At 45.4% G+C, this 144,179-nt stretch overlaps 3 protein-coding genes across 10 annotated transcripts; 1 reads left to right on the top strand and 2 right to left on the bottom strand.

Annotated features, from left to right (window-relative positions):
* Window positions 1-2,820: 2,820 nt before the first annotated feature.
* Window positions 2,821-42,115, bottom strand: LOC137425188 (ras-related protein Rab-6B). Its single transcript, XM_068113350.2, has 8 exons — window positions 41,794-42,115; window positions 40,244-40,302; window positions 39,889-39,942; window positions 39,584-39,689; window positions 39,337-39,448; window positions 39,119-39,212; window positions 11,600-11,666; window positions 2,821-3,501 (listed from the first exon to the last, which is right to left on the bottom strand). The coding sequence occupies exons 1-8, from the start codon at window positions 41,861-41,863 to the stop codon at window positions 3,437-3,439; spliced, it is 627 nt and encodes a 208-aa protein (XP_067969451.1). The 5' UTR covers window positions 41,864-42,115; the 3' UTR covers window positions 2,821-3,436.
* A 225-nt stretch (window positions 42,116-42,340) lies between these two features.
* On the top strand, window positions 42,341-79,741 carry MRPL48 (mitochondrial ribosomal protein L48). 2 transcript variants are annotated; one of them, XM_068113349.2, is made up of 6 exons: window positions 42,341-43,113; window positions 43,220-43,333; window positions 63,192-63,373; window positions 64,742-64,841; window positions 69,851-69,940; window positions 78,523-79,741. In XM_068113349.2, the coding sequence occupies exons 1-6, from the start codon at window positions 43,093-43,095 to the stop codon at window positions 78,598-78,600; spliced, it is 585 nt and encodes a 194-aa protein (XP_067969450.2). In that variant the 5' UTR covers window positions 42,341-43,092; the 3' UTR covers window positions 78,601-79,741. The 2 variants fall into 2 exon arrangements, with proteins under 2 accessions (XP_067969450.2, XP_067969449.2); XM_068113348.2 differs by lacking the exon at window positions 78,523-79,741 and adding an exon at window positions 74,282-74,640 and having other exon boundaries at window positions 42,831-43,113.
* A 4,432-nt stretch (window positions 79,742-84,173) lies between these two features.
* On the bottom strand, window positions 84,174-115,556 carry LOC137425189 (beta-arrestin-1). 7 transcript variants are annotated; one of them, XM_068113353.2, is made up of 18 exons: window positions 115,243-115,556; window positions 114,987-115,151; window positions 113,062-113,252; window positions 112,841-112,871; window positions 107,955-108,015; window positions 107,632-107,676; window positions 107,140-107,396; window positions 106,758-106,817; window positions 106,575-106,642; window positions 105,572-105,707; window positions 104,814-104,898; window positions 104,612-104,684; window positions 100,595-100,732; window positions 98,337-98,420; window positions 91,005-91,028; window positions 88,792-88,868; window positions 88,445-88,499; window positions 84,174-84,905 (listed from the first exon to the last, which is right to left on the bottom strand). In XM_068113353.2, the coding sequence occupies exons 3-18, from the start codon at window positions 113,088-113,090 to the stop codon at window positions 84,806-84,808; spliced, it is 1,323 nt and encodes a 440-aa protein (XP_067969454.1). In that variant the 5' UTR covers window positions 113,091-113,252; window positions 114,987-115,151; window positions 115,243-115,556; the 3' UTR covers window positions 84,174-84,805. The 7 variants fall into 7 exon arrangements, with proteins under 7 accessions (XP_067969454.1, XP_078632518.1, XP_067969453.1 ...); XM_078776392.1 differs by having other exon boundaries at window positions 115,005-115,151; window positions 115,243-115,372; XM_068113352.2 differs by having other exon boundaries at window positions 88,780-88,868; window positions 115,005-115,151; window positions 115,243-115,372.
* Between the last annotated feature and the right edge of the window lie 28,623 nt (window positions 115,557-144,179).

Raw genomic sequence — 144,179 nt, forward strand, 5'->3', positions numbered from 1 at the left:
TATATTAAAAATTCGTCCATTTGATGACAATCGTCACGATGAAATATTTAATTTATACGTCGTCACAATAATGTGGAGAGAGGAGCATAGCTTCGTTCACGTGTCGCCACATACGGGAAATTGCCGAGATATATTTTTTTTAAATCGTGGCATGGTCAGTCATACACCGCCTGAAATAACAGACGGGAAAATGCCGAGATATATTAAAAATTCGTCGCCACACACGGGAAATTGCCGAGATATATTTTCACTTTGCACAAAAATAACACCAAGTAATCGAATCAATAGGAATGTCCTGTGCCTATAACATCGACGTTATAGGCACAGCTGCATCTAGGCATTGTGTAACATCGACGCGGCTTTTGTTTTAATTAAAACTTTTTGTACTTGTTATATAAATAATGGATTTTAATAATTAATCACCTTGTATAATGAATGAGATATAGTCCCCAATCAGCTCACCAGTCTGTTGTTGGCTTAACTGTTAAGCTGCCTGGCTTAAGATCTTAGGCTCTTGAGTTTGAGTCCCTGTCGTGCTGTTGATGTAACATCAGGTGGGTTCATTTTCTACAATTAATTGGCAGCACCCTGTATATTTAATCACGTTAGTCCAGGGACTCAGTCTGTCATCCTTTTGAGGTTGGAAAAATGAGTACCAGCTTATGGGTAGCAGGGGGCACTGCATTGCTTCCAGAAATGATGCCACCAGCAGCCACAGGCTGCATACAAAGCAACAATAGGAAGCCCACCACGTGCTTTCATTTCTGGGTCTTCTGTGGATTTGACATTTACAAACGTTTAATTAACCTGTTTTACTCTTTTTACCCCCACAGAAGGTGGACTCGGGTTATATGTTTTCACCCACGTCTGTTTGTCTGTGAACAGGATATCTCAAAGTTGTGAATGGATTTGGACAAAATTTGGTGCACAGGTAGGTTGGATGTGTGACAAGGACAAATTGATTCAATTTTGGTGAAGATCCGGATACGATTAAAAAAAATTTTTTAAAGTGATATTTCACCATTGAGTGATCGGCTCAAATACGATACACTGTACTGTATGGCATGACATTTCAAAATTTGTGGATGAATTATGAGAAAACTAAGTGGAGGAGTTGGTTGGGTGACAGCCAATTAGATTTTGGTTCAGGTCCGAATCCAGATCCGGCCTATCAATGGGATACAAAACGTAAACTATTCAGCCTGGTGTAGGTATACTCTCTACCGAATGCCAGTCTGGTGCAAAGATTATAATGGTTTCCCTTTGTTGTCAAAGATGGCCGTTCACATGTGACACATGAAAAACCTGGGAATTTGTATTTGTTTACAGCATAGGAGCTGCTGCCCAGAATACAAGGACCCTGAGATAACAAGCAGCGTAACCTGGTATCAAGGGATATCCAAGAAGACCAGACTACTTGCTGACAGTTTAGGCAGGAATAAGGAATTTGGCCAGTGTGCCGGTGTCTCTTCTTCACGAAAAATACGACGGGATCTTTCATGTACACCAACTACTGGTGCTGGCAGACAGGTCCTCCAGCTTAATGTCCTACCGATGGAGGGCACACACATATTGATGCATCGCCCGACAACTGAATCACTGGAGTGACGGTTTATAGCTCGGTCGAGGCTTGAATCTTGGCAAGACAGCTCACAGGTGAGTGCGCAGTCTTCAAAGATGTTCTGCCAGCCCACAAGAATCATAGAAAAGTCCAGAACACATCAAACCAACATCAGTTTGAAATCCAGTCATGATGCATGTGTGTATATATGCATGCGTGTATGAGTTTAAGTGTGTTTGTGTGTGTATATATATGTGTGTGTGTGTGTGTGTGTGTGTGTGTGTGTGTGTGTGTGTATATGCATGCGTGTATGTGTATGTTTGTGTGTGTATATATGCATGTGTGTGTGTATGTATGCATGTGTGTGTGTGTGTGTGTATGTATGTTTGTTGCCAAATTTATGCGGTCGGTCCTCACAGTCTCCTCTGGCTTTTCCATGTATACTCAAGGCTTTCCTCCAGGGCTTTCCTCCAGGGCTTTCCTCGTACGCATGTGAGCAAGCTCCTCCATGAATTGGCCTCTTTGGCATTCTCATCTGAACCAGGGGCACATGATGTGGTGAAATCAAGTATTAATCGGATAATCCCATATACTATACATGTTTGTCCATTGCCTACCAAGGCCCTTCCAATTCGGATTAAAGTACACTGATGTATTACAAAGACATCATTATAGATAAATCAACACTGTATGAGTTTTGAATCTGGAATTGATGTTTGATTATAGGGTGAGCATTAGTCCGTGGAGAGTGGCCTGTTCAAGTGAAATACTTTCTTGGTTTTGTCCAAATGTCTCAAATTTGACTCAACCTAACTCCATCAGATGAAACAGTCGTTTCACATCGACAGAAGTGTCACGGTGAAATATCAATATTTACAGCAGTACAACCAATAATGTACAGCAGAACTGTGCAGCCTCAAGCAACCCATGGTGGACCAAATAAAGCTACAGATTACTGACATTCAGTCATTTCCACCAAATTAATTAAATAATACATCACTTAATTTCACGTCTCACATCTTCAGTTATTTTTCCCCCTGAGCGTGTATCAAGAAAGAGGAAGCTCAAATCACTCGCTACTTTTGCACACCGTACTTTCCCTACTCTGTTCCCCATCGCATTGCTCCAAGTTCTTGGTTCACAGTTTTCGCTGAAAAGTCGGCACGAAAAAACTACCGAGCTGAGAGAATCTCTTCGTGAAGTAAATCGATGCAAGAAGAGTAGATTTTGAACTTGACACAAAAATTTAAGAAACTGCATTTGGCTGACCTGTAAAGTTTATTCTTGAACGAAATGCGTTTCGTACGAAACTGCCACATGCACAAGTAAGAACAAGAAACAAATAAATTAAGTAATAAATTAATTATAAAAAATTTCAAACAAACAAACAGTACAGCCAAAACACACATGGTCTGATGGTGCGACATACTAGAATCACCTAGTAAATAAGTTATGTACATCAGCATAAAATCATAATGCCAAGAGAAACGAGCCACGATGTCTCAACACCGATTAATGTGCAAAATACGGATATGAAAAAGGTGATTTTCAATCCAAAGGTAAGCGCGGACAGTGGGAATTCGAGCAAGAGTTGTGACGGGTCTGATCTGGGTGGTCTTGGTGCACCAAGCACGTAATTCAAAGAGTTAGACGTCAAACAAAACGCAAAAGCATCTCAGGCCACGGTCTGTCTGCGATATATACGACACCTTGAATTGTGTTCATTTTTTGCTCCCGGCTCCTATATAACGGAAAAAAATTACCGGCGGAGCGACAAGCACCAACACTAAATGTGGGGTTCCATGGGAAAAGGGAGAGGGATGGGGATACAGAGGTGTGGGGTTTGAAACCCAGGGTGCACAGAGAGATAGGGTATCAGCAGGAGCAGGATGCCTCGTTCACTGGCGGTTCCTTTGGCTTTTCCAAATTGATGTCAATCACTGAGATTTAGAAGTCAAGGAAAACGGAGCAAAAATGGATTTCGACAAAGGACCATGACACAATAATGATTTGTTTTTAATTTGACCACAAACACATCCATAAACAAAAAGGCCTATAAGTATTAGAAGGTAAAAGGTTTATCGTCTGCACAATGTGTTGGCTCTTAAAAGAGCTATTTATATCTATCTTCTTATCTTATTATTATTAAATATATTTTATGTATATAAAAGAAAGTTTTTGTTTGTTTGTTTGTTTGCACGCGCTAATCTCCTGAACGGTGATAGATAGGAGGAAACCTCTGAAACAAAAAATGTCGGGACGGGCCTCGGGAAGGCTATAGGCTAGGTGGCGAGGCCGGTCGAGGCCCAACTCGGCCGGGCTGGGCCCATTTCGCAATTAAAAGCTCAGCTGCATTATAGTAGTCAATCTTCTACGGCCGCGGGTAAAAGCTGAATTATAGTAGTAAATTCATTCAAAAAGAACTAAAAATGTCAGGACGGGCCCCGGGAAGGTTATAGGCTAGGTGGCGAGGCCGGTCGAGGCTGCCTCGGCCGGGCTGGGGCCATTTCGCAATTAAAAGCTCAGCTGCATTACAGTAGTCAATCTTCTACGGCCGCGAGCAAAAGCTGAATTATCGTAGTAAATTCATTCAAAAAGAAACCGGGCAACGCCGGGTGCATTCTGCTAGTTCTTTATAATTAGAACTAGAATGGCACTCTTCGACGTCACGATGTCGACTGATATGCCTCCGCCCACATTATTACGTCATTATAATTATTGTATCAAGTTTGATTTAAATCCATTCAGCTGTGCCCAAGTGAACACATTTTTACCTGACATGACCTCTGACCTATTGACCCCAAAATGTAATCAGTTAATCTTTACATTATACATACCTTTTTTTGGGGGGGGGATACTGAATCGAGGCTCGTGAAAAAGCTAAACATACCTGTACCAAGTTTTAATTTAAACCCTTTCAGCTGTTCTCAAGTTATAGACCGATTACAGACTTTGACCTTTGATCTCTTGACCCCAAAATCTAACCATTTCATCTTTACATCATTCTACATAAGTGGACCAAATTTGGTCAGAATCCCATCACTGGTTCACAAGTTATGGCGGTAACAGTATTTTTTTACCTAACATGACCTCTGACCTTTGGCCTTTGACCACGTGATCCCAAAATCTAATCAGTTACCTCATGAATCAATCTTTGCCTCATGAAACATACCTGCACCAAGTTTTACTAAGATCCCTTTAGCCTTTCTCAAGTTATCGCGGTAACGAGAACCTATAACAGACGGACGGATGGACAACCTGCAAACATAAGGCCTCCGCCGACGAATAAAAAATGGGCCTCAACGTTTCGGGCAGCATGATCCACCCATCGACAGGAGGAAGTAACTGGAACGAATGGGATGCATTGTTTATAAGAACTGGACACTCCCATTGGCTGGTTGTTGTGGGGTGCTGATTGGTTGTTCATTGTGTGTTGCTGATTGGCTGGTGTAGTTTTGCTCATCATGATCCAATGTCCTCAATGTTTTAATACTTATGTTGGTAGGTGTCTGCTTGTTAATGAGGGAGAGCCAGATATCGCTAATGGGTAGCCCGCTTTCTTGGGGGGCCGTGTGATGTAGATGTATCTGGGAATCTAGCAAAGCACATACCTAAGATCCTTCAACCACTTGTCAGAAAGACAAGTTATCAACAAGACAACACCACGTTATCAACTCAGAACATTTCATTCAGCACATCGAGCACTTTGACATTCTCCCCTCCGACACCCTCATCAATTTCGACGTAGAATCACTTTTTACCAGCATCTCTGTTCCAGAGACCTGCTCCATCATCAAACATCGTTTACAAGAAGACTCCACCCTTCAGCATCATACCGGTCTATCAGCAGATCAAATTTATGACCTCCTTACGTGTCTCAATTCTACATCTTTCAAATGGCGCGACTCGTTCTGCCAACAAAAGAAAGGTGTGGCTATGGGTTCTTAACTCTCATACATAGTAACAAACTTCTTAATGGAAAACTTTGAGTGCTCAGCCCTCCTCTCGGCGCCATTTCAACTCAAGCTCTGGCTACGTTATCTCGATGACATCTTGTTATATGGCAACAAGACAAGAGTGATCTCAAGACGTTCAGCACCTTAACAATCAGCACTGAGACATTAACTTCACCATGGAAGTCGAGCAACAACAGTCAATTTCTTTTCTTGACGTCCTCATTACCAAGTCTCCCTTATGACAAGCCCTCTCACAACATTATACAGGAAGCCAACTCACATGGGCCGCTACCTCAACTACCGCTCTTCTCATCATCCTTAAACTATCCAGTCCATGAGCAGGACTCTCATTCGTCGCGCTTACACTATCAGCGACAAGTATAACCTGCATTGACAACTACGCCGCATCACTACTACCCTTGAATTCAACGGTTATCCTGCCCACAAGATCATCACCAACACCGGAAACGAGAGCATGTGTTATTCTCCCCTTCATTAGACGTACATCACACCACATTCAGCACATTCTTGAGACTGCCAACATAGCAGCACGCCATCGCTCGATACACAAGCTCAAATCTATTCTTCACACACATAAGGACAGAAGATCTCCTAACCACCATCCAGGTATTTACTGCATCACTTGCGAGGGAAACTGGCAGGACTTTCTGAGAGACCATCAAACACATAATAGACGAGGTGAAAGGGGAAACTGGCAGGACTTTCTGAGAGACCATCAAACACATAATAGACGAGGTGAAAGGGGAAAAATCAGCTACAAGAAAACGGGCTACCCATTAGCGATATCTGGCTATCCTTCATTAACAAGCAGACACCTACCAACACATAGACGACAATGGACCATGATGAGCAAAACCACACTGGCCAATCAGCAACACACATTCAACAACCAATCAGCATCCCACAACACCCAGTTCTTATAAGCTCTGCATCCCATTCAGTCCGGTTACTTCCTCCTGTTGATGAGCAGGGTGTACTGCCAGAAACATTGAGGCCTACCTTTATTTTATTTTTTTTAAGAAGATAAATAGTTCTAAAAAGCTAAATAGAAGATTATAGCTCTTTTAAGAGCCGACACATGGTGCAAACCGTAAACCTTTTACTTTATTGTTATTCCACCATGGAAACTTTTAACAGTACCTACGAGTATTATTATTACAGCCTGGTGTGGGCTTAGCAGTTAGGGTGCCGGCTTGGGATCCCAGGATCCTGGGTTCGAATCCCGGTCGATCGCTGAATTAACGCCAGGTGGGTTGACTCAGCCTGCCATCCTTAGAAGGTCGGCAAATTGAGTACCAGATACTGGTAATTCCCAGTGTGTCGCAAGAGGGGACCAACATGGTTGGCGGCAGGAAGGGCATCTGGCTGTAAAACATTGCTTCAAAAAGGGGGCCACTGTGCCCAAAAAAGGCCAACCACTGCTCTTCAGGGAAAAATGGCCTCTAAAGGTGGTTCGTTTCGTTCTATAAGTATTATTCTTGATTGTAATAAAAAATTTGAACCCAAGTTTCTGCGATGTTGTTCCCAGAGGGAGGGGGCTAAAGGCTCATGACTGGTTGTGAACATTTCCATAACTGAAAATTTACCCTGGACAGGTTGCTGCTCAATTAGAGCAGGAATTTAATACTTACCCAGCGTATTGACACACGCTGGGTCTCTAAAGGATCCTGGGTCGCGCGACCCTCTGGCTCCGCCCTTGATGACGACGGGCGGGCACGCCTTTCTTCCCCAACCCAAGCACATGTTCAATGGCGGCAATTGTAGTTGGCAATGCGAATGGCAATTGACGAAAGGGGAAATGGAGGTTTTGGGATTGGGAATGAAGGATGAAGGGAATCTATCTTTTTCACTTGGTGCAATGGAGTGTCATTCTAATGGAAGACAAGGCCTTACCCTAAAACACATAATAAGGATATAAACTACTGAACTCCTCTTTAAAAGGGTAATGTAGCATAGTAAACACTCCGAAGCTTAGCAACATTCCCATCTAAACCCTTTGCTCACAAATAATCCCATGTGGAATTCAGTCTCAAATTCCACATGTTTTACCATTGTCTACTAATGACCTCGTAGTTTTTGCAAAAAGTATACGAATGACTCTTCATGCCTTTGTTCTGCACTGCACAACAGCATGGACATGACACGACACAGACACCGCCCAGGCACACTCGGGCACTGCCGACCAATGGGCGACGAATGCTTTGTCCCATCTTTACAAGCTGACCCGGTGTCCTGTATGTTATAGGTACGTCCAGTTTCATACTTTCCCGGGACGCCATCTGTGTCTGTGGTCGTGACGTGTTGTGTCCGTGTGCGTTGTGCTGTTACCATGTTGTGTCATGCTGTGTTGGTGTTGATGCCCTGCCCCAGTGGAGAGGGATTGTGGAGGGATGGTGGAGGGTAGGTGTGGGGTGGTCATGGGTATTGTTAGTTAGGGTGACGGTTGATGGGGGATTGCGGAGGGGGGTGTTGGATGGTGTTATAGCTTCGGGTGACGGCTGTTTCTTCCGCTTAATCATGAGGGTGGCATCCTCTCTCAATCGTGGTGGATAACCACAACATCTAGTCTTCTCTGTTGTTTCATACAAGCGCTCTGTAAAATGTTCCAAGCACAAAAGCAAACATCTTGTAGACCCAATCCATACTCGGGTATTTCGGACAAACCTCGTACCATTTCTGGCAACGCTCGAATCTTTCCAGCCATTGTAGTGGGGCAGCTTAGCACCGAATTTCAAAGGGATGGGGACATGCCGGATAAAAGCACCAAAATTTTATCAGGCAATCTTCAGGGTCCCAGCTATGATTATATAACCGGCGCCAAGCGATACGACCACTCTTATTTGAATTTTTTTTTTTTTTGTGAAAATATTTTTTGAAAATTTTGGAAACATTTTTTTTTTGGTTTTTGGAAAAGAAATGTTTTTATTGCAGAAATGAATCTTTTCCGAACATTTTGGTGTAATTGTTTTTAAAATCGAACTTCTAGAAGTATTTTAAAACAATATTTGAAAATTAGGTGTCTCGGGTGCATTTCCTCAATTTGGAAAATTTCTTGGAAATTTCTTTGAAATTTTTTTTTGTTTGTTTTTGGAAAAGAAATGTTTTTATTGCAGAAATGAGAATCTTTTCCGAACATTTTGGTGTAATTGTTTTTAAAATCAAACATCTAGAAGTATTTTAAAACAATATTTGAAAATTAGGTGTCTTGGGTGCATTTCCTCAATTTGGAAATGGTTCTTGCAGAGTTTTGTGGTTCTTGCACAAGGATACCAATGAGGTCTGACTTCTTTCCTTGGCGCAGTTTTCCTCTTTCAGATAGAGAAGGGGGGTGCGGATGATTTTCATGCTGGAAGAAGGTTCCCATATCTGTATCCCTGTTCTGAGCAACTATGTACAGACGAGAGAAGAGGGACACATCATCTTTCAACAGGGAAACATCCTCTGACTGCTTCCTCTTCCCCTTGGATGGTGACCTGAAGAGAGGCAATGAGTTCCTCTTCACAGGCTCATGGATGAACTGCCTTCGTTCAGTGATGATAGCCTTGTTGTAGCTGTCGTACTGAGCCTTTCCCACTTCTTCTATGGTATGCACAGTGTTGGCCACAGATTCTTCAATCACATGCCGCGTGTCGAGTGCAATCAGCTCGCTTCCTTCATCTAGGAACGGGTTGCTCATCTCGTTGATAACTTGAATAAGGCCCAGTGTTTGCTCGTGAAATGTCTTCTGCGCAGACAGACCTTCTTCGTGGTGCTGGCGTTCATCTTCTGAGATGGCAGTGTACTCCCGCTCAAACTCAGTGAGAATGCGTGCCTGCTCAGGTCCGGCGATCATCCACTTCTTGAAGGCTGGTGGGTTTTCAGTCAGGCCGACTGCTCCTCCAGGGCCCTTCACAAGCTCATTATTTTGTTCATGGGATTGGTTGATCGGAATGCTGGAGAACCTTCTGGCTGTCTTCTGAACAACCCAGTTGCCTCTGACAATAAACTCCTCTTCGATTGTTGGAGGGAGGCTCTCCATGTCGCGGATGTGGATCGGGACCCATCTGGCATAATTATGGTGGTCAAGTGCGAAGAACCATGGTGCCAGGGCTTTCAGAGACTCGACATACAGGGGAAAGTCTCTTTCTCTGTGAGCGCGAACGAAGGTGAGTCCCAGGAGCTCAATCCTCAGGATGGTGTCCCAGTACTGAAAGGTTGGACTCTTCGTGATCATGCTTTGTTTCCAGTCCTCTTCTGTCCTATCTTCAGTTGCTGCACCAGCAGCTCCCTTCAGGTAGGCATCATTTTGCAGCTTGGAGAGTGCCAGAGCGCTGACTTGGTGGGCATGCCTGGTTCTCGTCAGGTGTGATGCCTTCAGGAAGGATTCAGCTGTGCCAGCAGAGGCTATGCCTGCCTGGTTTATTGCTGTCGCCCATCCAGATCCGTCTAGGTAGTCTCCAAGTGTCTTCCACACCGCCATCTCCAGGTGGAGTCTGCCGAACATGACAACATACTGGTCTTCACCGTGTGTGGTAGGCCAGTGCCACTGAATGAACTTGGCAAGCGCATACAGCGGAGCATCCATTGCTATTATTGGAATCTGTCCAGGGTTCAGGAACTGTGTAGATTCACGGATGACATCCATTCCATGCTTGATCATTGCAAGTGTGGCTGCCTTCTCATTGAAGAGAGGCAGAAGTTGAGTGATGGCAGCTTCTACTTCTTGAGCAGGACTGTTTTGAAATGAGGCATGGTAGGCGGACCAGGCTATACAATCTCCCTTGACCACCTCTTTTGCCATGCAACATATAGCAACATATAGCAGATATAATTTCAACATATAGCAGATTTAATATAATATGCATGTAATTAAATAAAATATATATAAATGTCTATTGTGCATGCATCTTGCTGTTCGGATCGTTTGGCGCCGGTTCTAGAATTGAAGCTTAGATGCTGAGGAAATGCACCCGAGACATCTAATTTTCAAATATTGTTTTAAAATACTTCTAGATGTTCGATTTTAAAAACAATTACACCAAAATGTTCGGAAAAGATTCTCATTTCTGCAATAAAAACATTTCTTTTCCAAAAACCAAAAAAAAAAAAATTCCCACCAAATTTCCAAGAAATTTTCCAAATTGAGGAAATGCACCCGAGACACCTAATTTTCAAATATTGTTTTAAAATACTTCTAGATGTTCGATTTTAAAAACAATTACACCAAAATGTTCGGAAAAGATTCTCATTTCTGCAATAAAAACATTTCTTTTCCAAAAAAAAAAAAAAAATATTTCCACAGTTTTCAAAAAAGAATTTCACAAATAGAAAATAAAAATTCAAATAAGAGTGGTCGTATCGCTTGGCGCCGGTTATAGAATCATAGCTGGGACCCTGAAGATTGCCTGATAAAATTTTGGTGCTTTTATCCGGCATGTCCCCATCCACTACCTAAGCTGCCTAGCTATTGGTGTAGCATTAAACCATCTCGGTTTGTATTACTACAACCACCAAGGATACATCGACCTGAAATTCGAAAATTAATCACTGTTTCGGTTAAATTGTACCGTAATATAACCTGTAGACAATACGGAAGTGGCGGTCGACTTCATGGTGTGACGTCACAGCTAATCATGAAGAAGATTTCGACTTTTAATTGCGAAATTACTGACTTCATAAATTGGAAAAAGACATCCTATATTTTGTAGTTTATCAAGGGAGAGATTAGCGTCAAGGTGGTCTGAGCAATTGGGTTTCCCTTTTAACGTCCCCTCTAAAGGATGGCATACCAATTGGTTAATTCCTTTATAAATTTCCTCCTCCAATTTCCTAACAATCCTCCTCCATTTCTCATCCTGCCTGAAAAAGCACGATGGTGACAGGTCTAAGTTAGGTCTGGAATTGAACCCAGATTAGATAGCTCAAAGGTGAGTGCGCTACCTCTGAGCTACCCTGTGGGCTCAGCTTCTGAAATGACAAACACAAAGGACCAAGTCATCACCTGAGGAAGCATCATTTTATGATTCCAAATACATTTTAGAATGAACTTCATGCCATGAAAATAAACTCTCTGGAAGGATACTGTCTTCCTTGCTTTTCTCCTCGGCATTTTCCATCCCTGGCAAGGTGGCTGCAACACGCCTGAAGAGCTACGACAGGTGGGTGAGTTTACAATTTTGGATTTGTCATACCATTTTAAAAACCACATCACATAAATGTACTGTCAAATATGTCAATATTCCTTCAGTAAAAAGTGTAAAAGAGAAGGAAAGAAAAAAATAAGCTTATGAAACAAATCACAACATGAGTCAAACATTAACAATCACGATGCTTGTTCACACCCCTCCTGCACCCCTCGCACCTCCTCCCCAAAGAATCCCCCCCCCCCCCTCTCCTCCCACCTGCCCCTCACCATCCAATCCTCCTCCCTTTCTCATCCTCAGATGAAGTTAGTATCAGTGGATATTAGTATAGACAAGGGATGTGGAATTCTTTTTTTAAAGCTGTATTAAATACCATCATCGATGATGAGCTGAGACATCAACTGAATAGCCTTCATTGTGAGAGGAGGAATATGGGGACATCAGGGGGGGATCGGAGCAGCACCAATTTGTTACATGTATATATATATATGGAGGGTACCGGGGGTGGGGGTACGTGTTTTGGTTAGCCAGACTCATTCTGCCTGGAAGAGCACCATGGTGACAGTTTAGGGTCCGGTCTGGAATTGAACGTGCTATTCTAATTAAACTCGCTGAACCCAGATTCAAATATCTTTGAATATCTCGGAACCGCAAACTGCTCGGTTCTCTGAGCTGCGTTTTCTGGTTGTATCTCATCTTCTCTTCAACAAACACATTACAATATATTCAGACCATTACACCCAAGACTGCTATCAGGATAGCATTATTGTTCTACTTGGATGCAAGTTGAAGAAAATGTTGAAACCAAGGTTGGCGGTAAGTAGTACGAAAATGGGCATTCTATGGCACATCAAATTAACATTGAGGTCAATGTGAAAAAGGAGAATTAGCTCATTTTTTTCAATCTGTAAAAAGACTTGAAAATTCTACCCCTGCCTAAGGCTGACACAATTTCAGGTAGCAGGGACTAGAGACTATATATAAAGAGAGTTGCGCCATGCGCTGACCCGAGATTTCCGGTCACGTGATTTCGTGGCGCCATTTTGTGTCTAACTTCACCGTGCGTGAACGTCAGCTTGGTACGGGAATGTTGTTTATTGCCAAACAAAATGACTGGTTGTTCTGCTTTTGGTTGTTCAAACCAATCTGGGAAATATAAGATGTATAGATTTCCAAGTGATAAAGTCAGAAGACAAATTTGGGAAGCGAAAGTCAGACGAAAGAGCTGGAAAGCGATCGACTCCTCCAGACTCTGCCAGGTAGGCCCACGCCGCTTGATGATCGATGTTCAAAAGCAATTCTATCTGCTCGGTTTTTTTTTGGTTGTCTGTCCGTTGAAAACCCTTTTAAAGGGAAGCGATTTGTGTTTGTTTATAATCTTCAAGGAGCTGACCAAAAATGCATTTCCGTGGGAAGAACCCTGCTCAATTTTTTTCGGGTAGTCCTAGCGGACCGCATATTGTCATTGATTGATGAAATGTCCCGGTACAGTGACATTGCCTGGTCTGCGGTTGGGTAGTCTGCGGGCAATGTCACTGTACTTTTTCAGAGGGAATTAATTTTGATTTTATAGGGGTGGGAAACCCATGGTCCGTTTTGTTTTCAGTTGTCTGTCCGTCCATTCAAAACTTATTCCGAGGCAAGTTATTTTTTTGGTTTAAAATCTTTAGCCTAATCGGCAATCATAAAAGCAATTTTAGGGGGGGACCTGCTCAATTTTTTTGCGGGTTGTGCAGCCATCCATACGTCCAAAATTTGACGAGTTATTGTTTGCTTTGTACAGTACTCATGCGTCTTGTGGCATATTTGCTCAAATATTTCCCACCCCGGGATTTATGGCCAAATTGTAGTGATGGAAGATTTTGCACATTGGACAATCCCTATATATTGTTGCGGATATGAGATTGGCCTCCATCCATATCCGCTTGTAAATATTCCCCTATTTCCCCAATACTTCCCAACTATCCCCAATCCCCCATTCCCTAGTCCCATTTTCTGTAAACAACACTCTGTAGCCCCGACCTTCCCCTATTTCCCCCATTAAATGTCGCACCCAGGTTCACCGCATCTCACGTAGACAACTATAGGACATCTTGCTAGTTATTCTTAGTCTATGTCAGTTAAGGACTCGTTTCCATTAATTCTGACTCTTCGTTGCACCAGAATGTGATTGTATGGCACCGTTAGAAAGTTTAGGACCTCCCAATACCTCCCCGCAGCTCTTCCTCATGGTACAACAACAACAACAACAACAGCGGCGGCGGCGCGGGGAGTGTGCGTCCTCACTCCGGCTTGGTTAGCCGCCATTGAACATGTGCTCCGACGGGGTTACCACGCAGGGGCTTGCTGTCAGCTCCTCGTCAAGGGCGGAGCCCGGTAACCCCCGCACCCAATAGAAGCGGCGGACCGATTCCATCTGGGGCGGAGCTAACGAGCCGAGGGCGTGTCACTCCCCGCTGGACATGCGCAGGAAGAGGGAGGTGACGTGAGATGCGCCCACACCACGGAGAGAGAAGACGCCACCTCCAAGCGCTGAAAACCTCCCCGCATCTCTGGACTGGACCGAGCTGTATCCTGTCCCTGAGCCAAGGTGCACCTTGAGCTATCGACTGCCTGCCCTTCCTTGCCATCAATCCCTGTGTAAGTCAGTCTTGTCCCGTTTGTCTGTGGTCTGTCGGGGATAAGATAAGACTGTGTCTAAGTGCCCATCTTTTCTGTGCTTTACCTCTTACCGTGTAATCTACCCGTTTCTGCATCACCAATATTATATCCTCCTCCGGAGGTCTTGAGAACTGTACCCCTTGTGTCGTTGCATTTATCCCAGCCGTTGTGTCCTTTCCTTCATTGATTTAGCATAGCGCGACTTGGTCAACGTCGAGTGGAATCGGGCGGGATAGGGTTCTAATCGGGGAGTAACTGTGCGGACGCGGTAATATCAAACCGCTCGGTAAACTAACATCTAAAACCGCGTCTGTAACAATTGGTTGTCAGGAGTTGGATTCGGACCTGGGACTAAATTTGTTAGGCCCAAATTTTGGAACACCAATTGTACTATTAGAGTAACAATTGGTGTCGAGGAGTGAGATCGGACCCGAAGCGCGCTTCACGCGCTCGAAATTGTTAACGGCGAAATTTGATTGTGTTTTACAAAAATAAAAACCCGAATTTTGAAAGTCGCGCTATGGCGGATCAAGACGGCTGGGTTCCGGTAGAGGAGAGTGAGGCAGGGTCGATCCAGGACCAAATTGAGGGACATGAGGAGAGCGAAGCAGTGAGGGTGGCAGGTTCGCAAAATAGCGTCGTCGCGCACGAGGTTACGGGCGCGCAAAATGGCGCCTCGCACATGGCCACGGCGACCGCGCCCGCGACCGTAGTAGCGCCACCGGTGGATTTGAACCTTTTTTTAATGCAAATGAAGGCCCTTATGGACAAGAATAATGAAGAAATGGAAAACAGAATGATGGGGGCCCTTATGGGACAAATGGGAGACCAAATTGGAGGTTTGAAAAACAGTATGGGGGCAATGAGGGAGGACATGGGGGCCAATAGCCAATGGTTAGAACAAAGGATGGGGTCCAATAGCGAGAAATTGAGGGAGGACATGGGGTCCAATAGCGAGAAATTGAGGGAGGACATGGGGTCCAATAGCGAGAAATTGAGGGAGGACATGGGGGCCCAGATCGGAGGGTTAGGGAGTAGAATAGAGGGATTAGACAATAGATTAGGGGAAATACAGGAGGGGTTAATGGGGGTAGAAAACAGAATGGCCGCTCAAGAGAATCAAATGGAAGGGATGCAAAAGGGGTTGGAGGGGTTAGAAAACAGTATGGAAGGCAAATTGAGGGACATGAGGGACCAAGCGGAAAGGGAAGTTAAAAAAATGGGGCAGCAGATAGAGGGGGTCAGAATGGGGGTAGAAACTAAATTGGATGCTCACAGGGAGGAAATGGAGCAGATGAGGGTGGCATCTGGGCAGGAGATGCAAGTGATGGGAGAAGAGATCAGAAGAGGTGTGAGTGAGGAGGTCGGAGGAGTGCGCGAGGAGGTGAGGCACTGTAAGGAGCGCATGGAGAAGGAGGTGAGAAAGGGGACTGTAAAATTGCAAGGTGGTATAGAGGAGTTGACGCTGGGAGTAGAACAACTGACAGTGGGACAAAAGGAGTTGGGGGACCAGGTAAAGAAGAACACAGCGGTAATAGAGGGTTTAAAATCGACACAGAAGGAGATGAAAAAGGACGTAGGGGTAATTTAAAAAGTGTCAGACGGTACATGAGGACCTGACGAGGAAAATGGACAAGGTGGTAGAGGTGATGGAGGTTAAAGAGCGGGAGGTGCGGGAGCACATAGAAAAAAATAAAGTGGAGTTAGAGGAAGAACTTCAAGGGGCGCACGAGGAGATGAAGGAGGTGAAGCAGAAATTAGAATAAGTGGAAGAAGGGGTGAGCGAAATTAAGAAGCGACGGAGAGAGGATAAGAAAGAGATAAAGGAGGAAGTAAAAGAATTGGTCCAAAGTCTGTGTTCGGATCGTGATGATGTGCTCATTAACCGGATGAGGGATTCGCAGGTGATGGAGGAGAAGCGAAGAGAAAGAGGACCCGGTGTAAGTGGTGACCAATATGGTCGTGCGTATGATGCGCCAGGTGATTTAATAAGCTTGGGGGTCGAGATAGACCCGGATGTTCGTGAGAGGCCAAGAGTGAGGTGTATGGCTGGTCCGGAGGGTATGGAACGAGAGGTGCGAGGTGTGGGTGAGCAAGGTTGTGGTGGTATGGAATGGGTAGCGGGTTGAGGAAGTGTGACCCATGCATCGACACCAACAGGGGTAGTTGTTAGAGGGACAGGGGAGGCACGAGAGCCCCTTGGGGGTAATGTACTGTGGGGGCCCGGCCGGTTCGGCCCCGCGCTGACCCCGCAAGGGGCGACGCACGGGGTCCGGCAGGCGGGCAACGACTCGCATACGAGGTGGTCCCACAAGGTCCCACTCGCGCCGTATGACGGCAAGAGTGATCTACGCGTGTACCTGGCGCAGTTTGACTGTGTGTGTAAGGTCAACGGTTGGGGTGAGGACGAAGGTGGAGTACACCTGGTGGCCGCATTGCGCGGCACGGCGGCGGAGGTGCTGACGGCATTACCAGCGGGTGCTCTCACCCTGCCAGCCCTCCGCGACACCCTAATTAATCGATTCGGCGTTGAACAGCAGAGCGAGCTTGTTAAAGCTCAGCTCGCGCTGCGAAAACGCAAGCCCCAGGAAGCCATCGGGGAACTTGCCCACGACATTCGCCGCGCAGTGGGGATCGCACATGCTAGCATGGCAGCGGATTCCCGGGAAAGCCTGGCGCTGGACCATTTTATCCAGGCCCTCCCGGATATTGAGCTCCGGCAACAGCTCGCCATGTGGCGCCCGCAGACTCTGAGCCAGGCGGCTGACGCTGCGGCCCGTTGGGAAGCAGCGAGGCCCCTGGCCCGGGGGAGCGAGCGTCCCGCAATGGCGGTCCGCCAGGTGGGACCCCCGATGGAGGGCGGACCCCTTAGGGGGCCCGCCCCCGACGTGAGTCCTGACCTGGCGGGCATGGTCCGGTGGCTGGTGGACCAGCGCCTGGCGGGACCTGGACCATGGCAGGCGGCCCCGGAGGTGGCCCGCGGTGGACCACGAGCGGGTAATCCAATTCGGACCTTCAGGGGGGAAAATTTGGAATTCCGGAGACAAGCACCTTATCAGGTGAGGTGCTATACCTGCAACCGTCTGGGTCACCTGGCGCGGCACTGTCGAGCCACGCGCCGGGATAATCCCCGGCGGTTGAGGTCCTTAACTCCGCCCAGGGGGGAGCGGGTTAGCCGACCCCAGACACCCCCCCGCCAGACCCCGGGAAACTAGAAGGCCTTACACCGGCGAGCAGGCGCCCCCGTGGATTGCCTCGGCTTTAGATGCCGAGGCGGGACCCAGTACCTCTGAATAAGGGGGGCTTATTAGTGCCAGAGGACTGGGGGATTGATGAGCGATGGGCCCGGTGGGTAAGGGTGGCATCCCTGCCACCCTTCCCATGGTGGGGCAAATGCGCTATAGATTATGGGGTGTATGGCAGTGAAAACTATCCCGGGTGGGTTAGGTTATATTGATAGGGACTAGAGATGACATTAGGTAACGTTAAGATTAGTTAGTGACTGATACCTGTAGTGGGGACGCAGGTAGATTAGAGTGGATGATAATGACGAGGGAGCGCAATAGTTTAAAGGGATGACTGGGAAGCGCAAGTTTCAGAGGGGAGTAGTTAGATGAGATGATGCTGTGTGAGAACTGGACAGGTGTGTGGAGCAGTGAGGGAGTAGTGAGTGTTGTGGATCAGCGCGAATGCGCTTGGGGAGAGAAGGGTGCAGGTGGCACCAGGTGTGAGAGCACAGGTGTGCAAGTACAGGTGTGTGGAATATATGGAGCAGAGAATGAGTGGTGTGGAGAGAGTTGGAGTAAGTGGTACGGAGTGGTGTGCATGGTGCGAAGGTGTGAATGGGGGAAGAGTGGACCCCCATCACGGATACCCGGGGCGGGTAGTGTAAGTGTTAGGTAGAGGGTATAGGTAAATTGTGGTTGGATATTGGCATTTGTGGTGCGGATGCAGAATGGTATTGTGGATGGGTGCATTAGTGTTGTGGAAATGGCTGGGCGTGTAGCCTGTTAGTGTGTGTAGTTGGTTTGGGCACTCCACCACTGTGAGGATGTCGGCCAGGTGAGGCCGCAGGTGGGCTCTGGGAGCCGTTAGTGTCAGTGGGTGCCTGAGGATCCCGGGTGTGGATCGGGCAGCCCGTGCCAGAGAGGGCACTGAGGGGGTGAGAGTGCGAGGGCCTTCCCCAGTTAGTTAGGTTAGGGTGAGGAGCAGGTAAGCTCGGGTGGCAACTACAGTGGTGGAGGTGTGCAGGTGGGTAGACCTGCTGGGAGAGCTACACGTCACAGCCCAGAAATTGTGCGAGAGCACCGAGTGTTGAATCGGGGGAGTGAGACCCCAAATTGAGAAGCACCACAAGTTGGTCAATGGGAATTGGTTTTTAGAACCCATAGTGTAAGTTGGCCAATGGATTGGCAGGGAAAGACCCCGGGTAAAAGCGCACTCTCACTCTTCGTCCCAGCGCACCTGGTCACAGCAACCCACACGATCGCACCTCTTGCCTACGAACCCTGGCTAAATCACCTGAATTCATCCCTGCTGTTCAAAACAACATCAAGCTCACCCTGTTCAACACCCGGTCCCTCAACAATAAATGCCTCATCCTGAACGAATACATCCTGGATAACAAACTGGACTTTCTCTGTCTCACCGAAACCTGGCAACAACCTCTGGACTACTACACACTCAACCTCACCACACCCAATGGATATTCCTACGTCAATAAACCACGCTCGGAGGGCCGAGGTGGTGGAATTGCCGTTATCCACCGTCAAGACATCAAGACCAACCTCATCTCCATCTCATCTGCTCCATCATTTGAACACCTGGCTTTAAAACTCTCTGGTCACACGCAGTCAGTCATGGCTGTCGTCTACCGCCCTCCCAAACCCCACCCATCATTCCTGTCTGACTTCTCCTACTTTCTGACCCAGCTATGTTCCCTCTCCCCCTCAATCCTCCTCCTTGGTGATTTCAATATCCACATGGACTCCACTGACTCCACAATAACCACTGACTTCACTGATTTACTCACCTGCTTTAACCTCACTCAACATGTCGACTTTCCTACCCATATCCGTGGTCACATTTTGGACCTTGTCTGCTCCACTGGATTAAATTTGCACCATCTCTATGGCTCCGACCTCACCCTCTCTGACCACTTAGCCATCACTCTGACCATCAACATCCCCGCCCCAACACCAAGGCATTATCGCACAATCAACTTCCGTAAGCTAAACGCTCTTTCACCTACCTCATTCTCATCCACCCTCTCTGAAAAAATGTCCACTTCTCCCTTCATTGACCTCCACACCCCTTCCGACCTCACTGACTACTACAACCACACTCTCTCCTCCTGCCTTGACCAGCTTGCGCCTGTAAAAACCAAAACAGTTTCTTTCACCCATTCTGCTCCCTGGTTTACCCCTGAACTCCACCTGATGAAAACTCGTGCTCGCCAACTTGAAAGACTCCGCAATAAAACGGGTCTCACAGTTCACTCCCAAGCCTACAAGGACCACATACAACACTACAAAGATGCCCTCTCCCACGCCCGCTCTGCCTACTACTCTCAAATTATCCACTCTGGCTCCGGAAACCCAAAAGCACTCTTCTCGACAATAAACAAACTCCTCCGCCCCCTGAACACCACCACCCAGTCATTCACAGTAGACAACTGCATCTCCTTCCTCTCTTTCTTCCAACGCAAAATTGACAACATCTACAACAGCTTGACCACCGCCGCACCCGCTCCCCCTCCAACCACCTGCCCCCCCTTGTCCTGCCATCCCCTGTCTCGGTTCTCCCCAATCTCTCCTACTGACCTCTCTGAACTCCTCATAGGAATGAAAACTGCCACCTGCACTCTTGACCCCATCCCCTCCAGCTTTGTCAAAGCCTCCCTCCCTGCTCTCTCTCCACTTATCATTGCAACAATAAACTCCTCCCTGTCTACAGGCATCGTCCCACCTTCCCTCAAAATTGCTGCTGTTACCCCCATTCTAAAAAAACCTGGTCTAAACCCTGACACTCTAAACAACTTCAGACCCATCTCCAACCTACCCTTTCTGTCAAAAGTTTTGGAACGCGCTGTAGCCACTCAACTCAAACATCATCTCTCTGCCAATAACTTGTATGAAACATTCCAATCCGGATTCCGCTCCAACCACAGTACTGAAACTGCTCTCCTCAAAATCACCAACGACCTTCTCCTCTCCTCTGACGCTGGCAACCTCAACATTCTCGTCCTCCTCGACCTCAGCGCTGCCTTTGACACCATCGATCACACTATCCTCCTCACCCGACTTGAATCCACCTTTAACGTCACCGGCACTGCCCTCTCTTGGATTAAATCATACCTCTCTGACAGATGCCAGTTCATCTCCATCAATAACTGCAAATCCCCCACTGCTCCCCTCCCCCAAGGTGTCCCCCAAGGTTCAGTTCTTGGCCCCCTCCTCTTCATCCTTTACCTGTCCCCGCTCGGTCACTTAATCCGCCGTCATGGTCTCCAATTCCACTGCTTCGCCGATGACATCCAGCTTTTCATCTCCACCAAGTCCGTCTCCACCGACACCCACTCTATCCTGACAAACTGCATCACTGAAATAAAATCCTGGCTTCAAATCAGCTTCCTCAAGCTTAACTGTGATAAATCTGAAATAATCATCATTGGCCCAAAAACGCTCACAAAATCCACCCATAACTTTGCCCTCAACATCGACGGTATCCCAGTATCCACCTCCCCTCACATCCGGAATCTTGGCGTCATCTTTGACCAAACCCTTTCCTTCGACAAATACACTAAACAGATCACAAAGTCAGCCTTCTTTCACCTGAAAAACATTGCCCGTCTCCGCTCATCCCTCTCCTCCACGGCTGCAGAAACCCTCATCCACGCCTTCATCACCTCCCGTCTGGACTACTGCAATAGCCTCCTCTATGGTTCACCCTCAAAAATCACCAATAAACTCCAATACATTCAGAACTCCGCTGCCCGTCTACTCACTCATTCCCGGACCCGTGACCACATCACCCCCGTCCTTTACAAGCTTCACTGGCTCCCCATCCCCCAGAGAATCCAGTACAAAATCCTCCTCTTGACATACAAAGCCCTCCATAACCTGGCCCCATCCTACCTGGCTGACCTCCTCTCCAGACACACTCCCACCCGCAACCTCCGCTCTGCTGGTACCAACCTCCTGACCCCCTCCATCCGGACCAAATTCAGATCCTGGGGGGACAGGGCCTTCTCCATCGCTGCTCCCACCCTCTGGAACTCACTACCTCACACCATCAGAGACTCCTCCTCACTCACCACATTCAAAACATCACTAAAGACCCACCTGTTCAACGCTGCATTCAACATTCAACCCACAGCATTTAACCCCTGACTATCTCTTCTCCTTCTCCCTCCTTTTGCTTTAAATATTTCCCTATTGATTCTTGTCTTGTCTTTTTGATTCTTGTCTTATATATATGCCGTATATCGCTGCTGTTTGTTTTCTTGATTCTTGTCTTTTTGCAATTGTTGTTTTCATGTATTGTTATGCATTATGTTTTCCACTCTGTCAAAGCGCCTTTGGGCTTCTGGAAAAGCGCTATACAAAATAAATGAATTATTATTATTATTATTAAAGTTGTTAAAGTCATTTAGGAAATAGTTAGGATTGATGAACCTGTCGCACCATACGCAGCCACTTACCTGAGGTGATGATGATGACTCCACACCTGTGTTTTCTTTGTTCTGTGTTGCAGGAAATGAGAATTGCTGTGAGGATTTGTGAGACGCATCACGACGTGGATGAGACATTGGGGTGATTCCATCTCTCCCTCCCTAGGAGGGACTGATGATGAATTGGTGATGGCAAATTTTGATGTTGAGTTGGAGATGGCAAATTTTGATGAGAGTTGGAAATGGCAAATTTGATTGGTTAGGAGGGAGAGAAGACGAATTTGGTTTATGGGAGGAACGGGGAAGACAGTAGGGACGTTTGTTGATTTGTAAAGTAGATGTTTATGGGTAGTGTTGTGTTTTGTGGATACAGTAAGGGGTAAGGGAGGGGCAATGTAGGTTACCTGGTGGGGGGGGGGGGGGCGTACGGTAGGAACGTACCTGTCTCACCTGGTTCCCATGTGCCCCCAGTGTGCATCATCTTGTATTGCGTGCACTTTTGCGCCCTTACCACCTTAATCACTTGTCTTCTTTTTTTGTCTCCCACCTCCGAGGATCTGGCTTTGGGGCAGAGAGAGAGGAGAGAGAGGTGCTGGCTCCGCAGTTGTGGGCCTGTACTTTCGCTGCTTGCTGCCTGGATCGATACACCATATGGACCGCAATTTTTGTGGCCGCCCACCATGGACCGCAGTTCTTTTGCGGTCAAGCACCACCCGTGGATGGACCCTATGGGTCAACGTGGCACCTATGCCATACAGGTGAACCACTTATAGTTGGCCCCCCTGACGGCCACAATTTAGAAATGGACGCGGTTGGCGCCTTTCTTTATTTTTGAAAGAAGCCAGAAGGCCAAGTACACCACATGAAGGCAAGAACAGCGGCAGAACATCGGCCGGCTGCGACACCACCGGTGACTATGAACACTTTATTGGTGCACCGGATGGTGCTGACTGTACATGATGGGGTGGTGCTTTTGGTGCTTGGATGGGGTGCTCTGCACATTATTAAAGGCCGTAGGGCCACAGGGCACTCGTGGGTTGGTGTATCGATGCTGGCATGCGTGCTCTCTCTATGCATAACATCTGCATGTGTTCCTCCAAAAACAGGTCCTGGATCGTAGTGTAAATATCAGTGCAGTCTTGTGTAAATAATGCTCCCTACCGGCTGTATGTTTAGTTTGAGGATTCTTTCCGCGATTCGGTTATCCTGTGGGTGTGTTTCTGTGAGGAGAAGGGTGCAACGTCGCAGGGGGACATATTTACTCATTTGTGAACATCTGTAAAACTGTCGCACTCAGGGTTGAGTTAATAGTAGAGGGAACTACATCTGAGTGCCACACTAAAGTAAGTAAAAATTTATCGGGTCGGGACGCCCCGAGGTAGAGAAGGGTGCAATGTTGCGGATATGAGATTGGCCTCCATCCATATCCGCTTGTAACTATTCCCCTATTTCCCCAATACTTCCCAACTATCCCCAATCCCCCATTCCCTAGTCCCATTTTCTGTAAACAACACTCTGTAGCCCCGACCTTCCCCTATTTCCCCCATTAAATGTTGCACCCAGGTTCACCGCATCTCACGTAGACAACTTTCGGACATCTTGCTAGTTATTCTTAGTCTATGTCAGTTAAGGACTCGTTTCCATTAATTCTGACTCTTCGTTGCACCAGAATGTGATTATATGGCACCGTTAGAAAGTTTAGGACCTCCCAATACCTCCCCGCAGCTCTTCCTCATGGTACAACAACAACAACAACAACAGCGGCGGCGGCGGCGCGGGGAGTGTGCGTCCTCACTCCGGCTTGGTTAGCCGCCATTGAACATGTGCTCCGACGGGGTTACCACGCAGGGGCTCGCTGTCAGCTCCTCGTCAAGGGCGGAGCCCGGTAACCCCCGCACCCAATAGAAGCGGCGGACCGATTCCATCTGGGGCGGAGCTAACGAGCCAAGGGCGTGTCACTCCCCGCTGGACATGCGCAGGAAGAGGGAGGTGACGTGAGATGCGCCCACACCACGGAGAGAGAAGACGCCACCTCCAAGCGCTGAAAACCTCCCCGCATCTCTGGACTGGACCGAGCTGTATCCTGTCCCTGAGCCAAGGTGCACCTTGAGCTATCGACTGCCTGCCCTTCCTTGCCATCAATCCCTGTGTAAGTCAGTCTTGTCCCGTTTGTCTGTGGTCTGTCGGGGATAAGATAAGACTGTGTCTAAGTGCCCATCTTTTCTGTGCTTTACCTCTTACCGTGTAATCTACCCGTTTCTGCATCACCAATATTATATCCTCCTCCGGAGGTCTTGAGAACTGTACCCCTTGTGTCGTTGCATTTATCCCAGCCGTTGTGTCCTTTCCTTCATTGATTTAGCATAGCGCGACTTGGTCAACGTCGAGTGGAATCGGGCGGGATAGGGTTCTAATCGGGGAGTAACTGTGCGGACGCGGTAATACCAAACCGCTCGGTAAACTAACATCTAAAACCGCGTCTGTAACAATATTTAACCTGGTGACAGCTGTCGTTCCCAAAACATACAATATTTCTAGGTGATTAATGCAGTAAAACAGGTGTATTTGTGTACCCACATTTAAAACTGGCTCAACTTTCAAAAGCTGTTATCCCTGTTTGATATCAATATACATGTGGTCGATAGAGCTAGCGATTTGTCTGGCCATCTTCCGGAAGATTGTCCATGTGATTTTCTGTTGTGGAAGTACTAGTACATGACAGCTCATTAAAATTAAACTGTGTTGTGTTAGAATAAAAATTTCAATAAATAAATACATCAAGGACACTCATTGTATGATTGCAGGAACATTTCGATGTGAATCAGTTTGAGAGGGGGCGAGCTGATGACAAAAAGAGGTTGAAGTGCTCTGCAGTTCTAACAATATTTAGCTACCGGAAACCGCGCAGTCGAAAATTAAGTGTTAATTAAGTCGCCAGCTATGAAACATATTAATCGATCAGGCAATATCCATCAGAGTTCTGGGCAAGGGTGTAGTAATAAATGAACGTTTCAATCTTACTAGATGCCGATGACGTTTTCCTTATGTCAGAGACAGAAGCCGACTTGCAGCTTGTTAAATCATTACAATGGAAATTGAATATAACTGTCGATAAAACTAAAGTTGTACACTATAGAAATATGGCAATACCACGTACAGAATTTGTTTTAAGTGTGTTAGACTATATGTCGGCTGGAAGTCCTACACCGGAATTGCTCTCGGCACCCTTTAAAAAATATTGGATATGCCCACACTCCTTTCTAAAAGTTATTAAAATTCAGAGAACGACAGCATTGGTTTGTCTTACTTATAATGTTAGCTCTTATATGCAGTGTTGGCTTGTAATATGCATTGCCATACCACTTTTAATATCACCACACAGCTCTTTTTCACGGCAATAGCTGAGTTTTTGACAAAACAAATATCACCTGTATGTAATAATAAGACTAAATATGTGTAGTAAAATTTTTTTTAGCAGGTTTAGAATATATCACCCCATATCGCGAATGTACATGTATATCTAATCCGACACACTTAGACACAAAATGGCGTCCAAATTTGAGTTGACACAACTCTCTATATACAGGGACTCTAGCAGGGACTGAATCTCATGCTGTCATGCATGTGCGCCTGGGCCGTACCCATATCTGCAAGTAGGACAACAAGGTGAACAACTTCTGGTGCGATGGAACAATGTGGGTCAGGGAAGATGGCAAACTCTAACGACTCACCATCAAATTGATATTTAAAAAGACAAGTCAGGAGACGACGATGGTTCACGAGCGAGCGGTATTCAATGACAAAGGACGGACTATAACCGAAACAGGCCCGGACAGGCCAGGCCTGGAAATGTCAAAACGAAGGTTACTGACCTTGAAATGATAGAAAATAATGTATAATCAGTTATGAGGTTAGTTATCTACACAATTCCGAAAATTCGGTGAAAAATGAAATGAAAAGAAAATAAATAAATAAATAAATAACTTTTTAAAATGAAAAAAATAAAAATGAAAAATCGAGCTCCGTGGGGCTAGACACGACATTGGCCGAACCAAATATCGAAACCCCTGTCAGATTCCACCAAACCCCTCGGAGAAGATGTAGCTTGAACTCGATTACCCCCTAAAAAGACATCTTTTTCGGGTGTGGCTCCGCCCACAATGGGCGCAATACGCCCACTCTACGCAGGACAACTAGATCATGATATCAACCTCCCACCCAAATTTCATCAAGATCGGATGATATCATCGGGTAGTTATGCTGCAGACACACACACACACACACACACACACACACACACACACACACACACACACACACACACACACACACACACACACACACACACACACACACACACACACACACACACACACACACACACACACACACACACACACACACACACACGACGAATATAGTGGTCACTTGATAACTCGTGAACCAACAGTCATTATTTGCCTGGATGGATATATGGATGGAAGAATATGAGTAATCAGCATCTTGATCATTTTTACCAAAAATCATTTTAAACAATCTTTCTCTATATAAATAAAGCAAATCTTTCAATATATCAACTATTAAGTGCTGCGGGACCTTTGATGGGTGGTATTTCAGCAATGGTAAAACCCGGCATTCAAAGGAAAGCTCAAATACCCCGTTAATCCTCCCCAAATCCACCTCCTTCAAATTCCGTTTTCTTTCCTGAAAGTCCTTGTAGTGTCCATCTTGGTTATCCCGTGTACACCGCCACAACCTTCTCCCTTCCACAAATCTCCTGATGTCCCTCTGTTCCCCACTGCTGTTGTGTTTCCATCTCCCCTGCTCCCTTTATTATTTGCTCAAAAGCTCGAAGTTTGCCAGATGAAGCAAGATTCGTAGTTGGAGATATGCTTTTTCTATTGCTCAGGCATCTATCTATAATTCCAGTAATCTCTGTACGTTTGTACGTTTGTACGTCTGTACGTCTGTACGTTTGTCTGTGACCGCTGTTTCTCGACAACTACCGGTCCGATATACTTGAAACTTGCCAGGTATATTGCTGGGGACCCGAGGATGTGCCTTTTCAAGGTTTGAAATTAATCGGACAAGTACTTACCGAGCTATGGCGATTTAGCCGTTCGCCGTTCGCTTTGCCGTTGCGAATGGACCAAACCATTCATGTAAATAGAGGGGGGGGGGGGTTCTGTGGTCGTTCGCTTTGGCTTTGCGAATGGACCAAACCATTCATGTAAATAGAGGGGGGGGGGGGGTTCTGTGGTCGTTCGCTTTGGCTTTGCGAATGGACCAAACCATTCATGTAAATAGAGGGGGGGGGTTCTGTGGTCGTTGCGAATGGACCAAACCATTGTTTTTTTTTTGCAGTTTTTTTTTTTTTTGCAGTTTTTTTTTTTTTGCAAGGAACGGGCACCCACGTACGGGCACGTCCTAGCTTATATATAGTACGGGCATGCCCTAGTTTGTTAAATTAACAAGAAAAGGCAATGGATTATATCTTTCTCCTAAATAAATGAGGTATATTAATCAATGACTGAAATCATTTGGAAAGAATACAAAATCGAGCAAAGACCTTAAAATATTGTGAGAAAATAGAATATTGAAAATGTAGTTATATGTATGAGAGATTATCGAACTAAGTTGTCTACAAATACTAAAAGTATTATTATGAATTTAGAAGATAATAATGTGAATGGTTCTCATTGTGTCTGTGTTTATATTAATGAATATATAAATGTTATAGATGTTATAGACAGACATAAATATTACATAACTTTGTACTGATAATATATATATATATATATATATATATATATATAAATATTATAGATATTATATTATCGACCAGATAACCTCTACGTTATCTTCCATATTGTTACAGACGCGGCTTAGATGTTATTTACCGAGCGGTTTGGTATGACCACGTCTGCACAAGTTACCCGATTATACCCGAACGTTGACTAATCGCGCTACGCTAGATCAATGAAGGAAAAGACACACGGCTGGGATTAAAATGACACGACACCAGGGATACGGTTCTCAAGACCTCCGGAGGAGATTATATTAAGGCGGAAGGTTAGATTACAACAACAAGAGGGACATCATAGAAAGACAGGCACTTAGACACACTTATATTAACCCCAACAGATGACAGATAAACGGGACAAAAGGCTGACTCACACGGGGATTGATGGCAAGGAAAGCGGGTATTCGATGGCCAGCACAAGGTGCACCTTGTGCTCAGGGACAGGATAGCGCGGCCCAAAAGATGCAGGAGGTCTCTCAGCGCTCGGAGGTGGCTCTCTTGTCTTCTCAAGGCTCAAGCTCGGGGCGCATCTGACCTCACATCCGGTAAGTCGCTGCGTATATCCGGCGGGGAGTGACACGCCCTCGGCTCGTTGCTTCTCATTGGGTGCATGCGGGGGGGTTACCGGCTCCGCCCGTGACGAGGGGCTGACAGGGAGCCCCTTCGTGGTAACCCCGTGGAGCGCATGGTCATGGCGGCTAACCGAGCTGGTGGGAGGACGCACACTCCCCCCGCGTGCCGTGGTTGTAGTTGTTGTTGTAGCTGTAGTTGTTGTTGTTGTTGTTGTTTGGGGAAGAAGATGGAAGGAGGTATGGGAAGGTCCTAAACTCACTACTGGTGCCATATAATCACATTCTGGTGCAACGAAGAGTCAGAATTAATGGAAAGGAGTCCTTAACTGACATAGACTAAGAATAACTAGCAAGATGTCCGAAAGTTGTCTACGTGAGATGCGGTGGACCTGGGCACGACATTTAATGGGGGAAAAAGGGGAAGGTCGGTTCTACAGAGTGTTGTTTACAGACAATGGGACTAGGGAATGGGGGATTGGGGATAGTTGGGGAGTATTGGGGAAATAGGGGAATATTTACAAGCGGATATGGAGGCCAAATTCCATATTCGCAACAATATTTACAAGACCAGAACTTTGCAAAGAAGTATTGCATTCTGGGTAACTGTTAAATCTCGTACTGAGGCCCATATGGAAGATTCATAGAAGTGTCTGTGTTAAAAAAGGCTGTACTTTATTTCTTTCCCTAGAAAAAAATGTTGCATGGCAGCTTATGGGCAATGGATTATATCTCCAGGATTATATCTCCAGGATTATTATTCTGATCCTCATGTACAGTGCTGCTGTTGCAGACACATGCCTGTCTCGTGGTTGTCGAACTGCCCCCATTAAATTGGCATGACTATCTGGGTGGTGCTTTGTAGCTACATTGCAGCACATTATACAAGCTTATTTGGAAGTTTAAAAGGCAAGAACACATCTCTCATATGTGCTTAAACCCAAGAGTTAAAACAACTCACAAAGGAGATGAAATTATTGTTAAAATCAGTTCAATATTATTATTTTTGAATCCTTTAAATCATGTAAGTTCTTTTTTATGTTGAAGGCTCCAGTCACAGCTTATATATTCCTCATTGAGGCCAGGCCTTAAATAAAAGAACTGCATAAAGACAAATAAAAGAGAGAGAATGTTATGGTGAGGAGTGAAAATGAGTAAGAAAAAGTGTATGATGTTTGTTTGTGAGAAAGAGATTAAAGCCAGCCCAGACATCAATGGCTATAGTTTGAGTGAGCCACAAAGTAAGACCAGCAATCCTGTCACGGAGAGTGTTCCGGGCACCACTTTAATGCTCCTAAGTCCGAACGGCAGTAATACCCTGGACGGTTGCTGTCTACAACCGACTACCCAAAAGTTAGTTACATCATAAGTTGGTTTTATCTGATTTTAAAAAGGTTATATATATATATATATATATAATTATATATACATTCACGTGAAAAAGTAAGTACACCCCATGTAAAGTTTTGACTTTTTCAACATATTTCAACATACAGCTATTTGATCTTCATTTCAACAATATTGTTAGATAAAGGTGATATAATATAACAAATATCATGAAACATTTACATTTTGTAGTCCATTGTATAATTTAAATAAACATAAATGCAAATTTCGCATGTGGAAAAAGTAAGTACTGGTGTTGGCTTAGCGGTTAGGGTGCTGGCTTGGGATCCTAGGATCCTGGGTTCAAATCCCGGTCGATCGCTGAATTAACGCCAGGGGGGTTGACTCAGCCTGTCATCCTTCCGAGGTTGGCAAATTGAGTACCAGCTTGCTGGGATGAATGATCACGGTGTGTACCCGGATTTAGAATAGGTACACCATATCCCTGCGCATCGTAAGTGCGTGACCAAGGGTTGGCGTCAGGAAGGGCATCCGGCCATAAAAACATTGCCTCAAACAGGGAACCATGATTGTCATGGGGCCCGCAAGGCTAACCCCCGCTCTAGCGGGGAAAATGGCCTTAAAACGATCATTCATTCATTTCATATAGTCCATTGTATAATTTAAATAAACATAAATGCAAATTTCGCATGTGGAAAAAGTATGTACTTTTTAATGTACTTACCAGTCATTAAACGAATAAATATTAGTAATTAAAATATATGGATTTTGTACATTTTTCATTCATCACCAAGGCCTTTCAGTTAGATTTCCAGATGACAGGCAGATGATCTTTCGTATAACCATTCATAGCCCAGAGCATCTCATTATGGTACATGAGAAGGGGCTTTAACTTCAAGTTTCATGTAGCATTGCCAGTATGGAGGCATATCAGGCAGTCTTTTGCTGCCTTGAAGCCAGAGGCAAGTCACTCTTCCTTGGAATTGAACGTACGAGAGGGACGGCATACTCTTCCAAAAAAGCCCCATTCCATCCACCTTAAAAACTAATTGTGGAGGGTAAAACTTCCACAAGGGCCTAAAACTTAGACGGAAATTCAACTGTCGTCGACGATCGCAGCTTCACCAGTTATGCAAATGTTATGCAAATTGCTGCAGCACTTAAATCCACCTTCGACTGGCCATAAACATCCCCTTGGTAGATCCCTTGCCTTCCTGCTCTATTACTTCATCATATAAACTCAGAGCCTCAGCCATAATGCCTGGCTTAAAAGCATAGCATGCTCATTCATATCCTCAATCCACGAGGATAAATGTGTTTCCATCTTCTGCATTAAACTGCGCCTAAACCTCATTCATTTTGCAGCACCTACAGGAGTCATGAAATGACTAGATGCTTAATTTTTTTTTCTTTGTCCTTTACAATTGTCCTTACAGACGTCTCCCTTAAACCAACTTCACATCCAACAGCAGTGACACCAACAAAGGCACCATCCACCTTAACACTTTCAATTTCAGCTCCAGACTGACAATTTTTCTTGACATTCGGCATAGCTCCCAAAGGCTTTCGGCTAAATTACCAATACGGTGGTTCACAGAGCTGGAAGACAATAACGTGCATGCTGATTGGTTGAGAGGATACGTACTCAGATACACGCTCTGATTGGCTGCCAGAGATGTCAACGCTTGTGGTCGACACGGTGCGTTTAAATTTTGACTTGTGGCGGACACAAGCAAGAGGACACGAATTCAACGCACCAGCAGGTGGCGCGAACGTCCAGGCGGGGAACTGGAAGGCATGCCCCGCCTATCGACCGATCGGCCACGCCAGGGGACTAGTCGTGGCCCCGGCACATATATGCGGGCTCCAAGCTAGAGCCCGCCCAGTGCTGCAGTTTGAGCTTTCTTAATAAAGACTCTTTTGGTTATCAAATGCGTTGTGGCCTACCTCTTTGGCAAGCAAGTTGTGTGCGTAGCACCACACTTCACTGGTGACCCCCGATTGGTTCAGCCGTCGCTGACCACCGAACGCGCCATGGCCAACAACGCTGTCGCGGTAAAACTCCCAGAGTTTTGGGAAGCACAGGCCGATGTGTGGTTCGTGCAGGCCGAAGCGCAATTCCAGCTTCGAGGCATAACGGCGGACGAGACCCGTTACTACCACGTGGTTGCCTCCCTCCGGCCCGGCACTGCCGCCCGAGTCGTGCCCATCCTGCGGCACCCGCCGGCCGACCACAAGTACGGGGCGATCAAACGTCTCCTCATCGCCACGTTCGGCCTCACTGAGATCGAACGGGCCGACCGCCTCCTGGACCTTCCCGAACTCGGCGACACACGACCATCCGTGCGGATGGATTATATGCTGTCGTTGCTGGGTGACCAAGCCCCGGATTTTTTATTCCGGGCGCTTTTCCTACGCCAGCTACCCGCACAGGTACGCCTCGCGCTGGCTGGTTCCAAAATAAAGGAACCCCGCGCCCTGGCCGTAGAGGCCGACAAGTTCTTCGCGGCTTGCGACACGCGGTCAGGTTACGGTGCGGCCGTCGTGGATCCCGAGGCTGATGCTGCTGCGTCCCTCGTGGCCGCTGCTGCGCCCCGCCCACCACCACCGCCGCCGAGAAAACCGCAGCCGCCGAAGCCCCCGCCGCCGCCAGCCTGGTGCTCTTACCACGCCAGGTTCGGCCACAAGGCTAGGAAGTGTTGCCCGCCGTGCTCGTTTGACAAGTCGGGAAACGACCTGGCCGGCGCTCGGTAGCGGCCCTGAGCGTCGGCCATTCCGGCAGCCTCCTATTCATCACGGACACGTTGTCCGGGCACCGTTTCCTTTGCGACACAGGAGCGCAGGTAAGCGTCATCCCAGCCTACACGTCTGACAAGCGAACCGCAGGCCGGGGCCGCGTTGCTTGCCGCCAACGGTACACCCATCCGCACGTTCGGGAAGCGCTGCCTCTCCCTGCGGTTCGGCGGGCAATGCTTTCAATGGTCGTTCGTGACCACCAGCGTGCCGATGGCATTGCTCGGTGCAGACTTCCTGTGTGCGAATGGGTTGTTGGTCGACGTAAAGCACAAACGGCTCGTCCAGGCCGAAACCTTTAGCTCGCTCGCTTGTTCGCTGAGCAGCTCGTTGAGCGGCTCACTGAGCGGCTTGCCAAGCGGCTTGCTGGAGGGTTCCGTCGCGGCGAGTTTAGTTTGCACGCTTCTGGCAGCGGACGACTTTACCCGCCTCCTCGCTAGTTTCCCGGCCCTCACGCGGCCCACCTTTTCAGCGGTGGCCGTTAAACACGGGGTGGAGCATCACATCCCCACGGTCGGGCCGCCGGTCTATGTCCGGGCACGCCGACTCGAGCCCACGGAGCTCGCCGTGGCGAAAGCGGAGTTCGCCATACTGGAGCGGCTGGGGATCGTACGGCGCTCCAACAGCGCTTGGGCTTCCCCGCTGCACATCGTGCCGAAGCCCGGTGGGGGATGGCGGCCGTGCGGGGACTACCGCTGGCTCAACGATGCCACCACCCCCGACCGCTACCCGGTCCCGCACATTCAGGACTTTTCCGCCCGGTTGGCCAACACGACCGTGTTTTCGAAGGTGGACCTCATCCGGGGCTACCATCAGGTCCCCGTCCAACCGGTCGACGTCCCGAAGACGGCCGTCATCACCCCTTTCGGCCTCTTCGAATTTCTGAGGATGCCCTTCGGGTTGAAGAATGCGGCTCAGGCGTTCCAGCGGCTTATGGATAGCGTCTTGCGCGACTTACCTTTCCTGTTCGTCTACCTGGACGACATCCTAGTAGTGAGCGCATCCCAGGAAGACCACCTGCTCCACCTCCGCACGCTGTTCGAACGCCTGGGCCAGCATGGCCTAATCATCAACTCTGCCAAGTGCCGTTTCGGTGTCACCACCATCGACTTCTTGGGGCACCGCATCGCCGAGCACGGGGCCGTCCCATTACCGGCCAAGGTGGAGGCGGTCAGGGATTTCCCGCGGCCCCGCACGGTCAAGGGGCTCCAGGAGTTCCTGGGAATGGTGAACTTTTACCACCGCTTCGTGCCCCATGTCGCCCAGCTCCTCCGCCCCTTGCACGAGGCCCTCCGGGGCAAGCCGGGCAAAGGTGACATCGCATGGTCGGAGCCGATGGCTGCGGCGTTCGCGGGCGCAAAGCTGGCTCTGGCCGACGCCACCATGCTGGCGCACCTGGCGCCCGATGCACCGATCGCCCTCACCACCGACGCGTCGGATTACGCGGTGGGCGCGGTGCACGAGCAATGGGTGCGTGGTGCTTGGCAACCGCTGGCGTTTTTCAGCCGGCAGCTTCGCCCGCACGAACACCGGAACAGCACCTTCGACCGTGAGTTGCTCGGACTCCACCTGGCGGTCCGACACTTCCGCCATCTGCTGGAGGGATGCCCGTTCACGGCCTTCGTTGACCACAAGCCCCTTGTGTTCGCGATGGCCAAGGTCGCCGAGCCATGGTCGGCACGGCAGCAGCGCCACCTCTCTGCCGTGTCCGAGTACACGACGGACATCCGTCACGTGGCGGGTAAGGACAACCCGGTGACTCGTGCATGCGGTCCACCTCGGGGTCGACTATGCCCGGATGGCGGAGGCCCAGACCGCCGACCCCGGCGTCCAGGCCTTGTGGACCGCCGTCACGGGCCTCCGTGTCACCGAGGTGCCGTTCGACGTCGCGGGCACGGCCCTCCTATGCGACGTCGCCCTCGGCCGGCCTCGCCCCATCATGCCCGCTGGCTGGCAGCACCCGGTGTTCGACGCCATCCACGGCCTGTCCCACCCTGGCGCGAGGGCATCCCAGAAACTCGTCGGGGCAAAGTTCGTCTGGCATGGCCTCCAGAAGGACGTCCGCGACTGGGCCAGGACGTGCCTCGCGTGCCAGCGCGCAAAGGTCCACCGCCACACTCGGGCACCGTTGGCCCCGTTCACGGTGCCCGAGCGGCGGTTCGACCACGTGCACGTCGACTTGGTGGGACCTCTGCCCCCCTCGCGAGGGTTCACCCACCTCCTCACCATGGTCGACCGCACCACACGGTGGCCGGAGGCCGTCCCATTGGTGGCGACGTCTGCGGCTGAGGTGGCGCAAGCCTTTATCGCCACTTGGGTTGCCCGGTTCGGTGCCCCCTCGGACATCTCGTCCGACCGCGGCCCCCAGTTCACCTCGGAGCTCTGGGCCGCGGTGGCGCAAGGGCTCGGGGTGAAACTACACCGCACCACGGCCTACCACCCCCAGGTCAATGGCCTGTGCGAGCGCTTTCATCGCTCCATGAAGGCCGCGCTCCGGGCCAGCCTCTGCGACGGCGGCTGGGTCGACAGACTCCCCTGGGTCCTGCTGGGCCTCAGGACGGCACCCAAGGACGACCTGCGCGCGTCCTCGGCGGAGCTGGTCTTCGGGCAACCACTGCGGGTACCGGGTGAATTTATCCCCGACTCCACGGCTCCTTGGTCCGCGGCACAACAGCGCTCCGCCCTTCAGGAGACCGCCCAGAGGTTCGCCCCGGTGCCAACGGCACACCACGGTTGCCCGCCTTCCCACTTTGCCCCGGAGCTTCGCACGGCAAAGTACGTGTTCATCCGGCACGACGCCCACCGGGCACCGCTATGGCCCCCGTATGACGGGCTCTTCCGCGTGTTGGAGACCGGGGACAAATTTTTCACGGTCGACATCGGCCCAGACCCAGATCGCATTTCCGTGGACCGCCTCAAGCCGGCCCACCTCAATCCGGACCACCCCCCGCCAGCGGCTCTGCCTCCGCGTCGAGGACGCCCCCCGGCGGTCGGACCCCCGGCACCCCCGCCAGCAGCTCTTCCTCCGCGTCGAGGCCGCCCCCTGGCGGTCGGACCCCCGGCACCCCCCAGCCCCGCCACCCCCCAGACCGGCACCCAACGCCAGGGGGCGTTTCGGCCGGGTCATCCGGCTTCCCCGCAAACTCACCCTTCAGGTGCGCGGGAATTCTGGGTGGGCGCGTGTGGCGGACACAAGCAAGAGGACACGAATTCAACGCACCAGCAGGTGGCGCGAACGTCCAGGCGGGGAACTGGAAGGCATGCCCCGCCTCTCGACCGATCGGCCACGCCCAGGGACTAGGCGTGGCCCCGGCACATATATGCGGGCTCCAAGCTCGAGCCCGCCCAGTGCTGCAGTTTGAGCTTTCTTAATAAAGACTCTTTTGGTTATCAAACGTGTTGTGGCCTACCTCTTTGGCAAGCAAGTTGTGTGCGTAGCACCACACTTCAGACTCACGATGTATTTTTATTGTTTAGGTAATTAAAAATTGAATAATTAATTCGCAATAAAGCAAATCCATACAAAGTGGTGCAAGGTATAACCATAATGTGGATACAAAATATGTGGGATTTACATATTTTGACCTTGACCTCATGATTAAGGTCATGACCAAATTATAGACGTTTTAACATTTTTCACCATAACTCGACTAAGGCTTGTCTGAACGGAAAGAAATTGCCCTCTAGATAGCCCAAAGCAAGTCACCCCTCCAGGTTAAAGGAAAAGGTCAAATGGTGTTCTGATCAATTTTGCCACTGCGGAATCTCAAAGACTGCTTGACCTGCCAAGATGGTCTTGCATCATAATAGTGGACCTCCATTGATGTTGTGCACCCGATAGTTGTTTCGTGTCCTTGACCTACTTTTTGAGGATTCTGACCAAATTAACAAAAAAACACCTTTTTGATCACAACTTGAATAACTTTCCTCCGATTTTCATGATGTTGAGTTTGATGGATATATTGTAGATGGGGACATATTTTCTTAATGTACACTCTATCCTTAAATATTGGAGTTCAAGGTCATATGGTTTCTAAATAAAATATGAATATGACCCTCATTGGATTGCAGGCACCGATTGAGGCTTACTCTTCATGATTGCTTTGTGATTGTAGACATCTAGTTTTTCACCGGTTTTGCTCTCCAAAGTATGTCATTTTCCTCCATTAATTTTTGTAGCTTGCATCGTGCCACTGAACTCATCATGAACTACATCAGCCTATACCATTTGCCAAATTAATCTTTCCATTTGCTACCAAGATTGGCATTTATGGAAGAGCAAGAAGATGGAGGATATGACCTGACAGTGGGGATGTTCAGCAACAGTTGGACACAATAAGCAAGGGAATTAACCAACAGGAAAAGAGAGAGGAGAGAGAAGTGGGGAGAAAACAATTAAAAGTGCAAGTCACAGGATTGTATGATGAAAGGTTAATGGGGTTCGTGGTAAGAAAGACTGTGGGGGATGACATTAGATGGCAGCACACCACCTGCTTGAAGCCTTGGAGGTAAGAGAGTAACAGAATCTCGAAGGCGGTTCTACAGATGGGAAAAACGAGAAAGAAAAATATTGAGGTGTGCAGTCAGCAGGATTTTAGAGGTTTCAGCAGGAGGGGTTACTGGAAGAACACATGTATTGCTAAGCTGTTGTTGGAGAGGGTCAGAAGACAGAGGGCAGAGGCAGTATACCTGCCTGTGATGTGACAGCAATGTGACTCGGCGTGGAATATTCCAATAATGTTGAGAGCTTTAGACTCGACAGAGTCCAGGAGAGACAGATACGATGCTGGTGTGCCAGCCCATACTAGAGAGCAGTACTCCATTGAGCTCCGGACATACGCTTTGGAGACTGTGAGTAGCTTTGATTTTTCAAGAAAATAATTAGGATGGAGGATGCCATTCTGAAGAGATCAGCTTTGCGCTATGGTCAGGAGAGGTCATGGCTGATGGTGAGGCTTTGGTGTTCAAGAAGGCTGCCGAGATGTTTCAGTGGCTGACCATGGAAATAGATAGGTCAGTTATTTTGATGATCCTTCTAGAGCAACAGGATGAGACTGATATTTTCCAGGGATGAAGGAAGTTCCTTTACCCTGAATGCAATCATTTCCAGATTAGCAGAAAGTGACACAGCTGCTTTCTATCTACCAGTGGGTTATGGTACCATGCAACACAATCTGGAGATGTCTGCACGAAGGAAGAGAGACTTTTCCAGAGCATTAAAATCTTGCATGAATGAATGAATGAATAATATGAATGATCGTTTTAAGGCCATTTTCCCTGCTAGAGCGGGGGTTAGCCTTGCGGGCCCCATGACAATCATGGTTCCCTGTTTGAGGCAATGTTTTTATGGCCGGTAGTGTATATTAAAAAATGTATTCCCTGTGGACCATTAATCATCCTTAATGATACCATCTTTATACCCTGCATTTGCTAAACGTAGCTATGTTATTACTCCACCTCCTTAGGAGGATACATCACACCTGACACAGGATGCATGTACAGTCCTGGATGAAGACTATTAGGTGGTCAGAATGTTGGACCCGAGCCTTGCCTACCAATAAGCTACATTATTTGGTAGTGCCTTCAGTTTGGATTATGGATCTTTGCAACTACAACAAGTTTTTAGCTATAGTAATGCAATTGCTTCAGTTAAACCATATCTTATAAAGAAAACTTTTTTTGAAGAACTGAAAACAAATATACTAGATATAAAGGGTAGCAAATTATTTAAATAATGAGCAGGGGAAGTGGAAAGAACTGGGAAGTGGCCGTGTGCTGTGTGCAGGAAGGGTGTCGGAGTGAATTCCATTCAATGTACAATGTGAGCTGAGTGGGTTCATCAAAAATGTAGTGGTCTGAGAGGGTCATTAACCAGTGTGGCAGCTACATTCAAGTGTAAGGTGTGCACAGAGGGAGCTGCAGATGCAGGAAATGTTGAGTTGGATCTTGGAGATGGCGTGAAGCTGGAAGGTGTGAAAACATTTTGTTACCTTGGAGACATGCTGAATGGAGAAGGTGGATCAGACTCGGCAACGGTTGCTCGAGTGAGATGTGCATGGAAGAAGTTTCGGGAACTGAGTGGCGTGCTGACGAGGAGGGGAGTGTTGTTGAAGCTGAAGGGAAAGGTGTATGCTGCATGTGTGAGAAGTGTTATGATTTATGGGAGCGAGACATGGGTAATGAACGTAGAGCAGCAACGAAGGCTGGAAAGGGTGGAAATGCGAATGGTTCGGTGGATGTGTGGAGTGTCGTTGAGAGAGAGGAAGACAAATGATAAATTGCGAAAGATGATGGGAATAGAGCCTGTGATGGATGCTGTGAAGAGAAACAGGTTGAGATGGTTTGGTCATGTGTTGAGGAAGGATGAAAGTGACTGGTTGAAAAGAGTGATGGAAATGAATGTAGAAGGAAGTAGAGGACGGGGAAGACCGAGAAAGACTTGGCTAAAGATGGTCGAAGAAGAAATGCGGGCAAGGGGGTTAACAAGGGGAGATGCAGAAAAATAGGGCAGAATGGAGAACATTGTCATGGGGACTGCAAGGCTAACCCCCGCTCTTGCAGGGAAAATGGCCTTAAAATGCCTGTTGTTGTTGTTTGAGCAGGGGGAGAATACCTGCTTGACATTGTATCCGGTCTTAGCACTTGTCTCAATAAACATGACGCTCAGCTCACGTGCACGCTGCTCACCCTCCTCCGTAGCAATCTGCCTGCAAAGAAGGTCAAGAATCAACATTTACCAAAACCAGCAGGTTAAGGAAAACGTGTAGCTGAAAGTTTTACTTACACTTGAAAATGAGGCAATATATCTAATCCTTAGACAACAAAAGATACCTCTTGTCAGCAAGATCCGTCTTATTCCCAACAAGCATGATTATGACATCGCTGCCACGCTCGGTCCGCACATCGTCAATCCACTTGGCAGTTTGCTGGAATGAGTTCACATCTGCAAATGACAGTTTATGTAGCACAGGTAGAATGAATGATTGGTACCTTCCGTACATGAATGAGAAAATATGGATGTTCAATTCAAGTAAGAGTTCACGGGAAGCATAAGAGGTCAAAACGCTTATGGTCTCACTGGTGATGTCATAGACGACCACAGCAACGGTGGAGTCACGAATATAGCTGGGAATGAGCGAGCGGAAGCGCTCCTGCCCCGCCGTGTCCCAAAGTTGCAACCGAACCTGCGTGGGTCCGGAAGATTCATACATGGAGATTGATGATCGAAGAGGAAAATAAGAGAAATGGTGCACAAACGATATAGACCGGTTTTGTTTCGTTTCTCAAGAAGCAGAAGAAGAAGGTGGTCAAATTCACTCTTCAGGTATATTGTTAGCACAAACTACTGATTATCTGCCAAACCATAATCAATACGATACTCACAGTCCGGTCCTCCAGGTACATGGTTTTGGAGAGGAAGTCAATGCCAATAGTGGCCTGTGTGGAAGAGTATGAAGAAAACCAGTGATGAAAAATGTTAAGATCAAAAAAGTCCACCCAAAATAAATATGGACAACCTGATCAAGAATGAATGACATCCATTTTGGCAGAAAGAGTGTCAGTATGTGTCAAATCAATAGTCATATTACATTTACTATACTTTCCCTTAAAATGATAAAGAGGAGAAGTTTTTTTGCAACATTGCTCATCACAACTGAGATGTCAAGCAAATGATTATTGATATTTACCAACAACACAAGCTACCCCATTAAAAACATACAACTCCAGACTTGCATACCTGATATGTATTGTCAAAGCTGTCATACATGAATCTGGTGATGAGGGAGGTTTTACCAACTGAGAGAGAGAGAGAGAAGAGAATTGTTAGGAGATCTGAATTGGCAAAAGAGGACAGAGGAATCTTTTCAGTGAATATTATGAACATGAAGTTGATCGAACAGATATTTCTGATAATATTGGTTGCAAAACAATCAATTATCCACGCTTTGATTAAAGTGAAAAAACATTATATCGTATATATAGTAAAACAAATAATGACGTCAAATGATAAACCTGGTTTTGGCTTGACGGTTAAGGTGGCTGGCTTGAGACCACACGGTCCTAAGCTCGCGGCCCTGTCGTGCCATTGAATTGACACCAGGTGGGTTCACTCGACCTGTCATCCTTCCGAGGTCGGTGAAATGAGTACCAGCTGACTGGTAATGGGAGGCACTGCATCAGCGGCTCAGCTGCACCACCAGAAAATGATGCAACCAGCAGCTACGGGCTGCATACCAACCACCACCACATCAAATGCCACATTGTCAATAATGAGAGAAATTTTATTTAAGCTTGAAAACTTGCTTGATCCTTTACAGAAAGTTGTTGCCTACAAGTTTTGTTGAAATGTGGGAAAACACCTTGGTCGTCCAAATTGTGGTTTACGTCGATTTTAAAGATTTCACTGCCAATGACATCATCATCCACTCAATGCAATCTTTACAGTGACATCTGTTCTCGTTTATTTGGGATAAAAATTTTTTTGTTGTATCTACACAGTAGATGACAGCTTGAAAACATTGTCATACACAGTACAATTTTAGGTATATGATGAACAAATACATCAAAAGAAGGAGGAGGGGTGGGGCGGGGTAGGAGGGGGGAGAGGGGGTGGGAGGGGGGGCAGAATGCATAAGTTGGAGACTGCAAATAAAATAGAGGGAACGTCGTGGGTGGACAGGAGCATTTAAATTCCACCTTGTGCTCTCGTCTACCTGCCAGTGCCAGGTTTAATGGGGAATTTTTCCATCGCATAAATTATAGGGATTCATTCTGTGTCGTCATCCACTACCTGCTTGCTGTTTTGGGCTGTGCTACGAGCTCAGGCAAGTATCCTTATAAAGCCACCGTCGTTCCTACCTGATATACCAGAGACTTTACCTTGAGTCCTGAAATGGTGTACCAGGTACAGGTACCGAATAACCATGCTTTAAAAAGGCCTTTAAATTAATCATGGTGCGGAGAAGGTAGATATTAACGAAGGTACAGTGCCACTTTGTCCAGCATGCATCTTTAATAGGGATGGATGCAGAGGAGCCATGAGCAACCGGGAGACGCCCTTAGCTGCAGGCATCCACCCCCCACCCCCCCAACTCGAGATGGCGAGACCACTGAAATCACCAACCAAGACCTACTGACCTCGTACATATATATTATATACATACACACACATATACATCATGATCACTATATGACGTCAGGAAAATCGTCCGCTATGTGCACATTATAATGATTATGTACGTACACACGATTACAATGTACGTGTACGTGTACGTGTCGCGGACTCACCGCTCTGCTCGCCGAGAAACACCAATTTGAATTTCCGAAGCGGATTCCCAAAGTCGTTGTTTGCAGTCATCCTTGCAACCTGGTGCACGATCCTTGCAGTTGCACCTCCGGGCGATCAGGGACAAGTTGCCGGTACCGAGTACAGCAGGAATAGCGGGGGTTATGTCGAAAAAGGGGTTATGAATTGTATTATTTTATTATTATATTATTATATCGCTCGCCGCTCCCTTGCTCTGCCGCAGAAGCACAGACTGTGACGTCAGAGCCTCGCTCCCTGGTCTTGCCGGGCCACGTGACCATTCGTCGAATCAATCGTTCCCTCCTTCTTTCTACGTTCCGCAGCTTCAATCTTTATTCTCATTTAATCATTCTCGTTCTTCTGTCCTCATGTTGGCTTCCTGTTTTTCGTCTTGATTTTGTATTCAGTCCTTTTCGTTCACCGTTTAATCCAAATCGCAACCTCAATAATTTAAAAGGTCATTTTCGAGACTCGTCCATTGCACCTATTATAGTACTAACCACGTATTTGCATAATTCACTCCCCCTGGATCTGGATACAGAGCATGAACGGACCAGCGCCCGATCGTGGCCATACCAAATATGGGCATTTTATGGGCGTGTCCTATCCACCATTTGGATGCCAATGACGTTTAACCGACGTCACCCCAAACTAATACCCGGGGTAACGTATGAAACCTTGCTTCTAATTCCTGCAGAAAAGCCGATGCCAAAAAGCATTTCTAGCATACTAACCAGTAAATCCAGCACTTTATGGGTTGACTTAGTAACCACAACCATGTTCCGTGTTGACCTGCATTAATAGTGTGACATCTCTTGCCGATTCTACACGTGAAACTGTCATGTCTGAGGAAACAAATCCCAATAGATTCGTGCATTCCAACATTTCTTTACCGCGTTATTTGTTGCGATGAATACGTGCACGATGTATCTTCAGCCGTACACTTAATACGTACACACGTGGAATCTCTTGATCCGAGTAGCGAAAGTGCAGAGCCGAAGTAGGAAATACATATGTCGTTGGGATTCTTCTTCATCCGTTAATGGCGCTAAGCAGTTTAAGTGGAATCGACTGATTAATGACACGATACGAGTAGCGAAAGTACAGCGCCGAAGTAGGAGATACATAATTTGTTGGGATTCTTCTTCCTCATACGTTTATGCGTTAATGTAATATCAATACTCATCGATTATATTCACTAGTTCTGCCGTTTTGTTTACCAATCGAGGTTTTCTGCTGCTCTGAGTGACATATCGTGTTCTCGAAGCGCTCGGGGCGCAATGGCGGCTCTTTTCGGCACGGTGAGCTGTCTATTATTATTATGCTTGTGTTTCCCTAGATTAGTGGATGTGTGTTGTGGTGGAGTAAAATTACGGTAGTCGATGATACGTGTTACCTGCGCTGCAGGTGTCTGCTCTGGTACTCCGTGGAGCTCAACCTTTGACGACCCCAGCCCGTTTACACCGTTCACGGCCTACGCACGGCATTGGACGGTACGACCACCTCATTGCTAAAGACCCGGTGAGTATCATACTCATAGTCATACGATAGATAGTGTGTGTGGTATGAAGTGTTCTTAAAACGAGCTCCCGTAGGATTTTGGTGCTAATTTTATTTTATTTTATTTTTTATTTTTTATTTTTTTGCTTTTCTGTATTGAATTGGGGTCAAACTATAGGGAAATGATGGGGTTGTGGCGGACACAAAAGCCCACTGGCGTGGTGACATCATTCCACGCACCAAGTGGGCGGTGGCCACGCCCGAGGGGTAGGCGTGGCCTCATGATATACACCGGGCGCCCAGCCCGGAGCAGTTCAGTGTTACAGTGTGCTCTTACAATAAAGACGTTTATATGTTACCGCTTGTCCGCTTCCTCCTTGCTCACAAGCAGCGCGCGTAACGCCGCGCTTTACTGGTGACCCTCGACGTTGGATCTGCCGGAGCGATCCTTCCACACGCGACGCCATCGCCATGGCCGACTTCGTCAAACTTCCGGAATTTTGGGAGGCTCAGGCCGAAGTCTGGTTCGTCCAGGCCGAAGCCCAATTTCAGCTTCGGCGCCTCACCGGCGATGACACGCGCTATTGCCACGTCGTCGCCTCCCTCGGGCCCGGCACGGCCGCTCGAGTTGTGTCTGTCCTTCGCCACCCACCGAAAGGCCACAAGTACGAGGCACTCAAGCGGCTACTCCTAGCCACGTTCGGCCTCACGGACGACGCACGGGCCGACCGCCTCCTGGATCTCCCCGAGCTCGGTGAGACGTGCCCGTTGGTCCGAATGGACCATATGCTGTCACTGTTGGGCGACGAAGCCCCCGGTTCGCTATTCCAGGCGCTTTTCCGTCGCCAACTTCCAGCGCAGGTTCGCCTCGCGTTGGCCGGGACCGGGCTAACGGAACCCCGAGCATTGGCGGCCGAGGCGGACAAGTACTTCGCCGCTTCGGACACGCGGGCGAGCGTCGGCGTGGCCGTCACGGCCCTCGACGCTGATGTTCAGCAGCATGTTCCACAGCATCAGCTTCTACAGCATACACAGCATGCTGATACGCACCTCGTGAACGCCGCCACGCCCCGCCCACCGCCGCGGCGAAAACCGCCACCGCGGGGAAACCCGCCAACTCCACCGGCCTGGCGGAGCCAGCCGCGCTCCTCCAGCTCCACCACCTGGTGCTGGTTCCACGCCAAGTTCGGCCACGAAGCTCGGCGGTGTCATCCGCCGTGCTCCTTCAACGGGTCGGGAAACGCCCGGGCCGGCGCTCAATAGTGGCGATGAGCGCCGGCCGTTCGAGCAGCCTGCTGTTCATAACGGACACCTTCTCCGGGCGCCGTTACCTGTGCGACACGGGAGCGCAGGTGAGTGTCATTCCCGCCGGCACGTCAGACAAGCACGCCGCGGGTGGGGGCCCCGCGCTGCTTGCCGCGAACGGGACGCCCATCCGTACGTACGGAAAACGCTGCCTCTCTCTGCGGTTTGGAGGGCAGGTTTTCCGATGGACGTTCGTCACCGCCGACGTGCCCATGGCACTGCTTGGCGCGGACTTCCTGTGCGCTAATGGGCTCCTGGTCGACGTCAAGCGCAGACGTCTTGTCCAGGCCGAGACGTTCAGCTCGCTCGCCTGTGCGTTGCCTAGCTCAACGAGCGGCTTGCCAAGTGGCTTGCCGAACGATTCGGTTCCGGCCACGTTGGTCTGTACGCTTCCGGCAGCGGACGCATTCACCCGCCTCCTCGCCGGCTTCCCGGCCCTCACGCGGCCCACCTTCTCGGCGGGGGCCGTCAAGCACGGGGTGGCCCATCACATCCCCACCGTCGGGCCACCGGTCTACGCCCGGGCACGCCGCCTCGAGCCGACGAAGCTGGCGGTGGCAAGAGCGGAGTTCGCTACCCTGGAGCGACTCGGCATCGTTCGGCGCTCAGAGAGCGCTTGGGCGTCGCCGCTGCACATCGTGCCGAAGCCCGGCGGGGGATGGCGACCGTGCGGGGACTATCGCCGTCTCAATGACGCCACGACTCCCGACCGCTACCCCGTCCCCCACATTCAGGACTTTTCCGCCCGTTTGGCGGGCAGGTCCTTCTTCTCGAAGGTGGACCTCATACGCGGCTACCATCAGGTCCCCGTCAGGCCGGAGGACGTCCCGAAGACGGCGGTCATCACGCCATTCGGACTCTTCGAGTTCCTGCGCATGCCCTTCGGTCTGAAGAATGCGGCTCAGGCGTTCCAGCGACTGATGGACAGCTTCCTGCGCGACTTGGATTTTGTCTACGTCTACCTGGACGATATCCTCGTCGCCAGCGCGTCCCGCGAAGAGCACCTACGCCACCTCCGCACGCTTTTCGAACGCCTGGGCCAGCATGGACTGATTGTGAACCCCGCAAAGTGCCGGTTCGGCGCCGCCACAATCGATTTTCTGGGGCACCGTGTCACCAGGCACGGAGCCGTCCCCCTGCCGGCCAAGGTGGAGGCGGTGAAGGGGTTTCCGCGCCCCCGCACGATCAGAGGGCTGCAGGAGTTCCTGGGCATGGTGAACTTTTACCATCGGTTCCTGCCCCGTATCGCCCAGCTCCTGCGCCCCCTGCACGAAGCTCTCCGAGGTAAGCCGGGCAAAGGCGACGTTACCTGGACCGAGCAGATGGACACGGCGTTCACGGGCGCGAAGCTCGCCTTGGCTAACGCCACCATGCTCGCGCACCCGGCGCCCGATGCACCGATCGCCCTCACCACCGATGCCTCGGACTACGCGGTGGGCGCGGTGCACGAGCAATGGGTGCGTGGAGCTTGGCAACCGCTGGCGTTCTTTAGCCGGCAGCTTCGCCCGCCCGAACGCCGTTACAGTACCTTCGACCGCGAGTTGCTCGGACTTCACTTGGCGGTCAGGCACTTCCGCCATCTGCTCGAGGGCCGTGCGTTCACTGCCTTCGTCGACCACAAGCCGCTGATCTTCGCGATGGGCAAGGTCACCGAGCCGTGGTCGGCCCGGCAGCAGCGTCACCTCTCGGCCGTGTCCGAGTACACGACGGACATCCAGCACGTCGCGGGGAAGGACAACCCGGTGGCGGATTGCCTTTCCCGGGCCGTCGCCCACGCAGTCCACCTCAGCATCGACTATGCCCGGATGGCAGCGGACCAGGCCGCTGACCCCGACGTCCAGGCCTTGCGGACCGCCGTCACGGGCCTCCGCGTCACCGAGGTGCCGTTCGACGGCGCGGGCGCGGCCCTCTTGTGCGACGTCTCCCTCGGGCGTCCTCGCCCCATCGTGCCCGCGGGCTGGCAGCGCCAGGTGTTTGACGCCATCCACGGCCTGTCCCACCCGGGCGCGAGGGCCTCCCAAAGGCTGATCGCCGACAAGTTCGTCTGGCATGGCCTCCGGAAGGCCGTCCGCGGCTGGGCCAGGACGTGCCTCGCGTGCCAGCGCGCCAAGGTGCACCGGCACACCCAGGCCCCGTTGGCCCCGTTCACGGTGCCGGAACGCCGGTTTGACCACGTCCACGTGGACCTGGTGGGACCTCTGCCCCCCTCGCGGGGTTTCACCTACGTCCTCACCATGGTGGACCGCACCACCCGGTGGCCGGAGGCCGTGCCCTTGGCGTCGACAACGGCGGCCAATGTCGCGCAGGCTTTCATCGCCACCTGGGTCGCCCGGTTCGGCGCCCCCTCAGACATCTCATCCGACCGCGGCCCCCAGTTCACCTCGGAGCTCTGGGGGGCGGTTGCGCAGGGGCTCGGGGTCCGGCTGCACCGAACCACGGCCTACCACCCCCAGGCTAACGGCCTGTGTGAGCGATTTCACCGCTCATTGAAGGCCGCGCTCCGGGCCACCCTCCGCGACGGCGGCTGGGTCGACAGGCTCCCCTGGGTCCTGCTGGGCCTCCGGACGGCGCCCAAGGAGGACCTGCGCGCATCCGTGGCGGAGTTGGTCTTCGGGCAACCGCTGCGGGTGCCGGGCGAGTTCCTCCCCGACTCCACGGCACCATGGTCCGCGGCACAGCAGCGCTCCGCTCTGCAAGAGACCGCCCAGAGGTTCGCCCCGGTGCCAACGGCATGCCACGGGCACCCACCGACGCACGTCGCCCCGGAGCTTCGCACGGCGGAGTACGTCTTCGTCCGCCACGATGCCCATCGGACACCACTGCGGCCCCCGTACGACGGGCCTTTCCGCGTGCTGGAGACCGGGGCGAAGCACTTCACCCTGGACATCGGCGGTACTCCTGACCGCGTTTCGGTAGACCGCCTCAAGCCGGCCCACCTCGATGTGGACCATCCACCGCCAGTGGTCCGACCCCCACGTCGGGGCCGCCCTCCTGCGGGCGGACCCCCGGCACCGCCCAGCCCCGCCGCCACGCCGCCCCCCGTTCCTGCACCCATCCCAGGGGCAGCCAGGGGCATCCCACCTGGCATCCCTGCACCCCGGACGCCGCCGATCGCCAGGGGGCGCTTCGGCCGGGTCATTCGTCTGCCCCGCAAACTGGCCCTCCAGGTGCGCGGGAATTCTGGGGGGGCGCGTGTGGCGGACACAAAAGCCCACTGGCGTGGTGACATCATTCCACGCACCAAGTGGGCGGTGGCCACACCCGAGGGGTAGGCGTGGCCTCATGATATACACCGGGCGCCCAGCCCGGAGCAGTTCAGTGTTACAGTGTGCTCTTACAATAAAGACGTTTATATGTTACCGCTTGTCCGCTTCCTCCTTGCTCACAAGCAGCGCGCGTAACGCCGCGCTTTAGGGTTCAATTTTCCATTTGATGGGGTTTTTTATGAAGATGAGTCGATAAATGACACATCCTGAGCGATCTAAAACATTGTATCATCAAGGGACCCGACTTGAACTGAACCGTCTGATGAGATGATCCAGCGATTTTTGCACAAGACTAAATATGAAATAAAAACTGAAAATACCAATCACGATGTACACCTTTATTGGACAACGCGCCATCGCATAAGCTCCCCTGAACTTCGTTCCAGGTGAGCTAAAAATGAGGCGGTAGAATACGGAGACGTCATCAACCTATCTGCGATGTGGGAGTTACAGTCCGAGAAACTCAGCTTCGTCATGGGAGATCCCAATTATTTTATGGCCTTGTTTTCCACGGCAACAATAAGGGCCAGGTGTGAGTGATTGCCGTCAGCCCAAAAAGGAAAACACTCCAAGCGAACTTAAAAATTTTCTTGATATTGCAGCTAAAAATGAAAATCCATCTAGCAACATTTAAATAAGGAATGTAACCGTTTTTAAAATTATAATTAAAGCTGTGGCAAGTACGTGATTAAAACAAATTATAAAAATAAAATATATATATATATATTGTGGCGGACACAAGGGACAAGAATTCAGCGCACCAGCAGGTGGCGCGAACGTCCAGGCGGGGAACTGTAATGCATGCCCCGCCTATCGGCCACGCCCGGGGGCAAGGCGTGGCCTCAGGACATATATGCGGGCTCCAAGCTCGAGCCTGCCCAGTGCTGAAGTGCGAGCTTTGAATAAACTCTTTGTTGTACCAACGCGTTGTGGCCTACGTCTCTGGCAATCAAGTCGTGTGTGCGCAGCACCACACTGGTGACCCCGATTGGTCCAGCCGTTGCTGACCACTGAACGCGCCATGGCTACCAACGCCATCGCAGTCAAACTCCCGGAGTTTTGGGAAGCGCAAGCCAACGTTTGGTTTTTGCAAGCCGAAGCTCAATTCCAACTCCGAGGCATAACGGCGGACGAGACCCGGTACTACCACGTGGTCGCCGCCCTCGGGCCCAGCACTGCCGCCCGAGTCGTGTCCATCCTTCGGCACCCGCCGGGCGACAACAAGTACGAGGCGCTCAAACGTCTCCTCATCACCACGTTCGGGCTCACGGAGATCGAACGGGCCGACCGCCTCCTGGACCTTCCCGCCCTCGGCGACACACGACCATCCGTCCGGATGGATTCCATGCTGTCCCTGCTTGGAGACCAGCCCCCGGATTTCTTATTCCGGGTGCTTTTCCTACGCCAGCTACCTGCACAGGTACGCCTCGCGCTGGCCGGTTCCAAAATAAAGGAACCCCGCGCCCTGGCTGGAGAGGCCGACAAGTATTTTGCGGCCTGCGACACGCGGTCGGTGTACGGTGCTGCCGTAGTGGATCCCGGCGCGGAGGCTCCAGCGCTCCCGACTTCCCTCGTGGCCGCTGATACGCCCCGTCCACTACCGCCGGCGCCACCACCACCGCCGCCGGCACGGCCGCCGCGGCCGTTACCGCCGCAAACCTGGTGCTACTACCATGCCAGGTTCGGCCGCCAGGCTAAAACGTGTCGCCCGCCGTGCTCTTTTGACGGGTCGGGAAGCGACCGGCGCTCACTTGCGGCCATGAGCGTCGGCCATTCCGGCAGCCTCCTTTTCATCACGGACACTTTGTCCGGGTGCCGTTTCCTTTGCGACACAGGAGCGCAGGTAAACTTCCTCCCCGCCTCCGCGTCCGACAAGCAAACCGCGGGCCGGGTCCCGCTTTGCTTGCCGCCAACGGTACACCCAGCCGCACATTCGGGAAGCGTTGCCTCTCACTGCGGTTCGGAGGGCAGCGCTTTCAATGGTCGTTCGTCACCGCCAGCGTGCCAATGGCACTGCTCGGTGCGGACTTCCTCTGTGCGAATGGGCTGTTGGTCGACGTGAAGCGCAGACGGCTCGTCCAGGCCGAAACCTTCAGCTCGCTCGCTTCTTCGCTGAGCGGCTCACTGAGCGGCTCACCGAGCGGCTTGCCAAGCGGCTTGCTGGAAGGTTCCGTCCCGGCGAGTTTAGTTTGCACGCTTCCGGCAGCGGACGACTTTACCCGCCTCCTAGCCAGTTTCCCGGCCCTCACGCGGCCCACCTTCTCAGCGGTGGCCGTTAAACAGGGGGTGGAGCACCATATACCCACAGTCGGGCCGCCGGTCTACGCCCGGGCACGCCGACTCAAACCCACGAAGCTCGCGGTGGCGAAAGCGGAGTTCGCCATGCTGCAGCGGCTGGGGATCGTACGGCGCTCCAACAGCGCTTGGGCCTCCCCTCTGCACATTGTGCCGAAGCCCGGCGGGGGATGGCGGCCGTGCGGGGACTACCGCCGGCTCAATGATGCCACCAGCCCCGACCTCTAACCGGTCCCGCATATCCAGGACCTTTCCGCCCGGTTGGCAAACACGACCGTGTTTTCCAAGGTGGACCTCATCCGGGGCTACCACCAGGTCCCCGTACAACCGGGCGATGTCCCGAAGACGGCCGTCATCACCCCTTTCGGCCTCTTCGAGTTCCTGAGAATGCCTTTCGGGTTGAAGAATGCGGCCCAGGCGTTCCAACGGCTTATGGACAGCGTCTTGCGCGACTTACCTTTCCTCATCGTCGACCTGGATGACATCCTAGTCGCGAGCGCGTCCCGGGAGGAGCACTTGCTCCACCTCCGCACGCTTTTCGAACGCCTGGGCCAGCATGGCCTAATCATCAACCCTGCAAAGTGCCGTTTTGGCGTCGCCATCATCGACTTCGTGGGGCACCGCATCACCAGGCACGGGGCCGTCCCTTTACCGGCCAAGGTGGAGGCGGTCAGGGATTTCCCTCGCCCCCGCACGATCAAGGGGCTCCAGGAATTCCTGGGCATGGTAAATTTTTACCACCGCTTCGTGCCCCACGTCGCCCAGCTCCTCCGCCCCCTGCACGAGGCCCTCCGGGGCAAGCCGGGCAAAGGTGACGTCGCCTGGTCGGAGCCGATGGCCGTGGCGTTTGCGGGCGCAAAGCTGGCCCTGGCCAATGCCACCATGCTGGCGCACCCGGCGCCCGATGCACCGATCGCCCTCACCACGGGCGCAGTGCACGAGCAGTTGGTGCGTCGTGCTTGGCAGCCGCTGGCGCTTTTTAGCTGGCAGCTTCGCCCGCACGAACGCCGCTATAGTACCTTCGACTGCGAGCTGCTAGGGCTCCACCTGGCGGTCCGACACTTCCGCCATCTGCTCGAGGGCCGCCTGTTCACGGCTTTCGTCGACCACAAGCCCCTTGTGTTTGCGATGGCCAAGGTCGCCGAGCCATGGTCGGCACGGCAGCAGCGTCACCTCTCTGCCGTGTCCGAGTACACGACGGACATCCGTCACGTGGCGGGTAAAGACAGCCCGGTGGCGGATTGCCTTTCCCGGTCCGTCGTGCACGCGATCCACCTCGGGTCGACTATACCCGGATGGCGGAGGACCAGCCCGCCGACCCTGGCATCCAGGCCTTGCGGACCGCTGTCACGGGCCTCCGCGTCACCGAGGTGCCGTTCGACGCCACGAGCGCGGCCCTCCTATGCGACATCTCCCTCGGCCGGCCTCGCCCCATCGTGCCCGCTGGCTGGCGGCGCCCAGTTTTCGACGCCATCCACGGCCTGTCCCACCCGGGCACGAAGGCATCCCAGAAGCTCGTCGCGGCGAAGTTCATCTGGCATGGCCTCAGGAAGGACGTCCGCGACTGGGCCAGGACGTGCCTCGCGTGCCAGCGCGCAAAGGTCCACCACCACACCCAGGCCCCGTTGGCCCCGTTTACGGTGCCCGAGCGTCAGTTTGACCACGTTCACGTCGACTTAGTGGGACCTCTGCCCCCCTCGCGAGGGTTCACACACCTCCTCACCATGGTGTACCGCACCACACGGTGGCCGGAGGCCGTGCCATTGGCGGCGACATCTGCGGCTGATGTGGTGCACGCCTTCATCACCACTTGGGTTGTCCGGTTCGGTGCCTTCTCGGACATCTCGTCCGACCGCGGCCCCCAGTTCACATCGGAGCTCTGGGGCGCGGTGGCGCAAGGGCTCGGTGTCAAACTACACCGCACCACGGCCTACCACCCCCAGGCCAATGGCCTGTGCGAGCGCTTTCATCGCTCAATGAAGGCCGCGTTCCGGGCCAGCCTCCGCGAAGGCAGCTGGGCCGACAGGCTCCCCTGGGTCCTGCTGAGCCTCAGGACGGCGCCTAAGGACGACCTGCGCGCGTCCTCGGCGGAGCTGGTCTTCGGGCAACCACTGCGGGTACCGGGCGAATTTATCCCCGACTCCACGGCTGCTTGGTCCACGGCACAACAGCGCTCCACCCTGCAGGAGACCGCCCAGAGGTTCGCCCCGGTGCCAACGGCACACCACGGTTGCCCGTCTTCCCACGTCTCCCTGGAGCTTCGCACGGCGGAGTACGTCTTCGTCCGGCACGACGCCCACCGGGCACCGCTATGGCCCCCGTACGACGGGCCCTTCCGCGTGCTGGAGACCGGGGACAAACATTTCACCGTGGACATCGGCGGTACTCCAGATCGTATCTCCGTGGACCGCCTCAAGCCGGCTGACGGGCATGGCCTAGTATCTATAATTCCAGTAATCTCTGTGTGTATGTTTGTATGTTTGTATGTCTGTGACCGCTGTTTCTCGACAACCACGGGTCCGATATACTTTAAACTTGCCAGGTATATTGCTGGGGACCCGAGGATGTGCCTTTTCAAGGTTTCATATTAATCGGACAAGTAGTTACCGAGCTATGTCCAAAAAACGATTCAACCAATCAGAGAGCAGCGAGCTATCACGTGTGCCGAACGTGCCGAACAGACTCTGCCTCGGACGGCACATTTGAGAGCGTATTCATTTATTTCACGTTGGCAAACTATGTTGGCGTTAAACTATGTTTTAAAACTAATTAAAACTAATTTGCGATTCTTTCGCTTTCCTGCGCGTTTGTGCACGCTATGGCGATTTCTTTACCAAACTCCGCAAGCCGTTCGCTTTGCACCAAACCATTCCATGTAAATAGAGGGGGGGGATTGTCACCGTACTCGCAAGCCGTTCGCTTTGGACCAAACCATTTCATGTAAATAGAGGGGGGGGATATAATTTTAGATATATATATAGTACGGGCATGCCCTAGTATATATAATAATGATAATAATAATAATTCATTTATTTTGTATAGCGCTTTTCCAGAAGCCCAAAGGCGCTTTGACAGAGTGGAAAACATAATGCATAACAATACATGAAAACAACAATTGCAAAAAGACAAGAATCAATAGGGGAAATATTTAAAGCAAAAGGAGGGAGAAGGAGAAGAGATAGTCAGGGGTTAAATGCTGTGGGTTGAATGTTGAATGCAGTGTTGAACAGGTGGGTCTTTAGTGATGTTTTGAATGTGGTGAGTGAGGAGGAGTCTCTGATGGTGTGAGGTAGTGAGTTCCAGAGGGTGGGAGCAGCGATGGAGAAGGCCCTGTCCCCCCAGGATCTGAATTTGGTCCGGATGGAGGGGGTCAGGAGGTTGGTACCAGCAGAGCGGAGGTTGCGGGTGGGAGTGTGTCTGGAGAGGAGGTCAGCCAGGTAGGATGGGGCCAGGTTATGGAGGGCTTTGTATGTCAAGAGGAGGATTTTGTACTGGATTCTCTGGGGGATAGGGAGCCAGTGAAGCTTGTAAAGGACGGGGGTGATGTGGTCACGGGTCCGGGAATGGGTGAGTAGACGGGCAGCGGAGTTCTGAATGTATTGGAGTTTATTGGTGATTTTTGAGGGTGAACCATAGAGGAGGCTATTGCAGTAGTCCAGATGGGAGGTGATGAAGGCGTGGATGAGGGTTTCTGCAGCCGTGGAGGAGAGGGATGAGCGGAGACAGGCAATGTTTTTCAGGTGAAAGAAGGCTGACTTTGTGATCTGTTTAGTGTATTTGTCGAAGGAAAGGGTTTGGTCAAAGATGACGCCAAGATTCCGGATGTGAGGGGAGGTGGATACTGGGATACCGTCGATGTTGAGGGCAAAGTTATGGGTGGATTTTGTGAGCGTTTTTGGGCCAATGATGATTATTTCAGATTTATCACAGTTAAGCTTGAGGAAGTTGATTTGAAGCCAGGATTTTATTTCAGTGATGCAGTTTGTCAGGATAGAGTGGGTGTCGGTGGAGACGGACTTGGTGGAGATGAAAAGCTGGATGTCATCGGCGAAGCAGTGGAATTGGAAACCATGACGGCGGATTAAGTGACCGAGGGGGACAGGTAAAGGATGAAGAGGAGGGGGCCAAGAACTGAACCTTGGGGGAGGGGAGCAGTGGGGGATTTGCAGTTATTGATGGAGATGAACTGGCGTCTGTCAGAGAGGTATGATTTAATCCAAGAGAGGGCAGTGCCGGTAACGTTAAAGGTGGATTCAAGTCGGGTGAGGAGGATGGTGTGATCGATGGTGTCAAAGGCAGCGCTGAGGTCGAGGAGGACGAGAATGTTGAGGTTGCCAGCGTCAGAGGAGAGGAGAAGGTCGTTGGTGATTTTGAGGAGAGCAGTTTCAGTACTGTGTTTGGAGCGGAATCCGGATTGGAATGTTTCATACAGGTTATTGGCAGAGAGATGATGTTTGAGTTGAGTGGCTACAGCGCGTTCCAAAACTTTTGACAGAAAGGGTAGGTTGGAGATGGGTCTGAAGTTGTTTAGGGTGTCAGGGTTTAGACCAGGTTTTTTTAGAATGGGGGTAACAGCAGCAATTTTGAGGGAAGGTGGGACGATGCCTGTAGACAGGGAGGAGTTTATTGTTGCAATGATAAGTGGAGAGAGAGCAGGGAGGGAGGCCTTGACGACAAAGCTGGAGGGGATGGGGTCAAGAGTGCAGGTGGCCGTTTTCATTCCTATGAGGAGTTCAGAGAGGTCAGTAGGGGAGATTGGGGAGAACCGAGACAGGGGATGGCAGGACAAGGGGGGGCAGGTGGTTGGAGGGGGAGCGGGTGCGGCGGTGGTCAAGCTGTTGTAGATGTTGTCAATTTTGCGTTGGAAGAAAGAGAGGAAGGAGATGCAGTTGTCTACTGTGAATGACTGGGTGGTGGTGTTCAGGGGGCGGAGGAGTTTGTTTATTGTCGAGAAGAGTGCTTTTGGGTTTCCGTAGCCAGAGTGGATAATTTGAGAGTAGTAGGCGGAGCGGGCGCGGGAGAGGGCATCTTTGTAGTGTTGTAGGTGGTCCTTGTAGGCTTGGGAGTGAACTGTGAGACCCGTTTTATTGCGGAGTCTTTCAAGTTGGCGAGCACGAGTTTTCATCAGGCGGAGTTCAGGGGTAAACCAGGGAGCAGAATGGGTGAAAGAAACTGTTTTGGTTTTTACAGGCGCAAGCTGGTCAAGGCAGGAGGAGAGAGTGTGATTGTAGTAGTCAGTGAGGTCGGAAGGGGTGTGGAGGTCAATGAAGGGAGAAGTGGACATTTTTTCAGAGAGGGTGGATGAGAATGAGGTAGGTGAAAGAGCGTTTAGCTTACGGAAGTTAATAGTGCGATAATGCCTTGGTGTTGGGGTGGGGATGTTGATGGTCAGAGTGATGGCTAAGTGGTCAGAGAGGGTGAGGTCGGAGCCAGTACAGAGAGATGGTGCAAATTTAATCCAGTGGAGCAGACAAGGTCCAAAATGTGACCACGGATATGGGTAGGAAAGTCGACATGTTGAGTGAGGTTAAAGCAGGTGAGTAAATCGGTGAAGTCAGTGGTTATTGTGGAGTCGGTGGAGTCCATGTGGATATTGAAATCACCAAGGAGGAGGATTGAGGGGGAGAGGGAACATAGCTGGGTCAGAAAGTAGGAGAAGTCAGACAGGAATGATGGGTGGGGTTTGGGAGGGCGGTAGACGACAGCCATGACTGACTGCGTGCGACCAGAGAGTTTAAAAGCCAGGTGTTCAAATGATGGAGCAGATGAGATGGAGATGAGGTTGGTCTTGATGTCTTGACGGTGGATAACGGCAATTCCACCACCTCGGCCCTCCGAGCGTGGTTTATTGACGTAGGAATATCCATTGGGTGTGGTGAGGTTGAGTGTGTAGTAGTCCAGAGGTTGTTGCCAGGTTTCGGTGAGACAGAGAAAGTCCAGTTTGTTATCCAGGATGTATTCGTTTAGGATGAGGCATTTGTTGTTGAGGGACCGGGTGTTGAACAGGGTGAGCTTGATGTTGTTTTGAACAGCAGGGATGAATTCAGGTGATTTAGCCAGGGTTCGTAGGCAGGAGGTGCGATCGTGTGCGTTGCTGTGACCAGGTGCGCTGGGACGAAGAGTGAGAGTGCGCTGAGCCGACCAGAGGACGGGGATGGAGTGACCTGATTGCAAATAAACAAACTTACGACCGGAGCCACGGTGAATGTACCTGGGTCGTCGGAGGAGTCCATTTGATTTGATGGCAGAGATGCATGATGGGGTGGAGCGGGTATTGAGCAGAAGGAGCCTTGCGGCGGAGTACCGCAGAGCCATGCCAGGCAGGGGCAGAGATACGAGACGAGGCCAAGGTTGAGGAGGTGAAACAATGGTCCCAACCCATGAGTGCGGGCCCGAGGAAACGAAGGAGCCAGGTAGGTGAAGCCAGGAGCAGAGCCGGGACCAAGCAGAGGGCAGGCAGGAGCAAAGAGACGATCACGAGGCCAAGGTTGATCACGGCAAAGCGGCAAATGCAGCGGAAATCGACGGCCGCCGCTACAAATCCAGATCACGGCGGGAAACCGCCACCAAACCGCTGCGATGGTCACAACCCACGAGAGCGCGCCCGAGGAAACAGCGAGCAGGCGAAGGAGCCGGGCAGGCGAAGCAGGGAGCAGAGCCGGGACTATGCAGAGGGCAGACTCAATGGCCAAAAAATCCGCACGACCACCAAAAAAGAAAGCAACTGACAGTGGCCCGGTCGAAGAAGCGGCGAGCATGTGACGCCTGCCTCCTCTTCATACCGGACCGGAAGCGGAACCGATATATATATATATATATATATATATATATATATATATATATATATATATATATATATATATATATATATATATATATATATATATATATATATATATATTGTTGCGAATATGGCATTTGGCCTCCATATCCGCTTGTAAATATTCCCCTATTTCCCCAATACTCCCCAACTATCCCCAATCCCCCATTCCCTAGTCCCATTGCCTGTAAATAACACTCTGTAGAACCGACCTTCCCCTTTTTCCCCCATTAAATGTCGTGCCCAGGTCCACCGCATCTCACGTAGACAACTTTCGGACATCTTGCTAGTTATTCTTAGTCTATGTCAGTTAAGGACTCGTTTCCATTAATTCTGACTCTTCGTTGCACCAGAATGTGATTATATGGCACCAGTAGTGAGTTTAGGACCTTCCCATGCCTCCTCCCGTCTTCTTCCCCAAACAACAACAACAACAACAACAACTACAACTACAACAACAATTACAACAACAACTACAACAACAGAGGGGCGCGGCGTGCGGGGAGTGTGCGTCCTCACTCCGGCTCGGTTAGCCGCCATGACCATGCGCTCCGACGGGGTTACCACGAAGGGGCTCCCTGTCAGCCCCTCGTCAAGGGCGGAGCCGGTAACCCCCCCGCACGCACCCAATGAGTAGCTAATGAGCCGAGGGCGTGTCACTCCCCGCCGGATATACGCGGCGACTTACCGGATGTGAGGTGAGATGCGCCTGAACTACGGAGAGCAGAGGAAGCCACCGCCACCCCCAGCGCGACGATACCTTCCCGCATCTTTGGACCGGACCGAACCGGGTCGATTCTGCCCTGAGCCCAGGTGCACCTGGAGCCATCGACTGCCTGCCTTTCCTTGCCATCAATCCCCGTGTGAGTCAGCCTTTTGTCCCGTTTATCTGTCGTCTGTTGGGGTTAATATAAGAGTGTGTCTAAGTGCTTGTCTTTCTATGCTGTCCCTCTCATTTCTGTAGTCTAACCTTCCGCCATAATATAACCTCCTCCGGAGGTCTTGAGAACTGAACCCTTGGTGTCGTGTCATTTGAATCCAGCAGTTGTGTCCTTTTCCTTCATTGATCTAGCGTAGCGCGACTAGTCAACGTTCGAGCATAATCGGGTAAACTGTGCAGACGTGGTCATACCAAACCGCTCGGTAAACTAACATCCACCACCGCGTCTGTAACAATATATATATATATATATATATATATATATATATATATATATATATATATATATATTGTTGCGGATATGAGGATTGCATTTTTTTGATTGTGTGTATTGTATTGTGGTAAATTGATGAACATTGTTTGGATATGGCCCCTCCTGCCTCCGGAGTTGTGTAAAGATAAAAAGGGCGTCTCGGTAGTTAATTCCATAAACACCACATTGCAGGACCCGATAAAACCCTTGTTCAGTAGCTTATATCTTATTATGTGTTTTAGAGTAAGGTCTTGTCTTCCATTAGAATAATACTCCATTGCACCGAATCAATTAAGAATAGCTCCCCTTCAATAATTCCATTTCCCAGCCAAACTTTTCATCTGTGGGTAAAGCAGTTCACAAGCGTGGGGTGCACGCCCTCTCAATTCGCTGCTATAGTGAATATGTGCTCCGTGCTCTGTTTGAACAGGAGGGGTGGGGTCGCCAGGGAGAGGCAAGTCCAGGGCGCGCCATGAAGGGCGGGGCTGTGCAGCCCCATGCCCAAATAAGGAAACAAGCCCGTGGCTCGCCACGAGGGGCGTGCCGTCGGCGCGATGCCCAAATAAGGAGACAAGCCCGTGGGATTACCATACAAGGTCACGAAACAGAGCACGGGGGAGAGGGCGGTACCGAAACCGAGGGGGCGTGTCAGTCCCGCGCTGGAGAGAAGTGAGCGGAAGGGAATACGAGCTGAGCTGCGTGGAGAGGTACACGACAAAGAAAGGGTCCAAGAGAAAGCAGAGGAACTTTTACGAACGAGTTGCAAAGAGATACGGCAGATGAGTCCAGCCCTGTTTCAACCAGCCGCGTGAAGCCCTGAAGCGGCGAGTGACCCTGCCGGCGTGCGCTGTAAAGCCGAATACCAGAAGCTGCCGGCGTGCGCTGTAAAGCGGAATACAAGGAGCTGCCGGCTCCCCGCTTCCCGCCCGGAGTGGACCTGCTCGCTGTGCCCTATGATCCCACCTGCTCATCCTTTCCAGCCATTCCTGCCTGCAAGTTCCCCATTTGCGTACGTGAGTTTGTTTTGTTCGTTCTGTCCTGGGTAGTAACTAAGTCTGTATAAGCTAGTAATTTTCACTGTGTCACCTGCGTTTTCATGTCCGCTGTAAATACCCGTGACTGCTCTTTTTGCTTATGTGTGTGTAAATAATAAACCCCGTTACTCTTCTGTACGTCTTCTTCTTCTTCCTCTTTGCATTCGTCGTCTTAGTCTTTTCCCCATTGAATATCTGTGGCGCGATACGGCCAACGTTTGGGTGAATCGGGTTTAGTCGGGGAACAACTGTTCGGTCGCGGAGCCTCCGCTCGGCAAATATAACATCCTTAACCGCGTACCGTAACAATATATATATATTGTATATATATATATATATTGTAGATATATATGTTGTGTATATATATATATATATTGTATATATATATATTGTATATACTAGGGCATGCCCGTACTATATCTATATCTAAAATTATATCCCCCCCCTCTATTTACATGAAATGGTTTGGTCCAAAGCGAACGGCTTGCGAGTGGTGACAATCCCCCCCCTCTATTTACATGCAATGGTTTGGTCCAAAGCGAACGGCTTCCGGAGTTTGGTAAAGAAATCGCCATCGCGTGCACAAACGCGCAGGAAAGCGAATGAATCGCAAATTCGTTTTTATTAGTTGTAAAACATAGTTTAACGCCAACATAGTTTGCAAACGTGAAATAAATGAATACGCTCTCAAATGTGCCATCCGAGGCAGAGTGTGCCCGCCACGTTCGGCACACGCGATCGTTCGCTGCTCTCTGATTGGTTGAATCGTTTTTTGGACATAGCTCGGTAAGTAATTGTCCGATTAATATGAAACCTTGAAAAGGCACATCCTCGGGTCCCCAGCAATATACCTGGCAAGTTAAAAGTATATCGGACCCGTGGTTGTCGAGAAACAGCGGTCACAGACAAACGTACAGACAGAGATTACTGGAATTATAGATAGATATATATATTGTATATATATATATATTGTATATATATATATATTGTATATACTAGGGCATTGCCCGTACTATATCTATATCTAAAATTATATCCCCCCATGAAATGGTTTGGTCCAAAGCGAACGGCTTGCGAGTACGGTGACAATCCCCCCCCCCTCTATTTACATGCAATGGTTTGGTCCAAAGCGAACGGCTTCCGGAGTTTGGTAAAGAAATCGCCATCGCGTGCACAAACGCGCAGGAAAGCGAATGAATCGCAAATTCGGTTTTATTAGTTTTAAAACATAGTTTAACGCCAACATAGTTTGCAAACGTGAAATAAATGAATACGCTCTCAAATGTGCCATCCGAGGCAGAGTGTGTCCTCCACGTTCGGCACACGCGATCGTTCGCTGCTCTCTGATTGGTTGAATCGTTTTTTGGACATAGCTCGGTAAGTAATTGTCCGATTAATATGAAACCTTGAAAAGGCACATCCTCGGGTCCCCAGCAATATACCTGGCAAGTTAAAAGTATATCGGACCCGTGGTTGTCGAGAAACAGCGGTCACAGACAAACAGACGTACAAACGTACAGACGTACAGAGATTACTGGAATTATAGATAGACTAGGGCATGCCCGTACTATATCTATATCTAAAATTATATCCCCCCCCCTCTATTTACATGAAATGGTTTGGTCCAAAGCGAACGGCTTGCGAGTGGTGACAATCCCCCCCCTCTATTTACATGCAATGGTTTGGTCCAAAGCGAACGGCTTCCGGAGTTTGGTAAAGAAATCGCCATCGCGTGCACAAACGCGCAGGAAAGCGAATGAATCGCAAATTCGTTTTTATTAGTTGTAAAACATAGTTTAACGCCAACATAGTTTGCAAACGTGAAATAAATGAATACGCTCTCAAATGTGCCATCCGAGGCAGAGTGTGCCCGCCACGTTCGGCACACGCGATCGTTCGCTGCTCTCTGATTGGTTGAATCGTTTTTTGGACATAGCTCGGTAAGTAATTGTCCGATTAATATGAAACCTTGAAAAGGCACATCCTCGGGTCCCCAGCAATATACCTGGCAAGTTAAAAGTATATCGGACCCGTGGTTGTCGAGAAACAGCGGTCACAGACAAACGTACAAACGTACAAACGTACAGACAGAGATTACTGGAATTATAGATAGATATATATATATATATATATATATATATATATATATATATATATATATATATATATATACAGTATATATATATATATATATATATATATATATATATATATATATATATATATATATATATATATATATATATATATATATAGTATCTGTAATCTGGTTCTCCAACCTAATGAGCGGGACAGCATGACGTCATCGCCATGCATGTCCGCATTGCCTGCAAAGCTCCAGAGGAACCATCTAGCAGTGCGTCATTACGGATTATAAATTCAGATACTGTCACAAGTGCATGCAAAACTCACAGTTACCGACCTGGTTTCGCCCTTGTTGGGGCTTCATCAGGGCAACGCAGTGAGGCTTTCCATACACTTGTAACTGAACCTTTCGGTTTTTATATCAGTCACTATGCGACCCCCATATCATCAGTGGAGAACCGCCAGCAAGGTGTCCCATACAGCTGCTGCTGCACCTTGCTGGGAGCGATAAGCACCGCCTGCCACACGGTAACGTTATCTCTGGTATCCACTCATCATGTGGAGTCGACCTGGTTGCGGTTGGGAGTTACTAATAATGGTATCTGTAATCTGGTTCTCCAACCTAATGAGCGGACAGCATGACGTCATCGCCATGCATGTCCGCATTGCCTGCAAAGCTCCAGAGGAACCATCTAGCAGTGCGTCATTACGGATTATAAATGCAGATACTGTCACAAGTGCATGCAAAACTCACACTTACCGACCTGGTTTCGCCCTTGTTGGGGCTTCATCAGTATGGAGTATGCAGCTGTATCAGTATGCAGCAGCAGCTGTATGGGACACCTTGCTGGCGGTTCTCCACTGATGATATGGGGGTCGCATAGTGACTGATATAAAAACCGAAAGGTTCACAGAGTTACAAGTGTATGGAAAGCCTCTGCGTTGCCCTGATGAAGCCCCAACAAGGGCGAAACCAGGTCGGTAACTGAGTTTTGCATGCACTTGTGACAGTATCTGAATTTATAATCCGTAATGACGCACTGCTAGATGGTTCCTCTGGAGCTTTGCAGGCAATGCGGACATGCATGGCGATGACGTCATGCTGTCCGCTCATTAGGTTGGAGAACCAGATTACAGATACCATTATTAGTAACTCCCAACCCCAACCAGGTCGACTCCATATGATGAGTGGATACCAGAGATAACGTTACCGTGTGGCAGGCCGTGCTTATCGCTCCCAGCAAGGTGCAGCATCAGCTGTATGGGACACCTTGCTGGTGGTTCTCCACTGATGATATGGGGGTCGCATAGTGACTGATATATATATATATATATATATATATATATATATATATATATATATATATATATATATATATATATATATATATATATATATATATATATATATATATATATATATATATATATATATATATATATATATATATATATATATATATATATATTACAATTTATAATTTATCTTTGGTTGTTACTTGCCATGAGAAATTAAATCGGACTTTGGTAGTATGATTGTTTGGAATGTCTGCTTTGAGTCTGAGAGGTTACCGATTTCAATCTCACCCCGGCCAAGTCATACCAAAGGCTTAAAAAAAGTACATGCTGTGTCCTTGCTAGATGGTCAGCACCTAGACTCTAGAGGAAGATAGGGGCTCTGATAAAACCTGTGAGTCGGCATTTCCTGGTGGGGGGCGGAGGGGAGGGAAGAAAAATTCTCAATGGAAAGAGGGGGGAATGCACACCAATCAAACCAACTTGTCAATATTTGTAATGAGTAGTAAATTTCAGGTTTAAGTTGAAAGTTTACATTGAAAAGCAAACGTTAATTGTTGTGGTCTTCTTTACCTGTCCTGTTAGCAAGAAAATGTCGGTAAGAGAAAGCGGCGGATCTTGGACACTGGTCTGCTCGCTCCGGTGGGAGACACAGAATACGGTACATTGAACATATTGACAAGAGGTCATGATGTCACCCTGGTGGAACATTTTTCCTCGTATGTACACTACCTCTGCAAACGTCTGGGAACCATCGTCTGCAGCACGTAAGTTTTACACCGACATTCCTAAATGATTTGTCTATGCACGTCGATGTACAAGTATATATAAATAATAAAGCCTGTTTCAACAAAGTACAGTTAAATATCACTGTTTTTGTTAGTTTGGTTCAAATGTAAGTTATATCCTTCATTTCTTTCTCCATTTCATCTGTTTGCTGAATTAACTGCCCCATGCTTGTTGGCAAAACGTAGAATGTTAACTTTCATACAAAATACATTCCAGCATCGTCTATTCCACGTGAGAGAATACTGTTACGGTTTTGGAATAAAGGATAATTCCCCCTCGTAGGTAGTCGCACCACAACATGAAGCCTCGCGATAGTTCAGTTATTTTTTAGTGAATGTAAGCGTAGTCCTTTCCTGTGTTAGTTTTGCGTTGAGCAGGTCCGTGAGTAGGGCGGTCTTTTGGCACTGAAATGCCACGTGGCAGGCCTGAACAAGTCTGGCGAGGCCGAAGGGAGGAACTGCAGGGGGAGTGGCCGGTAGGCAACGAGCCACCAATCAGGGCTCGAGAGGAGTGGCTAACGACGGCGATGAGAGGTGTGGCTTGGAACATTCGAGTAAGGCCGGTGCGGAGCCATAAAACCCTGCTCTGAGCCCCCCCCCGCCCCCCCACCTCAGTTGGGAGTTGGGAGTTCGCCTGAGTCAGAGTTGGAGTTGAGTTCGGGGAAGGCATCGATTGAGAGAGTCGTGTGCACAGGCAGTTGAGTTGAGTTGAGGGTCGCGCAGCCCATGAGTTGGAGTTCCGTTCAGAGTCGGAGTGTTGGACTTGATCACTGAAATAGACGCGCGGTACACGAACTTGCCCTGCGCCCTGCGCTGTATTGAAAAACCATTGGATTTTAGGCACAAAAAACATCTTTCCGCCAACAGCTTTTAAATGGGCCAATCAGATCACTCTTTATTATGGGGCAGTTGCACCCAACATGACAATGGCCCACCAAGACTCGTTCATGCTACACTGGTGTTAACGTTTAGTTGATAATGCTCATTGTTTATCTTGTCTGCTTTCAGAAACTAGTATTCCATTTTATTTGTCAGCATGAGTTTATAACCAAGCTCAAGTCAACGTTCCCAAAATGTACAAATCAAATACAGTACCTCTTGCAACACTTCACTGGGGAAGGGGGGTGGCTGTCTCTACTAAAGCCAGGTGTAGAATGAGCTGCTTTGCATTTGCTGTTTAATGATGCTGTTTTTCAATTGAGGTTATGAAGTTTAAAATTTGATTTAATAATAAAATTTTGGGGTTTTTTTAGATTTTTATCTTGACAATGATATTTTCCTGCTGTAGAGGATCACATAATTTGGTGAGTGGTGTTTGTTGAGCTTATCGAATTCCCTGAACCACAGTTATGCACTACCGACACAGCATGTGGAGGTTTACCTGGACCAGCTGAGTGGGAAGCAGCTGTACGATGCTACCATCAACACACATGGACGTGTTGTTCAGGTTAGCTGAGAGATTTTAAAATTGCATTATTCCTACCCAGTTTGCACCGAGATGAGCTTCCTGCCAGACACCAAGGTACGCTGTTTTATCCTACCACTACTAACCCAAGCCACATCTTGTTAGGATCTGGGTCACAGGAATTCCAGCTCTCCTAGGCACAGACACGGCCATGTGGATGTTTCGGAGCATTCCTCTCAAATGTCATCATGTGCTACCTGATAATGTGCTACCTCACAGGATGAAATGACAGACTTGAAGATAACAGCTTGGAAGGGCAAATCGGTTGAAGAATTTCTGGCATTTTATGTATTTTATTTTGTATACAAATCAAGAAATTAAAATCGTTTGGGCTGACAGGTGGAGCTGTAGACATTCTTTTTATAGACAGAGTTAATGCTCATGGAGGAGCTTAGAACACAGAATGAACAAGAAAGAGCAATCAGAGATTGCAAACCCTCCCCAGGATGTATTTTCAGTGGTTTTTAAGGCTTTTGTGTTAAAACAAATATGGCGGCCGAACCACGTGACCGATGGCGTTATCATTTTTTTTTTTTCTCCACTAATTTATTCCTAGATTATGATCAAGAAATTTCATCTTGATCGGATGAAGTTTTGTATTTGTCGAATTACGACGTCATAATTGAGGCACCTATGACATCATTAACATATTTTATTCCCCATGGAGAGCTCTTTACAATGAGCCATGTCTCAATTTTTTTCTTTGCAGCACTTTCAGAGATGTAGAGTTGCAAAGTTTTTCGGTTTTTCCAAGATGGAGGCCGAACCACGTGACCGATGACGTAATCGTCATTATTAGCATTTTTTTCTCCACCAATTTATCCCTAGATGACACTCAATAAATTTCATCTTGATCGGATGAAGTTTTGTACTTGTCGAATTATGACGTCATAATGGAGGCACCTATGACATCATCATTAACATTTTATTCCCCATGGGGAGTTCTTTACAATGAGCCATGTCTCAATTTTTTTTCTATTCAGCGCTTTCGAAGATAGAGGTGCAAAGTTTTTCGGCCTTTCCAAGATGGCGGCCGAACCACGTGACCTATGACGTCATAATTATCATTACAATATTATACAGGTGAAGTTGCACCTATGGTGAAAATTACCTGTCAATCGGACCAACGGTTGCAGAGAAAATCATATTTATTCTGTGCGGACAAACGCAGACAGACAGACAGACAAACAAACGGACTCAAATGCAATACGCTCTCCTCAGGCTAGACTACAACGGCCTGCGGCAAAGCGCATACCTCCGCCAGGCCGAACAGTTTGTTTTGTATCCCACTGATAGGCTGGATCTGGATTCGGACCTGAAACAAAATCGAATCGACTTGTTCTTGTCACCTAACCAACTTGTCCACCAAGTTTAGTCATAACTCGTCCGCAACTTTTAAAAATATCATTTTGTATATCGCTTTTCGCCCGATCTCTCAATGTTAAAGAATCGCTTAAAAATTAAATAAATCTCGTATCCGAATCCATATTCAGATCTTCACCAAAATTTAACCAATTCTTCCTTGTCGCACACACAACCACTCCACCAAGTTTTGTCCGCATCCGTCCACAACTTTTTGAGATATCCTGTTATATGCCGTTTTTGGCCCTATCTCCCAATGGTGAAGAATCACTTTTAAAACATTGTACTAGCTGGATCCGGATCTTCACCTAAATCTGATAATTTATTCCATGTCACATACACTACCTCTCTACCAAAATTCGTCTGAATCTGTCCATAACTTTTTGAGATATTTTGTTCACAGACATACAGACATAAACAAACAGACAGGGGTGAAAACATAACCTCCATCCACCTTTGGTGGCGGAGGTAATCAGGACATTAAATTAAAACAAGAAGATCTAGAATGACACTCGGTAGAGTGCATACCTCCGCCAGGCTAAACAGTTTACGGTGTGCATCCCAATTATAGGCCGGATCTGGATTCGGACCATAAAATAAAATTGGACTTATCGGATAATTCGGATAATGTTCGGATTTTAATATTCGGATTTTTATTTTTGTTTTATTTTTGGGATTTAATAATCGGATAATTCGGACATAAAATGTGAAAGCCCCAATGGTTTTAGTAATTTTGCTGTGGGGAATTAGAGGCCATCAGTCAGCTTTTGTCGGATTACAAAACAAAATCGTCTGCATATGTATACTCATGTATTGTCTTTGTGCCAAGTTTGAGCAAAATCTGTCCATGCATGTCGAGAAATGGGTGGGGACATGTTTAAGTAACAAAATGGCCTCCAGTCAGCCATCTTGGATCTGATCTCAAAACAAATTGACGTGCTTATGTAACCCATCATTCATTATACATGTGCCAAGTTTTAACACGATCAGTAAATACATGTCTGAGAAATGGTTGAGGACGTGTTCAACATCAGGTGTTTTTTTTTTACAACTAAAATGGCCACAGTCTGCCATCTTTGATCGCATCGCAAAATAAAAATATGTGCATATGTATACCATCACGAGTTGTATTTGTGCCAAGTATGAACAAAATTGGTCTATACATCTCCGATAATATGGTTGTGAATGCACGGACAGATGGCCGAGACCCAATCCATAAGCCCCCGTTTCGGGCCAAGTCCAAAGGGCTCTAATAACAGCAGAAAGAGAGGTGAACACAACAGCAGGGTTTAGGGACATCGTAGATGACAACTTGTATATGTAATGGACATGGTGAAGAATGAGGGCTAGGGGAGGATCCAGGTGGTGAACAATATGGATATAGCTGCAAACGCAAGAAGGAACCAGAACGGCACTCTTCGACGTCACGTCGTCGACTGATATGCCTCTGCCCACATTATTACATCATTATAATACTTGTATCATGTTTAATTTAAATCCATTCAGCTGTGCCCAAGTTAGCACATTTTTACTGAACATGACCTCTGACCTTTGACCTCGTGACCCCAAAATCTAATCAGTTCATCTTTACCTCATTATACATACCTGCACCAAGTTTTACTAAGATTCCTTTAGCCTTTCTCAATAACGCAGTAACGAAAACCAATCGCGGACGGACGGACAGCCGGACGGATAACCTGAAAACTTAATTCCTCCGGGACTTCGTCGGCGGAGGCATAAAAACTGGAAACTCAGAAAGAGGTGGGGTTGGGGAGGATTGACAGGGTTACAAAGATCATGGTTGTGATTGGGTTGGAGGGAGGGGAGACCTGAGTTGGTGGTGAACAGTTTGAAGCCCTGGAGTGAAGAATTCGATTGAAGAGAATCAGGAAGTTGGTTCCACAGGTGGGGGAAAAAGAGGAACTAATGAGTGGACGTGAGCAGTGATTTTAGATTTTGAGAGCTTTATCGGGGGAGGAGTAGGGGTTCTGCTGGACTACATACACCCTGCAGAAACTGAGGGTGGGGCAAAATATGGAAAGGGCAGAGTGTGCAAGACCAAAATGAAAACGGTACGGGAGTTTACTTTTCTCAAAGCATTCACCATCCTGGATCACGGCATTCCGGTGGCCAGTCACGGGATTGTTGTTTTTCTATGGCCTTCTCGTCCGATCAAGTGCCGTACCATCCCATCATTACTTCTGCCACTGCAGGTGGATGGAGGTTATGTTTTTGCCCATCTGTTTGTCTGTTTGTCTGTCTGTCTGTATGTGAACAAGATATCTCAAAAAGTTGTGGATGGATTCGGACGAAATTTGGCAGAGAGGTAGTGTGTGTGACAAGGACGAGATGATTAGATTTTGGTGAAGATCCACATTCGGATCCGGCTACTAGAATTTATAAGTGATTCTTCACCATTGAGTGATAGGGCCAAAAACGATATATAGCAGGATATCTCAAAAAGTTGTGGACGGATTTGGACGAAACTTGGTGGAGAGGTTGGGTGTGTGACAAGAACGAAACTATTCAATTTTGGTTCAGGTCCAAATCCAGATCCGGTCTGTCAGTGGGATAAAAAACAACATAAACTGTTCAGCTTGGCGGAGGTGTTCTGGAACTCTACCAAGTGCCGTTCTAGTTGATTTGGTCACACTGGGTATCCTCTGCCTGAACTCAATGATGGCCAACGTGACATTGTTCACCATCACAACAAGGCATTCTGAGTTGCTTCGGTCTACATTATTGAGCTTAGGTTACTGCCTCTTCATTCTCCTGCTTGAAGCTGTCACCATTTTCAATGTTCTTGTTAACTCAACTGGACTATGTCCAGCTGAGTTTTTGTCGACACCCAGTGTCCGTCGTCCGTCGTCTGTCTGTCTGTCTGTCGTCTGTAAATAATTCGACGTCTCCGCTCTAAAAGTCACAAATATTGATTGAATTTGATGAAACTTGTTATGCAGCATCTCTAAGACATAAACTAGTTTGGGATTGCATTTGGGCATTGCACGCCCAAAAATGGGCGCGGCAGGGCGGCCATATTGAAAAATCGATTTTTGTTGACATAGACCAGTTGAGTTCAGGTTCCCTGGAACCTCTAGTGTTCCCTTTCTTTGGATGTGGAATGGGAAGTTCAATAGCCACTAGGAATCGATTTAGGCTGGATGTCCTTGACTTGCAAGTCCGATTATCCTTGTTTTTCCTGACACTGTCAGCCGTTTCCGTCGCCTCCGAGGAACTGTCTCTCAGGATGCAACCACAGAGTCGATGTCAATAGACAATCGTTGTCGGATGGTCACTGGGTTTGTCACTTGGTCATTGTTAGCTGTAACCCGAAAAAATGAGCAAATCGATGGTAAAACTACTTTCACGAAAAATGAGAAAATGTTCGGTGAAAATGCAGAAGTTCTGAGGAGGAAGCATTGATGTGAGAAATCTGATTTGCCCATGAGTTCTTACCCATCATTTCTCCCCATTATGTATTTCCATTGTTTTCACTGGCCTACACTTTGGTGTTTGCATCATTCTATCAATTATTTCTTCTTGATTATGTTCTTTGCACAGTTCTTCTTTCCTCCTCTGCAACCGCCCCGATTTTTATCAATGTAACTACCTGTCTTCCATCCTCACAGATTGGACGTATGCCCTCCTCCCTGGCACCTGTGCTACTGCAACAGCTGTTGGTTAACCTTCCTGAGGGTGTTGATCTCATGATAAAACCGGTACTGTCACAGCACATCGCACTTCAACAATGTACTTTACCACAATGCATTGTGCAACATCACTGTGCTGTACAAAAACCCACAATTTTTATGCCACCGCCCCTGAAGGTGGCTGGAGGCATGTTTTCGGGTTGTCCGTCCATACAGGCTAAACCTCGTTTTTCTCAGCAACCATATGTCCGATTGAGACGAAACTTTCACGGTAGGAGTGACACCCATGCAGAATGATTTTAATAATTGTGATGTCATAGGTCACGTGGTATGGCAGCCATCTTTGATTAAACGCAAATCATGAAAAAGTATTTCTCTGAAACCGCTAAATGGAAAAATTTGAAACTTGGCACATTGGCAAGTACTCCCAATAGGGAAGAAAAGCATGATAACGATGACATCATAGGTGAAGTGGTATACCAGCCAAAAATGTTTTGATGTAATTCCTCATCCTAAAAATCTAAAATTGCATGCACATGATCTGTGACCCATTTGTATTGAAATATAAAATTTATGACATCATAGGTCACATAGTTTGGCAGCCATATTGGATTGAACCGAAACCCTTAAAAACAAGCCCGAAAGTCTAACAGCGGCGTAGCCGGGCTTGTAAAATATTGTCGCGTGACTACCCTTGGTGAACACCTTAGGGTAGCACGGATGACCAAACGAGCTGTTACTCCGAGGCGTTCAGTCAAATGGCGGATAATTCGCGTGGGGGAGCTAGAGGGAGAGAGGAAATGGCTTCAACCCAACGCCTTACCTGAACGGCTTCCACCCAACATTTTCACCTGTAATAAATAACTCAAACCAACACAAAATTAAAATGTCCAAAAATACCGGCTTTATTGAAGAATGCCGGTAACAAAATAAAACAGGGTAACACTAAAATTTATATATGGAGCGCTCCCACACACAGAATCTAATACGGACAATGGCAAATATGACGATAAAAGAAAAACGTGTTATTTAATTGCACTTAGCTCACTCGACCGGTGCGTCTCGTCAAGACTCGTCCAGGCCCCGAGCGCGCAGTCTGGACGCAGCTCTGGTGTTGGCGGGAAATCCGCTCGCTCCTGCGCTGCTAGGCCTCAGTACGCCCTCGTTCACTCTGCCGCGCCCGCGCTGGCACGAAACAGGCCTTCCGCTCAAAGTGAACGGCAAGCACGCAGCCCGCTCTTCCACACCGTGCTCGTCCACCCGTCCTCTGCACGGAAAACCGCGGTTCCCGGGCCGCGGCTGTGCCTCTGCACGACCACCAGCAAGATGTCCCAACACGGCCGCTCGTGACGGCATCCAAATCAGCAGGGGCAAGAGTGGCAACAACGACCCTTTGCTATCGTCTCAAGAACGACATGGCACCAGAGCGGGAAAATGCCGGTCAGAGCATTCTGAACTCCCCACGCGTAAGAGGCCAAAATGTCAGGGACACAGTCTGTTGTTGCTTGGGCTCTGACGTCATCTCGACACGTCTCCGTCCCAACCCGATCAGTGTGTTTTTTTTTTGTTTTTTTTTGTTTTTTAATATACTGAATCGAGGCTCGTGAAAGAGCTAACATTTACTTCACAAACAAATCAACCAGACAAACAAAATATATAAAAAGAGGGAGCGGAAGACAAGATGGGGAGAGAAGGGGAAGCACACAAACACAACATTTGAGACCAGGGAGATGTGTGGGAGGGAGAGGGCTTGGGGGGAGGAGGCGTGGGAAGGGGGGGGTGGGGGGTGGGAGAAGTATAAAACACAAGGGTACCAAGGACTTCCAGGACAGAAGTTGGTATTTCAAAAAAGTGGATTTGGGGTGAAATTAGCGGGGGTAGAAAAGATCAAGGTTTTGGATGGGGGAAGATAAGAGATGGTGGTGAACAGCTGTTTTAAAGACCTGGAAGGTGGAGTGGGATTGAAGAGAGTGAGGGAGTTTGTTCCAGAGGTGGGAGAAAAGAGGAATGAAGGAGTGAAGGTGAGCAGAGAGTCTTGATTTTGGCAGTTTAACCATAAGAGGGTTGCAGGCAGATCTTGTGCGACCTGTAGGAATATTTGGGGGACAGAGCCAAGAGAGAGCTGGGGGGGGGCAAGGCCAGAGAGGAGTCGGTAGAAGACGGAAAGACCACCAACCTGCCTGTGGTGAGTGAGTGAAAGGCCCTTGGAGTTGGCTTCATCGCGGGAGATTCCAATGATTCTGAACGCTTTGGTTTCAACAGAGTGAAGACGAGCTAGGTGTGAGGCAGGAGCACCAGCCCCGAGGGGAGAGCAGTATTCCATTGAGCTGCGGATGAAAGCCTTGTATGTGGTGAGGAGCTCAGGTGTGCCAAGGAAGGACTTCGCACGACGGAGGATGCCCAGTCGGCGACTGGCTTTGGAGGCCAGATTTGAAATGTGGTTTTCCCAGGAAAGATCATGGCAGATAGTGAGACCCAAAAGCTTGAGTGACAGAACTTCTTGGAGAGGATTATTCAGAAAGTGGATGGGAGGGTTGTCCAGTCGGTCTTTTCGGAGAGTCATCGTAAGAGTGTGAGATTTGTCAGGATTGAAAGACATGTTCCACTTGTTTGCCCAGTCTGTGATTTTGTCCAGGTCTGCAGAGAGTGAGGAGGCTGCAGACTGCCAATCTGAGGGATGAGGAATGGAGCGACAGAGAGTAGAGTTCCATCTTACCTGTCCTTTCTGTCAATCAAACCCCGTCAAATCACTGCTCCTCGGGTGTGTGGCCTCACAGATCTTTCATCCTGTGTGCTTCAAAAGTCGGGGTAATTAGCATTAGTGCTTCATGCATGGTTTCCGGTGGTTTTATTAATTAGGGGTGTTTAATGGCGATTCTGGCTAGTGTCTATCATGTGGTGCCAAAAGGGACATAGAAATAAAGTACAGAGGTAACGACATACAGGGGATAAATTACCCATAATCCCTGAGCTAATTAACATGACCCCACCCCTCGTGATGGGAACAAAGATGCATCTTACACAACACCAGATTAGCTTTTTAAACAGCCGCTAATGCTGTTTATAACATTAAACAAATAAATTTGGAGGAATCCAGACATCCATGAGGTAAGTTTTACTTATAGAACTGAGGGAAGATCTCCTGTAATCTAGATTATACCCCACAAGGGTTAGGTACATACCGTTTTGTTGGAAGATCCGTAACTCCGATGCTTTCGATATTTGACGGTTATTTTAACAATCGGTTTGTTTGTGTTTCACACTGGATGAAAAACTTAACGGTAGAGCATGACGATTGTGATATATGACAGGTTCGACGATATGTTTGGCATGAACGGCAGATAAATCAAAATGGCGGTGTGGAGAGTCAGCTGCCATACCGCCGTAATGACATCAGACGAAATCACATCACTCTGCCATGTGACCAGATCCTCTTCCCTGATTGGTATATGTTTGAGGGGACATACATACATACATACATACATACATACATACATACATACAGACGGACAACCACTGCTCTAGACGGCTTTGCCCTCTGGGCTACACCGTAAAAAATATTCTCCCAAACCACCAAATCGATTGACTCAAAACTTTGTGTGTGTCATTAACTAGGCAAGGCGATTAAAACATGATCATGAAAACATCATTGGTCACATGGTGTGGCAGCCATATTGAATTAAAGGAAAATATGAAAGAATTATATCTCTGAAACCGCTTACCCCATTGATGTGAAATTTTACAAAAATATAATCTAACACCATTGTTGCATATAGTTTGAAAATGATGACATCATAGGTCATGTGGTTTGGCAGCCATCTTGGATAGAAAAACGAACCTTTTCTGATCAACTCGAAACTTCAAAAACCTGATCCCCTAACCATACATATGCAGAGTGTACATTTTAAGGTCATATGTCATGTGGTGTGGCAGCCATATTAGCTTGAAAGCTATTTTTTAAAATCCCTTCTCTGAAACCACTTCACCAATTGATGTGAAACCTGTCATGGCTGGTGAAAATGTGATACTTGAAAACAGCTGAAGGGATTTAAATCAAACTTGTTTATTTTTAGGACGGCGAACGAGGGCATCTACCCGTTGTGGGACTATGTGGAGGCATATTGGCGACAGTTGCATTGGTCTAGTTTTACAACTAAAATTGCCGCCAGTCGGCCATCTTTGATTTCATCGCATAACAAAATGATGTGCATATGTATACCATGATGTATTGCTACTATTACTGTTCTTGTTTATAAGCCTCTGGTGCTCATGTTTTTAAATACCTTAAATGGAGTCCAAAGCATACTTTTTTGAAATACTGACTTCTTTCCTTGAAGTTCTAGCAGTGACCATGTGTTTTATACCTCTCCCCACCCCCCCTTCCCCCTTCCCATGCCTCATCCCCCCAAGCACTCTGCCTCCTACAGATCTCTGGATGTCCCTGTTCTCTACTGTTGTACTTGTGTGCTTCCCTCTCTCCCCATCTTGTCCCCTGCTCCCTTTATTATATGTTTTTATGTGTCCGTTTGTTTTTTTTGTGATTTAAATGTTAGCTCTTACACGAGCCTCAATCTTGTATATAAAAAAAACAAAACAAAAAAACACGACACATTGTCAATACTAGCATGGATCGGCTTGCTGCGCTCACCTCACCATACGTCGCTGCAGAGGCATGGGCTTGTTTTAACTGAGGGTAGTGACCTGGCTGTACTTCAGTTGCTGTGTTGTCATGATTTGCACCAATCATAATACAAAGATTAATTTTTTCATTTGTAATAATGGTGATATTATTTATTTGTAATTTTAAAAGGTCCAATTGGTCTAAAGCTCTAAATGGTCAAGGGACCAAGCTGATCTAACAGATTCAAACGGTCTTGCGGATATTGAAGTACTTAAGGGCCTTCATGGCCTTTTTTTTTTTTTTTTTTTTTTGTATACAACATCGCGGCTCATGTAAGAGCTGACATTAATCACACAAAAAACGGACACATAAAACATATAATAAAGGGAGGAGGAGACAAGATGGGGAGAGAGAGGGAAGCACACAAGTACAATAGTAGAGAACAGGGACATCGGGAGATCTGTGGGGGGTAGAGGGCTTGGGGTGAAGGGGCATGGGAAGGGGGGGGGGAGGGTGGGAGAGTCAGAGGTATAAAACACGTGGACACTGCTAGGACTTCCAGGAAAGAAGTCGGTATTTCAAAAAAGTGGATCTGGGGTGAATTAACGGGGGTAGAAAAGATCAAGGTTTTGGATGGGGGAAGATAAAAGATGGTGGTTAACAGCTGTTTTAAAGACCTGGAGGGAGGAGTGGGATTGAAGAGAGTGAGGGAGTTTGTTCCAGAGGTGGGAGAAATGGGGAATGAAAGAGTGAAGGTGAGCAGAGTATCTTGATTTTGGCAGTTTAACCATAAGAGGGTTGCAGGCAGATCTTTGTGCGACCTGTAGGAATATTTGGGGGACAGAGTACAGAGAGAGCTGGGGGAGCAAGGCCGGAGAGGAGTCTGTAGAAGACAGAAAGACCACCAAACCTGCCTGCAGTGAGTGAGTGAAAGGCCCTCGGAGTTAGCTTCATCGTGGGAGATTCCAATGATTCTGAAAGCTTTTGTTTCAACAGCGTGAAGCGGAGCTAGGTGTTAGGCAGGAGCACCGGCCCAGAGGGGAGCACCGGCCCAGAAGGGAGAACAGTATTCCATTGAGCTGCGGATGAAAGCCTTGTATGTGGTGAGAAGCTCAGGTGTGCCAAGGAGGGACTTCGCATGACGGAGGATGCCCAGTCGGCGACTGGCTTTGGAGGCCAGCTTGGAAATGTGGTTTTCCCAGGAAAGATCATGGCAGATAGTGAGACCCAAAAGCATTAGCGACAGAACTTTTTGGAGAGGATTGTTGAGAAAGTAGATGGGAAGGTTGTCCAGTCGGTCTTTTCGGAGAGACATAGTAAGAGTGTGAGATTTGTCATGATTGAAAGACATGTTCCACTTGTTTGACCAGTCTGATTTTCTCCAGGTCTGCAGAGAGTGAGGAGGCTGCAGACTGCCAATCTGAGGGATGAGGAATGGAACGGCAGAGAGTGGAGTCATCAGCAAAGAGATAGAGGATTTTCTGGAGAGTCGGAGAGATCATTGATAAAGACCAGAAAAAGCACAGGGCCCAGAACACTGCCTTGGGGAACTCCAGCCAGAACAGGAAGAGGAGATGAGAAAAACCCATTCAAGGCCATACGTTGACTATGACCAGAGAGGAAATCCACAAGCCATGCGTGGAGATTTCCATGGATACCATAGGAGGAGAGTTTGGTGAGCAGAGCAGGGTGCCAGAACTTATCGAAGGCACGTGATATGTCAATGGAGACAGCTCTGATTTCCTGTTTGGCATTGAGGACCTCCATCCATTGTTGAGACAGCAGAAGCAGCATGGTCTGAATCCAAATTGATGATCAGAGATCAAGCCATTGGAGAAGAGAAAGGATTTGATATCCGAAGTTTCTGATCTGATATGAAATATCAGCTGTGAGATCTTGTAGAGAAAGGTGTGTTTATTTCTGAAGCATGTCCAATCAATTGAATTGGCTACAGGTGGACTCCAATCAAGTTGTGGAGACATGTCATGAATGACCAGAAGAAATTGGATGCATCTCAGCTCAATTTTGAGTGTCTTGGCAAAGGGGTTGAATACTTATTGACTTGACACAATTAAGCTTTTCATTTATAATTATTTTGTAAAATAAAAAAATAAAAAAAAAAGATCTAAAAACAAAATTCTACTTTGACATTATGTGGTGTTGTGTCGATCAGTGACAAAAAAGTCTCAATTGAATCCTTTTTTTTATTCAAGCTGTAACACAACAAAATGTGAAAAACGTCAAGGGTGTCAACACAAAAAACGTCAATACTTTCTGAAGGCACTGTATGTATATATATATATATATATATATATATACATGTGTCATTCATCCCATGGAATATGCAGCAAATGTTCAAAAACCTGCTTCTGTATCCTAATAGTGGATTTGGAAAACAGGCAGCAGGCACCATCGTAGTGTGATGTGGATTGGAAAGAGTGGGCGACCCCTTGTGGTGCATAAGTGACAGGTGTGATGTCCTGCAGTTTCTGTGCTGTTGTTCCTAGCTTTGTTGTAGAGCTGCAAGCCAAGTAGGAGAAGGAGCACATCTAACCCCCTCCCCTCCCCTCTTCGGCCCCCAACCCCCATACTTTATGATTATAACACCTCCCCCAACTCGAATCCCACTCTTCATCTCCAATTTTTTTGTGACTGGTCCAGGATGGCATTGGTGGGGATTGCCCAAATATGGGCAAGGACTTACTGTTGCAGGTGGTGTGAGACAACGGGTTATGAGTTATGAAGGGAGAGAAACACACACACACACACACACACACACACACACACAGACACACACACACTCACATGGAGGTGGATACGTTGAGACCAGGGATGGCTCAGTTTCACCTTCTGAAACCAGCATGTGGAGATAACAACCAAACACACAGAGTGGTTCATCAGGACAATAAAGAGCTGGAAGGGTAAGCACCTTCAGCTTTGACATATGTCAGACATTTACTGGTCTGGCATCTGTCTACTTATTTAGCTCGCTGAATATGGCATAAAGGCTGCCTAATTCCTGACTAGCTGACTTTCTCCACCTCTGCAGTCCATGCAGTGCTATCAATGGATCCTCTTTGCCATTGGAAGCTGTATTTCCTCAAGGCAGAATTCTGGACCCATCTTGTTCCTCATCTATCTAAAACACACCTCCGATGCTACGGAAAACACACTTCCTTTTTTGCAGATGACGCCACATTGTCGTACAGTATCCCATCTCGGAGGCAGACGGGCAGCTGCATCACTCTCTGCTGATCTGGAATTTATTTAAATGCCGGTCTGCAAATGGAACATGCATTTCAACCCTGAAAAATCAGTCTCACCATGTGCTGGAAGGATTGTCATTGCAATCCACCTATGCATATGGTGAGCTACTGGAAGCTGTTCAGTCTCTTGGACTCGACATCAGCCATCACCTACCCTGGGCTGATCATCTTGAAAAGCCGAACTCCAAAGCAGGTGCAGATTGGACATCCTCCATCTTTCCAAATCATTCCTTGAAAAATCAGGTCTGCTTGCAGCATACAGGGCTCAATGGAGTAGCACGCTCCACTTTGGTGGAGATATGAATCACTCCAGCATCACACCTTTCTCTTGTGCTTTCTCTCTCTCCTTCTTTCTGTTATAGAATCTTTGGAGTCTAAAGCTCTTGATCTTTTTGGCATCTTTAGCATTGTGGCCAAAAGTCGACAGTGGACTTTTCGTCTTCTTCTTCTTTCTTTTTTTAACCACTCTATTCCAGTGTAACCAGTTCCTTCTGCTCTCTCTCAGCCCTCTGACCCTACCCAACTCTTCCAGGATGCACACATTCTTCCCGTTAACCCATCCTGATTAAACGCCAAAATCCAGGGTTATTACACACCTCCACCCTGTCTTATCCCCTGTTACTCCATTTGGAATCCCCCGTTACACCACGTGCACATGACAGTAGGTTTGTCTGAGGTGGCATTCATAGTACTTATTAATGGCATTCAAGTAGTGCTTTTATTGTTTGGTATAGATTGGGTATTTTTTTTGGTTTTTTTTGCAGCACACCGATGAAGATTTCCAGCTCCGATTCAAGACTCGGCCTGAGATGTCGCGACTGCAGGAAGAGCTCAAACGATGAAGAGCATCCATTCATCCGCTGCAGCCCAGGATATGTACATCTTGCTTTGGCAAAGTCCCGTTCAGTTTAAAAAATGTATTTTTAAGGGGCCAGAGCATTGTGATAGAATCCATGCATTTGGAGGAATGTTGCATATCAAAGCATAATTTTTCTTCCTGTGATAAGTAAAATGTGTGTCTCATTTGAAACTCCCACTACTACAACTTTGTTTTGGCCCCAATTGTTTCGAACTTCTTGTTGGGTTAGCCAGCGATAGTTTTTATTTTATTTTATTTATTATTCATTTTAGTTCAAGTCTTTCACGAACCGGCTGGCCAGGCCCTGATGATCAACCCCTGGAGTTGATCTGGGCAGGATTTTGGAATTTGTGCAAGGTGCTGGTATTAATCCAACTACTCTTTGTTGAAGATGGCATCGGGATCTTTAACATCCACCAACTAATGCTAATGGACTGGTATCCAGTTTAACGTCCATCTGGGGGATGGTGAACTTTGTGATGCAATGCCCTGTTGAGAAGCAGTGATTTAACAGTCAGGAATCAAACCCAGACACCTCAAAGTAAGTCTGCTACTGCTGCACCAACCAGTTGAAAAACATCTTGTTGAAAAATAAACAAACATCTTACCATAATTCACCAAATATCCTTTCATCCACTCGCAGGTACCGCAAAAACGGCTGAACCGATCGCAACGATATTTTGGGTGGGTATTCCTGGGACCCCTGGGAGTAAAATAGGCTATATTGTTTTTCCAAGTCTTCCAATTTTCCCAAACACTGTGGAATAATATTTACCGATATGAACAGTGATGTGGCTTTTAATGAAATTCTACGTACCAGGAGAGAGTCGATCGACTCCTGACGAACTCTTCCTATAGAAACGTGTAGCTCCGAAGTAACACGGCAGCGTGAGCAAAGCGACTGAGAAATAGGTGAAGCGGCTGCTTCCGTGTTACAGATTCGGCGCGCACTCTTCACACATAAACGTGCGACTGAGAAAGACGTGTAGTGGCCACTTCCGTTTTGCAGAATTCAATCTTTTTTCAAAATGGGCGCCATGTACTGTTTAGATTTTGATGATTTGCGTGTGATATGATTCGACGGATGTTTATTTGAATCGTTTAAAATAAAAAAAGCCTTCTGATATTTTGCCTTTTCATTTGGGCCTCCCAAATGAAGCCCCGCCACACTTTTTGCAAACTTTACATTTCAAATTCAGGGTGTTCCAAAAAGACCCGGACAACTTTGGTTGTTTATACATTTAGAATCAAACGATACAACGACACCCTTTGGTTTATACGATACAGAAACTCAGTTTTGTGCACACCATCAATACACTTTAATGTGAGCTCCGTTTGTCGCGTGCAGGTACACGAGTTCTTGCCATGTTCGGCTCAGCATGTTTGCGTCCACCAGTGCGCATGAAGCTGTGATCCGAGAACGAAGATCCTGTGGTTTTGCCAGCTTGATGTTGCAAACAACATTTTTGACAAACCCCCACAAAAAAATCAAGTTGGGTTATGTCTCGTCTCTCCTCCATATCAAGTGGGGGCCAGGCGATTGGTCCGTCTTGCCCAATCCAGCGACTTGGATTTTTTTTTTCATTCAGGACGGTTCAAACGACCAAGGCCCAATGGGGGGGGACGCTGTCCTATTGAAAAATGATATCGGGTTTCCGGTCTTCAATCTGTGGGAAGGCCAACCCTTCCAACATGTTCATATAAATTGTTGAGGTCACTGTATCCTCCGCAAAGAAAAACGGATCCACAAAGCGGTCATGGAGAAGGCCACACCACATATTGACCTTTGGACTGTCGCGTATGTGTTCAATACCCACGTGGGTGTTTACAGAGCCCCAGATCCTCATATTGTGCCAGTTAACCTTCCCCGATACATTATACATCAATCGACTTCTGGTGAAACTGCCAAAATCCAGAATCATTGCTCACCTCCACTCATTCGTTTCTCTTTTTTCCCCCCACCTGTCGGGAACCAACTTCCACATTCTCTTCAATCTCATTTTTCCCTTCAGGTTTTCAAGACACCTGTTCACCACCATCTCAGATCATCGACCATTCAAAATAATATTTTCTACCCTCGTTAAACCCCCAAGCGCACCTCTCCAAATGTTTAGAGTTTCCTTCTGTATCCATCTTGTCTACCCCATCCCATGCGTCCTTTACCCTGCCCCTCATTCCTCCCCACACCCATGATTTGTCCAGGTCTCTCTGTATTTTGTCCTTCAACCCTATTGTTGGTGTATCCCCTCTCTCTACTGTTTGTTTTGTTCTGCTGCATCCTGATCCATTCAGTGTTCTTGCTCTTGCACTCGCCTTGACTCTGTATACAACAAATATACCAGAGATATTTGGTAAACAGTGAGAATTTCTGTTTAGTGTAAATTAATCACAGAGCATTAGATGTGCACTATCTTAACGCATCATGGCCAAGCCATGCCAAGATAAGGCCGAGAAAAAGATATTTCCGGGTTCTGGTCAGCGCGCGCATCGATTTTGACCCTGCGCGTCAACAATTTATTTTTTCAAATCTGGTATCGACGTTCGCGCACGGTTCTCCCCTACAATACTGCGTTCAGTTTGTCCAAATCTATCCAGCCGTTCCAAAGATATGAGTAGTTATGTGTGCCGTGACGTCATGAATCCAATAGGGAAGTTGCATGTGACGTCATCGTCTTAGTCACGTGACCCCTTGGGTGGCAAAACATTGCTTCTGCCACCATACGTAATGGCGGCAATTTGAAACTCGTCTCACATATAAATTGCCCCCTACACGATGGTAAAGAGTTGTTATGCTGTCTGATGTACAGCCTGATTTCATAAGGGATCAGGCTTGTCATTCTACCGTTTTCCGGACGACACAACGCTAAAACGGATTCATGGCTGCCTTGATTGCAGCTCTCAGGTGAGAATATGGCTCATGAGGTTGTTACGTTCGCTCGCGAAGCGAAAAGCAGGATTTACGTAGGCCTACATGTGGAGTGTGTGTGGCATACGTGTGGCGTACTTGTGGAGTGTGTGGCGTACGTGTGGTGTGTGTGGCATACATGTGGAGTGTGTGTGGCATACTTGTGGAGTGTGTGTGGCGTACGTGTGGAGTGTGTGTGGCGTACGTGTGGTGTGTGTGGCGTACGTGTGGAGTGTGTGTGGCATACGTGTGGAGTGTGTGGCGTACTTGTGGCATACGTGTGGCGTACTTGTGGAGTGTGTGGCGTACGTGTGGTGTGTGTGGCATACATGTGGAGTGTGTGTGGCATACTTGTGGAGTGTGTGTGGCATACTTGTGGAGTGTGTGTGGCGTACGTGTGGTGTGTGTGGCGTACGTGTGGAGTGTGTGTGGCATACGTGTGGAGTGTGTGGCGTACTTGTGGCATATGTGTGGAGTGTGTGTGGCGTACTTGTGGAGTGTGTGTGGCGTACGTGTGGAGTGTGTGTGGACTGTGGAGTGTGTGTGGCATACTTGTGGGTCCACACAGGTCCACAGGCAGGTGACACAGCCTCAGTTTCTCGCAATACCGCGAAAATGCCTCAACGGGCAAGCTACGGGCGTAAACTGACAGGTCCGTCTGATCAAACAGCTTTCCCACCATGTTGTTTATGCCACCCAAAATGGCGGCCGGAACCGGTTGCCATGGACGACGCTCACGCGATGCAAGGCCTCTATCGGCTGGATATTGTCATTTATTGAAACGAAGACGTTCTTTGTCGGGTTCGTGTGAAGCAACCAGAAGGCCGAAAGAGCTGCGGGTGGTCTTGTTAGTTAGGTCTGGATCCTATTTCGTTTGACATGAAGTTGTAGGTGTCTGTGATAATCTGGTGGACTGGGAGAAGAGATCGTGGGAGACCATCGGCCTGTTAGACCACTTGCGCATGCGCAGTGTTGACGCGATTGACGCATTGGAATGTTTGACGGTACGGCGAGGCGATCTCGAGAACGAAATGGCAGTCTATAATATGCTTGAAGAACTTAATAATTTTCAGAATAAATACATTTTAAAATAACTTAAGCTTGTGTTCATTATTTACAAAAAAAAGGCCTACAAGTCCCATTGGCTGTCTTTAATTTCTCTCTGGACGGCACCACAGCAGATGAGGAGGAGCGCAAGGCATGAGGACACAAAAAAACCTATATTGCAATCCATGCTTTTCAAAAAAGAAAAAAAAACGCATTGCCGCATCAATTCTGGAACTTTGGTCTGACCAGAGACCAGCAATATATTTTTTTTGGCCTAACCCCAGGTAGGTTCACTCAGCCTGTCATCATTCCGAGGTCAGCAAAACGAGTACCAACTTGCTGTGAAAAGTGAGCCGGTCATGTGTCCTGTGTTGTGTCAGAGTGGTGACCCGGTCGTGCATCCTGTGTGTGTCGGAGTGGCGACCCGGTCGTGCATCCTGTGTGTCGGAGTGGCGACCCGGTCGTGCATGCTGTGTTGGGTCGGAGTGGCGACCCAGTCGTGCATGCTGTGTGTGTCGGAGTGGCGACCCGGTCGTGCATCCTGTGTGTGTCGGAGTGGCGACCCGGTCGTGCATCCTGTGTGTGTCCGAGTGGCGACCCGGTCGTGCATGCTGTGTTGTGTCGGAGTGCCGATCCGGTCGTGCATCCTGTGTGTTTCGAGGGGCGACCCGGTCGTGCATCCTGTGTGCGTCGAAGTGGCGACCTGTCCAGGACTGTCCTTCTAGCCGATGAAACTGCTTCGGCAACCTTGTGTGCCTGACAGCGTGGCGTGAGGGGGACCATCCGTTCATCCACTCCTTGGCATCGATCGTCCTGCTTTGCTGAAAATCATCACTTGTCAGGTTTTGACAAGTGTTTGTGAGAGATGTAGATATTTCCATATTTGTATCATGTTCATTATTCCCTCCTGAAACGAAAATGTGAAAAAGCCTCCAAATTGCATCTGTTTGGATGTCTCCTTTACTTATTATTTTCAAAAGCACATAATAAATAATTGAGGTATTTAATCATGTGAGGATGAAAGGAATGTGTTTGTTGGCAAACGGTATGGCCACACTAATTTGGTGGTGGCCCATACTCGTGGCAGTGTGTTGGTCATTCACGACAAGTCAGGAACGTTTCCTTAGCTAAGAAGCAGTCTTGAACAGGTTGCCATTCCGTCTCTGGATATGGAGATTTCCACGGAGCAGCCATGGAAAGAAAACCTACACTAGTGAGGGCAATGAACAACACTATCTACTTCACCCACTCTACCAGGAAGCCATTATTTTTCAATGACATCCAACCTTAATTGATAATTACCAGAAGCGGCAGTCGATATCAACTTGTGCGTCAATCCGCCATATTTTTCAGTTCATGGACGACTGTACGTCCGCCTGCCTCTCTAATCGAAACCGTCCTCTGTGTGTTTGCTCTTCGATGAGCCTTGACTTTGCATACAAAGAAAAGGGCAGTTCTGTAAGGCACCTTGATAAGATCACCTTTCCTCCACATCAACTTAATTTGCTAATCGCCATCAATATGCTTGAAGCCACAGTGGAAGTATTCTCCGTTGTAAGCCAGTTGTGTCCAACAGAATGGGATGTAATGCACAGTTGCACACGTTGTTTGGTTGCCATATAATTGATACACTAATGTGTACTCCACAAATGTGACATATGCCATTGTTCTAGTGCAAGCTGAAGTGAAAATGTGGAAAATACATTCGGGCACAGTATCACGTCAGCAGCAATGTGGACAATAAACCATTTTGGCGACACGTTGCAGCAGCGAAGACAAAAGAAAGAAAGAAAAAAAAGCATCTTTGTGTTTATATAACAGTAATAACAATCATAACATTAATAAATAAAAAAGCTATTTGCCTCCTCCATTCCGAGGATGCTGGATCCGGTGGCGTGCCACCAGGTCCCATTAACGCATCGTCTTGGTACCACTGGACTCGTGCTCACCAATAGGGCGCTAAGATTTTCACACACCAGCTACATTAGACATTCACCACAACATCGTGATGGCACTTGTTTTTACAAGACACTGCACTGACAACCACGGTTTGATTCCATACAATGAAATAAGGGGATGGCGTGGAGAGTGCAGCGCAAACCCCAAATTTCTCCAACCCCCTCTGGGAACGTTATGGTTGGCCACGTGTTTGGTAAAGCAAAGGGAGTGCATTTTCAGGGTGGCGTCTGGTCCGTGCTGACTTGGCAGTCCTCGATTTCCACCGTGAGGTTCCGGTCTAGATCTCGGTAGCTGTTTCAGTCGCATTTAGCTCCACGAAACACTGGAGCCTTTGCCGAGCAAAGTCTTCAAACACGATGTCATCATCAGGTAGATCACTGCAAGAGTGTTGCAGCACGATGTTAGTCTTGGTACAATTCTTCATTTGCTCTTGTCATTTCTTAAGCGGTGCAAAATGATAAGGAGCTAGGCCAGGCTGCACACTTGGTCTGCCATCTTACTATAATTCACCAAATGCCTGTCTGTCCATCTGTTCCCAGGTACCGCAAAAACGGCTGAACCGATCGCAGCAAAATTTTGGGTGGGTAATCCTGGGACCCCCTGGAGTAAAATAGCATATATTGTTTTTCCAATTATTTCCCAAATTTTCCAGTTTTTCCAAACACGATGGAATAATATTTACCGCTATGAACAGTGATGTGGCTTTTATTGAAATTCTACAAATACTGTTTAGATTTTGATGATTTGCATGTGATATGATTTAACGGATGTTTATATAAATCGTTTAAAAGAAAAAAAGCCTTCAATTTCTGATATTTTGCCTTTTCATTTGGGCCTCCCAATTGAAGCCCCGCCCGCAGGGCAAGTACCGTTGCTAGTGATTACAATTCGGCCTTGACTTCAACTTTGGGTTACACGCTGGGATTTTTGTCTTCTGAGCTGCTACAGCATTGTAGCTTACGGGGGTGGGAGGAAATATCGACATGACCAATCCTCAGGTTCTAGCCCTGTGCCGCCCAATCCTGGGATGTGAACATTTCCAATGATGTCAATTTGCTCTGCACAGGCAATTACTCCATTGCAGATGCTGCCAAATCAAGAATGTGGACAGGATGCCGGCATAGCATGGCCTACCTACACTTTTTTTGAAAGGTACAGTGGAAATTTTAGCACCCACGTCCCACAAGCAAAGCTAGCAGCCAGGACAGACCACGTATCGTCCCCTCTGACGGAGGGCATACTAATTGCTGCCACACACTGCCTGGGAAACACCAGTATAAATCAGGATGGGAATCCTACTCGGATTAGACAGCTCAAAAGCGAGTGTACATCCATCCTGCCAGGCCAGGCAACCCCAATCCGTCTGATCGTGTTGAAATCTGAAAAGTGGTGACAAACCCACCCAGTTGTATAAACGAGTTGTTGCACACAAACCCCACCGGGAATATGCAAGTGCTGTGATTGAAAGTATGTTCAGCCACCATGGGCATTTCGGAATGACTAATACACAATCGGACATTTCATCAGCATTTTATCTCTTTGCCTTAAAGTCTAAAATGTGACTGACGAGATGGTATGGAGCTTGCATGTGACCACTGGTAGATCAATAAGAAAACATGGAAAAGTGCTGTTAAGGCTCGTACGTCGATGCTCTTTTCAATGTCTATTTTTTAATATTGTTGAAATTTTAATGATATTGGAATGAAAATAGGCTCTCGGGGTTGAGAGGTTAATTAGTTGAATAGTTATTTCGTAATCTGCATGTTTTGAGTACATATATTGTAAACCTCAATTTAGGCTTGCCAAGGTAGTGTTTTGTAGCACCTTTGTGGCCACTCCATCCCAATGTATTTTCCACTGATAAATATGCTTCTTTCTCATTTATTTATTTGTTTCATACCAGTTTCCCCTATCTCCTCACTGGCCTCGTGACTAACAGCTCTCTAGCCAAATGGAACACGTGTTCTTTTGAATAGGTCCAATCAACGGTGTGTTTGAGTCAGGTGAACAATGAGCGTGCCTGAGAACGTCAGGTGAGGGATGGTTTTGGGTGATTCCCGGCAGTTGAGCCGGGAATCCCGATAGTGAGGTCCACATCAGAGCAGTTCAGTCAGGACCTTCACAGGGTGAGGAGCGTGTGCTAGTTCTCTCAGCCTCTCCACAGAATTCCTCAGCAGGACTCCCTACCAGAGCATCACTGGGTATTATTTGGAAAACCCCAGCGAAAGGAGGAACCGGGCCTGCGATGCTGGGAGTGCCAGTGGAAAGTTCACCCAGACTGGCTGGAGACCCACCTCACTGCAGGATGTGCATGGGGAAATCGTTGCCTGCTCCTACCATCAAATATAGGCAAAGGTACTTCACTCGACTTGACCAGGCCATAACCATCCTATTTTTTTTGTCTCCCCAGCATCATATAACCCTTTTCTCTTTCTGTGTCCAACTACCTCTCGAGTGAGTCCATGTTGATGAGGATAGAGTATAACGTAGGTGAGACCAGCATCTTCATAGCTGATTGGCATCATTTATTTTATGATCAGACGGATTCTTCTTCCTCACATTCATTTCTGTTGTTGTTCTGCTTACTTCCTGGGCTGACAGGATACAACAACAACAACATGCATTTTAAGGCCATTTTCCCTGCTAGAGCGGGGGTTAGCCTTGCGGTCCCCATGACAATCTTCTCCATTTTGCCCTATTTTCTGCATCTCTCCTTGTTAACCCCCTTGCCCGCATTTCTTCTTCCACCATCTTTAGCCAAGTCTTTCTCGGTCTTCCCCGTCCTCTACTTCCTTCTACATTCATTTCCATCACTCTTCTCAACCAGTCACTTTCATCCTTCCTCAACACATGACCAAACCATCTCAACCTGTTCCTCTTCACAGCATCAATCACAGGCTCTATTCCCATCATCTTTCGCAATTCATCATTTGTCTTCCTCTCTCTCAACGATACTCCGCACATCCACAGAACCATTCGCATTTCCACCCTTTCCAGCCTTCGTTGCTGCTCTACGTTCATTACCCATGTCTCGCTCCCATAAATCACAACACTTCTCACACATGCAGCATACACCTTTCCCTTCAGCTTCAACGACACTCCCCTCCTCATCAGCACGCCACTCAGTTCCCGAAACTTCTTCCATGCACATCTCACTCTTGCAACCGTTGCCGAGTCTGATCCATGACAGGATGACCTAGATATATGCACACTTGCTTCCAAGCTGTCCAGCCTGGGTTTGAAGCTTGACCCAGCTATAAACTGTCATCCCAGTGTTTCACGGGCAGGATGACTCATTGTGTGTGCCATCCCTCGGACGGGGATGGAAGTTAAACGGGTATCCAGTCTGCCAGAATTTTTTGGTGTACATTAAGAGATCCCAATATGCCCTTTGTAAATAGTAGGTGAGCTATCGCCGGCACCATGAACAAATTCGAAAATCCTGCTCTAACCAGCAGAGGGCATTGCATTAGCAGCAGTCGCACCCTCGGCCAATGATGCTACCCCACAGCTTTGTGCTGCATGTGAATGAAGAAGAAGAATACTTGCTTCCTGCCCTGGTTTATTTTACCCATTGGATTCCACTCTGACTTTTTATTTTAGGTGATTGTAGGATCGTTTCTCCAATTACCAACGGGCACATGTGAGTTGGGTTTTCGGCAGGTGCGACAAAATCGGGAAGACCAACATTCCCAAAGCCATCAGTTAAAACTCCAGCCCCCGTGATCAGACCATCTTGCATTGTTAACTCCGGCATCAACAGGTTTGAGTCCGGTTGGGCTCGGTGTGGTGTACGTGACAATATTTCCTTCTATAACTTAAGGTTAGGGTAGGGTAGGGTGGTTAGTGTTAGTTAGGTTAGGGTTAGGGTTCCTCATAACCCTAACCCTTGTCGCTGTCCCACCAATATGCCCACCTCATGTCAAAGTTGATCAGGTCCACGTCGGCCGGGGCATCACAGGTAGGTGTAACTGTAACAGACATACCGTGAGCTCATCAACAAGAAAATGTATTCTAGGGTTAGGAATGGCTTGGGCTTTCATCCCAACCCATCCGCAAATCATTTCAGCAGCATGTTAGCACAGTATAGCAAATCCCAACTATTACTCCAGCTGTCCATACCTATGGTTGTCTTCAGTGTATTTTGAGTAATCTTGTCCAAGATGTAAAGTAAAAAGTTCACATTTTTCATTCAAAAATCAATGTTGTAGCTCATTGTTGAATGTGTTGCAAGTAGTGAGCATTCCCTACCATCAGACTGACCTGCAGCGATCTGCAGTGGCTGTTCCTCGATGGGTTCGGGATGCATGAGCGTGAATGGGAGTTCCACCGCCACATCACTGCACAAGTCGCAGCCAAAACAACGAGATCAAAACCGGAAGTTGACCGCTCAGTCAAAATCCCAAGGTACCAACAAACAGCACTTGCACATCTCCCAAACCTCAAATTGTAACGACAGGAACCTGGAAGCCCAACAATTTGGCCACAGGCCATCTGGTAGAGGACGCAGCAGGAAAGGGTCTCTTGTGGCATTTACGAGGCACATTAATTTACTAGTCACGTCATTCACTCGATCCATTTACGAGTTCTTTCATTAACCTCTGTCCCTGTTGAAAAAAAAAAAAAAAAGCATCCGGCCATCTAACAGTCCTGGAAATGCAACAATAGATTGCTTTAAGTGGGCCGTTTGATGCATGGCTCGCAGGATGCGCCTAAGTTGGCCCCATGATAATAGTACAAGATGTATCAATAAATAACATTTATTAACATGCTTCCTCAGTTTTACCCCTCTCTGTTTGTCTATTTGTCTGTCTGTGAACAGGATATCTCAAGACGTTGTGGATGGATTCGACCAACATTTGGTGGAGAGGTTGGGTGGATGATGAGGATGAAATGATTAGATTTTGGTGAGGATCCAAATACAGTAAGTTTTTAAATGCAACAACTTCACCATTGAGAGGTGGGCCAAAACAATGTATAGCATGATATCTCCAAAAGTTATGGATGGATTCGTACGAGGCTTCGCGGACAGATTGGGTTTGTTTCAAGGACAAATTAATTCAATTTTGTGGTCCGGATACAATTTTTTTAAATAATCTTAAGTGATTCTTCAGCATTGAGAGATGGGGCCAAAAACGATATATAGCATGATATTTCAAAAAGTTGTGGACGGATTATGACAAAACTTTGTGGATGCATTGGATAAGTCACAATAACAAGCTGATTTGATTTTGGTTCAGATCCGGCCTATCAGTGGACACAAAACTAGTGATAATTTGCATGGTCATCACGAAAGACACCATGGGATCTCTAACATCCACCAACAAGCATTGCCAGCAATTGTGTCCTCTGGCCTAATATCCATCTGCCTCACCCTGCCTGTGAAACACCAGGATGACAGTTTATAGATGGGATCAAATTGATGTAAAAATGTGAAATAACGGTGGTTTGGGTGGTTGAGCATCATATGTTAGGGCCCCGCTCGGCATGGAGAGGGAAAAGCTTGGCTTGCACCTTTGCACCTCTGCATTAGGAGGCAGATTCTGTCAGGAATCGAACCAAGTGCATTTAATATTTATATTCCTAATGCAGAATGGAAATGAATATACAAATGGCCCTCCCATTTGAGGAGCCTGGTGTTGGCTTAGCGGTTAGGGTGCCGGATTGGGATCCTAGGATCCTGGGTTTGAATCCCGGTCAATCGCTGAATTAACGCCAGGGGGGTTGACTCAGCCTGTCATCCTTCCGAGGTCAGCAAATTGAGTACCAGTTCACTGGTAATTCTCTGTGTGTCGCAAAAGGCGACTAACAGGGTTTGAGGCAGGAAGGGCATCTGGCCATAAAACATTGCTTCAAAAAGGGGACCACGGTGCCCGAAAAAGGCCAACCCCTGCTCTGTGGGGGAAAATGGCCTCCAAAGGTGGTTGTAAAGGTGGTTCCACAATATTCGTGGGACTACCCTGAGTGTAATGAGGTCCCGCAATAGTGTAATACCTTGGACAAGGAAATCTGGAGGCCATTTCGTCCATAATTGCCGTGTTGCATTCCCTGCTTGATTTTATTTATTTATTTATTTTTGCTGCAGCTGTAAACCACAATCTTCTTGGTGTTTTACTAAAATCTAAATAGGCTGATCTTGATTGGGTGAGCCAACTTGTATATTTCCATGGCCCATTTGTACATGTAATCCAGCAAAACAAAACAAGAGGGAAAAAAATACTTCATCACCTTTCTTACATGTGGATGAATGCACTCTCTTTGAGTGGGATTTTACATGGATGGCACGAGCTTACATGGATGGCATGGATTTCCAAGTACAATTTGCAGTTACATGAATGAGTTTGTGATCAGATCCTGGATGCTACCTCATGTTTAAACTGGGATTTCAGTTTATTTTTTCCCAGTCCCAAGACAGTGAGCCCGTCAGGCTGGTAAGTGGGCATGTACTTCCTGTGGCAGACATTCGAAAGACGCACCTGCTTGTGATGTCTCCGAGCAGTCTGAAAAACAACAACAAATAACTGTTAATCCAAATAATAAAGTAGAGTATTTGATTGTCTTTCAGCAATATCATTGATCAATAGTGACAATACCACACCCATGACGTCATATGATAGGGTCACAGCCTGTTTGGCGCTCCCATCTAAACCAGTAACTCAGAACCTAAGTTCATATCATTTGTGCTGTTTATCCCCATGCCTTTTTCAAAAACACGGATATTGTAATTGGCTCTGTCTGTCTGTCCGTCCGTCACACTATCTCCTAAACCGTTGCGCAGAAATTCACCAAACATGGTGGTTATTTTCACCACATGGCAAGAAGGTGCAAGAGCAGTATCATTTTTGGCTCCGCTCACTGGGGCCCTCCAGCTGGTTCAAAAGGTCAAGTACCCAAAAATGCAATTAAGGGCACATTTTAAAACATTTTTTAATGAAAGTTTATATATGCAATCAACATTGAGGGACACAAGAGATATGGAACGATTTTTTGGATTTGACCCTGGTTCAGTGGTTCATGCCCCAAGGGGTGGGGACCTTATGATCAATTTTATATTGGGTTGTTCCTGGTGGAACTTTTTGCCATCTTTCAAGCTTGCTTTTGGTGGGAAGCGTGGGGATTTGCGATGGTGCGCATCGACTTCGCTATAGTTATTTTTGTCCAATGTCGACTAAATATTGTGATTCACATTTAAATACACTCGTCTCTGCTAACGTATTTCTCCCGTAAGCGATTTATGTACAAGCTCTACTATGAACCTTGGATTTATGTAAAAAATAAAATAAATAAAGGATGTTCAAACGCATTGTTACATTTTTGGAGTTGAGCCAGTTTAATTCCCTCCGTGCCCTCTTAGGTGAAAAGCTCATATTAACTTGACAAAACAGTAATTTCCACTGGTGGCTCGAGTCAAAATGCGCTTTGACAAGCCCATTGCTTCGTAAGTAATTATTTTTAATGAAATAAGTCCCAGTCGGGAAATGGCAGTAAGCAACGTTACGAAATAATGTATTGTGTCTACTTCGGAGGAAATTTCAAATCCCATGTGAGAATTGCTAATTTGCCTGCCTGCCATTTGTAATCACTTGATTTATTTGTATTTCACTAAGCACATCTAATTGTGTTCTTTGATTGGTAAGGTAGTTTATGTCTGCTGCATGTGGTTCATAAAAGGCATCATTAGTATAAGATGAGTCCTGTTAGCAAAACCTTTCTTTTTACATAACATCTGGTGACGCAGCAGAATATATACATATAGGTTTGTAATATATATTTATATATAGGCCTTTTATGAACCGCCTCTGTGTATATATATATATATATATATATATATATATATATATATATATATATATATATATATATATATATGTGTAGAATCAAGGTGTAGAAACATCTCAAAAATGATCAAGAGAAATGGGAGGCACCTGAGCTAAATTTCAAGTGTCATAACAAAGGGTCTGAATACTTATGTCAGTGATATTTCAGTTTTTTCTTGATAATAAATTTGCAAAACTTTCTAAAATCCTGTTTTCTCTTTGTCATTATGGGGTATTGTGTGTAGATTAATGAGGGAAAAAATGAATTTAAACGATTTCAGCAAAAGGCTGCAACATAACAAAATGTGAAAAAAGTGAAGGGGTCTGAATATTTTCTGAATGCACTGTATGTATGTATATATATATATTCAACAATGGCAGCTTTACATCTGCATATTGATTGCAAAGTAAGAACATTGTTTGTTCAATAAGTAATTACAAGTCGATGATGCAAGTTTCATATTCTTTGTTTTTGGAAGTTAACAGGAACAATAATTCTGAAGGGGTCATGTGTGTTCAAGTTGGCATTTTCAAGCTTCATTTTCCTTTTTGTTTTCCTCTCTCTTTGCAAGTGTGAGGCTCACAGAAGAGCAAGGTTGAACTGACAGTTCGGTAGTAGGGCAACAATTGCGTGCAATCAGCAAGAAAGGAAAAGAGTGGAGGGGAGGAAATGCTGAAATCAGAAGTTAGAGTGTTGGAGCCACACGTTTTGGAGGCAAATTCTGCAACTGGACCGGGCAGCAACAGCTCACGTGTCCTAAAAATCTGCTCTGCTGCTCTGCACATCCCCTCTCTCTCTGCCCTTTTCACCCTATCATTCACCCTAACTCATCTTCCATATGCTTTGAAATCAGCCAACATCACTGCATTACATTAAAATGTGCAAAAGGATGCCCTTAACTACAGACTAATTGGCTTACCTCCAATCATCCGCAAGAACCATCATCCATCATCGCAGTTGACATAAAATCATTCCTTTTCTCCATCAGCCTCATCTCACATTATCTATTCTGATTCAGACCTGGTCACTCTATCTTGGACATGCTGCTTATACTCTCCCCACAATGGATGGAGGCTCTCAATATCAGACATGAGATCAGGGCCGTCTCTCTGGACATATCTCAAGCTTTCGATACAGTCTGACATCCCACCTTGCTCCCCAAACTGTCTGCCCATGGAATCCAAGGTCAACTCCGCTTTTGAATTACTGACTTCCCCACTCTCCTAACCAAGGTGTGACTCTTAAGGGCCCTTCATCTCCTCTCCCTGTCAAGGCTGGAGTGGCCCAAGGCAGTGTTCTAACCACATCCTATTCCTCATCTTAATCAATGATTTATCCGACTCTGTAAAATCCTCTTTATTTATTTGCTGATGACCCCACTCTCTGCTGACAGACAGAAAAGGGGTGGCACTGCTGCACCCTCGTCCAATGATGTTACCCCACAGCCTTATGCTACATATGAAAGAAAAAGTAATACAGGGCTTTAGTACCCAGCTGCCATGACATTGGTTCTGCTTTATATTTTTGGTCATTTTCAGACCTCTTCCCTCTCTTCAGACCTTGACAAAATCACAAACTGGTCAAGCACTTGGAATATGTCTTTCAATCCTCAGAAATCTATCTATCTATATCTCTCTATCTCTCTCTATATATCTCTATATCTCTCTCTCCCACTCTTCACTCTCCACTCTCACTCTCTCCAAAAAGATCGATCCGCAAACCCTCCCATCTACTTTTTCAACAACCCTCTTGAAGAACTTCAGTCACTCAAACTCTGGGTCTCACCATCAGCCATGATCTCTCTTGGGCAAGCCACATTTCAAAGTTGGCCTCCAAAGCAAGATGCCGACTGGGCACTCCTGTCATTCGAAGTCCTTCCTTAGCATACCTGAGCTCCTATTTACATACAAGGCTTTCATCCACAGCTTGATGGAGTACTGCTCTCCCCTCTGGGCTGGCCCCCCTGCCTCGCACCTTGCCCAGCTTGACCCCGTGGAAACAGAGGCTTTCAAGATAATGGGAATCTCTTGTGATGAAGCTAAGTCTATGGGCCTATCATTTTGCCATCGCCGACAGGTCGGTGGTCTCTGTCTTCCACCTAGTTTCTGGTTTTGCAAGCTGTGCCCTTTCCATGCTTTGCCCCCCCCCCCCCACCCACCCACCCACCCCTTATGGATCTGCAGGATACATGCAATCAGCCAACAACCCTCTCCTAGTGAAACTGCCAAAATCCAGGGCCAAATCCCGAACCACTGCTCACCTCCACTCATCCGTTCCTCCTTTAATCCCCGCCTGTGGAACCAACTTCCATACTCTTTCTAATCTCATTCTTCACTCCAGGTCTTTAAGACAACTGTTCACCACCATACCAAATCATCGCTCATCCAAAACCATGATCTTTTCTACACCTGTTACACTGCCCCAACCCCTCCCAATATTTTGTTTCTGTATCCATCTTCTCCACCCCTTGTGTTATCCCTTACCCCTCATCGTTACCCCCATCCATTGTTTGTCAGTGTCCGTCTATTTTCCCTCGGTTCCCATTCTCATCCTGCTGTTCCTTCTGATATGTTGTATCTTCATCTGTTCTGTGTTCTAACTCTTCCACGAGCCTTGACTACGTAAACAAGCAAGCCAGAATGACCGCACACTGTGTGTGCGTGTGTGCACGTGCGCGTCTTCCACCCACTCTCTCACACTCACACTCTCTCTCTCGCCCTCTCTCGCCCTCTCTCGCCCTCTCTCGCCCTCTCTGTGGTAATAAACCTTTTGTTTATAAAAAAACCTGTACATGGTAATTCAAGGTTTCCATTAAGTGCGAGTGAATTGGCTTTAAAAATCCAGTAATGGGCCGGTTAGGAAACGCACATTTAATGCTCATATGGAGCCATTCAAACATTACGTAATGCTATTTGTTATGGAGGCGCCTAAGAGCTTGATTAAACCTTGCTAATAATTTAATAGTCGACACAACCAAAGCCAATGGAAATCTGATGCAACAAATCAGCAGAGGCCCACAGGCCTGTGTTAGGCCCACCAAAAAAACAAGATGGCGGCCATTTCATTTTGTCTTGGTACTATGGTGGATAGAATCAAGTGGCAGATGTGGATTTGGTCCGGAAGCTATCGAATCAATGGGTGCACATTTCAAAAATCGACCACCACCAAGAAGCCCAACAACAATAACAGCAATGCGAAGCTCTTGTAGACCTGCGACATGTTGCTGGTAAAAACAACAGTTTAATCATTCTGTCTTATCTCTGGTATTTCTCAAAGGAGAAATGCCTTTTTACATAAATAAATTTAAAAAAGGAAAGAATAAAACGTTAAAAACTTTTTTTTTAAACTTTCTGATAAAACAACCCAAACGTTACATGTAGACCAAACTACATGGACATGAAAGTCATGAAAAGTTGTCATCATAATACGCATGCACCCTGGTCCTAAGAACAAATTCATGGCTTTACAACGTGTCCCTGCTCTTATTACATTGACAAATGCTTTCATATATAAATGTTTATCCTTTTAAATCAAAAGCTTAAAGCAAATACACCTGTGCATTGGTCCTAAATGCAAAATGGACATGGAAAAAGTCATTATTTCTGCCATAGTGTCATCAATAAGAACAAAAAGGCTCTAAAATGTTAGGCTTGTGGCTGGGCCTGTAATGAGGAGTACTGAGGAAATGCTTTATTTACATAATTAAAGACGGAAGAGGAAGAAGGGGCTTGTGGGATTTGGGAGGAGAGTGAGACGAAGAGAAGAGAAGAGAAGAGAGATATACAATGTAGGATAAAGAGATGGGAAAGGTTGTTTGCCCATCATGTTTGTGTCACATTCTTTCAGAATATCGATATATGATTACTTTAAATGAGTGCCTTGTAAGAGCAGGTGAGCATGAACTGAAGTGCACAGGTAATGTCTGTTTTTAACCGATTCTTAGTCCACCCTCTGAGTCAAAACCCTAATATTAAAAGATGTGACAGCTGAAGTCATCACCTCTTTGTTTTCATTTCCCCGTCTCCTTTGTGGAAACTTAGTGTCCATTTCTTTTGGTTACAAGCAAGATGAACCACTCATCTATTGGCATATCCTGGTTTTTACAGATGTGAGGTTTGGATGTACTTTTATTTCTTTATTTATCTCAAACCAATTCTACCGCGAGATGAAGTTGCAATTTTAAAAAAATGCTGTAAAAATGATTTTTTTAAATGGTGGCTTGTATTATTTCTTTAAGGTTTATTTATTTATTTCAACATAGAAATCTAGGCTTGTGGAGGACCTAAGGGCCAGAGGGTAGCAAATTCACAGACCCAGGAGGGGTTAATGGGGAACAGGGAAATGAGGATATCTATCACGCATGAGTGGTAGAAAGGAAATGGATGTGGAAAAGAGGGGAGAGCGGGTGGGGGTAGAGGGTGATGTCGTCAATGAGAACTTTCGTGTAGTTGTGGGAAAAAGTTAGTAGTTGAGGTTGCGATGGGCAGTATTCTTGAAAGACTGGAGGGAATGACTCGGCTCCACAGACAACAGAATAGAGGGAACAAGGAACGGGCGAAAACGTTCACTTTAGACTTGGTTAGGGGAACCAGGTGTTGGATTCTGGAGGAACACCTGTGACTTAGGTGGGCTGCAAGAGGACAGAGGAATGATGGTGGAAGGAGCGATGCATAAAGTAAGACAATATAAAACTGGGAAGCATACTGATCTGTGGTCAGTGAGAAGCATACCTTAGGACAAGGAATCCTGCCGAGAGATGTTAATAATGTGGAGGGTTGTGTTTGTTAATTTTAAGAAGAGATCCATCATCATCATCCTCCTTTATCCAATCAAGGCCTTTGTGGTCATGCGATTCCGTACAAACCAATTTTGGCCCATTTGGCACTTAGGATTGTGATAATGGGTTACCTAGTTCACATCCCAGATACTGTGTTTGAAATGTAATTTGTTCATGCCCCTGTAATGCATCTAAAACTACACTAATGTCCTTGTCTTGCATTTGATATCGATAGAAGTGCCTCCATTAGCATTAGAGCGCTGTTTGGAATAAAAACAATCCATGTGAGTGGCTGCTCAGTCGAGAAGTTAAAGACATTTCTTTATCCCCGGGCTGGTGTGGGTCCATTTCCACAGTTCCTCGTTCTCAATAACCCGTGCTTGGCAAGCATGGTAAGTATGGCACGTATGCTAAACACCCATTGACGTGGGTTGAGGCGAGGCCTCCATGCAGTAAACTGAAAAGGGCTCGTTTGAGGTTTTGCACACTCCCTCTTTTGGGTGGCAGTAAGTGGTGCTTTTGTGTGGAAGCTTCTAGTTCTCTCTGCCTCAAGGTTTTTGCATGCATTTCCTTATATTTGGCAGGATTCCATCACTTCGGCAACCTGCCAAGTAGGAGATAATACTGTACAAAGAAACATGTGCACAGCACGAGAGGCTCTGGATAGCCTTGTTTTGCTCGATATTTTCCTCCATGCTGCACGGTCTGTCATTACGCATTAAACCGAGTGTGCTCAGGATCATCGACATTCTGCTCATTTGGGCAATCATAATGAGGTCAAACCCCATTGTGTCTGGGGTCATGCACAGTAATGGGGAGGAGAAGGTAGATTAATCATTAAATTGAGGAAAAAAAGCAAATGAAGGAGGATAAGGATGTTTGAGAGGAATGCGAAGATAAAATGTGCAATTCGGAGAAGAGAGAGGGGTGTGGTATGGAGGTAGCGTGGGTGGAAGGAGTATGGATAATATATTTGTTTATGAAATGCGTAGATGGCTTGTTGAGGGCTGGATAGGCGGGGAAGAGATAAGAAAACCCTTTGACAGGGAATATTTTGTACTTTTGGAGTTAGACTCATGGATGCACTGCAAGAGCTGACAGCTAAACTGGAAAAAGATTGGCGCAAGTTTTCCTGATACAATTAAAGCAATTTCCTGCATGGTTTGAAAATGGAGGAGTTGGTTAAACCTTTAGTGTTGGTGGTTGGTCTTACCCCCCACGGGACACCAGCAGCTTGACCTTGACCTTGTATGATACGAGGATCCCAAGGATCTCCTTGCTGCCACCTTCTTTCACTCTGCGAATGAAAAGGTTTTATCTGAACCTGTGGTTTTTAATCTTCATCGGCCAGACTCTTGGAAGTGCTTGAAAAACGACCAACAACCACAGTAATGACATCATATACAGGTGAGTTCTCTTTTCTCATTGGTTACTGGCTATGGATTACTTGATCCCAAAATACATCGTCTTTAAATTGTCAAGCTCTTAGCGAGGTTGGAGTCAATGATCAAAGGATAAAGAATTGCCAGTAATGGGACTTGGTTCCACATTGATTTGTATGTAGTATTTTTAACATTGTGTCTCCGTGATGGTAATAATAATAATAATTAAATACCTTTCCCATTATCAACTCATCACTTAAGTGTTATGGGGCAGTACAAGGCAGTTACAGATGAGGAAATATCCTAATTTGGCATGGTGCTCAAACCTTGCTGAGCCCATATGGATAATTTGGAACTTGGGATATAAATGCGCATGTCCCGCTTTTCCAAAGAATATCATGAAAACATTAACATCCACAAGTGAATGCAATCAGACGGGGGCAGAAAGCTTAACTTACTGCCTAAAAAATAAAGAAGAAGACGTCATGCAGAGCATGATACTTGCAAAATCCATCCCCTCCCAAAAATATAAACTTGCCATGGATACATCAAATTGTCCATTTCATCAAGATTATAATTGACGATCTTAATCAAAGCTCGGGTCAATCAGATTAAAATTCATTTTTCAGATGAAAATTGATGATATTGTAAGTTTGACCTTGAGTTGACCTTTGACCTCAAAAATAGTTTGTTTCCCAATTCAGTGATGGACTATGCAAATGATGTTAAATTCTCAAGTCAATCAGATGAAAATTGATGATTTTTCAAATAAAAATTGATTATTTTGGAAGTTTGACCTTGAGTTGACGTATGACCTTTAGACCTCAAAAGTAGTGATTTTCCCAAATATGTGACTCAATATGCAAATGCTGTTCAATTTTCAAGTCGATTGGATGAAAAATGGCAGTTTTATAAATTCGACCTCAAGATGACCATTGACCTCAAAATCAATAGGCTTCTTCCTTATGACCAGGAAGGCGTCAGGAAGGGCATCCGGCCATAAAAACATTGCCTCAAAAAGGGAACCATGATTGTCATGGGCCCCGCAAGGCTAACCCCGACTCTAGTGGGGAAAATGGCCTTAAAACGATCATTCATTCATTCATTCATTCTTATGACCAACTCTACTATCTGGTGAAGTTTTGTAAAGATCGGTTTAAAATTGTGACCTGCATCCGATTGACAGACAAACAGACAGACAGAATAATGCACAAGACCTACCAATTTCTGTCTTCTACCGACTCCTCTCCTGCCTTGCTCCCCCAGCTCTCTCTGTGCTCTGTCCCCCAAATATTCCTGCAGGTCGCACAAGATCTGCCTGCAACCCTCTTATGGTTAAACTGCCAAAATCAAGACTCTCTGCTCACCTTCATTCCTCTTTTCTCCTGCCTCTGGAACAAACTCCCCCACTCCCTTCAATGCCACTCCTCCCTCCAGGTCTTTAAAACAGCTGTTCACCACCATCTGTTATCTTCCCCCATCCCAAACCCTGATCTTTTCTACCCCCGTTAATTCACCCGAGATCCACTTTTTTGAAATTCCCACTTCTTTCCTGGAAGTCCTTGCAGTGTCCATGTGTTTTATACCTCTCCCACCCCTCCTCCTCCCCTTCCCATGCCTCCTCCCACCAAGCCCTCTCCCTCCCACAGATCTCCCGATGTCCCTGCTCTCAAATGTTGTGCTTGTGTGCTTCCCTCTCTCTCCCCATCTTGTCTCCCGCTCCCTTTATCTTATGTTTTATGTCAGTTTGTCTTTTTGTGATTAATGTTAGCTCTTACACGAGCCTCGATCTTGCACACACAAAAAAAAAATTATATATATATATATATATATAAAAACTTGAAAACATCTTTGATGTTGCAAGTAATAAATAAGCTCGGTGCTCCATCATGCTACAGCCAGTGAATGTGTCCCAAACAAGCATCATACGAAGCTGGTTTTAACTGAATACATGTTTTAAACCAGAAATAGCTCAGAAACATACTATGAGCAATAAATGAATGATACAGTAAAATCATGTGATGCAGATAAGCAGAGAAGATCAACATAACATAATATGTTGTATTTGAAGTAGTAATAGATGTATTACATGGAGCTAGATGCCAGGTTTGTGTCCTCATGCTTGAGCTGCCCATCGAGTGCCAGGCCACGTCGATCACGATTGGCAGAAAGAAGGGGTCGCAGGGTGAAAACTTTGCACAGCGATGAGCCGGGAGCCACTGTGTTACTAGAGGAAGAGGGCAATGTGTGTTAAAATAGTACAGTACTTGCATCCCAAAAAGGACAAAAATATATAAATAGCGGAAGCAATGCCTTGGCAGTTTGGGTACTAAAGTCCTGTGGTCATTTTTCTTTAATATGTGGCACAAGGTTGTGGTGTAACATCATTGGGTGAGGGTACAGCTGTGCCACTCATACAATGGCCTCTGTAGGTTGGCGCAGGAATTTGGATTTTGTACATTGTTCCGGCGATAGCTCGCCGACTCTTTGCAAAATACACCATGGGGTCTTTATCATCCACCAGAATGGTAGCAGATGGGACATTCAGTATAACGTCCATCCAAGGGACGGCGCACACATCGATGAATCGCCCTACCTGTGAAACACCTGGATGACAGGTTATAGCTGAGCCAAGATTCTAACCCAGGTGAGACAGCTTCGAGCCGAGTGTGCGCACCTATACGTCATGAGGTGAGGCATTTACTCCCACCCACCCCCCTTCCCATGCCTCCTCCCTCCCACAGATCTCCCGATGTTCTCTGTTGTTGTACTTGTGTGCTTCCCTCTCTCTCCCCATCTTGTCTCCCGCTCCCTTTATTGTATGTTTTGTGTGTCCATTTGTTTTTTTTGTGATTAATGTTAGCTTTTACACGAGCCTCAACCTTGTATACAAAAATAAATAAATCCTGTCACCCCTCTTGTGCTGGTGTGCCACTTGCTCATATCACACCGGCCCATTTTGGAGTGCGCATTATCTGGTCGCAAAAGTTTGAGGGTGACGCCTTAACTTGAACGTCGGACATAAACTGAAAAAATGTTGTTGTTTTGTATTTGGCAGAAACAACAGGATGTGGATAAACTGCATTTGAATCATGGGTGACTTTTCCCCTGTCATGCTGTGTTGCCTTTAGTGAGCCTGAGAGGGGTCAAGTTGCGAGGTTAATGCGATGAGATGTTTACGACCGTGAAGTGCATCGATTAGGTTTTTCCACCATTAACTGGGATTTAAAAACCGTATTTCATTTGGACAGACGGACATTAAACCAGGAAGGTGTGCTACATCGACCACGAGAGAGCACAGCATTACTCTGAAAAATGTAATGGCTGCCAGGTGGGAGTGCTCGTAGTTCAAAACCAAAGAGGGCAGTTACATTTCATGGTCACGCATTATGCCCAAACACAAATCCAAATTACCGCCATGTTTTGACACAATACACGTGTTTTAAAGCTATTTGCTGTTTTGTGCTTTTATCTACTATAAATGGATGTGGTGTGTGTGTGTGTGTGTGTGTGTGTGTGTGTGTGTGTGTGTGTGTGTGTGTGTGTTTGTGTGTGTGTGTGTGTGTCTGTGTCATACTTTTTGTGTCTATTTATTACATACGTACTCCTCCAACCACAGTACTGAAACTGCTCTACTCAAAATCACCAATGACCTTCTCCTCTCCTCTGACGCTGGCAACCTCAACATTCTCGTCCTCCTCGACCTCAGCGCTGCCTTTGACACCATCGATCACACCATCCTCCTCACCCGACTTGAATCCACCTTTAACGTGACTGGCACTGCCCTCTCTTGGATTAAATCATACCTCTCTGACAGACGCCAGTTCATCTCCATCAATAACTGCAAATCCCCCACTGCTCCCCTCCCCCAAGGTGTCCCCCAAGGTTCAGTTCTTGGCCCCCTCCTCTTCATCCTTTACCTGTCCCCCCTCGGTCACTTAATCCGCCGTCATGGTCTCCAATTCCACTGCTTCGCCGATGACATCCAGCTTTTCATCTCCACCAAGTCCGTCTCCACCGCCACCCACTCTATCCTGACAAACTGCATCACTGAAATAAAATCCTGGCTTCAAATCAACTTCCTCAAACTTAACTGTGATAAATCTGAAATAATCATCATTGGCCCAAAAACGCTCACAAAATCCACCCATAACTTTGCCCTCAACATCGACGGTATCCCAGTATCCACCTCCCCTCACATCCGGAATCTTGGCGTCATATTTGACCAAACCCTCTCCTTCGACAAATACACTAAACAGATCACAAAGTCAGCCTTCTTTCACCTGAAAAACATTGCCCGTCTCCGCTCATCCCTCTCCTCCACGGCTGCAGAAACCCTCATCCACGCCTTCATCACCTCCCGTCTGGACTACTGCAATAGCCTCCTCTATGGTTCACCCTCAACAATCACCAATAAACTCCAATACATTCAGAACTCCGCTGCCCGTCTACTCACCCATTCCCGGACCCGTGACCACATCACCCCCGTCCTTTACAAGCTTCACTGGCTCCCCATCCCCCAGAGAATCCAGTACAAAATCCTCCTCTTGACATACAAAGCCCTCCATAACCTGGCCCCATCCTACCTGGCTGACCTCCTCTCCAGACACACTCCCACCCGCAACCTCCGCTCTGCTGGTACCAACCTCCTGACCCCCTCCATCCGGACCAAATTCAGATCCTGGGGGGACAGGGCCTTCTCCATCGCTGCTCCCACCCTCTGGAACTCACTACCTCACACCATCAGAGATTCCTCCTCACTCACCACATTCAAAACATCACTAAAGACCCACCTGTTCAACACTGCATTCAACATTCAACCCACAGCATTTAACCCCTGACTATCTCTTCTCCTTCTCCCTCCTTTTGCTTTAAATATTTCCCTATTGATTCTTGTCTTTTTGCAATTGTTGTTTTCATGTTTTGTTTTGCATTATGTTTTCCACTCTGTCAAAGCGCCTTTGGGCTTCTTGAAAAGCGCTATACAAAATAAATGAATTATTATTATTATTGTACGTCTATTTATTACATACGTCTATTTATTACATACGTCTATTTATTACATACGTCTATTTATTACATACGTCTATTTATTACATACGTCTATTAATTAATTACGTCTATTAATTAATTACGTACTATTCAAATATACCTTTTAACCCTTTGGACTGCCGAGGCCCCTTCGACCTTGGAAGGCCCTTTTAAACATTTGAGACCCAAAAGTCCCCGAGGACCCAAAAGACCCCTGAGGACCCAAAAGTCCCCAAAAAGTCCCTGATGACCCAGAAGTCCTCGAGGAACCAAAAGACCCAAAAGTCCTCAAGGACCAAAAAAGTTATTGACCCAAAAGTCCCCGAGGACCCAAAAGACCCAGATGATACAAACGCCCTTAATGACCCAAAAGTCCTCAAGGACACAAAAGACCCAGATGATCCAAAAGTCCTTAATGACCCAAAAGTTTCGAAAGACCCAAAACGTCCTTGATGACCCGAAAATCCCTGAGGACCCGAAAGACCCAAGAGTCCCCGAGGATCCAAAAGACCCAGATGACCCAAAAGTCCTTAATGACCCAAAAGACCCAGATGACCCAAAAGTCCTTAATGGCCCAAAAGACCCAGATGATCCAAAAGTCCTTAATGACCCAAAAGTCCTTGATGACCCGAAAGTCCCCGAGGACCCAAAAGACCCAAGAGGACCCAAAAGACCCAGATGACCCAAAAGTCCTTAATGACCCAAAAGTCCCCGATGACCCAAAATACCCAGAGGACCCAAAAGAACCCCCTGAGTCCAACAGGCAGGTATGCTACAAGGCCGTGAAGACAAATGAAAATTTGGTACAACAGACCAACGGGCCCCCTAGTCTGATCAAATGGGGCTTCTGTCCCTTCATTGCGCACACACTATGACCCAGAATGTCACATGAGAACCTTTATTGGAGAGACTTCACCAATGGGAAGTCTCACTATCTCAATCAGTTGAGTCCATTTGGCCCAATAAGTTTTGTATCCTGAAGGTAAATGTATAAATGTTTACTCTGTAAGTGAACATCACATGGAGCAGTTTGATGGATTTCAAATCGACATCCTTAACGACATGGCGTACTCACTCGCTCTCCTCTGTTGCAACCGGACATTTGTACTGCGCTGTGTTGAAGAGGCAAATGTCTGCAAACTGGCGCACTGTGCACGTACAAACAGATGCACACACTCACATGCACGTATTCATACAAGACAGAATGAAATCCAAAATCCCCGTTAAGTCCCCATCCTCCTTCCTTATTTCTTCCCCTCCCCTCTGTGAAAGAGCACCAGAAATCTTGATTTTCTTCACAGTTCTGTTGGAGTTGTTCGTGATGTGGACATTGACATTGATACTCTCACCATGGTAGTAAATCTGAAGGATAAGAAAGAAGGCATCGTCGTTAAAAAGGTTGGTAAGCAGGGCTACCTGTATTATCTGCAATGCATAGTAAAAGCTGTTTGCTCACATGACGATCAAATATGGTCGGCCGAAGTAAAAAAATTATGTGTAGGTAAATGCTGTGCTTGACTGCTCAAAGCCTGATTCTTCTTCTTCTTCTTCTTCTTTTTACTCTTCTTCTTCTTCGTTTCCATGCAGCACAAGGCTGCATCATTGGCTGCTAAGGGCGTGGCTGTGCCGCTGATGCAACGCCTTCTGCTGATTAGGTCAGTAATTTGGCCATGGTGCCGGAGATAGCTCGCCTAGTCTTCGCGAAGACACCATGGGATCTTTCATGTCTACCAATAAACACTGGCAGACGGGACACCCGTTAAACTTCCCTCTGAGGGACGCAACACACATTGATGAATGATCCAGGCTGTGAAACACCGGGATGACAGGTTATAGCTGGATCGGGATTCAAACCCAGACTAGTCAGCTTAGAGTAGAGGTGAGTGTGCGTACCTCTCGGCCATCTTGTCAACCCTCAAGGCCTGATTGTGTATAGTAACACAACTAGCAATTCTTTAACCGATACTCGGGTAGCTAATTTGTAGGAATGTATTGTTGCTCATCTTTTCAGGTGATTTATCATCATTGTATTTACCTGTCTGTCCAATGAGGCCTCCAGGTGCAGGGGTTTGTCTGACAGAAGGAACTGCCGACTGGTCTCAGCACTGGGTTGAGGTCCTGGCCCTTCTGGAGCATACTGCACTTTTCTTATTACCAACCGCACTGAATTCCTGCGAATGTGGTAATATAGTCAGGTTCACTATGTTAACAAATATAATTTCGTTCAAAATTTTGGGATGAGCAAACCTGTACATTTTTGGAATCTTCAGAGCATGGAGAATCTGAAAATCAATGTTGGCATTTGCACAGACACCTGCATGGCCGCCATTTTGGATTTTGAAAATGGCCGCCATAAAATACATATTTTGCGCGATCTCGGCTTCTAGTCAACCTAGAGACTTCATTAAATATGCTAATCCTATGTTTTCTGCGTCAAGGAATCCAATAAAGGCCTCAAAATAGTGCTCAGGATTATAGAAAAGCAACAAACAAAGGTAATTGAAAACCATTGTCTTTATATTTGATATATAATTGTATTACATAATACATGATATTGCAAGTCCTTTGAAGTTATAGGTTGTTATAGGAAGTTATAGGTAGTATCAGATTGAACTATAAGTCCTATACACAGGATCTACGAGGTCTACACCGTTCAGGAATATGCTTTTACAGATCTTCATCACTGTCCTGAATGTCATTTTCGCAAAGGCGTCTACGCAAATGTAAACATTAATTTTTGGATTCCTCATGCTCTGAATATTCCAAAAATGTATAGGTTTGCTAATCTACCAAAATTTTGAACGAAAAAACATAGTGAACCTGACTAATACACCGCAGATAAACGAATCATCATCATCAAAAACAAATTCTTGTATAAATACTTGAAGGAAGACTCCCAGGACCCAATTGATCTTTTGAAGGTGTTTGAGATAATGTGAAAGTTTAATATGATGTGACATACATCACGGTCTTCGATCATCAGTTGTGCTTTTGTGGCAGTTTTGTTGTGGTTGTTTATAGATAGTGTGGACACTCACCGCTTGTGGATCTTTTCCTCCAGGTTCTCAGCACAGAATGCTTTCACTTCATAATCGACACCGCATGCCTACAACAGCAGATCGTACGATCATGCAACCGGCACAACGATATTATCGAAGTGTCTCATCTCCCGGTATCTCCAATAATCAAAACAGGCTCAAATTTTCAAACTTACAACTCACCTTCCCAGTGTCCTCTGGGCCAGGCTGAAGAGTCACAGAGCAAGGGACGTTCTCAGGAAGCTGAATGAGTCCATGTTGGTGTGTATATATAAAGAAGGATGACAAGCAGAGAGAACATCTGATGAATTCAGCTTCTAATCATCTAACGACTGACCTATTAACTGACTGATTTAATTAATTACCATCCAGATCATCCACTGTGCTCTATTGACGGACGAGGTTTTGACCCTTTCAGAACCATGGTCACCAAGTTCCTTCACAAGTTGTACAAATTCCCCATTTGCTGCCCTCAAACTGTCCAGTTTCTGTTTCACAAACTTCCAACGAAAACCTCTCAAGCTTTGTTGGCCACACTCTAATCCACCAACTTCTGAAGGCTCACCTGGAAGTGAAACGGATAAGCATTTGCTCCAATCTTCTTGATGAGCCGCTCCTGCAGATGTGACGTCTCATTTTGTGATACTTCGTTTTCACTCGTGAGTTCTGCCGTTTCCTTTCTGATTGCGGAAGTATCTTCGCTTGGTTCTGGGTGAGGGTACACCTGCAGCGTGTTCTGATACAGGTCTTTTCTGAAGGTCAGACCAAGGACGTCCAAGTCCTCGCGGCCATAACGAAATGCACACGTTAAGCTTACAAACACTGCGGATGTGGACGGAAAGAAAAAAAAGATAATGAGTGACAAATGTTCTTCGTCTCTCTCCCTCTCCTGTCCTGGAAATGTTGTGGTTGAACGAAGTCACCACAGAATTGGTCGTCCACTTCATGGTCATTAAAATACTTAGGAAGCGCTTACTCAAGCATTAAAAAAACTGTTATGTCGAGAAGGAAAGTTCTAAAAACATTACTGATGGAAATGCCAGGTCAAAGACTTTACCTTTTCGCTCCTTCAAATACTCCGGGTCCACAAGCACAACACCATCTGCAGACACAACCATACTATCACTGCATCCTCATGTTCAGTTGAAACCTATGCAGTTTATATTTTTGGCCTGCTAATATTACAAACTGCCTTGGGAGCAGATGTTATCAAGCTTCCCACGAGGATGAATGACGATTCAAGTGATTAATGGTACATTGCACGCCGGAGCTCTTGGGGTATCTTTTGCTGTTTGCATCAAAAACCCGAGGGCTGCCTGTGGCTCTCAGGACCAAAATTGTAGCGTAAACGTGACCAATAACAAAGAAAAGGGGCTGTACCAATGGGGTCCACTCGATCCAAATGGTCCACAAAGTCCCTCTTCCCTAGGTAAACAGTAACCTGCAAAGGCCATGAGAACAAGCACAAAACAGCTCAGTATAATTACAAATACATTCTGTCGTTCAAATGTGAAAATATGTAAAACTAGAATGGCGCTCGGTGGAGAGCATACCTCCGCAAAGGTTGAACAGTTTACGTTTTGTATCCCATTCAAAGGCTACACCCGGACCTGAACCAAAATCTCTTGTCATCTAACGAACTCGTCCACCAAGTTTTGTCATAATCCGTCCACGTTTTCAAAGACCAAGCTAAATATACTTTTTTGCCCCATTTCTCCATGGTGAAGAATCACTTGTAAAAATAAAAATAAATTCTCATATCCGGATCTTCACCAAAATTGAATCAACTCGTTCTTGTCACACATCCAACCTGTCCACCAAATTTTGTCCGTATCTTCCCACAACCTTTTGAGATATCCTGGTCACAGACAGACAAACAAACAGACAGACAGACAAGGGTGAAAGCATAACCCCCATCCACCTTCGATGACGAAGGTGACTACAGTTGCACATTTTGCAAAAATGTAAGTGACTATGTGCTCTACCCAATGTAAATCCACCCAATGTAAATCTACCCGATGTGTATGCATCTACCCAATGTGTATGCATCTACCCAATGTGTATGCATCTACCCAATGTGAATCTACCCAATGTGTATGCATCTACCCAATGTGAATCTACCCAATGTGTATGCAACCCACCCAATGTAAATCTACCCAATGTGTATGCAATCTACCCAATGTGTATGCAATCTACCCAATGTGTATGCAATCTACCCAATGTGTATGCAATCTCCCCAATGTGAATGCAATCTACCCAATGTGAATGCAATCTACCCAATGTGAATGCAATCTACCCAATGTGAATCCAATCTACCCAATGTGTATGCAATCTACCCAATGTGTATGCAATCTATCCAATGTGTATGCAATCTATCAAATGTGAATGCAATCTACCCAATGTGAATGCAATCTACCCAATGTGAATGCAATCTACCCAATGTGAACGCAATCTACCCAATGTGTATGCAATCTACCCCATGTGAATGCAATCTACCCCATGTGAATGCAATCTACCCAATGTGTATGCAATCTATCCAATGTGTATGCAATCTACCCAATGTGTATGCAATCTACCCAATGTGTATGCAATCTACCCAATGTGTATGCAATCTACCCAATGTGAACGCAATCTACCCAATGTGTATGCAATCTACCCCATGTGAATGCAATCTACCCCATGTGAATGCAAGCTACCCAATGTGAATGCAATCTATCCCAATGTGAATGCAATCTACCCAATGTGAATGCAATCTACCCAATGTGTATGCAATCTACCCAATGTGTATGCAATCTACCAAATGTGAATGCAACCTACCCAATGTGAATGCAACCTACCCAATGTGGAGGCAACCTACCCAATGTAGAGGCAACCTACCCAATGTGTATGCAATCTACCCAATGTGTATGCAATCTACCCAATGTGTATGCAATCTACCCAATGTGGAGGCAATCTACCCAATGTGGAGGCAATCTACACAATGTGGAGGCAATCTACACAATGTGGAGGCAATCTACCCAATGTGGAGGCAATCTACACAATGTGGCTGCTTTTTTTTTTTTTTTTTTGTATACAAGATCGAGGCTCGTGTAAGAGCTAACATTAATCACAAAAAAAACTGACACGCAAAACATACAATAAAGGGAGCGGGAGACAAGATGGGGAGAGAGAGGGAAGCACACAAGCATTCTACACAATGTGGATACAATCTACCCAATGTGGATACAATCTCCACAATGTGGATAAAATCTACCCAATGTGGATACAATCTACCCAATGTGGATGCAATCTACCCAATGTGGATGCATGCTACCCAATGTGGATACATGCTACCCAATGTGGATGAAATCTACACAATGTGTATGCAATCTTCCCAATGTGAATCGACACAAAGTCGATGCAATCCACCGAATGTGTATGCATCTACCCAATGTGAATCTACCCAATGTGTATGCAATCTACCCAATGTGGAAGCAATCTACCCATTGTGAATGCAATCTACACAATGTGGATACAATCTATACAATGCGGATACAATCTATCCAATGAGAATCTACCCAATGTGAATCGACCCAATGTGTATGCAATCTACCCAATGTGGAAGCAATCTACCCATTGTGAATGCAATCTACGCAATATGGATACAATCTACGCAATATGGATACAATCTACGCAATATGGATACAATCTACGCAATATGGATACAATCTACGCAACATGGATATAATCTACGCAATATGGATACAATCTACGCAATATGGATACAATCTACGCAATATGGATACAATTTATGCAATATGGATACAATCTACGCAATATGGATACAATTTTCTTTTTTTCTTTTTTTTGTATACTGAATCGAGGCTCGTGAAAGAGCTAACATTTACTTCACAAACAAATCAACCAGACAAACAAAATATATAAAAAGAGGGAGCGGAAAACAAGATGGGGAGAGAAGGGGAAGCACACAAACACAACATTTGAGAGCAGGGAGATGTGTGGAAGGGAGAGGGCTTGGGGGGAGGAGGCGTGGGAAGGGGGGGGGGGTGGAGGGAGAAGTATAAAACACAAGGACACCAAGGACTTCCAGGACAGAAGTTGGTATTTCAAAAAAGTGGAATTGGGGTGAAATTAGCGGGGGTAGAAAAGATCAAGGTTTTGGATGGGGGAAGATAAGAGATGGTGGTGAACAGCTGTTTTAAAGACCTGGAGGGTGGAGTGGGATTGAAGAGAGTGAGAGAGTTTGTTCCAGAGGCGGGAGAAAAGAGGAATGAAGGAGTGAAGGTGAGCAGAGAGTCTTGATTTTGGCAGTTTGACCATAAGAGGGTTGCAGGCAGATCTTGTGCGACCTGTAGGAATATTTGCGGGACAGAGCCCAGAGAGAGCTGGGGGGGCAAGGCCAGAGAGGAGTCGGTAGAAGATGGAAAGACCACCAACCTGCCTGCGGTGAGTGAGTGAGAGGCCCTTGGAGTTAGCTTCATTGTGGGAGATTCCAATGATTCTGAATGCTTTGGTTTCAACAGCGTGAAGACGAGCTAGGTGTGAGGCAGGAGCACCAGCCCAGAGGGGAGAGCAGTATTCCATTGAGCTGCGGATGAAAGCCTTGTATTATGGTGAGGAGCTCAGGTGTGCCAAGGAAGGACTTCGCACGACGGAGGATGTCCAGTCGGCGACTGGCTTTGGAGGCCAGATTTGAAATGTGGTTTTCCCAGGAAAGATCATGGCAGATAGTGAGACCCAAAAGCTTGAGTGACAGAACTTCTTGGAGAGGATTATTCAGAAAGTGGATGGGAGGGTTGTCCAGTCGGTCTTTTCGGAGAGACATCGTAAGAGTGTGAGATTTGTCAGGATTGAAAGACATGTTCCACTTGTTTGCCCAGTCTGTGATTTTGTCCAGGTCTGCAGAGAGTGAGGAGGCAGCAGACTGCCGATCTGAGGGATGAAGAATGGAGCGACAGAGAGTAGAGTCATCAGCAAAGAGATACAGAGGATTTTCAAGAGAGTCAGAGAGATCATTGATGAAGACCAGAAAAAGCACAGGGCCCAGAACACTGCCTTGTGGAACTCCAGCCTGAACAGGAAGAGGAGATGAGAGAAACCCATTCAGGGCCACACGTTGACTACGACTAGAGAGGAAGTCCGCCAGCCATGCGTGGAGATTTCCATGGATACCAAAAGAGGAGAGTTTGGTGAGCAGAGCGGGGTGCCAGACCGTATCGAAGGCACGTGATATGTCAAGGGAGACTGCTCTAATTTCCTGTTTGGCATTGAGGACCTCCATCCATTGTTGAGAAAGCAGAAGCAGCATGTCCAGAGTAGAGTGTCCAGGTCTGAAACCAAATTGATGATCAGAGATCAAGCCATTGCAGAAGAGGAAAGATTTCATATCTGAAGCAATGATGGATTCCATGACTTTGCTGATAATTGGGAGAAGGCTGATTGGTCTGTAGTTGCTGGGATCTGTTTTTGCACCTTTTTTGTGCAAAGCGGTGATGTTGGCAGATTTCCAAGCAGATGGAAGATGACCTTGAGCAAAAGAGAGGGTGAAGAGAACAGAGAGAGGGAGTGAAAGAGCGGAAGAACAGGATTTTAGGACCCGTGGGCTGATGCCGTCAGGTCCAGTTGCAGAATCCGAGTCGAGGGTTGACAGAAACTTTTCCACCTTGTCAGGAGGAAAGGACACAGAGTCCAGGAGCAGCTGGGTATGACTGGGTACCCGTGGGTACAGAGAGGGATGGGTTTGGGACACAATCTACGCAATATGGATACAATCTACGCAATATGGATACAATCTGCACAATGTGTATGCAATCCACCCAACGTGGATACAATCTACGCAATGGCGATACAATCTACACAATGAGTATTCAATCTGCACAATGTGTATACAATCTAAGCAATGTGGATGCAATCTACACAATGTGAATCTACCCAATGTGGATGCACATTTCTACCCATTGTGAATCTACTCAATGTGAATCCACAAGACCAAGAGGGTTCTTGGTTCAGTCAACCTAACAAAGAATCCACTTGGTCCAACTTCACAATGGCATCAGCCATATGGCAAAAAGGGTAAACACAATAAACCTTTCCTTTATGACTCAAGACAAATGGAACTGTAAACCTATCAAATCATTAACGCAAAGGAATGAAAGAGACAGACACGGATGTAAATATACAGAGATGTTTATGTACGAGGTACAAAGACTGGGTATTAAAGAAAATGAGGCAACTCCTCCACCCACATCCATCCACCAGAATCTTACCTTTCCATTGGGACTGGATTTCTTAAAAACCCTGTTTGGAACAAAGGCGGAGGGAGGAGTAAAATTAAAGCCATCTCTCTATAGAATAAACTACAGCAACCCCAAAGGGGTATTGTGCGAGAGAAAATTATTTGCATGATTTACACGAGTTATGATTTCGGGCAAATGTGCTGTGTTGTCCGCAGAGATTGTATTGCGAAGATGGTGTCTGAGATGCGTACCTTGTCCCTGGAGCATGGCGCTCACTCATCGCTGCCAAGGGTTGAATTTATGGCTGGATCTCAAGTGGGCCTTGTGACTGCTTCCTCTGTTGTTGCTATGGGTAGATAGATGGTGCACCTCGTGCTAAGGGCTGTAACTGGATTCAGCTCGACGAGGGTCTCGTGCTGGGTCGGACTAGGCGTTGGACACGCTGCAGACATGGAAATGGTCAGAGAGACATTGAATAGATGAATGAATGCGGATGGAAGGTGATTGATGAAATTGCTGACAAAACAACAAAAGGTGGTGATTGATGCAATTGCTGACAAAACAACAAAAGATGGTGAATGATGAAGGTGGGCTAATCAATAATTATGCTCAAGGAATTGATGGTGGACCAGATGGAGGGAGGACGACGGATGCACTTGTTTATTATTTATTATATATTTTATATATTTATCATATATGTATTATATATTTATTATCTATTTATTATATATATATTTATTATATCATTATTTATGCACTTATTTCATTACTTATTCATCCACGTATTACGTCCGCCACCCAAGGTGGATGGAGGTTATGTTTTCACCATTGTCTGTCTGTCCTTTTGTGAACAAAATATCTCAAAAACTTGTGGACGGATTCGGACGAAATTTGGCAGAGATGTAGCATATGCAACAAGGACGAAATGATTAGATTTTGTTGAAGATCAGGATTCGGATCCGGCTACTATAATTTTTGTCCCCCGTCGCACCGCGGAGCGAAAGGGGGACTATGGTTTTCCCCTCCGTCCGTGCGTGCGTCTGTGCGTGCGTGCGTAAGCGAAGGACCGAATTCTAATTTGGTGTGCGGGTGCAACCCACGTCAAAATCCAAGATGGCCGCCGCCATGTATGTCTGACGCCATGTATGTCTGAACCTTGTGAGCGGAATATCTTGAAAAATAAGTGAAGTACCAACTTCTAATCTGGTGTGTGGGTGTATCTAGGCACAAGGAAGCACGCTATTGAAAATTCGGTCGCCACGTCAAAATCCAAGATGGCCGCTGCCATGTATGTCTGAACCTTGTGAGCAGAATATCTTGAAAAATAAGCGAAGTACCAACTTCTAATCTGGTGTGTGGGTGTATCCAGGCATAAGGAAAAACGCTATTGAAAATTGGGTCGCCACGTCAAAATCCAAGATGGCCGCCGCCATGTATGTCTGAACCTTGTGAGCGGAATATCTTGAAAAATAAGCGAAGTACCAACTTCTAATCTGGTGTGTGGGTGTATCTACGCATAAGGAAGAACGCTATTGAAAATTGGGTCGCCACGTCAAAATCCAAGATGGCCGCCTTGCGTCTTCCACTTTGTCAACTCGCATCACTTCAACGACGGGGGACCTAGGCGTAACGCTTGTTTAAGTGATTCTTCACCATTGGGAGATCGGGCCAAAAACGATAACATAGCAGGATATCTCAAAAAGTTGTGGATGGATTTGGACGAAACTTGTTGGACCAGTTGGGTGCCTGACAAGGAAGAATCGATTCGATTTTGGTGAAGATCTGAATATGGATTCGGATATGAGTATTATTTAATTTTTCAAGTGATTCTTCACCATTTGGAGATCGGGCCAAAAACGATACATAGCAGGATATCTCAAAAAGTTGTGGATGGATTTGGACGAAACTTTGTGGACCAGTTGGGTGTCTGACAAGGAAGAATCGATTCGATTTTGGTAAAGATCCGGATCCGGATCCAGCAAGTAGAATTTTTAAAGTGATTCTTCACCATTGAGTGATATGGCCAACCAGGTGGAGGTAAGCTCTCGACCGAGTGCCGTTCCAGTTTTATATTTATTTCATGCAATTATTTGATTACTTATTCATCCACTTATTTACACATGGTATGCTCAGTGGGAAGATACAAGGTGCAGAATCGGAGAGGGGGAGCAAACACCTGTTCGTAAATCAGCACCTGGACGAGTGCTTGGCCTGTGCAGCTCTTGCCCTTATCTTATGAATGATGCGGCAGGAAATGAAGGCACATTTGCCCAGCATCACAAAGTCCCTCCGTGCAGGGCCGATCAAGACGAAGCCACCGGTTGTTTTGTCATTACACTCGCTGCCAAATATGTACACATGACACGTGATGTATATACACTTGTACATATACATTTATGTATGTATATATAAATATATAAATGGCGGCAAACCTTGAGTCTGCTCCACGCCCTCACACTCTCACGATCACTGTTGCTCTTCTTCCCATCTGTTCGTGTCTGGGCACAGCGAGAGAGCCGGTCCCGAGCGTGTGCGCAGAGGCGCGGAGGGGGAAGGCAGAGGGAGTGTACGGTGGGGGGAGGGAGAGAGGGAGAAATAGAGAGGGGAGAGGAGGTGGCGTCGGGGGGTGGGGGAGAAGGGTGGTGACACTTTCTAGCAAAAGGGACGAGATCAAAGCTCCAATTAGGGAAAGGGTTGGACAAGACGAATCCGAACTGGCTCGACCGACACACTACGGCGGAGATGTGTTGGTAGAGACGAACACGAGGCTGAATAATCATAATGGAGCACACGAAGCTGTGATTAGCTTGGTCGCATTACCGAGTATCCCCGGGAAGGAGATTGATCGGATGGCGATTATTAAGTGGGTTTTATAATTATAAAGAAGCGCAAAACAATTAGTATGGACAATGAGAAAATGAGTGCGGATATGCAAATGAAGGAGAATGTGGGCAAAAGGGATAGAAAACAGAATTGATGGAGTGGGAGATACTGGGGTGACAGGGAGTGGGCGGGGCTTGCGGGGAGGGCGGGAATTGCGTGGCCGTGACGTCATACTGCGTGTGTCGAATTCTCTCGAGGTCACGGAGCGTGACGTCAACGCCACGTTCCGAATTCCGTTCGCGGCATGAACTGCGTTGACGCTCCACTCGGTGTTTGTCCGTGTTTTTGCCACGGGTTATTGTATATAACGCGCGATTTGACCATGAGTGTTGGATTCGCTACTATATTAAACCCAATTGTTCAACGAAATGAGGTCAATTGCGTAATTATGTTGACACGGTGTGGGCGAGGACGTGTTTGCATATAATTGACTCGAAACTATTTTTAAAAACGTATAAATAAGCGATGTTTATTTATTTATAATCTCAAAGTGCACGAAGTATTTTTCGCATCAACAACGTTGCATTTTGATGACCTCGCTGGCGTCTCGAAATGTACGTATTATGTAGACGTTGAGGCTTTTGCGCACATATCCCATAATTATATTATCGGTAGGATTTTCGGCCTGCGGGTGATTGTGATGATAATTACATTGCTTCGTGACGACTATTGCGCTACCTGTGTTAATAAGCAGGTAGCACGAAGACGCTCTCTCGGCGAACTCTGAGCGAATATTCCCAAGATTTCCACGAATATCTATATTTATATACACATATAAAAGAGGGCTCCCCGTGCGCGGCGGTTCAGATACGTTTTTGGCGCTGGAACGACATCACGTGACGCGCTCAGCGCAATAGAGGGTTTGGGAAGTGGAGGGTGTGTGGACATTGCAGGGATTGCTGGGGACGTATGGGGGAGGCGGAGGGATTAGCCGTTTGGGCAAAAAAACTTGTTTTGGAACATTTTCGAACGCAAAATGCAGCGGAAAACAAAATTACGAGTGTGTGTATATACAGACTTGGCATTTAATATGGAATTTTTTTTTTGTGGGGGTGAACTTACTTTTCAAGATGACTTAGAACCAAAAGTTCATTGGAATTATGTTGAAATTATTCTAGATTTTGTTAATGTGACCTTTAAAAGAAACAAAAACCACATTTGACATTTCGAAACAAATAAATTGATCCTTGAAAGTGATGTAAACTGACATCGAACTCAATTCACGGACAGTACTGTGTTAAACTTCTGTACGTTTTCCAGAAGTATCTCTTTATTTTACACATTAGCCAAAAATTTTTTTAACAAAAACAAAAGTTAAATTACAACTGGGATTACGGACAGTAAAATTACAGTTCAGTACTTCGTGTAACCCCCACAAGCATTCAGGAGAGCACGTACACGTTAAGGCATGCTGTTCACGAGATTTGCCAAGGTTTGGACAGGAATCGCTTGCCATGCAGTTACAATAGCCTGCTGCAATTCACGCACAGAGGCAGGCTGCTGGTGCAAGTTGTCGATTTGACGCGTTAATTATGCCCACAAGTTCTCTATCGGATTCATATTCGGGGACATGGCAGGCCACTCCATATACTCTACACCACGGTCAGCAAGAAAGTGTTGGATCATGCAAGCACGATGAGGCCGTGCATTGTCATCTTGGAAGACAAAGTTTCCTCGAAAGGCTGCACGAGCAAATGGAAGCAATGTTTCTTCCAGAATGGCCCTGTGCTTGAACTGGTTCAGGTTTCCATTCAGAACAACCAGGTCAGTTTTGCCCCCTGCATGAAAAGCAGCCCAAACGGTCACCCCACCACCTCCAGCTTGGACTCCTGGCACGATACAATCTTCGTTGTAGGCTTCATGCACTTGTCTGCGCACTCGGACGCGGCCATATTGACGATAGACCAGAAATCTAGACTTGTCACTGAAGATCACGTGATTCCAGTGTCCTGGCTGCCATTGACGGTGGTCTCTGGCCCACTGCAATCGGCGCTGGCGGTGTTGTCTGGTCAGACGTGGCTTTGTCAGGGGACGCCTGGCACGATAGCCTGCATGAACCAGTCGTTGGTTGACTAGCCTTCTGGATACAGGCACATTTGTCAGTTGCTGCCACTCAGCCCTAAGCCGATTAGCTGACTTGGTACGGCCATTGCGGACTAACCGATGCAGCTGGCGATCATACCTCCTTGTGGTTCTGCGGGGACGTCCTGCCCTTGGTATTGGAGTAGGGACACCCCTCTGAGCATTTGGTTTCAGGATCTTTGACACCTGACCTTGAGTGATGCCATACTGCCGAGCAATAGCACACTGTTTCATGCCGGAATTTCGTAATGTCACCACTAAATGACAAACAGCATTGTCGAGTTGACGGACCATCTCCAGGGGAAGCGGCAATAACTTTTGTAGACGTGCAGCAGTTGTTTTCCACTAATACAGAATGCAACAACCCTGATATACCCGATTGTGAAGCCAATCGTCAAATGTACCTGTCCGTACATTTTGTCATGCCACCTGTGATACAATCCTGTTATTGACTTCTTGATGCGACAGACAATCAGTGACATGGTTCTTTTAACAAAGAAATCACCGAAGCGTAAAAGAAACTCACCAGATTGATATACCGAGTTCAGAAAGTAAACCCAAGTCAAGAAAAAAAAAAATTCCATATTAAATGCCAAGTCTGTATATAATCTCTCCATATTATAAAAGAAAGTTTTTGTTTGTTTGTCTGCGCAAGCTAATCTCCTGAACCGTGAAAGATAGGAGGAAACCTCCAATACAAAAAATGTCGGGATGGGCCCCAGGAAGGTTTTAGGCTAGGTGGTGAGGCCGGTCCAGGCCCACCTCGGCCGAGCTGGGCCCATTTCGCAATTGAAAGCTGAGCTGAATTATAGTAGTCAATCTTCTACGGCCGTGAGTAAAAGCTGAATTATGGTAGTAAATTCATTCAAAAAGAACCAAAAATGTCAGGACAGGCCCCGGGAAGGTTATAGGCTAGGTGGCGAGGCCGGTTGAGGCCGCTTCAGCCGGGCCGGGCCCATTTCACAATTAAAAGCTGAGCTGAATTATGGCAGTCAATCGTCTATGGCCGCGAGTAAAAGCTGAATTATAGTAGTAAATTAATTCAAAAATAACTATAATTGTTTGGACGGGCCCCGGGAAGGTTATAGGCTAGGTGGCGAGGCCGGTCGAGGCCCACATCGGCCGAGCTGGGCCCATTTCACAATTAAAAGCTGAGCTGAATTATAGTAGTCAATCTTCTACGGCCGCGAGTAAAAGCTGAATTATAGTAGTAAATTCATTCAAAAATAACCCGGGCAACGCCGGGTGATTTCAGCTAGTATAATATAATATATCTGTGCAGTGTCTGTGTTGTCACAGAACTACTCCCTCAAAGTTTTGTTTCCATGGTTTTGAAGTGTTTTTAATAACGTGGTGGTGAGGTTTTTTGAATCATGTGGTGGTGAGGTGTTTTGAATCACGTGGTGGTGAGGTTTTTTTAATCATGTGGTGGTGAGGTTTTTTCAATCACGTGGTGGTGAGGTTTTTTGAATCATGTGGTGGTGAGGTGTTTTGAATTTTGTGGTGGTGAGGTGTTTTGAATTACATGGTGGTGTGGTGTTTTGAATTATGTGGTGGTGAGGTGTTTTGAATTACATGGTGGTGAGGTGTTTTGAATTACGTGGTGGTGAGGTGTTTTGAATTACGTGGTGGTGAGGTGTTTTGAATTACGTGGTGGTGAGCTGTTTTTAATGACGTGGTGGTGAGGTGTTTTGAATTACATGGTGGTGAGGGGTTTTGCATTACGTGGTGGTGAGGCGTTTTGAATTACGTGGTGGTGAGGTGTTTTGAATGATGTTGTGGTGAGGTGTTTTGAATTATGTAGTGGTGAGGTGTTTTGAATTACATGGTGGTGAGGTGTTTTGAATTATGTGGTGGTGAGGTGTTTTGAATTACGTGGTGGTGAGGTGTTTTGAATTACGTGGTGGTGAGGTGTTTTTAATTACGTGGTGGTGAGGTGTTTTGAATTACATGGTGGTGAGGGGTTTTGAATTACATGGTGGTGAGGTGTTTTGAATTTTGTGGTGGTGAGGTGTTTGGAATTACATGGTGGTGAGGTGTTTTGAATTATGTGGTGGTGAGGTGTTTTGAATTACGTGGTGGTGAGGTGTTTTGAATTACGTGGTGGTGAGGTGTTTTGAATTACATGGTGGTGAGGTGTTTTGAATGATGTGGTGGTGAGGTGTTTTGAATTACGTGGTGGTGAGGTGTTTTGAATTACATGGTGGTGAGGTGTTTTGAATTACGTAGTGGTGAGATGTTTTGAATTACATGGTGGTGAGGTGTTTTGAATTACATGGTGGTGAGATGTTTTGAATCATGTGGTGGTGAGGTGTTTTGAATTACTTGGTGGTGAGGTGTTTTGAATTACTTGGTGGTGAGGTGTTTTGAATTACGTGGTGGTGAGGTGTTTGGAATTACGTGGTGGTGAGGTGTTTTTAATTACGTTGTGGTGAGGTGTTTTGAATTACGTGATAGTGAGGTGTTTTGAATTATGTGGTGGTGAGGTGTTTGGAATTACGTGGTGGTGAGGTGTTTTAAATTACATGGTGGTGAGGTATTTTAAATTACGTGGTGGTTAGGTGTTTTGTATTACGTGGTGGTGAGGTGTTTTGAATTATGTGGTGGTTAGGTGTTTTGAATTACGTGGTGGTGAGGTGGTTTAATTATGTGGTGGTGAGGTGTTTTGAATTACGTGGTGGTGAGGTGGTTTTAATTATGTGGTGGTGAGGTGTTTTGAATTACGTGGTGGTTAGGTGTTTTGAATTACGTGGTGGTTAGGTGTTTTGAATTACGTGGTGGTGAGATGTTTTGAATTACGTGGTGGTTAGGTGTTTTGAATTACGTGGTGGTGAGGTGTTTTGAATTACGTGGTGGTGAAGTGGTTTTAATTACGTGGTGGTGAGGTGTTTTGAATTATGTGGTGGTTAGGTGTTTTGAATTACGTGGTGCTGAGGTGTTTTGAATTATCTGGTGGTGAGGTGTAATTGTCCCAAACTTCCAGTCTGCACTGACCCCTCCCATGTGTATGTGCTGAGGGGTTCTTCTTTGAATTTGTTTCCTTTTTTTAAATCTAAATCTTCAACCTAAATTGCTTATAAAAATGTAATATCACAAACACTACAAATAAATTTGTGTAAAAAAATTGTTTGTATTATGATTTGTGTAAATCATGACAACACAGCAACTCAGGTACAGTCATTATCCTCAGCTAAAACAAGCCCATTCCTCTGTAACACGAGCCAAGCCAAGCTAATGTATGTATGTATGTATGTATGTATGTACAGTGCGCATTCAGAAAGTATTCAGACCCCTTCACTTTTTACACATTTTGTTATGGTGCAGCCTTATGCTGAAATCGTTTAAATTCATTTTTTTCCCTCATCAATCTACACTCAATACCCCATAATGACAAAGAGGAAAACAGGATTTTAGAAAGTTTTGCAAATTTATTAAAAAGAAAAAACTGAAATATCACAATGACATAAGTATTCAGACCCTTAACTCAGTACTTAGTTGAAGCACCTTTTTCAGCGATTACAGCCTCGAGTCTTCTTGGGTATGACGCGACAAGCTTTGCACACCTGGATTTGGGGATTTTCTGCCATTATATTCTGCAGATCCTCTCAAGCTCTGTCAGGTTGGATTGGGACCGTCGGTGGACAGCCATTTTCAGGTCTCTCCAGAGTTGTTTGATTAGGTTCAAGTCAGGGCTCTGGCTGGGCCACTCAAAGACCTCCACAGAGTTGTCCCTAAGCCACTCCTGCATTGTCTTGGCTGTGTGCTTAGGGTCATTGTCCTGTTGGAAGGTGAACCTTCGGCCCAGTCTGAGGTCCTGAGCGCTCTGTTTCAGGTTTTCATGAAGGATATCTCTGTACTTTGCTCCGTTCATTGTTCCCTCAACCCTGACCAGTCCCCCAGTCCCTGCTGCTGAAAAACACCCCCACAGCATGATGCTGCCACCACCATGCTTCACCGTTGGGATGGTATTGGGCAGGTGATGAGCAGTGCCTGGTTTCCTCCAGACATGACGCTTAGAATTGAGGCCAAACAGTTCAATCTTGGTTTGATCAGACCACAGAATCTTGTTTCTCACAGTCTGAGAGTCCTTTAGGTGCTTTGTTGCAAACTCCAAGTGGGCTTTGATGTGTCTTTCACTGAGGAAAGGCTTCCGTCTGGCCACTCTGCCATAAAGCCCAGATCGGTGGAGTGTTGCAGTGATGGTTGTCCTTCTGGAAGTTTCTCCCATCTCCACACAGGATCTCTGGAGCTCAGCCAGAGTGACCATCGGGTTCTTGGTCACCTCTCTTACCAAGGCCCTTCTCCCCCGATCGCTCAGTTTGGCCGGGTGGCCAGTTCTCGGAAGAGTCCTGGTTGTCCCAAACTTCTTCCATTTAAGAATTATGGAGGCCACTGTGCTCTTGGGAACCTTCAATGCAGCAGAGATTTTTTTGTAGTCTTCCCCAGATCTGTGCCTCGACACAATCCTGTCTCTGAGCTCTGCAGGCAGTTCCTTCGACCTCATGGCTTGGTTTTTGCTCTATGCATTGTCGGCTGTGAGACCTTATATCGACAGGTGTGTGCTTTTCCAAATCATGTCCAATCAATCGAATTTACCACAGGTGGACTCCAATCAAGGTGTAGAAACATCTCAAAGATGAAAAACGACAAAATAGATATACCCTGACAACTGGGAAAATGATAAAAGAGCAGCAAGGTATAAAAAAGAGTTGGACGTATTGGGTGTAGACAAAGAGGCTCTTTGGAATGGCCAAGAAGAGGTCAGCTGAACTGGGGTGGAGAACAAATCATTATAAATGTCCAAGACCATGGATACTACATGAATGGCTTTAAGAAAATCGTGGGACTGAGTCAATCGGACAAGTGTAGGTTCTGCAAGGTATAAACAGAAAGTACATGCCACCTCTTATCAGGATGTAAAAACCTCATGTCAGAACAGCTGTACACAGGAAGGCACAACAAGGTATGTTGAGTAATCCACTGGCACACCTGCAAAAGTCTAGATATTCAAAAAGTCCCAAAAGCAAAAGTCTCAAAATTCTAGAAAACTCATAGAAACATGAACCAAAAGCAATCACTGAAAACAAGAAAGTAACGCTCACGTACGACATAATGATCTCATAAAGAGTGAACAAAGAAAACAAATCACTGTGACTGGATCTGGATATAGTACTGAGGTACAAAAATAAGAAGGCTTCCATTTAAGGAAGGCTGCCAAAATCAAGACTCTCTGCTCACCTTCACTCCTTCATTCCTCTTTTCTCCCGCCTCTGGAACAAACATCCTCACTCTCTTCAATCCCACTCCTCCCTCCAGGTCTTTAAAACAGCTGTTCACCACCATCTCTTATCTTCCCCCATCCAAAACCTTGATCTTTTCTACCCCCGCTAATTTCACCCCAAATCCACTTTTTTGAAATACCAACTTCTTTCCTGGAAGTCCTTGGTGTCCTTGTGTTTATACTTCTCCCCCCCCCCTCCCCTTCCCCCTTCCCACGCCGCCTCCCCCCAGGCCCCCTCCCTCCCACACATTCCCGATGTCCGTGCTCTCAAATGTTGTGTTTATGTGCTTCCCCTTCTCTCCCCATCTTGTCTACCGCTCCCCTTTTTATATACTTTGTTTGTTTGTCTGTTTCATTTGTTTGTGTGATAAATGTTAGCTCTTTCACGAACCTCGATTATGTATAAAAAAAGAAAAGAAAAAAAAAAGGCTAATTCAGGTGTCAGTCCCCTGCGTTTTTGGCCTAAATATCGCAGAAATGAAGAAAATGATCAAATACCAGGACCTCAAAAATGAAGTGAAAATATCCTGAAAGCTGAAGAACGCTGAAGTTGTACCAGTGATTAATTGGAGCAACGAGAATGATAAAAAAAACAAACCTTACAGAGATCTTAAAAACCATCGCTGGGAATATTACAACAAACAAACTGCAGTTGGAAGCTGTCTGACTCTCGGTGACGATCCTCAAAAGAGCCCTCGGAACAACACTTTGAGAATACGAAAACTTCACAAACTTGTCCATGAATCGTGATCCCTTACTGAAACGGAGGTGGATACTTTTAGACCTGGGAGGACTCCACTCCACCCTCTGAAACCTGCATATGGAGATAACAATCAACAACACACACACACACACACACACACACACACACACACACACACACACACACACACACACACCTGGTATTATTATTATTTCTTTTTTTTTAAATTCCTAATCTCCATGGTTAATTCCTAATTCATGGCTTTGGTGTTCTTGCTCTTATTGTTGTGATTGTTGAGGTCTTTTTTCCATTTGTTTGGCCTGCTTGGATCGACATGTTTTGCAAACTTCAATCTTCCTTATTATTTCTTAATTGAAGAGTCCGGAGGTGGGATTTATTGTAACACCCGGATACCAGTATAGAGTTTCCTAAGTTATATTGTCAACTGGATGCAAATTACAGGCAAACCCGGCTCAACTTTGCCTGTACAGTTTGTGAGTTTCACGATGCAATGTCTTGCCAAAATGAAACCTCAGGCCTATTTTTCCCCACACAGACACCCTATAGTACCGAATGCTCTTGTATTGCAGGTACTCCATTTCTTACATGCCCATAGAGTAATTGTGCACAGGTCACTCACTGATCCTATTTTTCAAATAAACTCCTTTCCCATTGGGACCATCATGAAAACAGGGACACAAACAGGCAAATAGAAAGTCGCAAATGGCCCTTGACTTGTGTTGCTTACAAGCGTCACTAATAGCTTGTGAATCTCCAGAGATACATGAGCAGCTAACAGAGAGAGAGAGAGTTGATGGGTGAACGAAGGGTCATTTCTCACTTTTGTTACTCTAATGCCAGCAGTAGTACTGCATGACAAGGATCCACCATCTTGGATGTGGCCATTGCCATGGCACAACTGGTTCGGTGATAATTTGCCTACAATGTAATCACAAAAGTGCACATATAGTAATCACCATGTCCCAGTTCTCCATGTTGTATACTGTAGATAATATGGAGTGTGTTTTGGCTGCATGGACCAATAATTGGGAGTATTTAGTCGTCATTCTTCAAACAGATTTATGTGGTATAACCTCAGCTGGAACCAAATCCAGTGAACGACTCAGTAAGTGACCACATCACCTCAATTTTTACACGCTGCCTTTTTTCAACTGAATTATATCTCCATAAAGTTTTTTTTTTATTTCGTACAAAAAAAAAATCCAGAAGTTTACCGCCGTTGATACAGCGTCTTTTACACCACCTTATTTAACACTTTATGTTATTTCTTCGTGCCTGTTGTTTGTGTCCTTTATGACATCCTTAAAACAGTAATTTTCCTGTTTGGAATGATTTTCAGTTTTGTTTGATGCCAGACGGGCAGACAGTAAAATATTATCTCGCTAGTCTCTACGCATGTGTGATCAGGAGGAATTCAGAGCCATAATTCTGCGAAACTGCAGGTTCGTTTTCCGATTAGTGTTCTGATTCATGTTCAAAATATGATATTCAATTGAAATTAAGCTGTTCCTTCATCATAAACTGACGTTTGTAGACACATGGACAGACAGACAGACCTGACCCATTTGCTTAACAGTTAACACCGCTTTTCACTTCGCATGTTTGGGGTAATAACTGAAAATGTGAGCTATCAAGTTTTTCTAAAACACACCTTGATGCAGTTTTGACACATCTACTTTGTATCATAATGATATGATTAAAATATATCGTTATTGTACCGTACGGTAAAGAACTTATTCAACACTAGCAGGGGCGCTGCCCATGAGAGGAGGAAGGGATACCAAGCATTGTCTGGGGGAAGTGGGAGGGATACCCAGCATTGCCGGGGGAAGGGGGGAGGGATACCCAGCATTGCCCAGGGGAGGGGGAGGGATACCCAGCATTGCCCGAGGGAAGGGGGAGGGATACCCAGCATTGCCCAGGGGAGGGGGAGGGATACCCAGCATTGCCGGAGGGAAGGGGGAGGGCTACCCAGCATTGCCCAGGGGAAGGGGGAGGGATACCCAGCATTGCCGGAGGGAAGGGGGAGGGCTACCCAGCATTGCCCAGGGGAAGGGGGAGGGATACCCAGTGCTGCCCAGGGAAAGGGGGAATGGATACTCAGTATTGCCTGGGGGATGGGGGAGGGATACCCAGCATTGCCTGGGGGAAGTGGGAGGGATACCCAGCATTGCCCGGGGGAAGGGGGAGGGATACCCAGCATTGCCCGAGGGAAGGGGGAGGGATACCCAGCATTGCCCAGGGGAGGGGGAGGGATACCCAGCATTGCCCAGGGGAAGGGGGAGGGATACCCAGCGCTGCGCGGGGAAAGGTGGGAAAGGATACTCAGTATTGCCCGGGGGAAGGGGGAGGGATACCCATCATTGCCCGGGGGAAGGGGGAGGAATATCCAGCATTGCCCGGGGGAAGGGGGAGGGATACCCAGCACTGTCCGGGGAAAGGATACTCAGTATTGCCCGGGGAAAGGGGAGGGATACCCAGCATTGCCCGGGGGAAGAGGGTGGGATATCTAGCATTGCCCGGGGGAAGGGGGAGGGATACCCAGTGCTGTCCGGGGAAAGGGGGAAGGGATACTCAGTATTGCCCGGGGGAAGGGGGAGGGATACCAAGCATTTCCCTGGGGAAGGGGGAGGGATACCCAGCATTTCCCTGGGGAAGGGGGAGGGATACCCAGCACTGCCTAGGGGAAGGCAGGATACCCAGCACTGCCCAGGGGGAAGGGGAAGGGATACCCAGCACTGCCTGGGGAAGGTGGAGGGATATCCAGTGCTGACCGGTGGAAGGATACCCAGCACTGCCCGGGGAAAGGGGTGGATACCAGTGCTGCCCGGGTGAAGGCAGGGGATACCTGATGTTGCCCGGCTGGGTGACCTTATCCCAATGGTAGTTTTGAGATGTGTTGGAACATGAAAAGCGATGGAGTTATTGCATGGCCTCATGGTGGTTACCTTTTACCTGTGGGCTAGCAGTAGCACTACCTGACCACACATCCCTCTATCCACTTTATAGCGGCCTTTGGTGGCCGTAAAATGGATGCCAAGGCCAACGCGTGTTAGCTTAAAGCCTTGCCCACACTCTACTGTACCGACACACAAAATTTGGGGCCTCTAGGTGCTACCGTTCGGCCGTGAAAATATAACGCCCAAATGCACAAACAAACCCACAAGCAAACACACAAACGCACAAAGAAAGCCAAAACCAAACAAACAACACTTGAAAATATTTATATAGATAGAAATGTTTTATTTCATCTTGAATCCGGATGTTGCATATTGAAATTTTAAGTGATGTTCGCTGCAGCCATTTTGAGGAATATGTGGGAAGATTCATTCGAGAAGCAGGAGAACCACAAATTATTTATGCAAGTGGACAGCACAAAACTGTCCTGGATTTGCCACGAGTTAGGAAGCAACAGTTGTGGAGGATCAAGAACTGTAATTTGGTGGAGGTAGACAAGTCACCAACCAGCACAAGCTTGGGTATTTGTTGTAAAACAAAGTGAATTATTTGGGTAAATGCCAAGGGCATAGAAAATGCCACTTTATATAAGAGTATGTGCCATGTGGCAAAGTATAGAAAAGAAGGGACATTCCATAGCTTGTATAAAATGCCAAACATAGAAAATAAGGGACATTCAAAAAATATTCGTGTGCATGCTGGACTACCCTTGTGTTCTTGGGAAGAACCAAGTACTGCTCTAGAAAAAGTTCATATAAAGGGGTGCCCTACATCTAGCAAATAAAATACACTTACAGTCATGTGAAAAAGTAAGTACACCCCATGTAAAGTTTTGACTTTTTCAACATATTTCAACATTCAGTTATTTGAGCTTCATTTCAACAATATTGATAGATAAAGGTGATATAATATAACAAATATCATGAAACATTTTCATTTTGTAGTCCATTGTATAATTTAAATAAACATAAATGCAAATTTCGCATGTAGAAAAAGTAAGTACACCCCTACAATCCCTACATTTATCACTACTTAAAATACCTAAAATTAGAATCAGGTGCACCAGCTCAGGTGCAAATGATTAGAACATCGTTAGAGAGGATCTTGGAGGAACTTGTCTTATTTAAACCTCAGACATTTAGTTTGGTTTGCTCTTTGTTGTTGAAGTGTGTGGCGTCACCATGCCGAGATCAAAAGAGCTCTCTGAGGCCTTCAGAAAGAAGGTTATAGATGCCTACGAGTCTGGGGAGGGATTTAAAAAGATCTCCAAAGAATTTGAAATCAATCATTCGACTGTCCGGAAGATCATTTACAAGTCGAGAAGATTCCAAACAACTGCCAACTTGTTCAGGCCACGCCGCCCCAGCAAGATCAGCCCGAGAACAGACTGCAAGATGCTGAAAGAAGTCTCTAAGAACCCCAGAATGTCATCACGGGACCTACAGGTAGCTCTTGCCACTGTTGATGTCAAAGTGCACGAGTCTACCATTAGAAAGAGGCTGCACAAATTTGATCTACATGGGAGGTGTGCCAGGAAGAAACCTTTGCTGTCCAGAAAGAACATCAGGGCAAGACTAAACTTTGCCACTGAACACCGAGGCAAAGACCAGCACTTCTGGAACAATGTGCTCTGGACAGATGAGTCAAAGGTAGAGCTATTTGGCCACAGTACCAGAAGACATGTTTGGCAAAAGCCAAAGACAGCGTTTGACCACAATAACCTGATACCAACTGTAAAGCATGGTGGTGGAAATATTATGGTTTGGGGCAGCTTTGCTGCATCAGGGCCTGGGCAGCTCACCATCATATAATCCACTGTGAATTCTTCATTGTACCAGAGGGTGCTTGAGGATAATGTGAGACCATCTATCGGAAAGTTGAAGCTCAACCGAAGGTGGACCTTGCAACATGACAATGACCCTAAACATACCAGTAAATCCACCAAGGAATGGCTGAAAAGAAAGAAATGGAGGGTTCTGGAATGGCCAAGTCAAAGCCCAGATCTAAATCCCATCGAGATGTTGTGGGGGGATTTGAAACGAGCTGTGCATGCAAGAAACCCCTCAAACATCGCACAAGCTGAAATAATTCTGCATGGAGGAGTGAGTAGTGTATATATGTTGCTTCTGGGACACTCTCATTCTCCCATTGACTTACATGTTAATTTTTCCCCTCCCTCATTGCCCCTAAACACCTCTATTTCTCTCACCCTGTTCTTTACGAACCTTCTAACCTTTTGACATGTTATCCTTATTCATTAGACCACTTAAACAATGGTCCTTCTGTGTGAACCTGTGATCCTTCTGACCTTATGGACCTTTTAACCTTTTACTCTTAATATCATCTGGTGAATCATCTTTGGCCCACTCAAACAACGACCCTACAAATATTTGTTTATGCGTGGGAAATAATTTAATTCTCTTGCCACTCTCTTCACCATCTAATATATTAACAAAAAAGATGTTTGAGTTTGATTCTTTATTAAGATATTTTAACTGAGCTAAGATAAAATGGTAAACCTCCCTCAATGTTCTTGTTTGAGCGCCTCCAGTGCCACACACTTTTTGGTAGGCTCTGTCCACCTTTTGTTAAGCTCTGTCCACTTTTTGGTAAGCCCCGCCCCCCTTTTATTAAGCCCCGCCCACTTTTTGCTAAGCCCCGCCCACTTTTTGTCCCGTCCACTTTTTGCGAAGCCCCGCCCACTTTTGCTAAGCCCCACCCACTTTATAAACTCTTTAGCATTGTATCATTTCCAGGTAATACATTACATCATTTTCAGGGAATTCCCATCACATCATTTCCAGTTAAGACACCCCAGGGAATTTCCACAGGAAATGACACACCCAGTCCTTATAAAAGGCACCGACCACACAGGCTTTTTCAAACACGCTTTCTGCTTCACTTGAGAATGGACTACTATGCCGAAATGGAATGGGATAACTTTGCTATTCCTTGGAGTCCTACTACCTGTGTAGAACTCAACCTTCAGATTGATGAACTGGACTCGAACCTCTTCTCAATGGAGGTAAGTTTGTTTATTTATTTATTTATTTATTTATTTATTTAATTATTTATTTTAATTTGTTTTTTTTAGATGAGACTCGTGTAAGAGTTAACAAAGTTTATTTTAATATTCATAGAGCTTGATTTATACAAATAAAAATATTGTATTAAATTAATACATTGTTATTTTCTTTCACAGGAAATTGTATCTGAGATACGAAATGAAAATTCTGCTTTTAACACAACTTGGGATGAAGTTATTTTTTTGTTTGAAGACATTTTGAACAACCAAGACCCCCAGAACGAGTTCTACCTTGATGACCCAGCCAAAGAGTTATACCTTGGAGATCCACAAAATCCTGAAAAAGAGTTTTACCATGATGATACTTGTTGTGAGTTATCAAAACAAAACCCACTGAACAAGTTCTACCTTGATGAGCCAGAATACAAGTCATACATTGGAGACCCACAAATTTCTGAAAATTGGGAAAGGGGAGTTCTCCCTGATGGTCCGCAGTTATACTATGTGAGACACATCATAGAAACCCTAAAAAATTGTGAAATGGGAATTCTCCCTGATGGTCCGCAGTTATACTATGTGAGACACATCATAGAAACCCTAAAAAATTGGGCAAGGAGAGTTCTCCCTGATGGTCCGCAGTTATACTATGTGAGACACATCATAGAAACCCTAAAAAATTGGGAAATGGGAATTCTCCCTGATGGTCCGCAGTTATACTATGTGAGACACATCATAGAAACCCTAAAAAATTGGGAAAGGGAAGTTTTCCCTGATGGTCCACAGTTATACTATGTGAGACTTATCACGGAAACCCCCAATATTTCTGAAAATTGTGGTTCTACCTTGGGGACTTGGAAAGATGGTTATATTTTTGGAGACTCGGAATGGGGGTTTTGTTTTGATGACTCGGAATGTGATACCTATCTTGGAGGCTCAACAGGAATGTGGTTATACCTTGGGAACTTGGAAAGTTGGTTTTATTTTGGAGACTCTACCTGTGGGGTTCCTCTTGGAGACTCTTTGGATTCTAAAGCAATGAACAATGTTCTTTATTTAATGACACTTGATTTAAGCAATATCAAGAAAGTTCGAGGAAGAAAATGCTGGAAAATTCTTTCTTCCCATTTCTACTTCTTCAAACTTGAAAGCCTTGAAAGACAGAATTGGCGGGAAGAGGAAAAAAAAAAAAAGAAATACGTATTTTAAAAAAAGAAGAAAAGAAAGATTATGTTAGGGTTTGGGTGGGATTTTGAATGTGAGGGTTAGGGATGGGGTTGGGTTAGGGATGGGGTTGGGTTAGGGATGGGGTTGGGTTAGGGTTGGTATTTTGAATGTGAGGGTTAGGGTTGGGGTTGGGTTAGGGATGGGATTGGGTTAGGGTTGGGATTTTGAATGTGAGGGTTAGGGATGGGTTGGGTTAGGGATGGGGTTGGGTTAGGGTTGGGTTAGGGATGGGGTTGGGTTAGGGATGGGGTTGGGTTAGGGATGGGGTTGGGTTAGGGATGGGGTTGGGTTAGGGATGGGGTTGGGTTAGGGATGGGGTTGGGTTAGGGATGGGGTTGGGTTAGGGATGGGTTGGGTTAGGGATGGGGTTGGGTTAGGGATGGGTTTGGGTTAGGGATGGGTTTGGGTTAGGGATGGGGTTGGGTTAGGGATGGGGTTGGGTTAGGGATGGGGTTGGGTTAGGGTTTGTATATTATTATGACTCACTCACACATACACACACACACAAAAGTTAAGCCCCAACTGGAAAGTTGAGGGATTCTGTGTTTGGGGTTCACAGATTTAAAAACGTATCCCCATTATACACACACAAAAGTTAAGCCCCAACTGAAAAGTTGTGGGATTCTGTGTTTGGGGTTCACAGATTTAAAAACGTATCCCCATTATACACACACAAAAGTTAAGCCCCAACTAAAAAGTTGTGGGATTCTGTGTTTGGGGTTCACAGATTTAAAAACGTATCCCCATTATACACACACAAAAGTTAAGCCCCAACTAAAAAGTTGTGGGATTCTGTGTTTGGGGTTCACAGATTTAAAAACGTATCCCCATTACATTTTATTTATTTATTTATTATTTTCAAGGGTATTAACTGCTTACTTGTGTTTTTTGTAATTCTTGCGAGTAAAATGAACCCAAGATTTCTTCTCCATTTAAATTATATAATTTGTAGGTCCAAGGGACTGTATCCATTACATCAATGATTTAAAATAATTCACGAGTCCATTTTTGTGTATAACCTTTCTCAAAATGACTTTTCCATTTGTATATTCTTACAATATCACCAACTTTAAACTTGGGCTTTCTCAAATTAATCTCCTTTTCATATTCTAATTTTGTAAATGTTTCCGATGGTTTTGATTTTGTTGATGAATGAACTGTATTATTGTAATTATCTACAATATCCTGAATTAAATACACCCATTTTTGAGAACCGAGTTGTGTGAATTTTTTATATAGTCTCTCTTTCAAAGTACGATTAAAACGCTCAATAACAACTGCTTTTCCTTCATTAAAGGTGCTGTATAATTTAATACCCTCCCCTTTAAGAAATTTCATAAATATTTTGTTATAGAACTCTGTTCCCTCATCGGTCCATAACTTTTTTGGTTTCCTTTTATCCCTATCAAATATTAGCTTAAAGGCTAACATTAAAGTATTACCTCTCTTGCTTTTCAACGGAACAACCCAGGCAAATCTACTCCTCAAATCAATAACGGTTAAAGCATACCTGTATCCCCTGTCATTATTCAATTCAATTAAATCAGCGGACCATATGTGGTCGGTGTATTTAGAATAAACTTTCCTTCTTTTAAACTTTGTGATTATAGGTTTGTGTAATTCATTAGCCAAAAGCTCCTCAGTCTTGATGACATCATTGGAGTCTAATAGTTTTTTGAGGGTGAATAACCAAGACCAAGTTTCAATTTGACACTTATCATTTTTTTAACAATAAACCGATCAACTTTCTCTCTCAATGTAGGATTTTGTATCAAAGACAAATTATACAACATTTCGCTGTCGGCTTTATGTTTTTCAGTCAACGTAGTGGTTTTCCCATAAGCAATATCATGCTTCATACACACTTCATCAACCCTATTTATAGGTTTAGACCAAGGTTTAGGATTGTCAGCCTCATCTAATCTTTTATCTAAGTTTGTTCCAGGACCACAGAACGAATATCCAGGTAGATGTAGTTCCCCAGGAATTCCAGTTGTTGTAAATTTACTTCCTGACAGAAACCTTTGTATGTCTCCTACTCTTTTAGGAGAGATGAATTGGCACTTTTTAGAGCCACACACTTGACATATTCCTTTTTGATAAACTCTATTATTTTTAGCTTTAACATAAGAGATATTTTTAGATTTAGTTTTCTTTTTACATTTGAGACAATAACTCATATTTATTTATCAGAAAAATTCCGACAGAGGATCAAAACCTTTTTGGTTTTCAACATATACATTTCTATCTTAATTTTTAAAACATAAAGAATCCTAAGGAATGCCTTCACTCTCTCCTCCATTTATTTACAAATAAAACTAACTAAAGTCAATAACACCAACATCATCAACCACATAATCTTTTCCTTCTTCTTCTTCTTCACCACTTTCTCGTTTAAATCTCCTCCCTGAAAGTGAAGACATTGACGTCGTTATTCTTGAAAATAATATTTTCATTAGACTTTTCATTTCTTTATTTTCCTCCTCAGTGCGTTGAGTTTGATTTATTTGCTGTAATACCTTCAATCTTTTATGAATCTCACTGATTTCCATCTTTTTATATTTTTCCTCCCTCTCTCTTTGCTCCCTTTCCTCCCTCTCTTCCTTCTCTCTTTTCTCCCTTTCCTCCTTCTCCTTTTTCTCCCTTTCCTCCCTCTCTCTTTTCTCCCTTTCCTCCCTCTCCTTTTTCTCCCTCTCCTCCTTCTCCTTTTTCTCCCTCTCCTCCCTCTCCTTTTTCTCCCTTTCCTCCTTCTCCTTTTTCTCCCTTTCCTCCTTCTTTTTCTCCCTTTCCTCCTTCTCCTCCTTCTCTCTTTCCTCCTTCTCTTCTTCAACTCCTTCCTCATCCCTTGCTACCCTTGAGCTTGAGCCCCAAAGAATATTATACATATACTCATCTGGATTTTGAGATATTCTTGTATCTATAATTATTTTTCTCATAATAGGATACCAATAAGATTTGTTGACGATTTCTAAAAGAGTTTTATATTTCATAACTTTGAGAAGTTCATTTTTATTTAATATTTTAAACAAGTCTCTATTTGTGGGTTTAACAATATCAGTATAAGGCCAGTTTTTAATGACAAAATTCCCATGTATATGCTCCAAATCATAAGGTATGTAATACCGAGCACCCTTTTCTTGTAGGTATCCCTGAATACAAAAATTATAATTCTCTTGTAGTCTTCTTCCTGCCATTTATGTATCAGAAATATATGTGAGATTAATATTATGACAGGTAATACCACCCCATCTTCCCACTACCAAATTGGTTTGTATTCCTCGGCTTTCTATCCTTATCTCATTACCTTCCTTCTTTGTCATGCTAACCATCGCTATACTATCATATATTTTTCTTTTCTTAAAACCATGTATTTGTTGTTTATTAATTGTACTTCCACATAAATCCTTATCCTCACCAAGTGGATAATATTCTTCTTTACGAGACTGATTAAAATCATGTAGGTCTTCTATGTTTATTGAAAAAGACCAATTATACCCTAAATCAGGCATATCATACCCCAATTTATTAATTCGCATATTAACTATATGTCCTTCTTTATAAAATTCAATTGTAAGCAGGTAGTTAAATTCAATGAGGAAAGGTGTATGGTCAGTATAACCAGGTGTTGTGGTTGTAAATTATACTTGTTTAACAAAACGTGCTGTTTTCTTTAAAAATATATATTGTGATAAATCACTTAATCTAATTAAGTCATTCGCATCTGTAGGGTTTGGATAATTGATTAATTTATAAGTATTCTTCATATTAATATTTTTACTTACACTATATTTTTGTCGTTCAGCCTGTGCCTTTGTATAATAATTTGATAAATCAATATCCTGAGAGGATTTTCCAAAGATAGAACCATCTTTTCCAACATAAGTCATTTATATTAGATTTAAAATGATATCATAAAAATGTTCATTATTGTTGAGTTGAAATAATACATATAAACATAATTGACCACAACATTTAGAATTAATTTCTTGAACTTGAAATGTTTGATAAACACCATTCTGTAAGAATTGTATTACTTCAACAGGTGGTGGCATACCATAACTATCAAAATAATATTTATCCTGACTATTATGAATACAAACCCAATGAGAACCATTCTGTGTGTCTAAATTCATAATAATATTCTTTGTATTCTTATTTATATGTATTAATTCATCTCTCATACAAATAACCACATTATCAATTTTTAGTGTTTTACAATACTTAGCTAGTTCTATATTTGACGTTGTATTCTTTCCAAATTGTTTAAACCATTTATCCATTTATTTATGAGAAAGATACAATCCATTACCCCGTTTAGTTAGTTTAACACCCGCTTGAGCGATAGAGGAAAGCATATCTCTAACCAACAATCTAGCTTTATCAGGTAGACTTTCAAGTTTTTGAGCAAAATCTACAATTACACCACTTCCACTAATTTGTTTCTCCAACTCCTTGTTATGTCTTTCCAATTCTTTTTGAGCTTTTAGTTGTGCCTTCCTTTCGTTAGCAGTTTTTACCGCTGCTGAAATACCACCAGTCAATGCTCCCGCCGCACTTAAACCAGCAAATAAAGGAATTAGAAACGGGAGAAATCCTCCTCTTGACTCGTCTATTGAATATTTCTTTAACATAGGTTTCGTCATTTTAATTTTAAGTGAACCAGTATCATTTAGTGTTTTTACTTGTGTGTGTGTGAGTAAAACATCAATTCTTACAGCTCCTTTTCTTTGAATTGTATTAACATTAATAATACAAGGCTTTTGATTTTGAATACAAGATGTTAATTTATTAAGATTGATTTGATTAACATATACCCCAACCATTTATTTATGAGAAAAAGCCTATGTGATATTAATCATAACACCATTATCTGTATTAATCTGTAATTCTGTTTCCTCCAAAAGCAAACAATATGCATTAACCTATTCACTCTCCCCTCTTTCAATGTATAGAGAAGTATCAACTCGATTAGACTTTATAGTTTCCTTTTGAGAACTCAGGTCAATTGCTTAGATTGTATAAAGTTTTTGAAACGCAACCATATCCAAAATAGGATCATTATTCCCATTACTTTCACACACCTTTTGGTAGGACTTGTAGGCTTCCGCATAATCATTTTTTTCCCAATCAATTTCCAATCTATCTCGCGGATAAAATGTGCCATCAAGAGAAACCCGAAGTTGTTTCACCTTAGCATTATCACTCAGCGCATTATTCTTATCAGTGCCTTCATCTCCATCTGGTTTCTTAAAAATGAGCCATAGGTATCGTGGCTTTCCTTGAAGAACACCTAAATTCCAAGTGTAGGTAGTGTGTTCCAGTTTAACGTGTTGACATCTTCTTTTAAGGTATGATACATTTAGTGGTTTCTTTGAGTTAAGTCTTCTATTTAACATCTCCTCCATTTTAAGATTAGGAGTATATTCACTAATATACCAACACAAATCATTAATAACAAATTTATTATTATCACCAAAAGCATTTTGAGCCCCAAAAAGCAATCTATTTACATTATCATTCCTTTGTAGTTGAAATCTAATTTTAAGCCCATACAAAACTTTATCATAATCACAAAATCCAAATATACCTTTAAGAGGTACTGCTACGGTAAAACTATTCTCTGCTTTTGTTTCATCATTATACATTGACTTCCTTTGACTATAACCGGGGTCAGCATTTGTTCCCGTTGACATATCAGGAATAAAACCTTCAACAGCTCCCTTACCCATTCTATCACTAAACGAATATAGTGTAAATTTCATCATTTCAGATGTAGCAGAGACATAATCAACCGCTTCAACCTCTTGTGTTCCAATATACAGGCGGACACTGTCAAACATTTTCCAGAAGAAATCATTTACGAGTGTAGCATTAGTATTATTCGCAGCCTTAGTGAATTTAAATTTACACAGCAAGAAACTATCAGCTATATTCAAGTAAGTTTGTTGATTATTTATTTCAAAACTTTTTGTTCCGTTTGAATTCCAGTCTGTTCCTGTTATAGCATTTACCTTAAAATAGTCTTCCTTTTTAGTGGAGTTTGAAATGATAATCGTATCATCCAAATCATAGATACTATCAATCGCTTCCATACTTGTATTTATATAGCATTAAAATTGTTGAAACCCTGACCCAAGTATTTTAATGATTTTTTGTCGTTCTTGTGAAGATAGTTGAGTTTTACCTTTTTTTATTTCTTTGATTGCTTGTAATTTATGAGACTCCTTTTGAGCATCTTTTATACTCTTTATAGCACCCGCAACTGAACCCACGGCAGAAGCAGTTGAACCAATTAGGTCTTTATGTTTAAGGATGGTTGAACCAATACCCATTAGAGTATCAATTATCCCATCTCCTTTATTTCGAAATTGATGACCTACACCTCGTTGTCTCTTAGGTTTATAGTATCCTCTCCCAAGAAACATACCTTCACCCTTATAGTATGGTGAAAGGTACATGCCCTCCCCTGTAATTATTTTATATTTTCCCAACTCGTGTTTTCTCACAATAACCATTATTTATTTATTGAATAACTTCACGTATGTGAATTCTGATGGATATAATTTCATCATTAAAGGATATCATACGATTATCTTGGTCGGTTATCCTAAAATTTACTCTGCATATGGTTTTTCCTGACACAGGTAAATAGACAAGATTTTTTGGTTCCATATTAAATTTATAACCAATCGGGGTTGAGTATGCACTGAATGAAAATATTGTATTTGTTCTTATTCCATCGTTATAAGCACCATCAATCAAATCACAATGAATTAATACTGAATTTATACCGGAGGATATTTGAATGACATTATCACTGTAAGACGTCCCGTTAGTTTCAATCTTTTTTGAAGAGAAACCCAATAGCTCTCTGAACGAATTTTCAATCGTGAAATCAACTTTATAATTATTTTTAAGTTTAATCGTTGATTTTGAAGTGTGTTTTTGAATATCTATTACAATATTTTTTGGTTCATCACCTTGTTCTTTCATAAGGCGAGAGACTTCAGAAGATATTTGAGAAATCTCGTAAGCTCCGGGTGAAACGGTTATAGTTTTATATCCACTTCCTGGATTATAACTAAACTTGTTGTTTTTCTCTGTGATATTAAACAAGGTATTATAAGTTTCCATCGACAATAAAGAAGCCTCATATGAGGTAAGGGGGTCAAGTTGTAGTGGGTAAGGGAATGAAGCTGTGTAATCGCTCGTTGTGAAATTAAAACTAAGAAATGTGCTTCTCATCTTATTTAATATCTAATAAAATATCTTTGTATTGACATTTATTAATTATTTTCATATTCATCAACTGATCTAAAATGGCTGAGGATTCATTAAAACAATTGTTGTTTCCAGCCTTCTTACTACCTAACAACAATAATAGCCTATTAACTAATTGTGATGGGTCATTTGGAAGAAAACTAACACCTGAACCAAGCTTACTTAAAGCATCAATAATATGTTTCTCCTTCTCATTCTTCTTACTTTTACCAGCAACAGAAACTCCATAATCAAGTGCATTTAGCAACTCAATATACCCTTTATCTTCCTCTCTTTCCATATCAAGCGGTTCATCAAAATAAGGTGAATTAGCATGTCCATCTTTTGTTAGAAGAAACATAAATCTTGGGGTTAATTCAACATTTGGTTGGTCAGAACTTAAGAACACCAATTTATCATTAAATATCAATAACTTTTCTTTCACAAGATGGAACTGTGCTGGTTCTTCTGTTGGAATGAGACCTGCTCTGGTTTTTGAACCCTTCAAATATTCATTGTTTTGAAGAGCTTCTACAATATAATTGGAAAGTTTATTTACCTTCTCAAGATGCCGAAATAATCCTTCATCATCATATTCTAATTCTCCAAGTTCTTGCTCTGTCATTTGACTAAAATCTTTGATCATTTGAAGTTTTTTTGGAGTAAATTCTACCGTGGGGACTGTAGGTGAGTGTTGAGTTTTCAAAAGTGGTTTAAAAAATTTCTCTTGTTTTCTTTCAAAGGCTTCTTCACCAGTTAGTTTCTGTCTCCGTTTCTTCTTTATCTCTTCCTGTTGCTTTACAACTTTTGAAACCAACTCTTGATGTTCCTTAAACTTTCTTGCTCTTTCTTCGGCATTCATTTAGTATTGAAAAATATCATTTAATGAATTGTAAAGGTCAATGGGAAAATTTTCCTTTTCTTCATCATTATAGTAAATGTGTTGAAATAAATCTTTTTCTTCAAATATTTCATCAAATTCTTTATTGGTATTAATACGAGTTGTTATTTCTTCTTCACTAATACTTGTATCTCTGCTTTTCATGCGTTTGCGTTGAGTCTCCTCATCGATATCAAAACCGAATGATAAAATCTTAACTCCATCACCACACAATTGTTTAATAATTTGTCTCATTCCTTCAGGATTAGTTTCTAAAATCCCAAGACCATTAGATTTTACTTTATTTAACTCACTCTTACAATGTGAATATTTTGTAGAACCAAGAGAGACCTCCTCAAATATTTGACCTTCGTTCCTCAATCGCATATGTTCCTCCATTGAAATGTAGTAATAATCTTTCCCTTCTACTTCTCCTGGTCGCTTTGCTCTGGTTGTAGTACTCACAAAACGAATCATAGGGTGTTTTTTTTAAAAACTTACAATCTTTTCATTTTTACTATTCAAGAGTTTAGATTTATGAAAGTTCTTTCCAGAAGCAGATTTACCCACAAGGTTAATAATAATTGTTGTCATTTATATATGTAATTATGTTTAAAATAAAAATACATCCTTTAATATCTCATCTTGTTTCACAACAATATATTTATATTTTCCAATCGTGTGTTTCATATAATTTTCAAATTCTTTTTTACTACATAACGTAGAGCAATTATCTCTCCAAAAATTATTTACATCTATTGAATTTAACTTAAATAAAATAAAAGTATTAGCATTGTTTCTTATTGAGCGTCGAGGGAGTTGAAAATATGACTGACTAAGATAAATACAATTACAAGAAAAATGTCTCCCTCTTGTATAGTAGCTATCCATTACTGTTTGGTTTCTCTCATTAACACAATCATCAAAGATGACGAGGTTCTTTTTTGATTTATCTAAATCTTGAGGTGAAGGTATATCATCCGTATTATCACTGACAATACAAGTTATGGGTTTTGGTTTAGGTTTCTGTGTATCACAAAATAGTTGTATTATATCCTCAATGTTATAATCATTTAGTTTGTTTTGAAGTTTAAATAAACCGATAATGTCTTCCTTTTTAAGACCTGCATTAAAACCCTGTGAGAGGATACTCGGGTTGAAAACTTGATTTCGTAAAAATTATTAAATTCTCATAATCTAAAAAGTTGGGGGTAAGGAGCATCTTTAAAAGCAAACAGGTTTTTCCACATCCGCTTGAACCAACTATTAGACATCTCAATGAATTTGGAATGTTTTTATGGTTATTAAATTTTATCTTATTTTCCCAAACGGGTAAAAAATCATTCATTTATATATTTGGAAAACAAGTCATCTAACTTTTTTTGAGCTATTTTAGAAACTCTATATTTTATCCTGAGTTCGGGTTTAATTTCAAAATAATTCATTATTTTATTTATGTAGTATCTTGTATTAACATTTCCATTAAAATTATTTTGAATAATAAATATCATTAAACCCTTATACATTTCCTCAATACAAAGTCTCTTTCCTTGTAAGAAATGGTGTATTATCACCATAATGCTTAACATTCATCTCTCTTATTAATCTTGTTAAGTAATTCATTTTTGGTTCTAATTTAAAAGAGTTATATGTTGTTTTATATTTCTTATTATCATTAATTAGAATATAATCACAGAATAAACATTGTTTATATGAATCCTCATCATTAAGCCCCACTCTATCACAAGCCGGACAATTCTCTAATTTATCATATGGAGAGTCTGGAAATTCTAAATATCCTTCAGAACTTATCATATTTATATGGTAAATTTTTACTTAAACTAAACGCAAGTTTATTCATTATTAAATACAATGTTTCAAAGCACAAAAGACAAATTTCAATCAATCTCTACTTCGGTGGAAGATATAGAAAAATATGTCAAAGATGTTAAATTGAACAAAGATAAATATGGACATTTTTGGGTTAAACCAGTTATGGAAAATAACATGAGCCCCTCTATTTCATTTAAAGGAAGAGCTCTAACTATACCTGGAAAGACATCCATTAAAGTAAATCTAAAAAAGTTTCTCCTCTACTCCTGGCAATTTATTCAAAGCTTGAAAAAGTGATCGATCGTGATACTTTGAAAAAGAATGATAAGACCATCAACAATACTCGTGGAGAAATTTGTATTTACTTTAATAATCCAAAGGGTGTAGATCTAAGTAAAATGAATGATGTTAATATTTCTGGTGAAATGTCATTTCGTTCTATGATAGTTAGAGATTATTTAAAGTTAACTTTTGATATTAAAAATGTAGAGATTGAATCTGTTAATGAAAGAAAGTATATAGATATTGATGGGAATATTTTTCCTGCTAATTAAATACGAGTCATTACAGCAGTGAAGATTTTACTATTTTATTGAACTCGGACGATAGTGATGATAGTATTTCATTGAACTCGGACGATGGTGATGATAGTATTTCATTGAACTCAGATGATAGTTATGATACAAATAGTTTGTGCTCAAATGATAGTTATGAGAGTAGCTTTATTGATGACTCTGAGTATGATTCTGAGTATTCATGTGATAGTTATGACTCAGATGATTCTGAGTGAAAAAGTGTTTTAGTTTAAGTGTAGTTTCATACTAAAAAGCCTGTAAAAAGGCACTTTCTTCGATAAGTGTTTTACTTTAAGCACAGTTTCATCTTTTTAAAAGCCTCTAAAAAGGTGTTTTACTTTAAGTATAATTTTGCTATATAAATATGATCAAAGCAACGTATTGTGACGTTTGTGAACAAGAATATAAACAATACAAAAGACACCTTAAAACTAAAAAAACACACATTTAATGTACTTCACCTACTAACTCCTATTCAGAAGGAAACAAAACACTGTTCTGCCTGTAATAAAAATATCCTCAAGAAAGGCTTCAAAATACATCTTAAAACAAATCAACATTTATCAAATTTTATCACAACTAAAAACTCTGATGGTGCATTCAAAGGACATATAAAAATAAGAGTCTTTAACTTCAAACCTCCTGAACCAGAGTCTATAGTTGATGCTGTAGAAATAGTTAAACCTGCTGTTCAAACGTTGATTGAAAAAACACTAAAAGAAATGAAACCACTTAAATTTTATATGGGAGTAAAATTAGAAATGACAAAGGACGAAGGAGTTATAGATACACCATACATGAGAACTGAGCCACACTTTATATCTTCATGTCAAGATTTTAAAACATCAGGAGTCTATGATGAACTTATTAAACAAGAGCAAGATGTGGATAATTCAATCGTAGGAAGTGGATTCAATATAGGAAAAATTATTTACATAGACATTCATATTCTTAAATCAGATCCTCTAAAAGCTTCTTCTTACATTGATTTACCCAGTGTTATCAAAAATAGAAAAGCAGTTATCAATATCAAAAATAAAGACAATAAATGTTTTCTCTGGTCTATTCTAGCACACTTACATCCTCCACATTTTCATGATGAAAGAGTATCTCATTGTAAAAAATATGAGAATACATTAAATACGAAAGATCTAAAGTTTCCGATGACTTTAAATGATATTCCTAAATTTGAAAAGTTGAATAATTTATCAGTTAATGTTTATGGTCTAACAGAAACAAACAACATTCAGGTTTTAAAGCTTTCTGACAATTGTAAACAAACTCATATTAATCTTCTATATTTTAATTCAGACGAAAATTCACATTATACATACATCAAAGATATTACAAAATTAATAAAACCACAAGTATGTAAAAGAACAAATAAAATATATATTTGTATGCGTTGTCTTAACTTCTTCCATACACAAGAAAGATTAGATAAACATTCAAATTATTGTGGTGAACATAAATCAACGGTAATCAACATGCCTAAAAAAGGCTCAAAGATCACATTCAAAGATGAAAAGAAAACAATAAAACATCCATTTTTTATATATGCTGATTTTGAAAGTATTTTAGAAAAAATTGATACTGCTTCTCCAGATCCAAAAGAATCATACACAAATAAATATCAAAAACATACTCCTTGTGGTTTTTGTTATTATATCAAATCATCCGTTGGTGGTAAATATAACAAGTTAGAGATGTATAGAGGCTCAAATACCCCAGAGGAGTTTGTGAAACGACTAGAAAAAGACTGTGTTCGATTAACCAAGATAATGAGAGAAACCAATAAACCAATGTCCTTATAGTGTAGCAGCATAGCAAACCTGTTGTGCATTTTGTGATACAAGCACCAAATTTGGCACAAATGTACATTAATATGTTGCGAACATTTTCAGATATTGGGCCACTTGAAATTCCGTAATTTTTTTTTTCATATTTTTTCAAATTTCGTAATTTCAAATTTTTCGGGTGACACCGTCACAATTTCGGTCTTCGAGGCCGGCCGATATAGTGGGGCGGCTTAGCCCAAATATTCAAAAGAATTGTGCATTTTGTGATACAAGCACCAAATTTGGCACAAATGTACATTAATATGTTGCGAACATTGTGTGGTCAGCAATGAAGACGAGAGTCTGAATTACATGTATGCAAAAGACCTTGTGAACCAGTGAAGCAAATACACGGGTAAGCATGAATTAAATCTAGGGCATGATATAATTTCCATGATGTTTACCTCTACACTCAATGGTGGAAGGAGGTAATGTTTTGATCCCAGCTTGTCTGTATGTCTGTTTGTCTGTTAGTCCACAAAATTCCAGACAAAGCTTGTAGTAGTGGTAGTTGTAGTGGTAGTGGTGATAACAGAAATTGTTATATAGAACTGAACTTATATTATTATTATATGCAGAAAATAACTTCATTTCTATATGCCCTGCAGTGGACAGGTTAATTGGTTTATGCACTGAAGGGGTCACCCTGGTGTGCACTGCTGTGTTCTGCCTCACTGAGTTGTTCAGGTATGATGTACTCAGCACAAGCTTCCGGTCGGCCCAGAGGTGGGGGTGCGGGGCCTGTCACGGAACGTCAAAACAAACGGCCTGCCGGGGCCGCCCAAAAGTCGGGCGTGAGGGGCGCG

This window comes from Myxine glutinosa, chromosome 4, assembly GCF_964187855.1.
Source record: "Myxine glutinosa chromosome 4, kmMyxGlut1.1, whole genome shotgun sequence".
Taxonomy (NCBI): Eukaryota; Metazoa; Chordata; class Myxini; order Myxiniformes; family Myxinidae; genus Myxine; species Myxine glutinosa.

Coding starts and splice junctions, on each gene's coding strand:
- MRPL48 (XM_068113348.2), top strand. CDS start 43,093: ATGGCGGCTCTTTTCGGCACG. Junction 63,374..64,741: donor GGAACCATCGTCTGCAGCAC/GTAAGTTTTACA, acceptor CCTGAACCACAG/TTATGCACTACCGACACAGC. Junction 69,941..74,281: donor TTGATCTCATGATAAAACCG/GTACTGTCACAG, acceptor CATCCCCCCAAG/CACTCTGCCTCCTACAGATC.
- LOC137425189 (XM_068113352.2), bottom strand. CDS start 113,090: ATGAGTGAGCGCCATGCTCCAGGGACAAG. Junction 106,818..107,139: donor CTTATCCGTTTCACTTCCAG/GTGAGCCTTCAG, acceptor GGACTCATTCAG/CTTCCTGAGAACGTCCCTTG. Junction 104,685..104,813: donor GAAGAAAATCAAGATTTCTG/GTGCTCTTTCAC, acceptor GTACGTGCACAG/TGCGCCAGTTTGCAGACATT.
- LOC137425188 (XM_068113350.2), bottom strand. CDS start 41,863: ATGACTGCAAACAACGACTTTGGGAATCCGCTTCGGAAATTCAAATTG. Junction 39,690..39,888: donor TGTACCTGGAGGACCGGACT/GTGAGTATCGTA, acceptor GGACCCACGCAG/GTTCGGTTGCAACTTTGGGA. Junction 11,667..39,118: donor CCGGATACAATGTCAAGCAG/GTATTCTCCCCC, acceptor CACCTGTCGTAG/CTCTTCAGGCGTGTTGCAGC.